The 144,179-nt window shown below is 42.8% G+C and overlaps 1 protein-coding gene and 2 long non-coding RNA genes across 5 annotated transcripts; 2 read left to right on the top strand and 1 right to left on the bottom strand.

The window, feature by feature from the left end:
* The first annotated feature begins 9,806 nt into the window (after positions 1 to 9,806).
* On the top strand, positions 9,807 to 10,463 carry LOC137606931 (uncharacterized). Its single transcript, XR_011037936.1, has 3 exons — positions 9,807 to 9,929; positions 10,032 to 10,247; positions 10,329 to 10,463. It is a non-coding gene; the product is annotated as an uncharacterized lncRNA (long non-coding RNA).
* A 6,193-nt stretch (positions 10,464 to 16,656) lies between these two features.
* erf (Ets2 repressor factor) lies at positions 16,657 to 56,833 on the bottom strand. 2 transcript variants are annotated; one of them, XM_068333301.1, is made up of 6 exons: positions 56,764 to 56,833; positions 56,121 to 56,667; positions 28,670 to 28,904; positions 23,767 to 23,879; positions 21,189 to 22,072; positions 16,657 to 21,104 (listed from the first exon to the last, which is right to left on the bottom strand). In XM_068333301.1, exons 2-6 carry the CDS (start codon positions 56,140 to 56,142, stop codon positions 20,463 to 20,465), a joined length of 1,896 nt encoding a protein of 631 aa, XP_068189402.1. In that variant the 5' UTR covers positions 56,143 to 56,667; positions 56,764 to 56,833; the 3' UTR covers positions 16,657 to 20,462. The 2 variants fall into 2 exon arrangements, with proteins under 2 accessions (XP_068189402.1, XP_068189403.1); XM_068333302.1 differs by having other exon boundaries at positions 56,760 to 56,798.
* Positions 56,834 to 70,312: 13,479 nt separating this feature from the next.
* On the top strand, positions 70,313 to 117,546 carry LOC137607819 (uncharacterized). 2 transcript variants are annotated; one of them, XR_011038041.1, is made up of 4 exons: positions 70,313 to 70,423; positions 79,353 to 79,499; positions 91,797 to 91,919; positions 117,356 to 117,546. It is a non-coding gene; the product is annotated as an uncharacterized lncRNA (long non-coding RNA). The 2 variants fall into 2 exon arrangements; XR_011038040.1 differs by lacking the exon at positions 70,313 to 70,423 and adding an exon at positions 70,611 to 70,778.
* The last annotated feature ends 26,633 nt before the right edge of the window (positions 117,547 to 144,179 follow it).

The following is a 144,179-nucleotide window of genomic DNA, read 5'->3' as shown; positions in this document are numbered from 1 at the left end:
GAAAAAGCACATTACTCAGGCGGCAAAGTGGATGAAAATGAGATGATGACCCTGACCTTGAGAAAACTAGGTCAAGGTCAAATTTAAACTTTTGTGCATTTTTTGCATATATCTCAGGAACCTTGACCTTGAGAAAACTAGGTCAAGGTCAAATTTAAACCTTTGTGCATTTTTTGCATATATCTCAGGAACCGGATACGATAGAAAGAAGAAACAAAAGGCGTTATATTCAGGGAGACAAGGGGATGAAAATTAGATCACAACCTTCAGCTTGAAAACTAGGTCAAGGTCAATTTCCACTTTTATATCTTTTTAGGCACACATCTCTGAAACCTGATGAGATATAATCGCAAAACAAAAAGAAACATTTTCAGGAAGCCAGAGGCACAAAAATGTGACAATGACCTTCACCTTTGGAAAACTAGGTCAATGTCATACTCGATAGTACAATATAGAATTAATTTCTGCGAACATTTTATGTATAAATTATGAAAGTAGGTCAGGGTAAAATTTTGACTTCAGGGGTGTCGTGGGATGTTACAGTCTCTGACTGCCTTGTTAGTCTTTTGTTTGAGTGAGGGAAACACTGGGATAGAGATTAATGATATACTGTACATTTAAAAGCAGCAAAAATTTGGACATCATCTAAATTATGGTCTAAATTCCTGATTTATGCAAAGATTAAAATGGCATCTCAATTTTCTCTGACTTTGCAAACACTAAGTTAAGATATAGCAGGTCTGAATGTTTTAAACTTTTGTTAGTAATGTGTTGTCTGTCAGTCATGACAGTAATTAAAATGTTACTATTGCATATGTGCGGTTTTGAAATTTACACAAGTTTGTGAATTTATAGTAAAAAAACAAACAAGCAAAAATGACAGAAATTGTATTTAGTATTGACATCAGGGTGTAATAATCAGTTTTGCATGTTTGCCTCGCTTCAGTCATGAATACTGCTAACTATAATCAATGCTTTCACAAAAAAAAGGCAGCTGACAGATCAGAATGGCCTGATGTTGTGACCAACCTGTAAATAATTTACTTCAGTTAGTGTGTTTGTGTAATATGAGCACATTACAACCATTGTGCACAGATTGACTTTAGCTTATGTCACCAAAAAGTAGGCTTCTTTGAGAAGCATATATAATGTGCAGGAGATGTGGATCAAGTGACTGCAGAAGGAGGGAACCGGTTTTTTTTTACCTCCTGAACTCATTTGACTTTACCTCTCCAGCTTTCTTTTAGTCAGAACATTTGACTACTCTTATTTAGTTTCCGTTTTAAATTGGAAATGTATTTAACTGATGTAATTATCTGACTTTTATCTTTTATTGTGTCTACACTTAGAGCATTTTACAGTCTTTCATCTGTTACTCATCAGCACGAAAGGTCCCGAACAACTAAATTAATCAATTAAAATAACAGACTTGATATGTCGTAACAAACATTGCTGCTGTTGAAGCTGGTAAACCCATCCATAAGGTGAGATACCAGACAAGAGTTTAAATCGCTGTTCCACTAATACTTGCACAATAGGTGGCGCTGTTTCATCACATATAAATATTGACCAATGACGAGCTTTATCCATGTGAAGGTATCATCAAGCTGAAAACCAGTACAAATAACTGGTGCATTACATGAGAAACTAGAATAAGGGTTTATAACATAATTAAAGAGTTGTTTGCAAAATAAAATGACAGGTAAGAGAGAATGAATTAATCTTTTAGCGTAGATGAAGTTTCTAAACATTTTAAGTTGTTTGTTGACTTTCACTGGTTGCTGACCATTCTGATCTATCGTAGGCAGACTCCCTGCATGTGATAAAGGGTCTGTGGAATAACCTTGACTCCAATCCATCCAGTTACTCTCCAAAGCTCTCAGAAGATCACAACCCTCAAGCTGAAAGCTGTTGCGCTACAACAGACTGGCGAGGCAGCAGCCAGTGGACGTTCCTTCCTTGTGACTCCCACTGATAATGAATCCTTATTACTGAGGAGGCTGTTCTGCTGGCTCACCGAGTCGTGACGACAATCTGCCTCCACAAATACTCTCAGATACTCAACTGTCAGCTTGTAATCCTCTGCTCATGACTGATTGAGCACCTGCTCAAGCACTCCAACAACCAGCCTTTGGTGAGCTTTGTTTTAATTCAACAGTTAATGTAATAATTAAACTTATGTCATTTTATCAAATGCAAATGCATTATAAGCAATTTATGCAAATTCAACTTACAGCACATTAACATAATCATTTCTTTAAAAAAATGTTAATTGTAAATCATATAAAATAAACTAATACATTTCAATTCCACATCCTTTGATACTTACTGTACTGTTAATAATGCTATTGAGCAGTTTTCTACAAACAAGACGATCTACTTTTACTTGTCTGAGGGCTCGACTGCCTGCAGCCTCTTCATACACAAACTCCTTTTTTCCACACAGATGGAATATACAATATATAACTCCTATATAAGTTGGAGTTGTAGAGTGTTTAGCGTGACCTTCTGGTGAAAGTGTCCCGGCATGAATCCACAAAAATCTATGGTAATTATTCCTCTGTAGTGATTGGGCTCCCTGGACTGTCACCTCTGACCTCTTCCCACAGCCAGACAATAATGTGTCTCTGCTGGAGGTCCGTCCATCACACTTGTTTTCACAAGGTCCCATCCCCTATTCAGATCAGCTGATGGCAGAGGGGAGAAAGAGAGAGGAATATGGACGGGACAAGAAGTGCTGATGTTTAGAAAGTTGAAACATATTGAAATGACTGATGGGTGTTTAACCTGAAAACACAAGAATGCACAATAAAAATCTAAAGTAAAGCTAAAGACACTGAGAGAGTATTACACGTGTAGGTAGTCAGTATCATCACTACCACACACTGCCACTGACACACAGAGATGGCAACAGCAAAATATGTTTTCAGCTGGACTATTTATGTTGAACCAATGATGGGGGGTTTCAGAGGACACAGTTCCCACCCCCTTAACTGTTTTCTTTAACTTGATGTAATCGGAAGGCTTCTGAGCAGATGATATCTCTCTTCAGTTCAACAATTGTTTTCTAGCTATAAGCTCTATTAATATTTACATTGTTTACAGTTCAGTTGGTTCTTCTAGTAATCTAGTTTGACAGCTTCCTCATCTTTGGAGTAAGTTCAACTTCTGCACCACCTTCTTCTTTAAATCCGTCTAGTGTACTTTCCATGAATTTGTGAAGTTAAATGCTACAAGCATTCTCATTGGTCTAAATTGTTTCATATTCATCAAGTTGCCAATCTGTTAACAGTGTTATTCGATTTTCCTTTTTGTGGAAAACACAATGCAAAATTGAGTCGACACAATATTTTTCAATGACAATCATAAACATAAGGTACTTGCCCCCTCAAATTTTCACAATGAATTTATATGTTTTGCAGAATTAAAACCTGGACAGAACTGGGTAGAACCGTTGCCTCACAGCACAAATGGTCTATGTGGGTCCTCTTTTGGTTCTCCTGCTTCTGCCCACCCCCAAAACATAATAATAATAATAATAATTTTGAATTAGTACAACAAGCACTCGTTAAACTGTAGACAATAGAACGGAATTGTTAATTTTTAGAGCAGTGGTTCCCAAACTTTTCAGTCCGCGCACCCACTTCTACCTCCCGACTTAGCTGACGCACCCCCAATGCCCAAAACATGAAAAAAAAGAAGAAAGAACAGGCGTAGTCTTTACAGCCATATAGGTATCAAGTTTAATAATATAGGCTCCTGTTAACACAGAATAGATTGTGCAATAACGGGCCTAATGATCTCTCACTTTAGAAACGGTGGGGAGAATAATAGTAACAATATAAAAATGACAATAATACTATTTTAAGTCAAAATGGTCGCCGAGCGAGCCGACTACAGATGAGTGATGAACAGCACTTATTACTATGCAGGGCTCGAAATTAACTTTTTTTCTTGGTAGCACTGGTGCTTCCAAATGTAGAAGTTAGTAGCACTAGCAAAGACTTCAGGAGCACCTACCCAAAAGCAAGGCAGTGACGGCAGCTGCTCTCCCTCGCCCAGGAGAGCAGCCCAGGAGAGCAGCTCTCATTGTTTCCTGGCAGGACCGCAGGACACACAGATTTTTTCCCTAGTCGCACCGATGCTCCTAAATATATTTAATAGTCACACTGATAAAAATTTGGGCGCATATGCGACCAAAATGGACGCAATTTCGAGCCCTGCTATGTAACAAATAGGCCTATTTAACAAACTGTAACAGTTATTAAATGGTAACAAATATGCTACTCCGCCACAAAGAATCAAAATAACATAGGCCCAAGTTCAACATCATATTTTCTCTTTCGAGTACGAGTCTCATTGTGTTCTTTACCCCCTTGTCCCGATGAAGTGTCCGGGTGAGTTTTCTAATTTTTCTCATTTTAAGTTTCTCCTGTCTCGTCATCATCACTCTCTTTTTCCTGCTGGATTTCTTCAGCCTGGTAGACTGCACAGCTCTCAGTTGTGGCCAAAGTATCCTGTCCTCTTTCATTTCTCCCAGATTTAATACCGGACAGACTGCCCGTTTTTAACCAGTTATGCATTTCGGAGGCTTCTCCTCCATACAAGCGGATCGGGACACGAACACCGCCAGTAAGAAGAAAGGAGGTGGATTAATCATCTATACCAACGATAGATGGTGCCATCCGGGACATGTGTCGGTGAAATCAACACTGTGTAACCGCGATCTGGAGCTAACAGCTGTTAGCATCAGACCCTACTACCTGGCGCCTGAATTTTCACACGTCATTGTCCTCGCTGTCTACATCCCTCGACGTGCGGACCCTGAGACTGCACGAGAGACCATCTGTGGGACCACCTCTGCTCTTCGGACCCGGCACCCGGAGGCGCTCGTCATTATCACCGGTGACTTTAATCACGTCACCTTGGACTCATCTCTCCCCACAATGGTCAAGTGTGTAGACTGTCCCACACAGAAGAACAGAACCATCGATCTGTTCTACGCTAATGCTAAGGAGGCATACACCGCCACCCCCCTCCCTCCACTAGGTAAATCAGATCATAACCTAGTGCACCTACAGCCCACCTACATTCCACTGGTGAAACGGCTGCCAGCAACAACACAGCAGGTCAGGAGGTGGTCCCCGGAAACAGAGGAGATGCTGAGGGACTGCTTCCAGACCACCGACTGGTATGTTATTGTGGGCTCACACGGGGAGGACATTGAGGGGGCAGCTCAGTGTTTTACAGACTACAGTAATACCTCTGTACTCGACCATAATCCGTTCTGAGGTGGTGGTTGAGCACCGATTTGTTCGACCACCGAAACCAATTTTCCCATAAGAAATAATGGAAAGTATTTTAATCCGTTCTTACCATTTAGAAAAATACCTAAAATATTATAAGAACGTGTATCTAAACAACAATGAATACGTAAATGTGCACAAGCAGTACATGATAAAGATAAAGCATTATAAACCATTTTGTATAATTTACTTTACGTTTTAGAGAGTGGTTGATGGCACTAGCGTCATCATGGAAGGGGAATCCCTTTCCATGATGACGCTAGGTAATGCGCCTCCAGGGGTTTTCTCCCTTCTCTCTCTCTTCCGTGGAGGTGAATCTGGCTGGGCAGTAGCCTTCCTCTTTTCTTTAAGAAGGAACCTGTCCATTGTCAGTTGCTTCTGCTTCAAGATAGTGGAAATGGTTGACTTTGCCATTTCGTACTGCTACGCGAGGTCGGACACTCGTACACCACTTTCATATTTTGCTATAATTTCCATACGTCTTTGCGTACGTAATTTGCGTACGTGTTACTCCGCTGGCGGTCTGAGTCGAACTGACGCTTACCCGCTGGCCGAGGAGCGCAGCCGAGGAGCGCGTTCGGGTCGGCTCGGCTAGTCGAGTACTGAAAATCTGTTCGGGGTCCGATACATTTTCTACTCGAATTTTTTGGTCGAGCACCGATTTGGTCGAGTATAGAGGCGGTCGAGTACAGAGGTATCACTGTACATGAACTTCTGTGTGGACACCGTGGCCCCTGTCAGGACAATCAGGTGTTACCCCAACAACAAACCATGGGTAACCAAGGAGGTCAAGGCTGTCCTGAACAGGAAGAAGCGGGCGTTCAGGAGCAAGAACGAGGAGGAGATGAGGAAGGCCCAGCAGGAAGTGAGACTCTGCCTGAGGGAAGCCAAGGAGGCGTACAGGAGGAAGCTGGAGAAGCAGCTGGGGCGCAACCAGGTGCAGGAGGTCTGGAATGGGATGAGAACCATCACCGGACACGGGAAAGGGCACAGCACTGTGGAGGGGAATATTGAACGAGCGAATGAACTAAACAGCTTTTTCAATCGTTTCAGCTCCCCCACCACTCCCGGCTCCTCGTCCCGGGCCACTTCAGGTCCTGCAAACCACTCCACTTATGCTCCCTCCTCCTGTGCTTCCTCTCCTTCCACCCCTGCAACTTCTCCCGAGCCCACTCCAAGAACTGCGAAGCTCAACGGCCCCACCTCAACCACTGGTCTTCCAACCTTGCCACAACCTCCTGCTCCCACCACGACGGAGACCGTCATCACTGCAGACCTAGTGACGACAACGCTGAGGAGGCTCCGACCCTATAAGGCGGCTGGACCAGATAAGGTCTCCCCAAGACTCCTCCGAGCCTGTGCTTCGGAACTAGGGGACCCCCTGCAACAATTGTTCAACCTCAGTCTGCGGCTGGGGAGGGTCCCGTAACTGTGGAAGACCTCCTGCGTTGTCCCTGTACCCAAGAAAGGACGCCCTACTGAGCTCAATGACCACCGACCGGTCGCTCTTACCTCCCACGTAATGAAGACCCTAGAGCGACTGGTCCTGGAGCTCATGCGTCCACAGGTGCAGGGCGCTATGGACCCTCTCCAGTTCGCCTATCAGGCCAAGGTTGGGGTTGACCACGCTGTCTTGTACCTCCTCCACCGCATACTCTCCTACCTGGACGCTGGGGGCTGTGCCGTCAGAGTGCTCTTCTTTGACTTTTCAAGTGCCTTCAACACCATCCAGCCCCGGCTCCTGCAGGATAAACTGACCTCCATGGCTGTGGACCCCTACCTCGCGAGCTGGATTACGGACTACCTAACGGACAGATCCCAGTACGTCCGTATGGGGGACTGTTTGTCTTCTATGGTGACCAGCAGCATGGGGGCGCCACAGGGGACCGTTCTCTCCCCCATTCTCTTCACCCTCTACACATCAGACTTCAAGCACAACTCAGATATATGCCACATACAGAAGTACTCCGATGACACCGCGATAGTGGCATGTATCCGGGAGGGTGATGAGGGGGGGTACAGGGCATTGGTGGCTGACTTCGTAGAGTGGTGCCAACAGAACCAGCTCCAGCTCAACGTCTCCAAGACAAAGGAGATGGTGCTGGATTTCCAGCGGGCACCTCCCTCTCCACAGCCAGTGATCATCAAGGGCAGTGAGGTGGAGGTGGTAGAAAACTATAAGTATCTGGGACTGCAGCTAGACAGCAGACTGGACTGGTCACTCAACTCGAACTGTGTGTACAAGAAGGGGCAGAGCAGGATGTACTTCCTGAGGAGGCTGGCCTCCTTCAACATCTGTCCTAAGCTCCTTCTCATGTTCTATCAGTCCGTAGTCTCCGTAGTGTGCTGTTATACGCCATTGTGTGTTGGGGTGGGGGGGCCAGGAAAAGAGATATGGACCGTCTTAACAGACTCATCCGCAGAGCGGGCTCAGTGGTTGGGCTGAGCCTGGACTCTGTGGATACGCTTCTGGAGAGCAGGACCATGTCTAAAGTTAAGGCTATCATGAACAACACCAGGCACCCCCTACACACCACCTTCTCCCAGCAGAGAAACACTTTCAGCGGCAGACTGCTGTCACACAGCGCCTCCACAGAGAGGCTGAGGTCCTCCTTCGTGCCCTGTGCCATCAGGGGGTACAATGACTCTCTCAGGAGGAGCGGGGGGGATGTGGCGAGGTCAACATGGGGTTGAATGGATTTAATTTAATTTAATTTTATACTGTTTATATTCTAATTTAATACTTTTATATTTTTTAAATTTTATACTGTTTATTTTTTTAATTTTATAGTGTTTATATTTTAGTTACAGTTTAGTATATAAGTCCTGTTAGTGCTGCATGTGTCTGTTAGTGTAGTGTATGTCTTGTGGTATGTCCTGTGATGTCAGTGTTTGGTTTTCTCCTGGTGTTTATTCAGTATTATTCGTTATGTAATGCCTGAGCAATGGACATATACAATTTCCTCCGGGATTAATAAAGTATCTATCTATCTATCTATCTATCTATCTATCTATCTATCTATCTATCTATCTATCTATCTATCTATCTATCTATCTATCTATCTATCTATCTATCTATCTATCTATCTATCTATCTATCTATCTATCTATCTATCTATCTATCTATCTATCTATCTATCTATCTATATATATATAATGATAGAGTGATTTGTCAATAATTAAAGAAAAAATGACCTGTGATGACTTTTTTAAAGCATGACTCCCTGTAATGTTTTACCAGTCTAGATGAAGTACCAAAGATATACTGATGCATAGTTTTAATACACAGTAAAACACATGATACAGTATTTCCAGTCAGTTAACATACTGTAGATGACGAAGGCTTTTTCCTCACACTGACCATCTGCAAACTGACTGTCTACAGGTAAACATAAACATATGTTTGCCTGTAGACACTCAATTAACAAGCCTTTAGTGCAGACCTGGGGAAACTGCGCCCCGGGGGCCATATTCGGCCCTTTGTTCCTCTCTGTCTGACCCATGTGAGACTGATATCAAATTACATAAATTAAACACGACAATTTCATGTAGACTAATACAAATATTTACAGTGTTTTATTCTTCCGATTATCAGTACCAGCGATTCAAAATATTGAATTTAGTGCGTTTTATGACGGAAGAAAGTTGAGCAGCATTAAGTTCAAGTTATCGTTGGTTTGGCCCTCTGACACAATTCAGGTTACTCATGTGGTCTCTTGTTAAAATGAATTGCTCAGCCCTGCTTTAATGTAGCAAATATCAATAATGTATCGCGTGAGTTTGCAGAACCTCTTTGAATAAACGACAGAGCAGGAGGTGTAGAATTAAAACCTGGCAGCAGAGGGAACTAGAGCATCATTAGAAAACCTCCAGAGGAGTATGTGAATGGGCCCATTTCACAAAGCAGGTTTAGTGGAAAACCTGGGTAAGTTAACCCTGAAATCGGGGAAAACGAGGTTTTTCGATTTCACAAAGAGAGGGAAGTTAACCCAAAGTTAGAGGAGTAACCCTGACCAGTCTGTTATTGCAGTAACAGACTCTCTGAAGCTAACCTGCTCCCTTTCAAAGCCGCTTGGCGGCTTCAATTCCTGGTTCTATCGGACGGAGAGTTTTACCGACTTAAGGTTATGTAAATAACTACATATTTTAGAGGTATTTTAGAGGCAAACATGGCATGTCTGTTTGACGAGGATCCGGTTTGTGAAGGTTCAGCATTAAGTCACAGAGAATTAAAAAATTTTGTATCGTGTTCAGATGTCCCGTCATATCAATACAGTTTTCTTTATGATCAGTACCGGTTTACGTCCTGATCCATCCATCACACACACACACACGCACGCACGCACGCACGCACGCATGCACGCACGCACGCACGCACACACACACACACACACACACAGATACACACACACACACACACGACCTGATCCATCCTCACATCTGCAGCGGCGCTGCATGTAGCACTCCGGTCAATTTTTTATTTTTCATTAGCAAACAGTAGTTTTTCTATACACTGTGGGAGAATCTCAGTGCACCTCACCTGGAAACTTTTACCTCAGTTTTTCTATATCCCTGGAGATAAACCTGTCAGAATCATCAAGGAGGAGCTCCACAGGATTGCAGGTGAATAATGTAGAAATGTGATAAATTAATTTGAAATTATATTCTCTTCATGACATTGTGCTACAACCTCAGAATTGGAATATTAACTTTAATTTCTTTTAGGATATCCAAAAGTAATTGGCTGCATAGATGATGCCCATTCCCATCAAGGTACATGTAAACTGACAACTGTTTCAACATGTTAAAAACTGCATCACAGATAACTAAGATCTGTCCAGATCATGTTTGATGCTGTAGAATACATTTCTGATGTGGAGTTCCGAGTCTGTTCCTGACTCTCGGATTTATGGCCCTACCTGATCAACAGACTGTAACGTGGTCAGTAACCTAAAGATTTGCACAATAAATTACTTGTCTTCATTGTTTAATCCACTCTAATGAATCCACTATACATTACAGGAGAAAGCCTACGTCACCTCAGGATGATTCCTGCTATCCAGGATGGAAGAGCAGTGAGGGACATCATCTGTCAGAATCCTTTCAGAGTCTAAGTCACCATCACCATTGCCACCATCACAGAGGGCAATAAAAATGTACAATACACATTTCCTTTGGTCGTCTTTATTTCTTATTGTAACGATATGTTTGGTCATCCTTATTTGTAACGATACTTTGGTCATCTTTATTTCTATTGTAATAATACTATTGTATCGTTACAATAGTTAACATTCTAATAGTAAACATGATTCACCTGTGACCATCACCCTCCTCTAACTTGTGCTCCAGTATTTATATGTTCAGATCTGCCCTCCTAATCTTGACGTCCAATTAAACCATTTCTGTTTTCAGTGTTTTTTTAGGTAGTGAATTCTGTGAACTTTTTTGACAGATAGCTGGGAAAACATGAGGAGGACATTAAAACATAGTTGCATATGAATTGCACAGAATGAACCGCTGGTGGGCACTGAGCGTCTATGTCACTGTGATATCTGTGCAGTCTGGAGCCTTCTGCTACTGTCCCTCCATGCTCTGTTAAAAAAGGATGAAAAAGTGCTAATACTTCAGTGGAGGATAAATGTCACACTCCAGAATGTGAAGAAACAGCAGGAAAAAATCAGTAACATAAAATATTAGACCACCTTTGTCTTTTTCAGTTTTATATGAATTTCTTTTTCTTTTTATCAATTACAGTTTTTTTCAGTCACTAGCAAGCGCTTACACATACTTCAAATACTTTTTCTAAACTTTTTAACACAGACTCACACCTAGAAAGCACAACTGACCAAATGGTTAATTTTCTTCTCAAAAACACATTTTGTTAAATAAACACTAACTCTTCATTTCAAAATAGAATACATCTTTTTCTATACACACACTTTACCAAAACACTGGATATTCAACTCAAAATGAAATTATTATGTCAAAGAATAATGCTTGTTTTCACCTCATAAGGTACATGCAGTCAATCAAAGTACACCAGGTTTCAAAATACTGGGTATTGTTGACATTTGAAAAATTACATAGAATTTTATATTGCAGGTTTAATGGTATTTGCCTGCAAAATGTACACAAAATTTCTTGTTTGGGAACTGTGTGTCCACATGTAAGGTTCACATTCAAAAGCATTCCAGCAAAGAGCAAATCAGTTTTTTTCTTTTACAGTTTATTACAGGAGGTACAGTAAAAATACTATTCATAGTACGATAGAAAAGAAAAAGCTTACAGTGAACAAAATATCCATGAATACACAAGGGCATTCTGAACAAAACAAAACAAAAACAACAAAAGCAAAAAGCCTTGAAAAAAAAGGGGGCAGGGGGGCTTACGTTAAGAAACACAAAATTACTGTCTGTAATCTCTACGATCTCTGATATCAACCAAAGCGATTCACCTTGGATAGAATCGCTTGGTATGCCGGATCCACCCTTGGCAATGATCAGCTGTGTGTCAATGGGGGGGCAGTGACTCAGTGGTAGAACAGGTCGTCCAATGCTCCACGATCGGCGGTTCGATTCCCACTCCCACCCAAAAATACCCTGAGTGTGAGCTGATAGTGGGTGTCAGCTTACAATGGTATGAATATTCTTCTTCTCAACTGTTTTTGTAACGTGCATATGCTGATTTAATGTTTTATTTACATAACATAAAAACGTTTATATAGACTTCCTTATTTAACAGAACTTGATATAGATGAGAACACATTTATGTGTGACAAGTGCATTAAGTTTGCGATAAAACAACTGAAAAGTCAAACGTCCACTATATTTACTGTACAATATCAAACATAATGAGGATAAGGAGGATCCCTAATGAGCTGATGCAGAAGTCTGATCTGTGTAAACAATGTTTTAATACTTCATTCCCAGCTGCAGACATGTGTGCTTCTCTCCTGCTGGATTGCACCTACATCAAATAAATTAATACTGTGTTTAAACTTACGCATTGACTTGAACATCAGTTTCCTCCCACGTCACCCATTGTTTGCAGCTATGACGCTGTTGCTCTTTCTTCTGAAAATGCCCTCAAAGTCTTCATATGAATAAATTTAAATCTGTACAGTATTTTTCGCACTGTAAGGCGCACTGGGCTATAAGGCGCACCTTCAATGAATGGCCTATTTTAAACCTTTTTCATATAAAAAGCGCACTGGATTATAAGGTGCATCTGATAATAATGTGCACCTTCAATGAATGGCCTATTTCAGAACATTCATTAATTCATTCATTTTCCAACCCGCTTAATCCGCTAACGCAGGTCGTGGGGCAGCCAGTGCCTATCCTGGCAGTCTCAGGGCGTGAGGCGGGGGACACTCCGGGCATGACGCCAGTGTACTGCGGAGCCACATAGAAACAAACAATCATTCATACACACACTCACTCCTATGGTCAATTTTGGGACCGGCCAATCAACCTGAAGCGCATGCTTTTGGAGGTGGGAGGAAGCCGGAGAACCCGGAGAGAACCCACACAGACACGGGGAGAGCATGCGAACTCCGCACAGAGCGGGACTCGAACCCGGGTCCGCCGTGTTGTGAGGCAGCAGCGCTAACCACTGCGCCACCGTGCTATTTCAGAACGTTTTTCATAAATAAAGGCCACTGGATTATTAGGTGCACTGTCGGTTTTTGAGAAAATTAAAGGCTTGTAGGTACGTCTTATAGTGCGGAAAATACTGCCGTAAAGTGCTGCTGTGTGTGTCTCGTCCATCGTCATGGTGAATCGTCGAATCGGTGCTCCATTGATGACGGGTTTTTTTTAGAGTTGTCACGCCTGTTAAACTGTGTGTCGAAATCCCTGGTTTTCCAAGTTCAGGGTGAATCAACCCAGAACCACAGGTTTATCTGAGGGTTTGTTAACCCTAGATTCGTGAAACTCGCCCAGTGTCTTTATGGTTATTAGATTTGATTCAGGCGTTGAAGTGCATCCTCCGACTTCTGGGTTGTTGTCTTCAATACATGTTACCCATCATGTAGTTGGTTAAACAAGGCACAATTACAGCTGCATGGATGACTTTATGATGGCACGGAGGAAGAAAGGCAGCAGGACTCCAGCCAATGGATAGGTGAGGGGTGATAGGATTTAAATACTCCTTCCAAAAAAGTAACTGGAAAATGTTTGAAGTTTTTTTGATAACACGTTAATAATTGACATGGTTTAATCAACCCATTTTATTTCCAGTCTGCTTAAAATGAATGTATTCTAACAATAACCATCGTGAGCATAAACTGAGGCTCTTCTAAGGTGTCTTAGATGGCCACTACTGTTGGAAGTACACTAAAAGCTATTCATCGACATCATCATGCCTTCAAGTCCACTTCTATCAGTAACATTTAAATTTAAATTACAGTAGTGTGAATGTTTAACCGAACAAACTATGAAGAAAAGTTGTACTTTTGACAAAGGCCAAAATATGTCCTCCAAACATTTTTCTGCACTTGAAAACAAACAACGTTTGTTTCCCACTGGGTGACAAACATCCCTTCTTAGTATTGACAGCACCATAAACCATTCTATTCTATCAAGGTTTTTTTTTTTTTTGCAGGAGGTGTTTTCAAAGGAGGGAGGATGTTAAAATTAAAACAAAAACACTTAACCCTCGAGAAAATAAAATGTGCCAGGACTTTTACAAATACAAAACACTCAACGTCTTGTCGACACGACTTGAGTCCTGAAGTGTTCAGAACTAGGTCTGCAATTTGTTGAAATAAAAAAACTACCAACATGAAGGATCAGAAAACCAAGAGTACTACAGGCTGGCTAATTTCCCCCCCCCCTCCCACTAGTACAACAAATATTGAAATACCAAACCCCCCATTGGGGCTGCATTATAAATAGTCTTTAACCATGTGTAATTACTTTTCTAATGTTAAAAATAAATAAATAAATAAAAATCACAAGTCTAGTGTGTCCGTTTCAAAAAGCAGGTTTATTGGAAAACCTGGGTAAGACAAGCCTGAAATAAGGGAAAACGAGGGTTTTCGGTTTCACAAAAGGAGGTAACTTAACCCAGAGTCAGAGGACCAACCCTGTTACCTTAGCAGCGTACTGTAATGTGGTCAGTAACCTAAAGATTTACACAATAAATCAATTGTCTTCATCATTTCATCCACTCTAATGAATCCACTGTACATTACAGGAGAGTTTGATGGTTTTTTTCTTGGGGGACAGGGGTTATCCATGCCAACCAAGGCTGCTGACCCTTTATTCTGACCCAGACACTCAAAAGAACTTCCACTGGGTTCACTGCAGGACGAGAGTCTGGGTAGAGATGACCATAGGCTTGTTGAAAGCCCGTTTCCAGTGCCTACGACACCTCAGGATGATTCGCGCCATCCAGGACGGCAGAGCAGTGACAGACACCATCTGCCAGAATCATCTCAGAGTCACTGTCATCACCACAGCGGTCTATAGAAACAAACAATACACTTTTTCTTTGGTAATCTTTATTCCTTACAAATACACAGTTAGTCTTTGTATCGGTGCAATAGTTAACATTCTAATAGTTAACATGATTCACCTGAGACCATAACTCACCTCTAAGTTGTGCTCCAGTATTTATATGTCCAGATCTGCCCTCCTAGTCGGGAGGTTCGAGTAAAACATTTCTATTTTCCGTATTTTTTAGAAAGTGAATTCTACAAAGTTCTTTAACAGATAGCTGGGAATACATGAGGAGCACATTAAAACATACAGTTGCATATGAATTCCACAGAATGAACCGCTGGTGTTTACTGAGCAACTATTTCACCGTGATAATCTGTGCAGTCGGGACCCTTCTGCTTCTGTCTAGTCTCAGGTCTTTTGCAGACTCCAACAGATTTTCTGCCAGAATCGTCCTGTATTTGGCTCCATCCATCTTCTCATCAACTCTAACAATCTTCCCAGTCCCTGCTGAAGAAAAGCAACCCCAGAGCATGATGCTGCCACCACATTTGACTTTGGGGATGGTGTTTTCAGGGTTATGTGCAGTGTTTTTGCATTCAGCCCAAAAGTTCAATTTTGGTCTCATCTGACCAGAGCACCTTTTCCACATGCCATCTGTGTCTCCAATGTGGCTTCTTGCTAACTCCAAATGGGCCTTTTTATGGTTTTCTTTCAGAAATGGCTTTCTCCTGCCACTCTTCCATAAAGGCTAGATTTATGCAGAGTACGACTAATAGTTGTCTTATGGACAGATTGTCCCACCTCAGCTGTGTATGTCTGCAGGTCATCCAGCGTGATCATGGGCCTCTTGGTTGCTTCTCTGCTTAGTTTCCTCCTTCTTTGGGCTGAAAGGTCAGAAGGACGGCCAGGTCTTGGTAGGTTTGCAGTGGTTTTATGCTCTCTCCATTTTGATATTATTGCTTGCACAGTGCTCTGGGAGATGTTTAAATATTGTGGAAACTTCTTGTATCCCATTCCTGCTTTGAACATTTCCACCACTTTATCTCGGACCTGCCTGGTGTGTTCTTTGGTTTTCATGACGCTGTTTATTCTCCGGTGTTCCTTTCATAAACCTCTGAGACCATCACAGAGCAGGTGCATTTAAACTGAGACCAAATGACACATGGGTGCACTCTGTTTGTCATTGTTAGTCGTTTAGGTCAACATTGGATCATTCAGAAGTCATCACGGAATTTCTGGAGTCGGTTAACTGAGCTGAGAGAACGGGGGCCAATACTTTTGCACGCCCTACTTTTCAGTTTTTTATCTGTAAACACAATATAAAATGTTGAATAAATTTGGTTCCACTTCACGATTGTCTCACATGTTGATTCTTGAAAAATATTTTCAGTTTGATATCTTTAAGTTCGAAGCCTGAAATGTAGCAAAATGTCAAAAAGTTCTTGGGGGGCCAATACTTTCGCAAGGCACTGTAGGTATATGCAGTGGTATGAATATTCTTACCATTGCATATACAATGCAGAACAATGTTTTTATACTTCATTCTCAGCTGCTGACATGTGCGCTTCTCCCCCGCTGGATTGCACCTAAATAAAATGAATATGATAGGGTTTAAAATAGGTCATTCATTGAAGGTGCGCCTTGTAGTCCAGTGCTCCTTATAGTGCGGACAATAGTGTACTTCATCAAAAGCAATAGAAACATTGCAAATTCTCACAATTGAGAATCTAGGAAAAGGGATTATTTGGTGTTTTTACTTTTGAAATACTCAAAAACAGCTCAAAATTTAATTTTATAACTTTATATGTTGTGTAACAAACTAAAATCTCTTTAAGCAGGCACACCAGAGACATCAAGAAAAGTGATATATTTTCGAAATGACAAAAGCGACAAGCCATCTTTTTTAAACCTTTTTTTAATGAACCCTGATTATTGTTTAATTACAAATGAAGATGAAGATAGAGAAACAGAAGCACAGGTGGTTTGTCTATGATAAAACACATCTGTCCTTCCTTCATAGAGACAGCTCACTGTCCAGAGGAGAGGCAGCCAGAGGACAGGGAGAGCCATTACAAATAATACAATGGTTAAACAGTACAAAGCTTTTTTCTTACACAATCCTCCAAAATGGAAAAATATATTTATACACACACATCAAAAATAATGACAACTGTTGTGTCCCCTGCTGTATATCATATGGGGATTATGTGACCCTTGTCTTGTCCACGGTAACAACATGGCTTTAAAATGGGCCTGACTAGAAAAAAGGGGCTGAACTGAAGCCAACTAGTTAAAGTTCATGGAAAAGAAAACAGAGTGCAAATTGGAACAAAACACAAACTCCGGAATTCATACAGGGCAGAATGAACCATGGCTAGAGGGTACAAAACAATCAAGTTAATATAATTACAAGAGTAACAGTAATATGTAAAAAAATAAAAATAAAATACAGGAAAAAACTTATAAGATGAAAATGTGGGTGGGAATATAAAACCAGTGGGAGAAAACAGTTATTGTGTTTTGTTGTGGAGGCCATGACGGGTAAGGCAGCACAGACATTCAGGTACAGCCGGATCGTTCTTCACTGGGCGTCTGGAAACTCGCTACATGTGGCCTTAAACTTTCCTAACATGTGAACGTTTGTACTGACAGCAAAATGACAAGAATGCTTGACCCTTTTAAAAGGGAGGAATGCAGATAATGATGAGCCAATTAGAGGGATGGATGAAGCAGTCTTTTTCTGTCCTGTGACGTAAAACCACCATTTTGTGATGACTGTGTTCAAAACACACATTAAGCAGCGCTGGTCGGACAAACTCAAGAAGGAAATTCATCTACCAAGCCTTTTAAAACTGGGTTGAGTCGTCGTCCGTGTGTGGGAGAGGGATGGCATAACCATAGAAACCACACAATCTGCGTCCATACAGCAAGCAGAATGAGCAAGTCAGATGGTGGGAAGTCCCTCTCTCCCCACTCCACTCCGGGGCTGTGTGATGTCATTCCTTGTGAGTGAGTGAGTGTGTGTGTGTGTGTGTGTGTGTGTGTGTGGTTTCTCTGGTTTGCCATCTACTCTAAAGGCTGTGGGGGCCTCTGATGTCACATGTGATGTCATGCTTCCCTTTAAAGCCTCACTTCAGCCAGGTTGGTGTGTGTGTGCACATTCAACTGGTTTAGACCAGCCCATACACAAAGTTCACACAAAGCCGCCTGAGTCCCCGGTCAGTCCACAATCTAACCAAAGTCCAGTCATATCAGCAGCTGCAGCTCTACTGGATTAGAGCTGAACTCCAGCTGCGTACCCATGTGACCTGTGTGACCGATGTGACAAGCTCTCCTGTGAACGTGTGACGCTGTCGTGAAGAGGCACAGGGTTCACCTTGTGGGACAAGGTAACACGGTCAATACGTGACTGAGCTCCACTCCGTCTTGAGGTGGTAAACTCCGCCCGCCTGCCGCTAGAGGGATGTTAAAACAAACACGCTCGCTAATACAGTAAATGTGCTTTGACCCTGGTCTGATTGAAGGTTTGTGCTGAGTCATTTATCTTTGTCCTGTCACACCCACCATCCCCTGAACACACAGTAACTGCATTTACTATTTTTTTAGAATATAAATATAAAACTGACACCATTGGTCTTCATTGCTGCAGCTCAACGGTCAGGAGAAGGCAAAGGTTGGGAAGGCAACGGCTGAATTATACTGATAATATGCCCATTAGAATATATACATATCTTTACCAATAAAAATAGGACTTTGCTGATTTATATCAAATGATCATATTGAAATATAACATTTGAATTCAATATATATTTGAATAAAATATATATGTGTAGATTTACTTCATTGTATCTTTCTTTTACAAAAAGCAGAAGGCATGGTGGTAGTGTTACTGCGATAAAACATTTTACTGGGGGTGCTTGATAAAAACTCAGGTTGGCTCCAAAAGGCACAATCTTTAGTTTGTTCTTTTGTTTGGGCAGAATTTCATTTTCAAAACTATCAATCAAAAGTCACAAAAATAAGTTGTTTCTCAACATCTCTACATCTCAGTGAAGGTTTGCCTGAGTTTACCTTGATGCTCCACATTCATCGCATGGTTCTCGTTCTCGCCCAGTCATATCAGTTTGATTCTCAAAACATCGTATCAACAGATTCACTTATTATCTCCAGTACACAAAGTCCTCTATCTCTGCAAATGCCCTCAAATACTGTCAGTGTCTTCAGGAGCATCTTTTTCTTTCTTTTTTTTTTTGGAACAGTCTTTCAAAGAAATTAAAAAAACAAAACAGGTGGAATGCAGAAGAGAGAAGTTGATCTGGATGTTTGAGGGAGAAAACACTTTTTCAAGGACATCACCAACTCTCAAGATTGTGCGAAATCCAGCGGGTGCATGAAAAGCTGAGACACTCGGTATTGTCAAGGCCTGATGTTTTTGTTGTTATTTTTTTTTACATCAACTTGGGGTCCACACACATTCACAAACAAGTGTGCCCACTACTACAGTCTTGCTGGTGGCTGCTTCTTCATTTTCTCAAACAAAAGAACAGAAAATGAGAGAAAGAAGATCTAGCCTTTTCCTCTGAAGCCCAGGTCCTTGTTTTGTACCACGTCTCTCAACTGACCAGCAAACGTCAAATGACGCTGTGTGATAGGCCAAAGAATCTCAGTTCCCACCAGGTTTCAGTTTGACCGTCGCTCCGTTTCTTTATACATTGTCGTGAATGAGCAGAGGATGAGGAGGCCTCTCAGCCCAGCATTGATGATTGGAGAGTTCTTTCTAATCACTTCTCCAAACAAAATCCCCTCTTCGGTGTCTACAATCCGTTGGAGCATCTCTTCTTTTTGCTCACTGCCCTCCATCATGTAAACGACCACTTGGTGATGGAGAGGCACTTCTGTAATCTCTATTAGGGCTGCGTAAGATGTTTTAGTAGCGTTAGGATCTGTCTTTCATGAAGACTGCTGTACAGTTCAGAATGCCACAGTTCCTCTTTAAAGTGAACGGTATTCACTGTTTCATGTGAACAAATGGACTAATTCATTAAACATGTGATATAAGGTGCCCCCCTCGCACAGCTGTGACCTGATTGGCATCACAAGGGTGAGGGAGCCCCGAAATGGTAATGTGCAATTCATTAAAAGGTATATAAAGTAGATGGGATCTTATTTCAATTTGTTAATGTCACAGCAGGAACGCTCTGCCTGCTGAGCTCACGTTTGATTGGTTAGCGGGGGTACGAGTGTGTTGCCTTGCAGCAGGGCTGCTCAGTCACATTTTTTTTCTGGGGGGGGGGGTTATCATAGGTCATAATGTCGAGTGGCTGCCTGCTGAGACAGAAACAGTGAGACCACCTGAGAGGTAAACACATTCCCCTGGTTCAGTATTGCTGAACATGTGGAGGAAAACCATTCAGATTTATGCTGAATGATGAAAGAAGCTTAAGGCGCTGCGTGGTCAGCTTAACATGCATCTTCTAAAATATAACACGTCTGTTCTCAGATAGCGAAAAAGAACAACATGTGTTTCATCTGTCTCCAGTCACAGTCCAATCCTGCTCTGTTCACCACCATCAGGGGGAAACCACATGACATTATAGGCCACATGAAACTAGTAAGTTTGTTGTTTTCAACCTAGAGATCCCTGTGTGTGTGTGTGTGTGTGTGTGTATGTGTGTGTGTGTGTGTGTGCGCGCGCGCGTGCGTGTGTGGCTCAGCAGCCTGTGTTTTCCAGAGACAGTTGAGCTGTAGCCCTCTGCAGCTCAGAGCTTGCTCTGCGCTGGGTTGGAGGTGGTGGTAGCATCAACCCCAAAATAACATCTCCTCCTATGCTTCCTCCCCCATTCTCCACCTCCCCCACTTTCCTAGCTGCCTCCCCCACCTTCCTCTCCACCTCTTCCTCCCTTTCAGCCTTCACTTTCTTATCCTCTGCCTCATCCCTCTCTCCATCTGCCTCCATCTTCTGGTCTTCGCTCCAGCGGCGCTTGAAGCGGAGTTTAAGTGGGATGCAGCGAGTGCCCCCGGGGCTGATGGGGGCCGTCTGGCCCGGATCGCTCTTCAGGTTCAGCAGAGGGAATGACAGATTGCCACTGCCAACAGGAGGTGTGGCGGGAGTCTTGAAGACCTCTTCATCATCATCGGGATCGTCGTCGGGGTTACTTTGAGGAGGGCCGGGCAGGCTGCTCTCTTTTCCATTAGCTCGGTGGTGGTTGTTCAGCTCATGAGGATGGCGATCAGCTCCCTGAGTGAAGATGTCACCCTCATCGTTTCCACCATTGTGACTGAGCTCATCTTCATCACTGATATCAGTCACCTCCACCTCTTCTTCTGACTCGATGTCTGATATAGGCTCCACCTGAAGGGGGGGGGGGATACATTTCATTTATAGCTTTGGATGCATTATGTTTCGAGGAACATAATGTGCGTGTGTGCGTCTCACCTTTATCTTCGGGGGCCCTGCATTGGTTGCTGGTCCAGACCCTGTGAATGAGGATGACTGGCTGAAGGAGGTGGAAGCAGCCAATGAGCTCCCTGCTTCCCTCTGCTTGCGCCCCAGCGGAGGCGGCTGCAGCTTGAACTTGAACGGCGAGGGGTGCTGCTGGTCCTCCCCCCCTCCTGGCTGCTGGCTGAGCGTGTGAGACAGTGGCAGGGGTGGACCGTGGAGGTGTAGGGCCGCTGGCTTCTCCAGGGTGGGCCGGTGTGGCTGTGGGATGACGATGCTGGGGTAGTGGAGGAAGGCACGAGGGCTGAGGTGGTAGTTGTAGACAGACTGAGTGTGGGCCTGCAGGTAGTGTTTCATGTCTTCCGGGTTGAAAGAGAAGTGGGAGCCCATCATCGGAGAGGAAAGAGAGGGGGAGGGAGTGTAGGAAAGGTGGGGGGTGGGGGTCATGGACAGTGCTGGGGACAGAGTCGGGGCCAGGAGGCCTCCGGGGCCGGCCAGGGGGGAGACAGGGAACGGCGACAGAGACTCTGGGTGCACCCTGGGGGCGGGTCTAGCAAGGCCTGCTTGGTTAGCGGCTCCGCCGTAAACCCTGAAGAGGGAATCGTGAGGCAGGCGGGGAGGAAGCAGTCCCCTGAAGGCCCTCTCAGCTCCACCTCCTCGCTCGTCGACCCCCACAGCCTCCTCCAGCTCCGAGTTGGTGGAGGTGCCGTCACTGCAGTCACTGACGGACCCCCGCGCCATGCGGCGAGCCACGCTGCTGAACATGCCTGGACTGCGCAGCTCCTCGCTCGACGAGAGGACTTCTGAAGGGGTGGTGGGTGGAAAGCGGAAATGAGTTCCTCCACTTGTCACTGGGGGGGCGCTCTGAGGGACACCTCGACCTGTGAGCAATATGAGAAGTGACAGACGTTTTGCTTTAGAACTGTAGTAACAGTAAAGAGATTATTTTCTCTGATCTGTAGGATATAAATGAATAAGTCTTTAAGTCTTGTGATTAGAGGACTTTCAAGGGAATTCCATTTCTTATTATTGGGAACCAGGGCTGGACAATTCTCTGAACAAATTTAGGACCCGTCATCGCTGGGATCTTACTCATGTTGGATAATGTGATTGTTTGTTGAACACAGCAACCAGTGTTGACAGTCCATCCATCACCAGACAGTACATCACATCAACAAATAATGGATTTTAATAATTAAACACACAACCTGGAGCAAGCGATGAGCTTAGTTTATACATACAGTATGGTCAAGACATGTCACACCCACAATTGGAGCAGTTCTTAAGCATGCAAAAATATATCACTGCAATCAAGGTTAAAGTCTATGAGCATACTACCAAATGGGAGCCTCGGAAAGCTAAATTACATCAATGATCAAAAAATTATATGCATGTTTGTATAATAAAAAAATGAGAGAAAAAATACTAAAACAGAAATAATAAAAGCAGTAGGTCACATGTTTCTCATGATTTGAACTATTTCACCCAGGGGGTCATAGGTGAACAGACACAAAACAAAATCCACGAACGCCCTACACTTTAAAGCCCTCCCCTCTCTCTTTCCTTCCAGGGAGACTTTGGCATTGCAATAAGTTCTTGGCATCCATGCACGTGCCAGAATTAAATACTGGAAAAGTCGTTCTTACTGCCATCACAAACATGGGTTGGTCCCTCTGTTTTTTTCCAGTACCACCGAGCGTGTGCGACTCTTGGTTTTAACACACACACACACACACACCTCACAGCCATGTGTGTCACAGACGACGGGGAGAGAAAACTGGCAGTGTTTATCTAGTGTGTATGTTTGTGAGCGTCTGTGCTTGCAGATCAATCCAGATTGATGTGGGCATGTGTGTGTGCTAACCATGGTTTTAAACCATTATATCACAACATGTCAGTGTGTGGGCCACATCACATGAAGGCTATAATTAAAGTTTCGTGCTGCACTTATGTCACCCAGTATCCAACGCTCCATATGGGCTGTGTTTACAGTGGGTGGCCAGGACCAAAACGATAGACGACTTCAGATCACAGAGGAGCGGAACCGAGTGGGACGTGGCACACTGATGTCACACACACATCATATTAACACACAGATGCAAAGACACAACACGTCCAAATTTTGTTTTCTGCACCTTTGCTGGGAGGGTGATGGACAGGAAAAGGCTTTAAATATGTGTCGCATTACATTAAGATTTTACATGAAAGACCCTCAGATCTCTTTTAGCTTTAGTTTCCAGTTCTCAGCAGACAAACTGCATAGACAGACAGTGAAAACATATTCACAGACACCTGAAGGTCAAACCCTGTTTGTGTCCCAGCTTCCACTCCTTGAACAGATGCTTCAAGCTAAGTGTGATTCCACTCTCTTCAGGGAGAATAACTGAACATCCACTTTAATGGATGTCACTCAATTACTGCAATTGCATCATTTTAAAACCTAAAAGCCCTGGTTAGGTGTTTTATGTGCTGTTATTTATGATAATGGGATGTATGCTATTCATCTGGTGCTACTCACCACCTCACATTTATGGATTTACAGTTTAACTACATAATAAGCAGTGTATATGCGTACCGGATCCCATGTCGATGAAGGGGTAGTTGACCAGTACGAGCTTGTTGAAGTTGAACTTGTAGGTGAACCTCTTCCCTTTGGTCTTATGAAGGATCCTCTTGTTGTAGTAGTATCTAAACAGAGAAATGGACAGACAGTTATCCACCAGCAACTTGAAGTAAATGTTATTATGGTCATATTGTTTTTTTTCTGGGTGGAAAAAAAGAAAAAAATGTACAGAATCAAACTTTTTCCAGCTGAACTATGAAATCAACAGTGACTCAGATCTGCAAAGTAAGAACTGAATAGCTCTTCATAGCAGTGAGAAAAGGAGGAAAAAGATCACGAGCCCCATTTAAGACATTTATGTTGGTAAAGGAACATTATCGCTCAAATTGATGAACACCTATCTGACTAATACTGTCTAAAACAAATCGGTAGAAATGTTAAAGATGAAGTAATTGGTGAAGAACTTGTACCTCATCATCAGAGGTGGGAGCTGAACATTACTACACAAAGTATTGTAGTCCAGTATACCAACATGCACTTAAGTACTTAATAAAAAACAAAAACACTAATACTATAAAATCTGTGTCACAGATGGCCCCATTACTGGAACAACGCCACCACTGCTGATGTGGATAGACATCGACATCCATCATGGTACAATGTGACAACCACAGCAATGAGATGCACACCTTTAGGCCCTAGGAAGCCTGTGTGAAAATCCATTGAATTCTGTCTGGTGGTTTCAGAAATGTGAATAGATCAAACTCCCACCAACCCTGAGGCATCTGCTGCACAGACATCTATAGATAAGGGTATCCCGTATCAGAAGGGATACATCATAGAGGAAAATAAAAGATCCAATTCAAGTTCAGTCAGCTAGAAGTAATGGCTTCACATGTGCACACAACCCTATAACAGATTTATAATGACACACAGCCAGTTGATTTGGCACACAACATAGCGAAATAACAGCAACTCTCTTATGACAGAATCAAAAATATTTCGGAATCCAGAATGTGAAGTTAATACCAATGATCTGACTCTAATTATTGAATTATTAAACTCACTGAGATCTGTTACTCACAGGGTTTGCTGGTCAGTTCCAGAATATTGAATGAGACACAAGCATTTTCAAAAAAAAAAAAAGAAAAAAAAGAAAATCATCCAAAACTGCAGCATAAATGTGTACCTCGTTTTACATCGGTACATAATAAAATCAGGTGCATATAATGTGAACAAATGACTGGATTCAGATTCTCACATTACATAAGGAAGTGAGATAGCACAGATTTAATCTTCCACAGGTGGCTCCATTAACAAGAGAGCATTAGTCATTGTCATCCCACAGAGGGATGTCGACGACTGAATGCTGAGCTGCTGACAGCTCTTTTAAAATGGCTCCATGTGACTCATTGCTAGCCTCAGTGCAAAATGACTTTCATATTTCTTGCATTAACAATTCTATAAAGTGCGGTTCCATTCAGAGCTTCAGTCTGATGACAAAAACTGAGCCTAAAACACAGAAGAGCTTCAGTATCGAATTAAAAACACGTCACTGTCTGTAAGGAGGTTTAATCAAGCAGATCCCAAAACTTACCCAAAAGGAAGTGTTTTAAAATATTCGTTTGTCGAACACAGCATCCTTCCTGCTAGGCCTTGTTTTCATTTCCACAGAGCTAGAAAATTATGACGTATGAAAAGACTAAACTCTGGCCCCAATACTTTATATTTTGTGTACCACTATTGCTAAAATCAATAAAACAAATACCAGAGTCCTGACGCGGAGGTCATGCAAAGCTGCATCGCAGCTTCAGTGGGATGTGGGTCGGTGCAGACAGAGCAGAGCTATAGAGGCCAGTTATGTGACCCAGGAGCCCCTGGGTCACATTTGAAGGACCTCTTCTGACAGAGGACTACACACACACACACACCTGCATAATCACATATAATACAGACACACACTCTCAATAATGAAACTTTGAGTCAGTGCTTGCAATGGTTAAAAAGTTTCTCCAATCAGTGATTTAAGGTGAGCAAACATACAATATCAGAATGGAATAGTATTCCAAGTCTTTAGAATTTTGTTCTGAAATTCTGAAATCTGATGGGCTAATTCTTGAAATTTCTGCTACTGTTCAGTATTTGGGTATATTATGTTCGTATATCAGTTCTCGCTTGAGACCACTGCCTTTAAAACAATATTAATTCCTGCAGAAGAGAGTCGCTGCTGCAATGGATGGAAAGTTTCAGAGGATGAACTCTGAAGCATTTGACAGATCCACTAATGAGTGCAGACATTCACTGCGAGTTAAGATTGTACTGGTGGAACTTAACATGCACATGGTGAACAGACATGTACGCAAAACAGTGTATTAGAAAAATAACAACTAAAGAATTTAGCTCAAAATACACGATGCAGTGTTGATGCAGGAGGTAAACATGAGAGTTCACTAGCAGGCGTTATCCTCTATGTGTAGGAAAAGGTGGGAGGACATAATGTTCACAGACATGTGGAGCGACTGATGACACTATGAACAAGTTGGGAATGGCCAGGCATATACATTTGAAAGCAATTAACACACACAATTACAGTATTGTGTCAATATGGGGCGATCGGGCTCACATTGTGGGACCGGACTGGCTCAGGGCCTTTTTGAACTTCCTTCAAATAAACTAGAGAGGAGCGTAAAAGTTCAACCTTTGGGTACCACCCACCCACACACACACACCCACCCACACACACACACACACACACACACACACACACACACACACACACACACACACACACACACACACACACACACACACACACACACACACACACACACACACACACACACACACACACACACACACACACACACACACACACACACACACACACACACACACACACACACACACACACACACACACACACACACACACACACACACACACACACACACACACACACACACACACACACACACACACACACACACACACACACACACACACACACACACACACGTGAATACAAACTCACAAGAACAGGTTTTTGCACATTTACTGGATATACACGAGTGAACGCACGTGTGCACTAATGTACACTCACTTCAAAGACAGAGAGGAGCATCAATCAGACTTCACCTGTAGCAGAGACAGAGGTCAAATTAAATCCAGCGCTGCTCAGCTGAGTGTAAAACCCCCTCTCAGTCCTACACATGGCTGCAGCACAGTGTGCAGCAAACCTATGAAATGCAGGTGAGGACATCTCTCTGCTGGCAGCTGCACTCACTTGAAAGCTTTACCCGCCAAGATAAAGGCACAACAACATTTCCTCCAGCTGCTCTCTCATGTTAAAAACTGACACATTAACTGTAAAAGCCCAGAATAGCATCATGTAAAGTATCTAGGCTTGTGGTCTATTCTGTGTGGCCATGACAAATTTAATGTGGAATGAGGAATGAGCTGAAGACTCATTTCATTAACAGCATAAAAGCAAGATGAACAGAAACAGTATTACTTCAATATGTCCCAAACTTTTCCAGTTTAAAATTAAACTATGGTAATTACTTCATTCTATGCTCATATAATTCTGGTACTTCTGACATGAAATGGCTGAGAAAGATGAATTAATAGCATTAGATAATGTCTGATTATCCAAGACAAGCGTCTTGTTGCTTTCTCTGAAGCATTGCTTTCTCCATGTGTAATGACATATATCTGTATTTTCCCAAATCAAATAAATTGCATACAGCAAATACTGCTAAATAAATGTGTTACATCAGCATCACATACAAACAATTTTAAAAAGGTCAAGCATCTTTAAATAGTCATGAGGATACATTGGGACTAAAACATGTAAAGCAGTAAAGCGGACACAGATGGACTGGAGGAGGGCTGACATATAACAAGGTGCTTAGGGTGCGTGATGAGGCACTGGAACTAGTCATGGCCATGGCAGACTATAACCCACACCAACCTCCAACACAGGAGGCAGCACTGATGAGTAGCTGTGTGTGTGTGTGTGTGTGTGTGTGTGTGTGTGTGTGTGTGTGTGTGTGTGTGTGTGCGCGCGTGTGTGTGTGCGTGCGTGTAGATGATGATGAGAGAACAGACTGGCAGCTAAATAAAACTCATCCCACATGCACTCCAGTGAGGGTGGAGGTGTGTGTTTCTAATTCTCCTGTCACCATTGAGTGTGGCACGCCGCGCAGACATACATTCGCATAAACCAACAGTTTTTTGGTTTTTTTTGGGCTTACGCAGTTGATGCTGTTTTACCTTCACTTACATTTACACCACAGCCTGTAACCAAACTACGTGCTAGAAAGAGAAACAAACATCAACTTTAAGATGAAGTGTTTTAGCTGGAAAATTGGTGCCAGTGCTACTGGGGAAATGTGACAGACATGAGATGTACATTTACAAACACAGTCATTGAATTCTGTCAATGGATGGATGCACTACAACTCGCAACATTCAGGACTAACTCTAAGTTTCCTTTGGCAGGGGCATAAAGATGCACCTATGAAACGTTATTTGACCACTAATAGAAACTTGAACATGAGGTGAATGTAAGACAGTGTCTTCTCCAAATACGTGGGCTGTTAGTCATTCAGTTTAACAGAATCTGAAACAGTGATAAGACACATGAGGATAACATTTTTATCACTTTTCCCCCCTCGTCTTCATCAGCCTCTTTCTAAATGACGTTCTATTTTGCTTTAATAATGCAGACAGACTGAGTGATGGAACATTGCGAGGAAAAAAACTAATATACTGATGATTTACATGCATCTCAAACATTTATGCAGTCACAAGGAAAGACAAGATTAGTGTCAGTGATTCAGTGTCTGACCGCATCTGAAAGTGTGTGGGTGTCATCCTTCGCTCATTTATTTATGAGCACACATTTGATCCTCACCTTAGTGCTCGGCTGAGTTTGTCATAATTCATCTGTGGTTTACACTTTCTAGCCCCCCACAAGCGGGCCACCTCGTCTGGGTCCTTGATGACAAATTCCCCATAGTCTCCCTGCCAGGCAATGACATCGTGGTACTCTTCTTTCCTCAGCAGCTCCAGGATGAAGTGCCACAGCTGAATCTGTCTGGAACCTGGGCTCGACTCTGGCTTGTAGGCCCATTCCGGAAAAGCAAACCCTGAGGAAAGGAGCAGAGCAAAGAGGAAGACTAAGTTTCATGATCAAGAACAGCAGTGACTTCAAAGAACAGACTGACTCGGCAAGAAAAATCTGGGTTCGCTCTAGCTTGTTATAACCTGCCGATACGTTCGTGTGTTTCAGTTTGTTGGTACATGTGGAAAAAAAGGAGCGTTTGAGGCTAACTTTACAAGACTGCACCAGTTTCTGTATCAGAGTCACAACAGCTTGATGAACAATAATTTTAGATTATATATACTGTATCTATTTCTTAGTACAAACTAATTTTGCTTTATGAGTATTGTTTCTGCCTCCCTGGGGATAGCACCACTATAAAACGTGTCTGGAAACAGGTTTCTTTTTTTTTTAAATAGAGAGAAATACTAATACCAGTCAAAAAAACATGGAATTTTGGATTAAATATTATACACGTGCCAGTCTCGGTTTGGCACAAAGTGGGTCAAATGACTACAGTAAAGCTGGTGAGAAGCATTTCATCTAAATCTCTTCCCACAGATCGCAGTCATATCAACGCTTCACTGGTTATCTCCATCCAAGACAGAAAATCAGCACCGTTATAACAGATTAATAGGCCTTGAGATACGTGTAGACAAAATACAAGCAATGTTTTATAACTACTATCAGACACACACTGACAAGTATGTATTCACTAGTATTCAACAGTTAAAAGCATAGGCTGTTGGTAAAGCTAAGGGTGGCAGTAAAACCCTCAACACCACTTCAATATCGGCTGAAAGACTGAATAGTAATGGCAGTAGCACGCGCACGCCCCCCCCCCCCCCCCACACACACACACACACTCTTATTAGAACCAGATGTGTCCTGGAAATCAAGCCGGTAAACAGAGGGTGGGAAACGTATAGCTGCAATATAACAACGCTGAATTTTGTGAGTGTTTGTAGTTTACTCAATTGTAAAGAAACAAACTACCGGTACATTTAATGGTGTGCTTACAATCAGTTTCCCACACTCTCCAGTATCTATATGGCAGTGTGTTAACAGTGATAAGTAGAAGGCTGGCAGACTACAGCACCAGTGTGGCCTGTTGACCCAGTTTAAATGACAATACGTGACACAATTGCACTGATATATTAATAGTTGCCATATTATACTGTACTAGCGGGAACCCGTGGAAATTCCATGATAACCCAATAATATCAGACTTCATACCAAACATGAAAACAAATGTATTGGTATTATAAACCAAGCACACCCAAAGTAGTCAAAATCAACGTGGTGACGTAATGACTTTGTGTTGGCAAATCATGGATTGCGCTGCGCGGGCATTATGAAGCTGTAGATGAATGTTAGAAGGCTAACTGGAGAAAGAAAGCTAACTAATCGTGAGATTGAGAAAGGAGCTAACGCTGGATACTACATCGATTGTCCCATTTCAAATGGAAACTATAGCTGAACAGACTGTGCTAGCCAGCTAGTTTCACTCAGAATTTGTTGGCGTTTTCTGCATCGTTCCTGCTGTTTGGACTCTGCTCAAAAACATTAAAATTGTTGGAACAGTTATGACACTCTAAACTGTTTAGTTAGTGATGGGCAGATGAAGCACAATGAAGCATTGAAGCTTTCATCCCAATCGGTTCACTGCAGTTCGAAGCTTCATGAGGCTTCATTTGTTCTCATATAGCATCTACTGGATGCTAAAGCATCAGGTGGCATGAGTTTAAAGTGTGTTGCATTTTACAAAAGGCTTGTAAATAAAAATGTCAGCAAAATAAGGACATATGCAAAACATGTATATTTTATGATGGCAGTACAATGTGTGTGTGTGTGTAATGAATCAAAAATTTTGGTTAACTCCAAATGCTTGCACCATGTATACAGTACACACACACACACACACACACACACACACAAATGGAAAATGATCATTTACACGACGAAAATGATCAGGGGAGGTTGGTTGGGGTATGGACAATGATTGTGGCTTTGTTATGCTGAGGTGTAGCCAGTGATCATGCTTGGGTCATATCATTGGTTTTAATTTAAAAACAACATTTTTGTCCACTTTGGCAGGTCATAAGTAATTTCCTTTTTTTTTTTTTTGGCAATGAAATTTCCCCTGGTTTAGAAAACATTCGCCTTAAATTGCTGACAAAACTTGCGGCAAAAAATCGAACCATTCCGAGAATGGGAACGGGACGTGGGGAAATTCACGGTGTTCCTCCTGGAGGACAATCTCCATCACAGAGTTCTCCCACCAGCAGGCAGCGCAACCTAGTCTGACCTGGAACCGGAGTCGGCGAGGAACAGGAATGAATGAATGATTGAATGAATAAATATATAAACTTTATGACCCATAATGAAAGAAACAAACCAACAAATTTCCAACTGTCAAGCATGGTTATCGACCTGGCGCTGCTATACGTCAGAAATTAGCCGGTTTAAACTCCGTTCATTCTGTGTGTACATGTAGACAGGGGTCACACATACTAACATCACAGCGGTTTTCGATGCAGGGAGGTGCCCACCGGATAGAAAAAGTTTCGGTTACAGCGTCCACACAACAACACAGACTCGGCGTATTCAAAAAACTTCACTTTGGCCAGTGTTTTCGCCCTGGATATCTGTGTTGTCAGGTGTCCGAAAGGCGTAACCACAACAAAAAGCCTCGCTGTCTGATGCCTTACGCCATATTGTTCACGTGATTCCTTCTGGCAGATGCACCGTGATTGGTTGGGCGTGTGACAGCGAGAGACTTTTCAAGTGAGGTTATCCAAACATATAGGTGGGGAGATGGCGTCAGCGACTCACCATAATGAATCTGTCAGTCCACAAATCAGATACAGGAAACAGGGGTTGGTTAATTTGTTTAGTGCATTTTTTAGGAAACTGTATTAATTGGGATGAAACCAGTTACGAATAGGTATGTAACAGTAGTAGTGTGTGTGTAATTTCAGACACACACACACACACACACACTACAGATGAACACTGGTGTCAGCTTATTAATTAGGAGGTGACCACGATAAGATGGCACTTTTCTCTGCAAGAAGCAACACAACTGACAGGTCAGTAATGCTGAAGTCACTCACAGACACCGGATGAGTTACAGCAACAGCTGCTAACAGAGATGAACAGAACCAGTGGGGGGTCTTTCTTTAAAAGCAGCAGGAAACACATTCCCTGAATTATTATGAAACACTTTTATAAATTGCTGGCTCTGATATTTATCTGAATGCCAATCAAATCAAACTCTGACAATGCTTTTAATCACATCTGTCTTCAGATGCCTTTTCCGTCAGATTGCATTTTAACAGCGGGTATAAATTGAGTCCTGGCGAATCATGCAAAAACTAACCACTAGACATGGTGATGTCCACTATAAAGTGTGCAAAGTGAAGCTATGAATCTGTAAGTGTTATGTATCAAACTTTTAATACCATTAGGAAGAGGTTGTAGCAGTAGTCCTGTTACCAGTAGAAACAGTAATCTGGTAAGAGATTAAACAGATGACAGTTTGTATGTACACCTCAGAGCACTGCTCCCTCAGAAACAGAACCACAGTAAACTACTCAAAAATGTAACACAAAATGTTTATAACACACTGCTGCCATGTTCTAATAAAAAAACAAAAGGGATTCCAGAGAGGCTGATTGTAATTGATTTCTGTACTGCCTGAAAAATAGTCCATATTTTCATCAGAGGTGGAACCTCGCGAGCATGCTAACTCCTAGCACTGCTGGAGCACAGCGTTGGCGATGCTACTGCCAGCGGCCTGGAAATCAACATCTGGCTAAGCTATAACGAAAGACAGAAACGCACGTATGTGCATTTCCTGCACGCACGCACACGCAAGCGCACACGCACAGCTAGCATCTAAAAGTTACATTGAGTAACTTCATTCTTTTTTCCTTTTACTGTACAGCCCACAAACTTTACAAGAACGGCAGTGATAAACTCTTGCATCCCTTCTCTTATCACCTGCTTTTCACTTTCCACAGTTGCCCAATATGAGTGAAAATGTATTTATGTTTGTTTCCACAACATATTTGAACCTAAACGAGTTAAGTGATCACCATGAAGTGTCTACGTCTCTTTATATTTGTTGTGTTTGTTATTTACTGTAACAGACTTAGCAGACTAAACCTTGATGTTTGGAAAAGTGAAAAATGTGGAATGCAAACATGATGACTCGTAGTTTCATACTTTAGAGCCTCTCACTGAACTAAAGTGATCTTAAACAAGTCATATTAAAGAGCAGGAAAAAACAAGCGGAGGAGCAGACTGGTTCCTGGTGACTAATGAATCACATGGTGCTATCTTTTCTCCTGTGACACGCAGAGAAAGACAGAAGATGGACGAGCTGCCTTTAATAGTTGATAATAGTCATTTGAAAGCAGATTACTAATTGGGTACAAGCATATGATTCATACACCCAACAATAAGGGTCTTGGCAGCAGAGACAGATTGGCTGCTGTGACATCGACACAACTCACTGCTGTATAAAGGGGTCCAAAAACACAGAAATGCAGCAGGGCTGGATTAAATCATAGTGGGCAAGCTAATATCTGTCTCCCACACTCAGCACAGGTTAGTGGGGAGAGGTAAGTGGGTTCATGCGTGGGTGCACAGAGCACACAGACAAAGAACACAGGAATAGCAACCATGTCCAGCACTTATATGTGTGTAGTGCAGATGTCCCAGCTGACTCACTGCTCGTTCGTTCGTCATTCAACTGTCACAGATTCTGCCTTTATTCCCCTCAAAACCACTGCCATTGCTTTCTTTTCTTTTTCTCATTTTGTACCTTCCACACTTAGCCTCTCCTGAGACACACTGTCTCCTAGCAACAAAAGCTTTTAACTCTAAAAATAAAGGGCCAAGTCACGACTGAAAAGACAAAATATGATTAATCACAGAAACGCGCCAAAAAAGTTGAGTTTGAGCTCGGCTCCGGAGAGCCACAGTGTGAGGGTACGTGATTCTACCCATTCAACCCCTATGCACCTCTCTCACAATGTTGGGTGTGCAGTCGCACTGTGTTTACAACAGAAGTCACTCGTTGCTAAGTATTGAAGGCACTGAAGGAGAAGGTACTCACGACCACCTGGACCAGACTGAGCCAAAAATTGTCATCACAGTTTTTTTAATTGTGCCATTAAAAAGGGCATGTTTTGTATGAAGCTTTGTGTGTATACAAAAACTATGTCTGGATAAATCAGTGAAATTTGGCAAAAAAGGAAGCAAAAACAAAACCACTTTTACTGGCTTGCGAGCTTTACTCCAGACAGGAGAATTACTGGACTGTCAAGCAGAGGTGAACCATAACATTTCAAGCCTCAACGGATTCTATAAATAGCAAAGTACTGGTCAGATAAACTCATTAACTATTTACCTACAGTTCAAAATCACCTGTGCTCTCTTTTCCAAGAAAAAAGGATCTGTGACAACACCGCCAATGGGTGAGGGTTAGCATGCAGGTTTGCATCTTAGGGAGTCTGACGTCAGCAGAGTTGGAATAGCGCTCCTAACAGCTAATAGGCGTCACAACGGTATTGTCCAGATCGCCTGCAGACACTGAGACTAAACAGAAACTGCATCCTCTCTGTCTACAGCATTCTCCAACAAGTTTATCTAACATGCTGTTCCATTTATCCATCTATTCCTCCATTTACTTTTCCCTCCCTTCCTACAATTCTTTGGTGGCTCTATATTTAGCCACTGGAAAGGTCAATGTGTGACTGTCTGTACCGTAATGATTCAGGGGCGCAAAGATCAAGGCACAGAGGTAACAGGCCAGTTTAAATGGTCAGGGGCCAGCCGATAAGTAAAATCTGCACTGATTTGTCAGCAATGTGAACAGGACAACACAAAAATCCTGGGGGCGGGGGGGTACAGAACATGAAAACAGGCATCTCCACTGGTCACAAATGTTTCTTTCACATACAGAAAGTAAATTTCTTACCCAAAAGAGGAAAATCAGTCTGAAGCTGTTCACTTGAAATTGAAATGCTAAACTTCATTACAAAGTTCAACTAGGGATCATGTACCCTGATTGGCTGACTTTCCCTTTTTATCTCTCTGCATAAACTGTCTGCAACACTAGGAACACCCAAGGTTATCCACCACTGTTTTATTGAGGAGTCATGAGCCTCAAACCACTGTTTAAAACAATCTGCTCCTCATTGAGCTGATCTTATAATTATCATGAAAGAATGGAGCTGAGATTCAAGGAGCCAGTGGCTTAAATCCAGGGAGGAGTCAGAGAAACAGATGGGATGAGGAGGAAATCAGGTGGAAACAGTGAAGTGGAGGGGTAAGGAAAGTGGAAGAGAAGGGCAGAAGGGTAAAAAGAAGCACAATCCAGCAGAGATCAAAGCGAAAGGAGGATGGCCATCTGCAGGTGCGTGACGTGAACTCTCACCTCAGTTCTCACATGATCTCTCAAGTACATAAGGCTTATAGACAGAAGCACAATGAAAGTGAAAGGACAGACGAGGTCGGAGAGATGAAAATATTAATAAGGGTCTCACAAAAAAATTCTGAGATTGTGAAACTTGAGCTTCAAACTGAACTTTCCAAGGAAAGATGATATTGTGCAACTCTTCTAGAAGACAAAAAAGTAGGGAAGTGAAGTCTAATATGCAGTTTCCAAAGAAGGAACTGCCCAAATACCACATATAGACCTTACAAAAATATGTTGAGATTAAATGAAAATATTGTTTTTAGTTGGTAATACACACATATGCTTTCTATGGAAGTCAAGAGAGTAAAGTCTTATCAGATGAAGTCTCCTAATACACATGCTCATCAAGCTCTGGGCCAAGATGTCAGCTGTTACCTTGAGTCATCAGTAGCAAACAAAAGTGGATGTCAATGACATGGCGTGGCTTTGATCAGCCCACTTATTCTCCTGGAGAGATTTTGAGGTTGTGTTCCATTTTTAAAATAACTGAAGTTGTGAAAAGTGTTTCTTCCAAGTAACTCGAGCTGTGAACATCACTTCTTCCAAATAATTCGAGTCGTGAAACGTGGTTCTTCCAAAATACCTTGAGCTGTGAACAGTGCTTCCCAGAACAATCCAAACTAAACATAGTTTCCTCTTTGTGGTAGGCCACATCAGAGCAAGAAAGATTCATTCTGTGTATAAGTCTTAGTTGAGGCACGGTAGAACACAGGGGTCATACCGTTTTCCACAGCAGCCACAGCGTGGATTGTGAAGCAAAGTTTAGTTTATAAAGCATCTCATCTCCAACTGAGACAAATATTCCATTCTAATGTGTGACACAATGTACGTCCGAACCTTGCCAGACAGCAACGTGTCACGTCCCAAAGAACTCAGCAGCACCAAGGAGGCAGCCAAGGTTGTGATTACGCCTGGCCTTGGATGGGTGTGTGTCTGTGTGCACAGTCTCCACGCAGTGGTTAAAAGTCCGATATGAGCGGAAGCCCTTGTTGGCATTTCTGTCTTTGTTCGTGAAAGCTACTAGTGCATTATATGAGCAGCAGAACCTCATTTTAGCCTGCAAAATAAGTCAACTAAGGCAGTGGTCCCCAACCCCCGGGCCGTGGACCAGTACCGGTCCATGGGTCATTTGGTACCGGGCCACTCAGAAAGAAGAACTTATTTACATTACTTCCGTTTTATTTATTTCGGAGTCTGAAAGACGTTAAATTTGAAAAGTGACGTCTGTGTGGAATGACGCACTGACAAATTCATGTGTCTGTCCCACTTGACGGGTCTCGGTCACGTGACAGGTTATCAACACACACACAATGAAGCGCCCATAAATGTAATTATATTAATGTAATTATTTCTTATAATTATTTTGTTTACAGAGAAGAAATAGAGATGTTGATTATCAATTTATGAAAAAAGGTTTGTTTATTGTCTGTTGATGTCTACATTTTACATAAAACCACTGCGGACGATTTATTATTAGATTACAGCTGTCCTGGCGTCATTAACGATTATCGAGCAAATGAAGACCGGTCCGTGGCGCAAAAAAGGTTGGGGACCGCTGATGTAGAGTAATAGCAACTGTAGTATATAAAAATTCCTTCATTCAGTCATCTTCTGCCGCTTCATCCGCCGTATGTCTTGTATTTACGAATGTATGAGGATCAGGGCCTGACATTCTTTTTTTGTATGTTTTATTTCAGTTTCACAGATTTCTCAGTAAAATGACCTGTCTATCACTTTTGATGTTGTTAAGTTTTCGCGAGTGCCATAATCGCATGATAATCTGGTCATAAAAATATTTGTGCAATACCTCCAGTAGTTCCAGACATGATTTAATTATCCACTAAACCTTGGGAATTCTGAATAAATACGATTGGTTATCTGAAAATGATCTTACCAACAAATCTCTTTCGAAATAATCCGGGGTTAAGTGCTCATGGCAGATTCTTGGATATTTGGTCATTTTGACCCTGTTTATCCTTGCTTTCCATTGTTCTCCAATCTTTTCAGAAGGTATTTTGAAGAAAGATAGGTTCCTATCTTTGTGTTGAACTCCATTCACCTCATAGGTAACCATGACGTTATCGAATTTATCACCTCAGTCATCGTATTGCGTTGTAATGACTGCCCTAACTGATGAAGCGGAAGCTGCTGCAGGGCTGATTTTAAGGTTTCCTGACCACAGGGGTGATGCCAGACTTAAGGAAATGTTTTTTCTTCATGATAAACAAAATATATATCACTTTAAAATGAGTTTACTGTCCCTTTAATCATTAAATGCTGTTACTACAGGATAATTTATGGGTAGTAGAAATGCTAATAAAAAAGGAGTATTTAAATATTTTACAGACCAAGAGTTACAGGAATTTACACTGTATCACAAGCAACAGCACACATCATTGCGCAAAATGTGAATGTTTTAATGTGAACAAAATGTTATGTCTGAAAGGTGTATGTAACATTTCTTCCAGAACACGACCCTAAGCAAGGCCACAACTGGACCCCACTTTCCAAAGCAGCACTCTTCCATGGCCAAAGCAGGACCCTCACATATAACATACTACACATCTCATGAAGAACAACATTTTTGTCTTTTTCATTTCAAGTGAGCCAAATCAATTATATTAAAAGTAAACTAATGAAAATTGTTAATGTAGTTTGATTTTTTTTAATAAGCCATGTAACTTGCTATGATCCAAGGTTTTGAACAAGTGTGATATTGGTGTGTGGGCGCGCCCATCTGATGTTGCTCACAGTGAAAAATTAGAAGGAACATTGCTTGGTGTCCTGGGTAAACAGCAGCAAGATATATAATACGGACAGTTTTCTGTCTTGGGTGCCGGATTCCAGAAAACCTCCAAGATGGAGAAAATTCTCAAACACTTGAACCACACTGGATTTACACCAGGATCTAGCCACTCTTTAATATCCAGTGTGAGTATTGTAGATCTTACTGACTCCATCTGCAGTGGAGTCTCGTCAACTGTTTGAACCCAATTTCAATAAAGGTATGTGAAGTTTTCCACCTCTCCTAGAATCCCAGTTTTCAGTACAGTGAATATCTGTTAATATAAAAATACTCACGTGCTGCTCGACTTTAATTCCAACAACCTTGTAAAGAGATGTAGAATTCCCCTGCTGCAGTGTGTGTGGTTATTTTCTCCTTGTGTGTTTTAAATGTTTTAGGCTGGCCTGCAGGTGTGGTTAACCATGATACAGCAGTTATATGCTGTTTTTTGTTCTGCAGTTAAAAAGAAATCCATACAGCCAACAGCCCTAGATTACACAGCCTAATCAAATATCTGAATGACATGTGCTCACTTTCCCATATGATTTAATTGACGTAACTTTAAAAGTAATTAAAACACAAAGTGATGGTAAAGAACAAAAAGAAAAAGCAGACCATCTTCGGGGGAAAGATTTGTATTGTTCTGTCAATGGAGAAAACAAAGTCACATGAGTGATAATCGCAGAGTTAAAACTTTTATTTCTTGATCTGCGTCTTTGGAGCCATGCTATTTCCAGGGAAGTCCACATATATACATGTATGCATTCTCTGAAACTAGTTGGAGCATGCTTCCACTCCAGAAAATGACAACCCTGTAAAACATTCAACAGTAATGAGCTCTTGGCAACATGACTGCCCAACAGCAGATTTTAAGTTGGCTTCCTACTACCAAGGCAGAATTACTTTCTAAGGAACCAAGTATGTTTGTATCTACAAGTTTGAGTGACAAAAACAGACATATGGATGGAAATATAGAGCTGATGAGAAACCTATTGTCTGAACTGATTCACCAAATTGATTACACACACACACACACACACACACACACACACACACACACACACCAACAACAACAGTTTTAGATGTTTATAGTACACTATGTTTGGAGGAAATAAGGCAAACCAACACCATGCAAGTCACCAGTGGTCATTAAACTGATGTCAGTGGCTTTTTCCACAGACCTATTTACAGCAAGCCCAAATTACAAAAAAAGCAAGTGTGGCTGACATGTCCTGAAGTCAGGAATCCACTGCAAATGATACAGAACCTTTATCCTGACCATCAATGGCTAAAAATCTGTATAAACACAACTGTCAGCTGTCAGAACTGAGAGACCCATATGGACCTGGCCTGCTGTGCAGAGCACTGGTGGAGGAGAAGAAGCTTCAGAGTAGAAGGGGAGAAGATAAATATCTGTGTTTAAATCTGGCTGCTGTGTTGTGGTTTGGTCACCAGACTACTTTCATTTTCCTCCAACACACACACACACACACACACACACACACACACACACACACACACGCGCACACACGATTTCACGATTTCAGATGTTGGATTGAGCAATGCTTGGTGTATGTACACACACAACCACATACATACACACATGCATGTGTCACCACGGCGCAGAATAAGCCTGTAGGTCCAAATCTGAGGAGCTGGACGAGTGACTCATTTTCATAAGCCCTGCCAATCAAATTTCATTCTGTCCTCCTTTCTTGCCATCCTCCTCCTTTCCTTCCATCCCAATGCTGTTTTCATTTCAGCATCTTTCCAGAGACAACAAGGCTCCATTGTTGATTACAAATAAAGGACAACCACTACGACAATGGCAGGCGTTCAATTCAGGGATGTGACTATGACATGAAAAAGCATGAGAGAAGAGACTCAAAAACACTTTTTTCCATTTCAAATACCCTTGAATTGTACTTAAAATCATAAAGCTTAAGTCTTAGCCTGCAGAGTAACCACATAGCAACTTTATAATCACAGTGTGTCAACAGTATCAGAAAGGAATGTGCACTGATTAACCCTCTTGGCTGGAAGAAGTCAAGTTACTATTTCATGCTGTATAGTCCACAACAAATAATGTGCTTTCATGGGTTTTACAATCCGAACATGTACCTCAATCCTTTAACCTGTGATTTTATTGAGAGATGAACTCTTAACCAGGGAAACACAAAACAATATGCTCTTTCCAACTACCGTATTTTCCGCACTATAAGGCGCACCTAAAAGGCTAAAATTTTCTCATAAACCCGTAGTGCGCCTTATTGTGTCTTATATATGGATTGATATTCATATTAATATTGGTTAAAAACATGATCGCTGAAAAAAAGTTGTCAGTCTGGCCGCCAGTCATGCCGCACTCCGTCACCAGAGGAGCCCCCTCACAAGGCACTCGGCCTACGCCCCCTAACAACGGTAGTCAAGGGGCGTCACCAAAGCTCTGATTGAGCTGCTCTCAGACGGTAGAGCAGATTGTAGGAGCACCGGTGATTACGTAGCAAAACATAAGGAACTTTCAACAATTCTATTAATAAAGTTTGACTGACTGATCTCAGTATTTCCTAACTATTTGGCGTCGGAAATAACCCACTTTAAACTTAATTTAAAGTGGGTCGGCGCTGTTGACCTACAGGGCGCCGGTGGAAATTGGATTACTGTTGGTCGAAGAAGGAGAGGAGGAAAGTGCGTTCGCTCGAAGAAAGAGAAGAGGAACACCAAGAGTATAGGACTAAGAGTAGGGACGTTGAATGTTGGAACTATGACAGGAAAAGGTAGAGAGTTGGTTGATATGATGCAGAGAAGGAAGGTAGACATATTGTGTGTACAGGAGACCAGGTGGAAAGGTAGCAAGGCTAGAAGTTTAGGAGCAGGGTTCAAGTTGTTCTATCATGGTATAGATGGGAAGAGAAATGGAGTAGGAGTTATCTTGAAGGAGGAGTTTGTTAGGAATGTCCTGGAGGTAAAAAGAGTGTCGGATAGAGTGATGAGTCTGAAGCTAGAAATAGAAGGTGTGATGTTCAATGTTCAATGAGCGGGTATGCTCCACAGGTAGGATGTGAGCGGGAGGAGAAGGAGAAATTCTGGTCGGACTTTGATGAAGTGATGCAAAGCATGCCTGCAAGTGAGAGAGTTGTCATTGGTGCAGACTTCAATGGACATGTTGGTGCAGGTAACAGAGGTGATGAGGATGTGATGGGCAGGTTTAGTATCCAGGAGAGGAACGCAGAAGGACAGATGGTAGTTGACTTTGCAAAAAGGATGGAAATGGCTGTAGTGAATACTTTCTTCCAGAAGAGGCAGGAACATAGAGTGACCTATAAGAGTGGCGGTAGGAGCACACAGGTAGACTACATCTTGTGTAGACGGTGTAACCTGAAAGAGATCAGTGACTGCAAAGTAGTGGTAGGTGAGAGTGTAGCCAAACAGCATAGGATGGTGGTGTGTAGGATGACTCTGGTGGTGAGGAAGATCAAGAGGGCAAAGGCAGAGCAGAAGACGAAATGGTGGAAGCTGAAAAAGGAAGAGTGTTGCATGACTTTTAGGAGGGGGGTTAAGACAGGCTCTGGGTGGTCAGGAGGTGCTTCCTGATGACTGGACAACTACAGCTAATGTGATCAGGGAGACAGGTAGGAGAGTACTTGGTGTCATCTGGAAGGAAAGTAGACAAGGAGACTTGGTGGTGGAATGAGGAGGTACAGGAGTGTATACAGAGAAAGAGGTTAGCTAAGAAGAAGTGGGACACAGAGGACTGAGGAGAGTAGACAGGAGTACAGGGAGATGCAGCGTAAGGTGAAGGTAGAGGTAGCAAAGGCCAAACAAGAAGCTTATGATGACTTGTATGCTAGGTTGGACAGTAAGGAGGGGGAAACTGATCTATACAGGTTGGCAAGACAGAGAGACAGAGATGGGAAGGACGTGCAGCAGGTTAGGGTGATTAAGGATAGGGATGGAAGTCTATTGACAGGTGCCAGTAGTGTGATGGGAAGATGGAAAGAGTACTTTGAAGAGTTGATGAACGTGGAAAATGAGAGAGAACAAAGACTAGAAGAGGTGACTGTTGTGGACCAGGATGTAGCAAAGATTAGTCAGGATGAAGTGAGGAGGGCATTGAAGAGGATGAAGAGTGGAAAGGCAGTCGGTCCTGATGATATACCTGTAGAGGTATGGAAGTGTCTAGAAGAGGTGGCAGTAGAGTTTCTGACTGGGTTGTTCAACAGGATCTTAGATAGTGAGAAGATGCCTGAGGAATGGAGGAGAAGTGTGCTGGTGCCCATTTTTAAGAACAAGGGAGATGTGCAGAGTTGTGGTAACTACAGAGGAATAAAGCTGATGAGCCATACAATGAAGTTAATGGGAGAGAGTAGTGGAAGCTAGACTAAGGGCAGAAGTGAACATTTGTGAGCAGCAGTATGGTTTCATGCCAAAAAAGAGTACTACAGATGCAGTATTTGCTTTGAGGATGTTGATAGAGAAATACAGAGAAGGCCAGAGGGAGCTGCATTGTGTTTTTGTAGATCTGGAGAAAGCTTATGACAGGGTGCCCAGAGAGGAACTGTGGTATTGTATGAGGAAGTCTGGAGTGACAGAGAAGTATGTCAGAGCAGTGCAGGACATGTATGAAGACTGTAAGACAGTGGTGAGGTGTGCTGTAGGTGTGACAGAGGAGTTCAAGGTGGAGGTGGGACTGCATCAGGGATCAGTTCTGAGCCCCTTCTTGTTCGCTATGGTGGACAGGCTGACAGACGAGGTTAGACAGGAATCTCCATGGACTATGATGTTTGCAGATGACATTGTGATCTGTAGTGAGAGCAGGGAACAGGTGGAGGAGAAGCTAGAGAGGTGGAGGTTTGTCCTGGAAAGGAGAGGAATGAAGGTTAGCCGCAGTAAGACAGAGTACATGTGTGTGAATGAGAGGGACCCAGGTGAAAGAATGAGTTTACAGGGAGAAGAGATCAATAAGGTAGAGGATTTTAAGTACCTAGGGTCAACAGTCCAGAGCAATGGAGAGTGTGAGAAAGAGGTGAAGAAGCGTGTACAGGCAAGATGGAACGGATGGAGAAAAGTGTCAGGTGTGATGTGTGATAGAAGAGTTTAAGCTAAAATGAAAGGAAAGGTGTACAAAACAGGAAGTCATGAATGCAATCATGACTGCCTGAGCAGCGCGGCTCTATCTAGTGGACGGATTGCACAACTACAGCCGCTGCAGTTTATCAAATAAATTTTATTTATTTTTTATTGTGTGCGCCTTATAATCCGGTGCGCCTTATATATAAAATAAATTGTAAGACAAATTATTGAGGGTGCGCCTTATAGTCCAGTGTGCCTTATAGCGCGGAAAATACTGTACTGTGATTTAACTTTTTCTCTTCTTAGATTAAAATATCACATTGCCTAGAAGTCAGTGATAATGTAAAGGAGCATAGCAGGGATATCTGTGGCACAGCTGCTTGCTGTGACTGAATTCACATACTTCATTACCGATGGGCACTCAAGGATGCACTAACTTGCTCACTGGTGGGTTTTGGGCTCTGCGTAAGTCAAACTAATATTTAGCCACAGTACTATTAATAATCAACCAATCAGCTGCATTTTTAGTTCTATCAATAATAACATAGATAACTTGAGAAAGTTAATGCTTCTGATAAAAGTATTGCTTGATTATCAAGCTTCCCAACACCTCTGATTGAGCTTGATGAAGCCCTAACCCTAACTGAGAGAAAACTGTATCAGTGCATAGTCAGACATTTGTTCATCAAACATCACTCAGTTTGACTGAATGCAAGACTTAGCCAAAGCCAATTTTTGAGATCATGTGAAGGAGAATATAACTTCCTGTTAAAACAGGTTCTGGGATATTTCATGTCACTAATCAGAGACAGTTAATTTCTTTAAAACAGAAACTCTAGGAATATCTAATCAAAACTATTATACAGTGCGGCCTTGGTCTTTGCGGTCAATGCATTCCAGGACCCACACGCGATTGAGGAATTTGTGATCATGATCGTGATTTATCTGATTATTTACGGTAATTTAAACATTTATGAACCCTTCCCATACTGATATTAAACAACCTTCTATCTGTATTACCTTTTCCTACACTCTTATCGACTGTTTAAAGCACTTGTGTCTCACAAAAGTCCGAGACTGATGGAACGAGCGCACTTCCAGATGCTGTCAGCCAATAGAATGAGCGTACGGTATCACGACTGCCGACCAAAAATCTGCGATGCGGTGGAGTTGCGATCGTTGACGCGCGATCGCGCACTATATGTCTCTTTTATTCCCAGTGCCCCACTGCATCACTAATTTCCATTCATTTAATTTCATCAAAATACCATTGCTAACTGAAACGCTGCAGCTGTAGCTCCAAGCTGCCATCTAATATGGCGTTCCATGTATCATATTTAAATCTGGCTCCTCATGCTGTTGATCCACCACTGGTAGCTTAAAGCACAGTGACAGTAATTTGCTCTGGATTGGTTTGTCAACCAACAAGGGACTTTTCTACATGTGTGATGTCTGGGTGCCTTAGTCAGTCTTTCCTCATTGGCAAGGCCACCGCAGTCTTAATTCCTTAGTCTATTGCATTAAAACTGAATACCGCCTCTAGACTGAGTGGCTCGCTCCCTGTGTAAAAATATTAAAGACAGAGGCACGACGGCGTCACCGCAGGGAGATGGCAGCTCAAACGAGCAAGCCATGCTCACTCGCTGTAGTGAGAAAATTAAAACAGTATGTCTATGCTTGTGTGTTAATACAAGACAGACATCACCCCCTTTTTGTTGCATGTTGGAGGGAGGTAGGACTTGGCTGCCAAGTGGTGTGCATGCTGTCAGTGGGTGAAATGACTGAGTGTTAAAAGTGATTTTCACGTTTCAATAAAACAGATTGGGCTCATTAATCATTGCCACTGGCTCCAGAGATTCAAGCAACCCTCAGACGCTGCAAAGGGTCCCAAAATGACTTTTCATCAGTTGATACATTAAAGAACAGGGGCCACGCTCTCAACCTATAAAGATCAATGTGAACAAGGGAGATGCATTACAACACTGTGTACACTGTGTAAAGCAACAACAAACAACAAAGTGTGAAATGAACAAAGTTATTTTATACACTTTACATTCTTATGGTTTATGGGATGAATGGAAGACCAAATTGGTACCAGTTTATGACCCAGGTGGCTGTCAACATTGGAGTCAACAGTGAGGTTCTTTCCAAACTATGTTGGATTATGGATGAAATGGTACATTTTTTGTGTAGGAGCATATCCTACATATCCTTGAAAAGTGTGCCAAGTCATATCGAAGAAACTAAGCTATTTATAGAAAGAACCGTAAAAAGAACAGAACTGCACTGACTACCGTATTTATTCGAGTATAACGCGCACACGTGTATAATGCGCATCCATAATTTTCGATTAAAAATCGGTATAAAATTTTGTTTCACTTTTTCTCGGCTCAGACAAAGCATTGTAAGTGCCAAACATTGTTAAACACGTGCGTCCATGATAAAAATCATTTATTGACAACGTAAACTATGAACACAATACCGAAATAAAATTAACAATATTTACCGGTATTTAAAATCCTTCAAAGTCCGATTCATCATCAGATACACCAGCAATGCTTACCGGTAACTCACGTTTCAGTGTGGCCGAGGCGAGGAAAGGAAATGAAGAGACAAGGCGTAGCTAATAAAATGCTAATCAATAATCAAATATCATACGTCACAGCGGATAATAAGAATTCTCGGAAATGACACCATCCGACAAGGTCTGTTGATGACGCATTTGATTATTGAATACCATTTCCTTAGATACGTCTCGCCTCTGCAGGAGTGATGGGCATGAGCCATCATGAATTACCGGTATTTATTTTAGATCGCCCACGCAAATGATTTGGATACTGTTACTAAAAATCGACCATGGACGTTTTGTGGGTCGAGAGATGTGGTTGCATTCAATGTTTTGAGATTGTGGTCAGCGATATCTTCGACAAATAAGTCATTGCGCAAATAATACTGTATACTAATACATCTAAGCGTGTCACCCCAGTCCTCGTTTATAACGCGCACCCAAACTTTGAGTTCTTTTTTAGGTAGAAAGTTTTGCGCGTTATACTCGAATAAATACGGTATGTTAAACAAGAGAAGATCCACAACATTAGATAGTCTGCATGATGGCAAAAGAATATTGAAAATAAGGTGGCTACTACTTATCATTGTACTTCAGGTGACAAGTGAAGGCAGGGACTGAAAACAAGTCTTTATTAAGCACAAGGTGAGCACCTGTGCACAAAACTTTTAAAGCAGCAAACAAACTTAAACCTTGCACTTCCTTTTGTTGTTTGCAGTCACCGCAAGTCATTCTCAAGTAGGAGGAGAGCCCACACCTCATATGGAATCATTTGAATAGATGTCAAACCTAGTTGTATTCACGCCAGTCTATTTAGATCTAAAAAGCAACAGAATAGATGTGTATCATTCAAATGTCATACAGGTTTTGTTGTTTGGCTCCATGCCTGGCAAACTACAAGAAGTTTTGATAAAATTAGTCAGCTGGAAGAAAGATGTCCCTTTCATCAAGTAAAAACTTTTAACTTGAAAATATGCTCAGAGCAGGATAAAAAAAGTTCTGTTTGATTCAATTACTTTGAATGTACATTTCTCTTTCTGGTCACATCCATATCAAAGAAACTTAAGTTTCCTCAGAAAGTAGGCAATAGCCACTTAAATCTTTAAATTTACCATGTTCAAATCATCTTGACTGTAAAGGTACATTCAGGTACATTTACGCATCAGTCAAAGAAAGATTTTACTGTCATAGACGACCCTTAATTTGAAAGAATAAAAGTAAAGCAAGCACTCAGAGCAAAGACACATTGACATACAGCATGTCTGTGTTGGTTTAAAACTTAATGCTCACTTTACTTTGACTTACACTCTTAGTTTGATGCTGGAAGGCCTTTTCATGGAGGGTCACACAGCGACACATAAAGGTTAGTTGATGTGCACTGAGATTCTTATGGGAATATGAATAACATTTGTAGGGCATTTCTCAAGCTGGACATTTCAGATTTTCAATGTGTTGGATAAAAATACAGTTGTGCTGCCAACAACTGTACAGGCTGGAAAGGTCTGGCCTACATCAACCCCGTCTAAATAACCACAAAACTTTTTTTCTCACTCACAACCTGTCACCAGGGGTTTCTGTCAATAGCCTTTAAGGTGGTCCTTGGTGTAGGCATTTACAACTGGTTTCTAAATCAACTGGGATTTTATATCATACTCAAGACTTTCCCCTGGTCTTGCAGTACATTATCAATGAATGCCTCGTTGTATTCTACTATGCGTTTATTCTACCATTCCATTTTTACTTAGATGTTACCATCACTTCTAACTACCGTATTTTGCACACCATGCATAAGGAGGCGCAGTCTCCTTATACACGACACACCTTATTGTTCGGCACATGTTAGAACAAGATATTGGAAGCAAAACAGTGACTGTGGTTGAACTGTATTGTAAGTTTTTGAAATTCAAAAAATACACCAACATAATTTTTAAATGTCGGTGTATTATTTTTATTTTATTTTTTGATCGATGTGTGGTAAATCTTTCAAAGTTCTCATTTTCGGTGTCTGCATTGAACAGCTTTTTCAGTATTGCTGTCGGAGTTTGTCTCATTACTGGGTGGCTGCCCAGTAATGATCCAGCTTTTGTGGAAGCTCGGACAACCGTCAAAGCAGATACGTTAGTCCAGGCATCCACAATCCACTCACATATTGTGGTGTAAGTCGCTTGGCGCTGCCTCCCAGTCTTGGTAAACGTGTGTTCATTGTCTCTCATCCAGGCAGCAAAACTTTAAAGCTCTGTTTACATTAATGTCCAGCAGTTACAGTTCTTTAGTTCATCCTCTCGGGATGATGGCAAGCTCTGAATTCAGTTGCTTCACATGACAGTTGAGACATTTCTCCCGGCTGTTCTTTGTTCCAGAATCCATCACTCCAGCTCGTATTCCAACTATGACCATCTTGATTGGTTGCCATGGAAACTAAGTTTTGTTTTCTTAATTAGGCGCAGTCGATCCTCTTGCTTCCTCCACTTTAGAACCACAGATTTGTTGATTTTAAATTCTCTCGCGGCTGCTCTATTACTGTCCACGACCGCGGAACTGATAGCCTGGAGTTTAAATTGCGCTTCGTAAGCGTGTCTCTTCGCTGATGCCATTGTCAGGGATCTTTAGCCAAACGAATGTGGTACCTATAGAAGGTGTGCCGGAGGTAGCCTTGCATCATGTTCTGTAATTGGTCCATCACTGCCGACATAGTGACGTATTATGTCCTATGTCGGTGGAAAACAGCCGATCTGGCGGAGTGCTGACTAAAATCGCACAAAAACACTTAGATTTTGGAACTCAGTGTACACATTAGACACTTTGTGTTAAGAAGTGCAGCATTGATTTTTGAGAAAATTAAAGGCTTTTAAGCACTCCTTATGGTGAGCAAAATATGGTAGTTGTTGTAGCTAAAGCAGACTTTCCAGATGATTTTGCAGCATGTTAAAGATGAATTTACATGTTGGTGGAGGTCAAGTCAATCCAATGGTAATCCACTATACCAAACCCACCAGGACACTGCCTCCCATTTTATGACAGCCATAACACAACACACACACCTTCCATAGCACTTTCGTTAGAGACGACTCCAGCCAAAACAGCCACAGACAAAGCAGAAACTTTCTTTTCCACCTTTGGTTTCTCTCAGCCTTGGTTTTATTTGAAACACTCCAAGGCCAAGTGGTGTGAAAAAATGTCTGCATTTTTATAGCTTTACAAGCCGCACTTAGAAGACCTACCTGAGAAATCTATAAGTCTAATGTAAAAATGGTTTGGGACTAAACCAACCATCCTTTCAGGCCTTTCAGACATACATGTGATGCTACTGAAGCCTTCTTCATCTGCTGAAGCAAACCACCGATTCCACTTGACCTGCTTCCTGCTGGCGTTCAACGATCACAGAATCTACAGAGACCTGATTCATTCAATATCAAGCACATTAATATAAGAGCCACACCAAATAATACCAATGTGCTTAAATACGTGACACAGATAGTGATGACATATTATTTTCATGTATGTTGACAAAGTGGAACCATAATTAAATATGATTATCATATCTAAAATGTCAACAGACTTTCCAAGCTTTGGTGTCTGCCTCTCCATTACAGAGCAAGAGCTTCTCTCCAAATTTAATGACGTATATCAATAAAGAAAGTCATCATAGAAGCAGAGAATAATTTCTGCAGTAGTCGTAATAGACTGCAATAAAGCACATCCCCAAGATGTACTCCTATTTGCACACTGGGCACTGAACTCATTTATTTGGCCATGGAAATGTTCTTTTATTACTATTATTATTGTTATAAGAATTGCTTTTCCACCTTAATGTACATCCCACAGCAGCCGATTGTTAAAAGTCAACCTGGGAGATGCAAAGGATTGCCAATTTCAGTGTGGATGACTCAAGTAGATGTAAAGCATGTACAAAAAAGAAAACTGCCACGCTTGATTAAAAATACTTACAGTAAATGATTCGCAACTGAACGATACAAGCACATGGATTAAGCTTCTAATATAACTGAGCTGCTTCACATAGCCACATAACCAGCCCATGAGCAGGCAATGTGAAAATTTCTCCATGATATACAACAAAGCTACCTCAAACGATCAACTATTAAATATTTCTTGATTAAAAATAAAGGCAACATGTCACATCGTTACTCATCTAAATTTGAATTTGAGAGAATCATCCTCCTGTTACTTATTTTCAGCTGTCCTATCTATTAAAAGACAAAATGCCCCAAAATATATAATAACAATAATACTAGTACTGCTATTATTACTACTAATAAAAAAATAATATTACAATTACTAATGAAACAAATGCAAAACAGAAATGCATCTACAGAAGTTCCTCATCACTTCCAGGCTGATGGTCGTGTTTTCCTGCGTGTGAGGCCACAGTCTTTGTTTGGCCAGCATGTCACAACTTGTGCAACCTGTTGTCTATTCTTTCAGCTTTGTATGGGTCACAGAAGCCACTGTACACATGCACACATTCGGGAAATGAGGACTGCTATTACACAGGGAGGTGATCATACCAACACTGACCTGCGCTGCCACTTAAAACATCAGGGATGTGCTAACGTCATTTTGCAGTGCTTTTTCCAGTGCCTGCTCACGTGAGCTCAACTTGGTAGCAACCAGGAATGTGATCAGGTCAACCTTCGGACTGACCTGTTCACCCCCACTAACCATATAATGAGAGGAAAAACAGGAGAAAAGGGACTGCCTGTGAGCAACAACGGAATTTAGGGTTTTATTTGGTTGTGGCCTTTCCTCCTAAACTGTCCTAACATGATTTATCACCTATAGAAGAGACCTGAAAAAAGGCCACACTCATGTTTTAGCTTGACTACCATCATCACTAAAGATCTGCTAACGTCTATCTTTATTTCACAAGTTTACGAAAGTAGTGAAAAAGTGCAACACACATCAGTACAATTCATTCCTTAATGTCAAGTGACATAACACAAATTGCAGGCTAGTGCATGGAGGCATCTCCACTAAATCACAGAGACAGGACATCCCAAAATACATGCTAAACAACCACATCAGTCAGCAGCATGTCATCTCCAACGTTTTCAAGACAAGCAACATATCCTTAACTCGTAGTGTAGCTGTGCTGTCTCTGCTTCAGGAGCCAGCAGCATGATTCAGTATAATAGGGAGACAGTTGACTTCCTTCCCAAAGGAAGCCCTGTTTTTGGAGCTCTTGGTTGATTAGCTTTGGTCTAACCAGAGTTATTAGAGCTACTTCAATCTACATAAAAATGTCTTGTTGCTCTTCTTGTAATTAGAGCAGGATGAATCAACCGCCTATAACCAAATGGACTTCCTCTGGGGCAATTTGGTCTAGCAAGGAAAAGTCTAACACTCACTTTGTTGTGACCACATCAATGTCAGGTAGAGCCGCAGAGTGACAGACATGTGTGCATAGCACACACACATTTACAAGCACATAAATACACTCCAAGTCATAAACAGCAGCCCAGCCCTAACCAGAATTAACACCAGCTAATTGCTCATGTATGGCTCCTTTCACTCCACACGTAGTGTGTTCCAGCACAGTGTCGAATGAACAAAGTGCGCTGGCTTGCTGGTCTGGGCCGTCTACAGCTGTGACGTCTCACATGTGGCTCAGTGTTGATATAAGGAGTAACACAAGTGGAAAATTGAAGCTGGTGAGGCCAGACTGCTGACTTCCTGATAGGAAGAGCGTGGAGGGTGACCCATATATACATTATGTCGTCAACAGGCTCCAACACCAAGGGAAATACAAAAACAACAAAAGTGTCTGTGTAGCCCCATGCATAATTCAATGTGGCTTCAGGTCAGCATTACCCTATTGCAGGCATGTAAAAAGCCTGGTCTGGCGGAAAATTGTGGCCTTTATACAAATTTCTACCGGTCCATAGCTTCTGTCGTAAAATAAATGATATGTGGACTGCCAGCCCTGTTGACCACTGTATAAAGTACATGTGTATACTGTCACCAGAAGATGGCAGTAAACTGGTGCCTGACCAAAAAAAAAAGGGAGAAAGTTATCAGCGAGTGCTATCACATCTAGGATAAGTGGAAATTTGAGTATTTTTTCCCCCTGAAATGCAAAATAACTCTCTGCCTAATATGCCAATGGATTAGCTGTTTTCAAGGAAATTAATCAAGAGGTACTACCTTAAAAACACACTGATTACAACAAGCTGAATAGAACAAATGTAGCAAAAAATTTGAGCAACTGCAAGCTCTTGTAAATGTGAAGCAGCGCCTTTTCTCAAGATCTCAAGAACTCAAATGAAAGTACCACAAAGGCTAGCTGCAACATGGTGAACCTGATTACCAAGCACACCCCTTACCTGGGGGGAATCTATTAAAGATTGCATGGTGAAAATGGAAGACAAAATGCGTCCCGAGAAGAGTTTGCCAATAACATTGTGGTAAGCGAAAACGAAGATGTAAAATCTGATATTAAAAAACAGCAACAGGAAAACAGCAATGACATGAAACTATCTTCGAATAAAGTCACTGAGATTATTACAGATGCAACTGCCATGGCTGGCGGGCGAAGCGGATTATCAAGCCTAGTCTGTAACAAAGTCAGCAAGGAAAGAGGCAAAGCTATAAGAACTCCACTGTATTATTCACCTACAAGTTCTCTGTGCTTAACATATGAAACCAGTGATAAAAACTTAAACTGGTGGTGCCACCTCCAGTTTCAACAGTTTCTATTCCACACGCAGGGTGAATATAAAGATGCTGTGTCAGGGGTCTGCACTGCAGCACTCCTATCTTAAGGAGGAAGTCGAACAATTTTTGGCAAAAAAACAAAAACAAAAAAAAAAACAACCAATGCCGGAACTGTCTGATCCTGTTTGACTGGCTGATTTTGGATTCTTAGTTGACATAACATGACATCTGAACACGATGAACACGAGCCTTTAAGGTAAGCCAACTGTATTTTGAATCAAGCTGCTGCTTTTCCAGAGGCACCTGTCACAAAAGCAGCCCAATATAACACATTTTCAATCATCACAGCAAATACAGACCAGCGTTCCACAAAATAATATCAGTACGCAATTGTGGGGGTATGCAGCTGAAATCTATCTTTGGCTGAGGAATTCCAACAGTGCTTTCAGGAGCTTGCAGCTATTGAGACCCCGTCCACACGATGACGGATTTTTTTGAAAATGCAACGTTTTGAAAACACATCGAAAACAATTCGCGTCCACACGACAGCGTTTTCAAAAAAATCTCCGTCCACAAGTAAACGCATCAGTGCGTTTTCGAAGACGGCTATAAGCATGCCAAACCATGTGGTGGCAGTATTGAGTCAAATTTTATCCAATAGTCCGTGTTTTGTTGTCACAAAACACCTGCAAGAATGCTGCCAGGCAGGCAAGACGTCAGCGTTGCGGATGCACCGTCCACACAACAACGCAGACCCAGCGTTTTTAAAAAAAATCCACCTAGGCCAGCGTTTTCAAAAAGTTGCGTTTTCGTTCCGGATATCTGTGTTGTCGTGTGGACGGAAGGCGTAAACACAACAAAAAAGCTGCGTTTTCAAAAAGGAGAGAGAAGGAGATGACACTTCTTTCCTCTCTGTTCCTTGTGGGCACTGCTGACGCTCCAGACCACCTGCAGTTGGAGCTCATTGAGCTGCAGCGTGGCGTAGTGTCACAATTGGCACCAACAGCTCCCTCTTGTCAACTTTTACCACCAGCTGGATAAGGGCAGCTTCCAAGAGATTCGGACATTTGCTAAAGAAAAACGCTGAGCTTATTTGGCCCGACACACTTGTGTGGAAAGACTTTGTTGGTTATGAACACAGCATGAGGATGTTACAAAGTGATTATCACCTGTGTGACATCTTTCACATCAAGTTATTTTTTTGTCTTCTGACGTAAATGCATTCTAAAATTCTTAAAGTATTCTAAAAGTGATTTTTTTTTTTTGCAATGATGCTAACCACTGTTTTGAGTTTGCACTGTGTCTTTTGTTCTTGTGCACTGTGTCTTATTAAGTATCATTTTTTCTTTTGATTATCATGTGGTCATCGAATAAGAAAGGCAATGGTTTTGGTAAAACTTTTTTAGATATATTTGTGTTTCATAAGAAGAAAAGTATGCCAGTTCCAATACAAATTTCATAAAAAAGTTAATTTAGATTAAATATTAATGGTTCAAACAATGTCAGGCTGAATGGTGAGCTGCCCCACATTTTCACCAAACCAAATCTGGCCCTTTTTTCCCTTGCTGCTGCTCTGATGACGGCATGGGGCCAAATACCAAACGCTGTTTTTGCCACACTTAAATGACCGACCTTACATCCATTTGACGTTGGTCATGATGTCACTGCAAAAGTTACATAAAAAGATGCCATAATGGCTTAAGTTAAGATTGGGAAGTAGGTATGGATCAAACAGAATAAAGCTAAAAATAGTACTACTACTTTGACTCAAGAACTGTCGACTTTCTTTTAAGAGCAGAGCTGACACAACAGCCATGGTTTCAATTCTGTAATCCATTATTTGAAAGGCTAACAACACAAACCAACCAGTAAAATAATTTTTGAATATATAAAAAGCCATCCTCTTCTGCAGATGGCTGAAAACAAGGCTGTCTATTTTCAAAACTCAGTATCCGTTCCCCTGGATAACAGAAGAATTAGGAGAGAATTACAGCAATTGGATGAGTGAGACAGGCCACAGTGACATGACGTGCATTCAGTATACCAAAGTTTAATTTGTAGAGATGACACTCTGACCATGGATGATAATGTTAATAAAAGTGTTTCCTACAGCTGAAAGTCTTTATTTGAATATTTATCACCATAGAAAACATCTTTGTGAACATTGGAGATTTATTATTGCTCAAACCCCGTTAAGAGATTTTTTTCCTGCACGAGGAGCGTCCTGGTCAAGATCAAAAAGAGCTTTCATGGGTCATGACATACTACTCAAGAATTTATATTTTTTTCCCCAAAAGCATCCTGGAAAACAACAACAATAACAAAATAACACCTACAAGAGATTGTGAACAGCAAACACTGGTCATTAACACTTTAGTGTTGCAGTTCTATCCAGTCTAAAATATTTCAATGATACAGCACTTTAAGTTTTAGATCACATACTTGTTGAGATATAAAAGGCTATCTAAAGGGGAGCTGTGATTAAAAGTCACACCACTAATTATCTTGTTGTGGAGTGATATCCATTATGGATACTGAATCTTTCTCTACCTAAGATTAACTTGCAAGACTTCTGACAGAACATAGTTGAAGGGGAGCCAGTAGAAAGGAAAGTGGAAGAGAAATCCTGTAAACTCATAAATCATTTTAGTGACAATAAAAGTGGCTGAAAAAATGAGTAGAATTTAAAATAGTAGCAACAAGTTCCGAGTTAAACTCCAAGCTTTCATACACAGACACATTCACTCGGATCTGATTCATTGACGAGTCAAAGGTCAAATAGCTCACAAAAAGTTTGTGACAGGAAGCATAGAGCACAAGTAAACTCAGCAAACAAAGAAACAAACCATGTTTCCTGATTTAATCTCAGACTCTTACATCGCTGCAGCAACTGTGCAAGTTTATTTCAACGTGTTACCTCCTCAATCCAATCATTTAGATTCATTTTCTTCACTAGACTTCGATGTAGGGTCAAGTGGAAAAGTCATCTTACAACAATAGCCCATACAGAGCAAATTTAAAAAGGAATTATTGGCACGTCTAGAAAATTATGTCACCGTCGCCTCCAAAATTATGTTCATTTCCAACTAGATTAACTTAGCCAGATTTGTAATAATTTTCCTTCAGATTTAATAACTATTGTGGCTGCAGTCTCGAGACCCTGATGCTCACAGCCACTCATTAATAGTTGCATGTGGTTTTAGTTACAGGCAAAATTATTCAAGTTTAGATTCTGATAATTTTGTTATCCATGTACAAAAATCTCAACTACTGTACATCTCGGGTGTGAAACTATCATAGTGCGGGTCGCTGCCCTTTGGCCCTGACCTGGCTCCTCACCACTGACCCGGTAAATTAACCCCACTGTTAAGTTACTGCTTTCACTGTAGCCCACTCAGCCGTGGAGCTCCGGACATCACTTTACAGTTAAATGCTGTAAACTTTTAAAGTACCATTTGTGATCGCATAAGTCGACTGCAGTTGTGAGGATGCCTCCGAAACAAAAACCGGAGAGAGGGATGGATCCACCCCAGCGCCATAATTTTGTCACTTTCCCCGGAGCGGACTTTGCGGAGTGCTAACGAGCTAGCCGACGAGACTAGCCACTGTTATTTCCAACTGCAGACGGACAGCAGTGTCTGAAAAGTTCGTTAAAAGAAGGAGAACACCAACTCACCCGATTCCGCCGGGGTTTTCATCTTTGTTGTCGTCTCCGGTCTCCTGCTGAGTCACTTTTCCCGTCGACTAGTAACTACACGTAAGTTAGCTAGCCTTTAGCCGAGTTAGCTCGCGAAGTTAGCAGAGCCGCCGCACTCCTTCCTCCGGTGTTGTTCTCACGGCGCCGCGTCAGAAAGAACCAGTCCCGAATGGGAGTTAGGGTTTTACTGTGGAAAAACTCCACTCATTTCACAGCGAGCACACAGTTTTATCTAAACACACCCACGGTTATAACAAGAAAAAAACAACAACTTTTGTCCCGGGGTATTCGTGTAAGAGTGCGGGAGTTTTTCGGGGAAAAGTTGCCCCAATCCTCTGCGGGGGAATCCAGCCGCCCGGGTCTGAATGGCGCAGGTCGAAGTTTGGAGGAGTCGTGCTGCCGTTGTTTTGCACCGGAGCGACGGAATGCGACCGGTCTAAGTGTTCATCCCGTGTGTTGCAGCCATGTCTCATAGTCAACTCCACACCACGTCGTGTTCCTCAGCCACGCCAAAGCAGCGGCGCTTCTGAACAGAACAGAAAACCGGAGTCAACTCTTCTTTCTCTGCCGCTCGCTTTCTCCGGCAAGGACTTTTTCTTTTTCCACTCACTCACTTACTCACCGCTTCGTGTTCAACCCCCCTTCCTCTGTCGGGTGTCGTGTTTCGCTCTCCTCCTGCCACACGGGGCCGCCCACGCTGACCCACGGAGGGAGGGAGGGGGAGAGGAACTGAACGCCCACTTGTTGACAAAGATCGTTTTGTGTTCATGAGCTTAGTTTTCATTTTCCAGCTGGAAGCAGCGAGGAAATACTGAATAACAATTATAGACGCAATTTTTATTAATATTATTATTACAAATAATTTTGACGTAGAAGAACGTATTTATAATAAATTCGACGCATTTACGCCATAACCAGAACGACGGATGTTGCGATTCGTGAGGGTCTTCATTGATTTATTTAAAAAAAATATTTTTTTTAAATTTTATATACTGGTCTGATCACCGAATGGAAATTAAGAGAACACTGTAGTTAGTAATACACACACACATACGCACGCACGCACACACACACACACACACACACACACACACACACACACACACACACACTTAAAGGGCAGGTGGGCTTGCAGTGTGGGGAGGTAGAGAGACGGGCAGCTCCCATATGGTGTGCCGGAATGATCAACTTGTAAAGGGGACGGCACCTTGCTCAAGGGTGCTGGTGCTCGGGAGGTGAGCTGACACCTCCCACTGTCGGCTCACACTCTGGGTGTTTGTTTGTTTTTTGGGCAGGAGCAGGAATTGAACCACTGATCCGAGGAACATTGGATGACCCATTTTACCACTGAGCGACTGCCCCCCCAAAGGAGGGTTTGACTTTAAGTTTTAGCCCTAGAGCTTTCTTTTTAGGACACTGACGCCACACTTTAAGTATTTTTAAAGACGTTTTACCTACATTATGTAATTTAAACCAAAAATGCACCTGTATTTTACATTTAATGTTAAGAAACAGAATACTTGAAATACACAACAGTAATCAGCAAATGACTGTTTCTCTGCCAGACCTTTATGGATAGTACTGTGTGGGTCTGAAACTAGATGCTAATTCTGGAAAGAAATATAACTAAAATGTTAACAGTCATAATTAAAAAGAAACTCTTTACTACAAGCTGAAGTTCTTGCCTTTTATTAGATTTTAATCATCTTTTCATTCATAAAATAATACAAATAGACCGTGTATATGAAATCCTCTTCAAACAAATCACTTTCTGTCAGTTACATTTCGATAGAATTGTAGGAAAAAAATTAAACATTTCCCATTTTCCTTATGATCTCTAGAACTCATTTATGCGAGAAGAGTACAAAAAGGTATTTAAATTTAAAATGGAAAAAAATAGTGATATTTCCATAGATTGGAGCTAGTTTTCCTCCCACCTCCAAAAACATGTGCTTCAGGTTGATTGGCCCATCCCAAATTGCCCGTAGGACTGAGTGTGTGTGTGTGAGTCTTTGTCTCTGTGTGTGTCTCTGGTGCACTGACGTCGTGCCTGGAGTATCCCCCGCCTCACGCTCTATGCCAGTTAGACTCCACCTCCCCGTGACCCGCTGCGGCGGATACAGCGGCAGAAAATGAATGGAGCATGAATATTCCTAATGGACTAAATAGGTAATAGAATTCATATCTGTATGTAACATTTTTCAAGTGTCACTCATATCATGTAATAACAGAGCCGTCATTCACCCATTCACACACACGTTCATATAGGAGGGACAAAGGTTATCTGCTTAAACATGTACACAATCACTAACACATCCATGGAACAAAAGGAGCAAAAATCAAAATGGAGCAGCCAATCAATTACATGAAAAACAGCTACTCTATAAATCTTATGTTTTCTATTTGGAAAATTATTTCAAGGTTCGTAATCTTCTGGATGGTTCAAAAGCGCAAAGCAAATTTCACAACATTATCCTATGTAAAAATGAATGTGAGAGGCATAAATTAATTCTTCTGTTGAAGATAACGTCATATATGGAAGAAAAACTATGATATCTAGAAGTGTTGCACAGTTTTTTCAGTGTTCAGATGGACAGCTATGAGTGGCTATCTGTTCATATAACGATCTTCGACAGGAACGAGCCACTCGCTGCTGGTCGCTCCTGCCTCCAGTTTGTCGCCTCGTCCGCTCCTGGTGGCGCGTCACCGCGTTGCTGTGGAGACACCGCCGCCGGTGATGGAGGAGAGCCCTGTTTACCTGTAAACTGCGGCTGGGCGGCAGCCACGGAGCCGCCGTTCGTCATTTATGCAAGGGGAAGGAAGGAAAGGCCAATCAACAAGTGTTTTGTCCCACTGGAATAGTTGCTGCCGGCACAGAGACAGTGAGGTGTATGAAGAGGACATCGCCTTCAGCCTTTCAGGCGCTAATTATCATTATGGGCACACACACACACACACACACACACACACACACACACACACACACACACACACACACACACACACACACACACACACACACACACACACACACACACACACACACAGCTCCTTTCTCCCACACTCTTTTCTTCCTCTCTAATGAAGGGTCGTTCAGCTCTTACATCATTGCTGAGGAGGCAGCATAGAGAGAGGGAGTTGAAAGAAGCAAGCCGTAATTACTAAAGAGCCAAAACAGGAGAACAGGGAGCTGCCTGACCTGAGGACTAGATGGAAGGAAGTGATGTTGAAAGACTAGGAGAGTGAAAAAAAAAGTAGCCCTTTTTTAAAATTTGATACCCAGTTAGTCATCTCACCATTTCCCCCTCTATCATCCGTCTGCTCTGCTCTTTTCTTTGAGTGGCAGTATGTGGGAAGTGAAGGCCAGCAGGTGGGCGAAGTATTTCATGCGACAGTCATGCTGTCACACACACACACACACACACACACACACACACACACACACACACACACACTCACACACACACACAAACACACAGACGCAGCAACGTCAACAATATAACAAAACCATCTCATCACCAAAAAAATGGGTTCTGCTGTCAAAGAGCTCTTTAGCCTGTCACTTCACTTCCTACAACCTCGTCCTCCTCCTCTTCGAGCGTTACCTTCACAACTCCTCTGCTCCACCAAAGCCCTTCATCCTCCTCAGCTTTACCACTTCATCACCTACTCTTTTTTCTCCTACACCTCTCCTCTCCTCCAGATGCTCTCCTGAAGGTCTGGTCGTTGTTTGCCCACTAGCCTCCTCCTCTCCTAATCCAGGTCGTCCTCTTCTTGCCTGCCTCCACATGATACTTCCTTCATCTGATGACATCTGTCTATAGGGGTGAATGTGTCTGGAGAAGTACAAATAACTTATGTAAGTGACTGATTAATCTCTTGATAATTTTCTAAACTGAATGCAATTTCGCCATTTTTCATGGTCCATCAGCTGCTGGTTAGCTTAGCCTGATAGGTCTTTATTCTGTCTCACTGTCCTACAGTGGATATTATTTTGGATGTATGCAGGGTGCGATTTGTTGGGAGGATGGGAGGGATCGCCCCCCCCCCCTCTGGTTTTTACATCTCTCCCACTGTTGAATGAATTTTATCCTTGGGGGGACGACACAGTCAATAATTTAAAAAATCTGAACCAACAGGCAGGTTTTGACAGAGTTTTCTTACAGGTAGTCTATAGTCTACATTAGTGCTCTAACTTTCACCCTGACCTGGATTGTTCTCTACGTTGGTGAATTTCTCCATAAACATAAACACATTGGGTTTGTTTCCTGCACAGAAGTTCACAGAGATGTGGATAAAAGAAGGAGGAAACGCTGCAGATGACGCACCAACAGGAACGAAGAAAACACCACATGAAGTCTGACATCAGATCGAACTGTTCACTTAGTCAGACATTTGATGATCATTTTAACATGGCATGAAATCTGAATCGATGGGGTGTTAATGTTACGTTTACAGACCGTTAGCATTAGGCTAAATCCTCTTGCCAGGTTCATGCGGCAAGAGGATCCATGGTCCGGATGCCCAAGTAGGTCATCTTCATCATCTTCATCTTCGACATCTTGGCCGGCACAAAAAATTAAACGTTTCATGTCGTTTTAAGTTTGTATTAAATATGAATGTTAAATAGATCCTATCATTGAATCTAAAAAAGAATTAGGACCACTGATTATTTTTTCATGATCAAGAAAAACATCATTTTGTTTTTTTGACAAATCACACCTTGGATATATGTGATAGAGAAATTGATAACCTACAATCACCTGAATATCACATTTCTGTGTTTGTAGAAAAATGAGATATCAAAGCATTCTTACATGCATGAAATGTCTCTTCTGACATTAGTGCTGCTGTGTTATAAGCTCCAGACCAAACTCACTAAACCAACATAAAAAGACCAACACAAGCAAAGACCAACTATTGTATTACCTTGAGACTGATGTGACAGTCAAAAAGATGAACTTAAACAATTCTTTTTAGTTTATCCATAAAGATACACAACACAAGTTATTTAAAGGGATTTTATAAGGAGAGCCGTTCTGCATGACAAAACAGGAACACAATGTCCCTAACAGATATTATAATACAACATTTACACTTTGTAGTATTTATAATTACTATCACAATGACAACATGGATAATAATGACAATAACGATAATAACAATGATGATAATAATAATGGTAATGATGATGATGATGATGATGATGATGATGATGATGATGAAATGTTCACGTTGTGGGACTGTGGGTGTGCATGTTGCCTGCTGTCTACACTTCTGTTTTCCTCTTGCTTACTGCCAACCAACCACGGGTGTGAGTTCTCTCACTGATGTTCTCTCCCATCGGCTAAACCGCCGAGATGGACTGACAAGTCACAAATAAGGACAGTTAATGACAACTGTATAAAGAAAGGAAGCTCACGGACTGCCAGCCATCACCCTGGTGTGGCCTTCTGCATTAAAATGTGTTATATTGGTTCAAAATACGCCTCAACTGTTCTAAAATATCAGTGTACTTTTTGATTGTTTTATGATGTGGTCAAAAAAAAGTGTAGAAAGGGTGAAAGGTCGGATGTGACATCTAAAGCATTTTTTTGTGTGTGTGTGACCAACAGTCCCGATAACTACTCTTACAGCAGACACTGACCACAAGCCAGTATGAGCTAATTTTGAAGACATCATGACACGTCACATGAGAGTAAACGTTTTTCTTCCTGTTACACTGTCATAGGACACTTGAATGGACTCACTGAATATTAGTTAGAGAATGTTAGTGGAAACATTTTTGCTGTTCCTGCTCTGATGAACCGTTGTGTGTGTGTGCTGTTTCAAAGACCTGATGAATAACCGCACCAACTTTGTCACTTTTCCTCTCTCTGCTGACCTTTTGCTGCACCTTTGGACACATGCTGAGGGAGGGAGGTGTCGATGGTCCTGTTGTGTCTGATCTTCTCAGCATGAAGGCATCAAAGACGAATTTGTGTTTTAAGAAGGATGTTTACAGTTTTGGACTAACTGTAATGTCTCCTTTACTTTGGTACCTGAAACACATTTAGAGTAAAGCCATCATTTTCACTCCATACAGTCTGCTCTGCAACTGTTGTGCGAAATGCAAGACACCAAAGATTTCAGAGGAAGCAAATAAGTGATAATAGCATGAAGACTAGAAGAGCACATATCTCCTCCAAGACTGCATTGTCCCTGGTATTCGCAAAAAAACCTGACCTGCAACACTTGCAAGCCCAATTTTCTAACTTTTATTACCTATTAATAATGTGAATTTATAAAAAGATAGAAAAGAATTTTGATATAATAAAGCTTTATTTTCATATAGCAATTAATGCATGTACAAATCAAGCAATTTTACTGATTTGTTAGAAGAAATGTTCCTGTAACCTAATGCTGACAAACTGCATGATTATTGTCACGACTGTCAAAAATCTGACAAATTTTAAAAAGAAAATAAAGTGGGAACAAAAATGCTTCTTCTTTCCAAGGACAAACTTTCTGCAAAATTTTGTTGAAATAATTACAGTTTTGAGATGTTTTCCTCACAGTCAAAGTGAAGATGATTAAAAACACATCGGTGTGCTGGTGATTGCTGACCTTTAGTCACTTGTTTTCAACACTTGCTGTTTTAGATCTGACTTGTCACTAAATATCGGAAGAGACGTTCTTCAGGGACTAATAATCAGAGCTATCCATGTGACAGTGTGCTCCAGCACTGAAGCCTTTCATTTGTTCGATTAAACCTGATTCTGTATTTGGTGTTATCAAGGTCCATCTAGGTTATATTTAGACCACATTATTACTATTTCACTTACTAGTCACACATTTGAGCAAAAAGCAAGCAAACTGAGGAAAAAATATCTTTTTCTAATAAATTTTTTTATTTTCTAAAATAATTTCCTTTAGATTTTTAATTGTCTGGCAAATCAAGATGATTTTTAAATACAGACATTTAAGATGTCACCCTTAATACTAGCTTTCATTTTTCACATCGAGGTCTCATCTAAGTTTGATAAATATGGAGGAAATATTGTGCTAAATAAATAATAAATAAGCAGCAGAGCATTTCTGAGCAGGGCTGTGTTGTCGAGCTAACATGTTGATGGAACAGGGGGTTGGAGGGTATCTGCAACGGTGATGAGCTGGCTGGGGGCCGCAGACACTGGCTGCATGTGAAATCAGCAGCAACAAAAGCTCTGCAGGAGATCTGCCTGCTGCTACGTGCAAATTGGTGGGGCAATCGGGAGTCTCTATCAGTTCATTACAGAGATGATAATGATCCACATCAGTAAAGACTAGTAATCAATCTCCATGGATGAAGAAATACAAGGTTTGAGGTATGAATGATTGAGGATATATTAACACAACAAAGTTTTGGTGGTGACTGTGTTGAACTGTTGAACTAGTTTTACGGTGTAAATACAACATTTAATTTGAACTTAAAATGAATTCTCATTACTTTGTAGTGAGAAGTTAAGGTGTTTTCACCAATGCCACAAATGTGACTTCGTGTCTTTGTGTTTTTATCCGAGGAAATCTGCCGTGCTTTTAAAATGGAAAGTAGGCCTGAGGGGGCAAATGGTAACAGACACACCCTGACTGAGCAGCACTCACTCGCAGAAACAAAACTGAAATGGGAGAGGATGGCCTTTCACGCCAGCTCCATCTGTGTGCATAAGAAAACAGTCATTCAGTGGTGGAGTCAGAAGCAGGCAGTTCACGTGTTAATGTGTCAGGATGGAGAGAAAATGTTGGAGCGTCTGTAGAGGAAAGTTTCTCTGTTAATGTTTGGTGCTGAACGTGGAGTGAAGATGACTTTTTCCATGTTGTTTTCGTCTGTTCTGCACCACCACCACGACGGTGCAACAGGAAGGCCTGTCTGTCTGTCTGAGCGTCTGTCTGTCTGTCTGTCTGTCTGTCTGTCTGTCTGTCTGTCTGTCTGTCTGTCTGTCTGTCCGGTTGTCTACAGTATGTGTGTGTGTGTGTGTGTGTGTTTGTGTGTGTGTGTGTGTGTGTGTGTGTGTGTGTTTGCCTGTCTGTCTACCTCTCTGCCTGTCTGTCTATCTGTCTGTCTGCCTGCCTGTCTGTCTGTCTGTCCTCAGGCCAGTCTCTGGCTCTGTCTCTGCTGCTCTTGTCTCTAAGTCGAAGCAGAAGGATGTATTTGGGTGGAAATGATGAAAGTTGCAAACAGATGCCAGATGCATATATGGAGGTTTCAGAGGAAGGGAAGGGAATTAAAAAACTGAGGTCAGAATAGGAGAACCTGGGAGAAACTACCTAGGATGGATGGAAGGGGAGGGAAAGACAGAGAAAGGGCCCATTCACTCTCTGCCTCAAAGTTTGTGATCAAAAGGCTTGTTTATTTTCTTTGCGCTTGAACTCCTCAGGAGCCACATCGGGCCTGTCTGCACCGTCTACTTTGCCGCCTCCTCTACATCCCAGCAGCCAGCTCTGAGCCATCAGAACCAGAACCAGCAGCTAAAAGATGGGAGGGGTTGGGGTCAGAGTTTCTACATGCAACTATGGAAACATTACTAAAATAATACTTTCAGGTACAGTTAATGAAGGTATTTTATAATCTTTAGGTGGCGGCAGTGGCGGCAGTGGCTCAGTGGTAAAGCAGGCGGTAGAGCGGGTCGTCCTATGATTTCAAGATCGGCGGTTCGATTCCCGCTCCCGCCCAAAAAAAATACCCGGAGGTGAGCTGACAGTGGGAGGTGTCAGCTCACCTCTGGAGCACTGCCGAGGCGCCCTTGAGCAAGGTGCCGTCCCCTTTACAAATTGCTCATTTAAGGCGCACCAAGATGGAGCTGCCTGCCACTCTACCTCCCCTGCATGCCTACAGGCCCCCTTGTGTATGTGTGTGTGTGCTACAGGGGCCTGTACACACTAATATATATATGCATGCGTTTGAATCAGTAGCTAGAGTGTGCATTCTTAATTTCCCTTCGGGGATCAAAACAGTATATAAAATTAAAAATTAAATTAAAAAAAAATTCAAAGACTCCATGTGGGAATGTTTTTTTGATCTGCCTCTGGTTCTGGATCTGCTCCAAACTGTAATGTTTTCCTCCTTATTGTTGACCTGCCACTAGTTCTATTTGAAATGGGTTGTGTTTCACTACCAAAGAAGAAAACATAACAAAATCATAAGCATTAAAATTCCCGTTTTTATTAATTTATATTTGACCTGAAGAGATCCAATTTGAATACTTGTCATGATCTAATTGGACCACAAGACATCATATCATCTCATGCAAATTCCTTATCTTAATTGTATAAAAAACACCAGGTGAAAGATAGTGCTCTTCTCAGTTGCGATGTTGCAACGCCTGTTTACTGCACTGGGGGGAGCCCAGATATCTGACTTGTTGTCAGGAATAAACATTTTAAACTTATGACGACCGGCTAAGTCTACTTTACCTCAATAACACAAACCCACGGAATAAAGAAGTTTTAAGACTACCCTGCTTCAGATCCCATAAATCAAACAAAGTAAATGCTTGATATGATTTTTGATTTATTTTTTTCCGAATTTCCTCTTGTTATAATTGTCTGAGGTTAAGCACTTGTTATGGTTTAAGTGTAGAATGGGTTTAAGTGGTTCCTAAGATCGGCGGTTTGAATCCCACTCCTGCCCCCCAAAAAAGAAAAACACCAAAAGTGTGAGCTGAGAGTGGGAGGTGTCAACGCACCTCCGGAGCACTGCCGAGGTGCACTTGAGCAAGGCGCCGTCCCCTTTACAAGTTGCTCATTAGGGCACACCATGCAGGAGCTGCCTGCCACTTTACCTCCCCCACACTGCATGCCCACAGGCCCCTTAAGTGTGTGTGTTTGTGTGTTACGGGCCTATACACATATATATGCATGCCTAAGAACTAACAGAGTGAAAGAGTGTGCAACTAACTAATTTCCCATCGGTGATCATAGTAGTGTATAAAATTTATAAAAAAATTTTAAGACTGGACAGATGTTTTCATACCTAAAATCAAAGTAGTTAAAAAGCTGATAAGAATGACTGAGGGCTTATTTTAATGGTCTGATTCATTCAATTCTCTACTAACAGGTGAAAAATCTCCACAGCTCAGTTACAGATTACTCTTCATTACATATGAACCTTTTTGCATTATGGGATTAGGAGGATGTAGCTGATCCTGCTCTGACATATAAAGTACACTCTGTTCCCCAACACCCCTCTGCCTCACCTACTCTCTGCCCCATGTCCCCTCTGCTTCACCTCCCCTATGCCTCGCCACCCCTCTGCCTCACCTCCCCTCTGCCCCACCTCCCCTCTGTTTTCTGTCTGTCTCCTGCTCTCCTCCAGCTGGTTTTCACGCATGTGTAATGGGATTAATGTGCTCCTGTGCTGAGGAGGAGAGAGAGGATAGAAATGGAGGAAATAGAGTAGGATGAGGCCATGGAAGAAATGAGGGAGGAGGTGAGAAAAGTGTGGAAGAAAGAGAGGGAGCTAAACGGGGGACGGTTGAGGGGAGGGAACAACAGGTTTTATGAGAGTTTCTAAAAGGAACGAAAATGCAATGAGGAAAGCTCCGTCCATTAACGTGTGGCCAGGTTGTTGGTGGTCGGAGGGGATCTCTTCGTTATTTTGAGAGGGGCAGCCAACTTCAAGCTCTAAATTGATAAAATTTAGTACTAAATTGAAGTAAAACATGTTTTAAGAGCCTGCTAGCACATCCTGATATTGTTGCAGCTCATCAACAGAACTCATACTGACTGTCTTGATGTCACCTCTCGCATTGCTTTTCACCAGGTTTCAGTTCAACATCTTGATCTTTCTTGGACGTCCTCATAGCTGCTTTAGATCAAGGTTGTTCTACTTTAATATCAAGAGCCATACAGCTTGCAAACACGATAGAGATGAACACAGTTTTAACCACCATGATGGCAGCATGGATAAAGGTATCATCATGGCATCATCATATCATGGTGTCGACCGGCATTCTATCTACTAATACCAGCACCATGATATCATTCTCCCTAAATTTATACTTAAACTTGTAGCAGAGTAGTCTTAAAACATCGTTATTCCGTGGACTGTTGTTATTGAGGTAAAGTAGGAGACTTAGCCGATCGTCATAAGTTTAAAAAGTTATTCCTGATAACAAGTCTAACACAGATACCCGGGCTTTTCTCAAAGCAGTAAACAGGTCTTGTAACAGTGCAGCTGAAGAAAAGCAGTATTTTCCACTGCACAGTGTTTATCATACAATTCAGATAAGGAATTTGCATGAGATGATATGATGTCTTCTGGTTCAATTAGATCGTGACAAGTGTTTGGCCGCCCCCCTTCTCCGTGGGCGTTGGAATTTGATTTCCGGTTCCGGTTCATCCTGTGAGACCGCCACCTATGTCCTATAAATGGAATCGTTATTGTAAGTGTGTGTGTGTGTGTGTGTGTGTGTGTGTGTGTGTGTGTGTGTGTGTGTGTGTGTGTGTGTGTGTGTGTGTGTGTCAGAGTAGATGAGTTCAAGTGTGTGGAAATTTACTGAGACAGGGTGATGGAAAAGTACTGAGTGTGTGATTAAACTTGAATACAGTGAAGCGAGCAAAATAGCAAATAGCATGTATATAATGTTTAACTCTCTTCAAACTACAGACAAATCTTCACTAAGGCATCCCAATTTTCCCACGTCATCATTGGATTTAATGGTAACAGTCCTAGGATCATGTGACCCTCATCACACGACTTCTTGTCCAAGAAAACATCCTCTAGAAACTGGAGTCACATTGCTATCATTATTAGTTTGATAATTATAGCAGATTAAAACTAATACTGTTAGTGACTTCAAATGTTTATTGAGTTTCCCTCAGTTCAGAATCCATTCATACACAAATTTATTCAAAACGCCTTCTTAACTTCTTGAGTATTCCATCTCACAGAAAACCAAAAACACACTATTGTTGGTGGAGGTCAAGACTGAATAACAGCGTTGACAGAGCTATTGTCAGAGTAGAAGATGGGGTTTCACTGGAACTGATTCAACATGAAAATACGTACAGGCATTCAATGGGCGTACACATCAGTTTTTGACAGAAAATTTTCTAAATGAACTCACTTTGGTGATTCATAGTCCTTGTCACTGAATGAACCTGTGATTTCGATTATGAGCTACTCTGACTGGTCACAGAGGGCCACGCTTTCCACTCAGACATGACTGAAATAACACCACATTTGTTACAACTGTAAAGACTCTGAAAGCTGCAAATCAGACTAAAACTTCATAATTTACTTTTCAATTATACATTGCTGAGAAATTAACTCTTCATGCATTTAATGGGGTAAATTGTGCTGAATTGAATGGAATGGCTTGAACTAATAGACTGAATGTACCACTAAGCAGTCAGAAGTGGCTCTGAATATAAAAACAACACGTTGACATGAGTCCCTGGCATTGACAACTAATTCCTGAGCTGAATGAATTGATTTGAAGTTTTTCTATCTGGAAAAGTACTCTGATTAATAGCTTTTTCACAGAAAGCTAATTGATGGTTATGTCAGTCCCCGTGCCAATAAAAGCAAAATTACTGAAAAACCACACATTTACTTGTAATTTGTGTGAAAACACCCATGTGAATAAATGTTTTTTTCTGCCAGGTTTTGTACTAAATCCACACTGATCTGGTGTTTAATCTAAATTTAACATCCTCCTGGTTCATTGTGGAAGAAGACATTAAGATTAAGAAAGGACAGCGTCACAGTTTCTGACTGTAATTGTGATCCTGTACAGATCAGGACTGACACCTGTGTTCAGTGATCAGATCAGCGGAGAACTCCTCAGTGTAAAAGAGTGATCCAAATGTATTTCAGATCTGATAAGTCAGACTTCATCCAGGTGATCAGGGCATCATTTTCTCAACATCCCATATGCTCCTATCTGCAAAATCAACTGAGAAAGCTGTACTAGGTCCTGGAGGTATTTGGTTACACTTTAAATTACAGAAAAATATCAGTGTTGGTTCAGAAAATCTACAAAAAGTTGGCATAAATAACCTTAATAGAGGCTGCAATGACGTTCAACGTTGTTCCTCTTTTCTTTGCTGCTGTGGCCATTGTAGGTTGTTTACTGTGAGAGGACATGAATTTAGGAGAAATCTCAAAAAAATCTTTTGTGAATGTCTACAGCTTCTCATTCATTTGTAACTTTAACATGATATATTTTGCTGTACCTGTCTGCTCCATGTCTACAGTGTCTCTTGACTCTTGACTCTTGTCAACATTTAGAAGCTGTTTGAACCCTCTGCTTTGATTGATTTCATCATTTACACCTTGTTTTAGAAAGAAGACAACACATTATTAACAATTACAAGTACAGGCTACTCAGCCACCCTGTTAGTAAGTCACAAGATTCCCTTAAATAAGATGGAAAAATGCATTTGTTAAGGAATGTTTATTTACAAGTAGAGATTCCATTAAGCGTGACCTGATGGGGTCTCTGATCACTCATTCCAGCTGACACAGCAGACCACAGAGCTGAGGTGTGGACTGTTAGCTACATTTATGATCACAGAGAACAGGAGGACGCAGTAGATGAAAGCCTCACTCCTGATCATACGCTCCTGTAAAAAAGCAAATTGTTTGCTGACAGAAAAGTGAATTTTTTAAGGCATCAGATATTCAGGGTCTTCACAAAAATAACATGAAAATACAAATTAGGATGTATTTTGTTTTAAGTTAATTAAATTGTAAAAATTTGGCCAAATAATGTGAGTGTAGTTAAGACAGAGTGGACTTGAAATCAGGAACTTTTGCTTAAAACTTTGTGGACCACCACAGATTACTGCTCAATGTACTAAAATGCACTGGTGATTCTCAAACATTTGCTGTCATGTCCATGTGTTTGGAATTTTAAAAAAGTGAGCATTTACTTAGGCGCAAGTCAGACAGACGACTAAGTGACACTAAGAAGGCTTCACTGTGGAGAAAGAGATTAATAGAGGCCACATTCAGTCCTTGAAGAGGAAGAGGGGCTGCAGAGAGGAATGTGAGTTATATTTGACCTCCCCATGGCACCGTGCCAACATGGAAATGGAGAGTGGAGAAAGAGATGAACATGAGTAAGGGAAACCTGAGAGACAGAGTGCACAGACAGGAGGACTCGCCGAGGGAAGGAGAGAAGTGTGAGCTGGCAGGATGGTGAAGGAGAGAGACAAGGGTGATGGAAAACAAGAAGGAGGAAGCAGAAAGAATGAGGGAGAGAAAGAGAGGAGGGAGAATAAAAAGCCAGGCAGCCAGCTGTCAATGTGAAAGTGAGGTATGTTTGGAACGGTGTCAGTCTATATAGAGCTCACTGTGCATGTGTTAACAGTCTCCTCTATCTATCTCTAAAGGAAGTCCCTCTTCCTATTGGCACCATGCACTGTTTACTCCCATAATGCACTTCCCAGACACCCAGATTACTCAGTCAGCTCTGTCAATATGGACAGATAGTACCTGTGTGAATGAGGAAAACTATTAACTTGTGTATTGAGACTAAATGTTCTTCAGTCATGTTCCTTCAATTTGCTGCCTGCTGTTCTACATGAGAACTAGAACGCTGACATCATCCCAAAATTCCTTTCAGCTATTCCTGAAATATGGAACATGTTTAACATCTTGAGGTCAACCAGGTGAGTTATATGGGCTTGTTCAATATAAATTAAGTGTGCGTGTGTGTGTGTGTGTGTGTGTGTGTGTGTGTGTGTGTGTGTGTGTGTGTGTGTGTGTGTGTGTGTGTGTGTGTGTGTGTGTGTGTCTGTGTCTGTGTCTGTGTGGTCTGTGTGTGTCTGTGTGTGTGTCTGTGTGTGTCTGTGTCTATGTGCACACTACTATGCAAGAGCACCATATGCTTTGCGTCAGCTGTTTCAGCAAAACCTGCTCTCAGATGGGGAGTATCACATTAGCAGTTTCTTCTCATATCTTCTTCTGTCTCTGTTAACTTACTTTTCTGCCTCAGGTTGTGGGCACATTTTCAAATAAAACATTTAATGTTCCATTGGACACCTCAGTCAAGACAAACAGGTTGTTCCTATGGAGAGTCAGAATGAGTAGAAATGATATGATCGAACAAAAGCAACACTGTTGAAGTAGATAAAGCAAAAGGGACAAGCTGAGAGAACATTATTGATTGTGCGCATTTATTGGTGTATTTATTTTATTGTTATTTCACTACTCTCTTGATTCCTTATGATCATAAGTGCCGGCTGGCCAACTTAGAACTCTAGACTTCTTACACCACAGATCAAGACTGATCCATAATGAGTGAGACATGATGATGAACTGAAGTTTTCTCATTGATCTTGTGTTATCTGTAATATCCACACTATGAATATTGGTGAAAACCACAATTCAACGGTCCTTACTTACTGTGCCTTCAACATTACTTCATACACTGTACATTGTCAAATAAGTTTAATTCAAACTTTTTTCTCTTTTGCTTATTTGACTTTTCAACTATGTTTTGGTCTTATTAACTTCTTAACAAACCACAAAGCCAAATTTTGAATGAAGTCCTCACAGACATGTTTAGGAGGACCTGAAAGAAGAATTTGATACCTGATTACTGCAGCAAAGTTTTAATTGTCAGCTCTTGGAGACAGGTGACCTTCAGAACGCTGATAATTGGCAAGATATCATGTCCTCTCTTTCTGCTAAGTCTTCTTTAGAAACTGATGGGAGCATTGACCAGAATCTGAGGCAGGAACAGGAAGGAGGTGCATTAGCCAGAACCCTGCTTCAAAGCAATGTCACTGAGAAGTAAAACAGCGAATCAGGAATCAGGAACTTTATTTCTTCTTCTTTTGGATTTTATGTCAATGTGACTAATTTGTATTTTGACTTTTCTTGTTCTAGTTCTTCTACACTTTACCATTAATTCGCAAAACGAGTCAAAGAATATACCGGTAAATCATCCATAAACTTTGCTTGTGTGTCATTTACTTTTAACCTGATTGTAAGTCATCAGTGACAACAATGCCAAGAGTCTCTTTGACCCCCAGAATGACACCAGAGGTCATTCATTCAATTCAACCGTCTGTTGACAGCTGATACAGGGAAGTATGAAAACGTTGACAGCACAGGGGCCGGCTAAGGAAAAGACTAACAAGTTGCTTCTATGTGGTTGAGGAACTCCGAAGTTGTCAACAGGGAGGTTTTTAACACACATGATTCTGAGGAATCTCCTACATTTATCTCTTCTAGTTCACTGCTTCACTCTCTCCCTTCCTCTTCTTTATTTTCTTCTCATTAGGTGCTTCTCTCAGGCATTCTGTCCATCATCTGCTCTGCACAAGTTCCTGACAAGAAAACAGATGTCAGATTCAGCAGCTGTCTCTCGCCCCTTTTCTCCTCATCCTCATGTCTTCAGTGTTTGAACATAATGTATATATTCGAACAGACATGTATAGTCTAGTGTCTTGGGCTTTACTTCCACGCAAAGTTCTGTTGGATGTCATCACTTGTGTGTACCTGTGTGTCTCAGACAAATTATAGTTTGAGTACAGAGGGATTAAGATGACTATGACTCAGATTTAGTCTTCTTTAGTCTATGTTTAAATGAAAATGTTTTTTATTGGGTCTGACACTTTGGCCAGATTCATGATGGAGACAAAACTAGTTTCTGTGTTACCACCTGAAGTAAAAAGTGAAAAACTGCAACTCGGGGAAAGTTTGGCTCCATAGTTTTCCACTTCAGTCAAAGAGAGAGCCTCCATATCATTTTCCATCTACAGTATTTGTATTCAATTGATTGTCTTTTATTATTCTTCAATATAATTGTAGTTTTGGCATAAAGCAAACAAGCCCATCCAAAGTAACTAAGATCAAGTGGTTTGAGGTTTATTATCTTGGGATAACACTTTGACATTAGACTGACAGACAAATGAGACAAATGAGATATCAACATGATCACGTCTTTGACCTTTAGCTGGGCAACCTCTCCTTCTACCCACAGGGGGATCCTGACACCTACAATTAAAATGATTTCTTCCACTGTTTGCAGTTTTATGTTATGCTTGAGGAGAGTGCTGGCTAAATGATCTGTGGAGTATTAAATATCAAATGCTGGGGAAAGGGCTGGGTGGAGTGTGGTGGGCCTGGCTGCACACAGTTACACTTGGATGGGTTTGAATTGAGACTGAGTTTGTCTGAGTTAGGTTGGGATTGGCTGGCAAGCTGTTTGTGTAGGTTTGGCTCAGTTGGTGAGGCTGGCTGGGCGGAAGCAGTCAATGGGCTTGGAAATATGCTAGAGTCCGCTCGTTTTGGCTGAATTTGAGACCGTGATGGCAACAGACATCACACTAGGGCTGTGGTGATTAGCCAGCCAGAAATCGTGCCAACCAACCAGCCACCCGCTAACCACAGTCAGCCAGCCACCTACCACCTACCACAGTCCACAGTTTTGTTTCTATAGCTACAGAGGGAGTGTATGTATCCCAGTGGTTAGCAGGGGACGTTGTGTCTGGATTATAGAACTTCAAAGAGACAGTCAAATGTCAGAAGCAGATGTGGTGTCATGTTGGCTTGTGTACTTACATTTAGCTGTGTGCTAGCATGCAGAGACAGGAAGGCTGAGAAGCATATCAGCAGCAGTAAGGATGGCGAATTCTGATGGACAGGTGGAATCTGAGAAACAGGATTTTTACCATTTTTTAAATATAATTATAGAACTTCTGACACTTTATGCAAATCAGATTGTACACAGATTAATCTGATCAAAGTCCAATCACATTTAACATGTCCTGCAGTGGAAACTAGATACTGACATTTACTAAAGTAGCGCATTACATACTTTTTTTGGTAAGCTCATAGACTACATTTTTATAATAAACATAATATTTAAAAAAAAAAAACTTTTTTAAGTCAATAGGACCAAACACTATATATAATGTCCATTTTTTGTGTACAGGCAAAAAAAATCATTGTTAAATTACAATATTCTGCTTTATTTAAATATTTCATGCACCATTTTGTGTTTTGTACTTATGGACCACAGATATTCGATAAAATTTTGGATAGAATCTGGATTTTAACTCAACTGCATGTGTGTGTGTGTGTGTGTGTGTGTGTGTGTGTGTGTGTGTGTGTGTGTGTGTGTGTGTGTGTGTGTGTGTGTGTGTGTGTGTGTGTGTGTCTGTCTGTTTCTAAAACCTCATTACTCCACAGTTTAATTCTGATGCTCGTGCTCCAATTATAGTTGCCGTCAGCAGTGTACAGGAATCAACATGTGCACCCTGGCTGGTGTGCAGCCCCACACACAGAAAGCTGTGATGCAAAATGTTCTGATGCCTTTCCATCACAACCAGCATGACTTTTTCCCCCAGTATGTGCTACAGTAGCGTCTCTGTGGGATCAGACCACACTGGATAGACTTTGCTCCCAACACACATAAATGAGTCTGGGGCACCCAAGACTCTGTAGCTGGTTCCCCTTTTGGCCTTTTAAAGACCACCATTAGTAGAAACTATCTGATGTAGATCAGGAACACCCAAGATCTGCAGCTTTAGGACATGCCAGGCCATCTGGATCTTCATGTCTTCATGTTTGATTAAAATCCCTGCTTCCAATACATCAGCCTTGAGGACAAAATCTCAATTTACTGTCTCAGGTGTCCCATCCACTGACGGTTGCCAATGTAACATTATTATAAAGAAAGAAAGTATACTTTATTGATCCCCAGATGGGGAAATTGCTTTTCCACTCAGATGTACATTTTTGTGTTATTTACAGTGTGTATGTACAGGCCCCTGAAACAGGGGCAGAGCCCACAAGGGGCCTGTAAACATGCAATTAGTACACACAACATCAAACAGAACATGGGGAGGCAGAGTGACGGGCAGCGACTTTCGGGGTGCGCCCCAATTGAGCAGCTTTTAAGGGGGATGGCGCCTCAAGGCAGTGGCCAGGAGGTGAGCCGACACCTCCCGTTGTCAGCTTACACTCCGGGTGGCTGGGCGGGAGTGGGAATCAATCCGCCGATCCAAGGGCGCATGCTCCACCGCTGAGCCACTGCCGCGCCCATTATGAGGACATAATCAAAGTAATACCCTTCACCTATCAACTGCTGTAATGCTATGAAGGATTGGTGCTGGCATGCAGATGAGCATGGATTGTACAGAATCTGTAAATTAGTTTACTATTTTATAATTGTAGAAGTTAAATTAAACTTTGAATCTTTTTCTAATAGTTCCCACATTCACTGAACATTTCTGGAGTTTCTCAGCAAAACGTTTTTCAGCGTTGTGCTAAACAACTGTAGAAGCTGGAACTTATGAGAAGCTTCTGTACAACAAACTTTTACTTTTGCAGAACTTTGAACACAGGGCGTCTTTTTCTTCATTAAACACAACATTCATACAGACTCTGAACGTTGAATAATAGCTGTGTAAAAAAATCAAATGAAACATAAACAATGTGAATGCTATCTTAAATAAATAAGACTGTACAAACCAATTGAAGATGTGAAGGCGGGCTTATTAAAGCATATTGTTTGATCTGTTTGCAATGTAATTTTCATATTTATTCAAAATGGCTCAAACCAGTGTGACATGTTTGTACCGGTTTTACAACACAGAGGCAGTTTAACTGTTGAGATAGAATTTACATGTAAACGGAGGCAATACACGCAAACAACTACAATAGGACTCTAATTCAAAACAAACGTCCCTTATCTGGATGGCAACAGAAACTGAGAAGACAAGTTTATTTCCATTAAATATCAGCTTTGTGTCAGTGTGTGGTACACTTTAGGAGGCATTTAGTTATTTAATGAAAAAAACAACAACAAGAAACTGTTTTAATAACAAGTCATTTAATTTTTTTTTTGAATGCTTGCAAAGAATGTTGAATGCATGTGAAAGTGTTTCTTGTCTTCAGCATAAAACACTTTAAATACAGGACTTTTTCTTTTGATGGTGAATTGTCCCAGAATTGAAATGACCTTAATTTTTTCCTGACCACTGACAGTCATGAAATACCATTGCTTTTGAAGCAACCTCTCCAATGCCTCAATTGAAGCTCCGAGAGTTTTTTCATATATGTCCAACTTTACATGTTAACTTGTACTAAAATGAATGAAACAATCAGAAGCTGAATCTGTGCACGAGCTGTACTACAGAGCCTACTGAAAGAAATCTTTTGTTTCCCATGTTTTAAGAGAAGGATTTTTTTTTTTCATTTTTGATAAAATATGCGAAAAATATTTCCCCAAATGAATTTAATCAGCGCTTCATGTGTTCATAGATTTGGACACAGTAAAATAAAAAATTAACCCAGCATGGAAAAACAATGTTCATGGAACAAAGCAACTATCTTGCAGCAGCAGGATCTTTTTCTAGGGAGAGTGTGCCATCTAGTGATTCTTAGATATTACAACACAAACTGCCCTTGATGACAGCTGGAGAGGGAGGCCACTTCTCTCTCTCAATGACACAGTGTTCAATCAAAATGAAAATATTCTTTCTTTATTTACTTTTTAGCAGATATCATGACATCTGAAAATGTACATTACAAGTGGACAATGTAATTCATCCTGGAAGATTTAATTAATAATCCTGATAGGGTTTGATATTTACAGGTTTCATTCAGATTGTTCCAGCTGCTCTGTGACCTCGACACCCGGCCATTAGTGGTGATGTTGTGCTGCTGACTTCACAGTTGCTAGACACCTGGAATTTCAATTTGAAACACAAACATTTGGCTCCTTCACATCTGGCAGGTGGAGTGTATGATGGTACAAACACAGAGGTTCTTTCAGGTTTGCAGAGTACTAGCGAGCAACTGGAGCTGACACTGTGTTCCTTACAGACAGAGAGACTAAGCCTGGTTCTTCCTGCAGCATAGCTTCTCCTCAGAGACATGTGGGGTACAACATGCTGTTTCCCTCAAGAGAGATTGGGACTGACTCGAAACACACACACACACACACACACGCGCACACACACACACACACACACACACACACACACACACACACACACACACACACACACACACACACACACACAGAGAGAGAGAGAGAGAGAGAGAGAGAGAGAGAGAGAGAGAGAGAGAGAGAGAGAGAGAGAGAGAGAGAGAGAGAGAGAGAGAGAGAGAGAGAGAGAGAGAGTGGCGAGGCCACCCAGACCTGAACTACCCAGGACCACGAGGATCATTGTTACTCATTAGATACGGGAAGCCGCTGGATGTCAAAATTACACACATCAGTTTCAGACAGAAGCCTCATATCTGGATGTAATCTGAAGAAGAAAAAAAAAGCCTTTTACAGTTTACAGTGCATGACCATGGATATAGTGTAGAGCATCTGAGGTCCATATCTTCTTAGAAAAGGAGCAGATAAAACTAGAAAACATCCAAAGAGCACAGACATCCACCAGCACCATTGATATAAAAACCAGTGTTTCCAAAAAGGCTTCCAGACTAAGCCACAACACTGGTAATAAATGTTCATCAGAACACTATCATCAGAAGAAACTATAATACCCTTAAAAGTCATCTAATATTTAATTCTTCACATATGAAACAGATATCTATTGAAAAGCTGAAATACGCTTTGCAAGAGCAGCCTTTATATTCACAATTCTAGTTATAACTTGTAAATATGTTGCGAACAAGCATAAAGATTAAAATCAGGGGCAACAACAACAAATAAATGAAACTAGAACAGCAAAATCAGATAAAACCAACAGCTTTGGAATATCTGAAGAATTACATTTGGAAATCTCCAGTGATCTCCATCTCTCTCTTTTCTGGCGGACATATAAGGTAAGATAAAATATACTTTATTTATCCCAAACTGGGAAATGTAAATGTTACAGCAGCATCCAGACACACAGAACAAACAGAAACATGAAAAATATACATTGAAGAAAAATTAATACATAATGAGAAAGGGAATAATAATAATAATATTAAAAATATTAACAACAACAATATTAATAATACCCTAACATGGCAAGTAAAAAGTTATTAATAAGTGTGGAACTCTGAATAAACAGGACTTAATGATAAGCCATATATAAACATTAGACTGTGGTGGAATCTGATATGTTAGAGCTGTTGTACAGAACAATGGCTTATGGCAGAAATGACTTCCTGTACTGTATATGTCCCATTGACAGCGGAACTATAGTAGCAGTCTGTTGAAGAAGGAACTCCGCTGTCCGTCCAGTGTGTGGTGGCGAGGGTGGGCGGTGTTATCCATGATGGATAACAGTTTGTCCAGAGTCCTCCTTTCCACCACAGCCTCCACAATATCCAGTCTACAATCACAGAGCTAGCCTTCCTGATCAGCTTGTTTGGTTTGTTGGTATTGCTGGCTCCGATGCTGCTGACACAATTTTCATTTTTCTAATGCTCATTATCCTTGTGACTGATCCTCTGAGAACTTAGACTGTCAGTGACGTCCTTCCAAACATCCTGAAATACTTTGAACATTTCTGAACACCAAGAACTGGCAGGAAAACATTTTATCAAATCCCCCCCACAAAGAGTTCCATCCTTCTTCAGTTTCCATCCTCGGTTTAGGATGAAAACTGAAGGTTACATTGTTAAACGAATATATCCAAAAACTTGTGAGCTGTGGTGGAGTGTCTGCTACCCATCACCAGTGAATCTTTCTCCTTCTAAAAAAGCATTTCAGCTCTTGTTGTGTTGCTACTGCTTTCTTTTCCTTTCGGCTTTTCCCTCAGGGGTAGCCAACCTTCATGTCCTCTTTCACTACATCCATAAACCTCCTCTTTGGTCGTCCTCTAGGCCTCCTGCCTGGCAGTTCAAAACTCAGCATCCTTCTACCAATATATTCACTATCTCTCCTCTGGACATGTCCAAACCATCTCAGTCTGGCCTCTCTGACTTTATCTCCAAAACCACTAACATGCGCTGTCCCTCTGATGTACTCATTCCTGATCCTATCCTTCCTGGTCACTCCCAGAGAGAACCTCAGCATCTTCATCTCTGCTACCTCCAGTTCTGTCTCCTGTCTTTTCCTAATTGACACTGTTTCTAGACCAAACAACATCGCTGGTCTCACCAGTTTTGTATACCTTTCCTTTCATTTTAGCTGAAACTCTTCTATCACCTGCTGCTACATGACCCTATACGCATCGTTCATTGTCAAAGTGGATGACTCTGATACGTGAAATAATGCTGTGCTGTCTCAACATCTGGGTTCACAAATAAGTGAACACCCTTGTGTGTTTTCTCAATAGGTTATCTCCTGATGACTGCAAATGCTGATCAGTTTTCTAAAACGGCTCACTCCATTACCTTGCCCAGCCGTCCTCAGCCACCAAGCAGCAGAACCTTTCTGCCTCCGTGAGATTTTTCCTCCATGGAATCCTCATTGGAATAAGAATGTAAGTCTTTTTTCATCTTCCGCTGTAGGTGTGTGTTCATTTGGGAATTCTCCTGAATACCAACCACTTCTGTTGCCAGTCCAGGAGGAAGAGTCCAATGTTTCATTCCTGTATTACCTGAGGTGCTGTAGATCCAGGTCCTTTTGTTTCAAGGTGTCCCAGGTTTGGTTATCTGTTGAATAATGCATAAACAATGCATACCCTCATTACATTAGACCTGTGCGGTACGGTGGCACAGTGGGTAAAGCTGTTGCCACACAGCAAGGCGATTCCGGTTTCGTGTCTCGCTCTGTTTGCATGTTCTCTCCATGTCTGCGTGGGTTCTCTCCAGGTTGTCCTACTTCCTCCCACCTCCAAAAACATGTGCTTCAGGTTAATTGGCTATTCCAAATTGCCCGTAGGAGTAAGTGTGTGTGTGCGTGCTTGTCTGTGTCTTTGTGTGGCTGGCGTCGTGCCTGGAGTTTACCCCGCTTCATGCCCTCAGTCAGCCGGGATAGATTCCAGTTCCCTGCGACCCGACGCAGCGGATGAATGAATGTACATTGGACCTTTTGTAACTGATAAAATACAGAATTCTGCAAAACAAAATATCTGGTTCCACGATGTTTCATCCCTTCTTTCATGTTTCCATGAAGCAACACAACAAAACAAGGGAAGACATTAAAGAGTTAGGAGGGTTCAGAAACAGACCGAAAATATGCAATTTTTAGAGAAGTTTGATCTTCTCTCCCGCAGCAACAACAAGAAGACCTGAAGTCTCAGCTACTTTGAGGGACTGCAATACCACTGGGCAGAAATAAGTTGTGAATGTATGCTAGGCTGCTGCCAGCTAGAAGTAGTGATGCATTAAATATCTATAATCTCTGGCAGGTATCAGGGCTCCCCTCAACTGCTGGGCCCCTTGAATGATTCAAGAGTTTCCTCCCAGGTGGCTGACAGAACCCAGAAAAAAGTGGAAGCGTGCTAAAAATCCTCCTGCATTCTCAGCAACTCTCGACTCACCAACACTGTGAGAGGATTTAAAAGAAAGTGTTGCGGAATAAGACAAGATGGAAGAATGACAAATAGGAAGAGAAGATTTCATGACTTTATAAATATATGTTCAGCAGAGAGATGTAGTTCCGATGTTTTCTTTTGTTGTTTTTTTTGCTGGTTGAGCACAAATCACCCCTGTATTATTGGTTTAAAGTAGGAATCAGAGAGAGAAAAACATTCTGTGTGTAAAACATTTACCATCCTACCACCACCATGCCGTACTGCATACACCAAGTGTCTACTATCGACACAGACACTGACATGTCTCATTTCAGTAGTCTCTACAGGAAACAAACCAACTGACTGTGGTTTAAATAAAGTATTAATGACACAAGACACAAGAAAGCACAAAAACTGTTGGTTGTAGGACAACAAACAAGTTACCAGTATTCAAAAAAGACTTTTTCAAGTCCATACCCCTTTAATACTCATAGATCAACTCCAGATCAACTCGAGAAACCAGTGGTTCTATTTTACATCGTATGCCACAGTCTTCCAGGACATTTGATGGAAATCCATCAAGAAGTTCATGTGTAACAATAGGGGTTCAAATCAGTGATGTGTGGTGAGGTTCGTGGCTGGTGAGGCACTGATTTCTTCATAATTAGATTTACAAAAATACGAACCCACGGTGTAGCTTATTCACCATTTAATTAGCAACAGTGAGTGGGTTAATTTTAAAGTCTCAGAGCAGACTTACTGTACTTACAATTACAAACTGTAACACACAAATAAATACATTTTATTTTTTAAAAAATTATTTTGTTTCCTACATGTTTGCTTATATATGTTTACTTACAAATGAAGTCCATGCGCAGCTCTTTCTGAACATAGAGTATTGAAAAACATTTGAGATCATCCATTCATCTTCCAAACTGCCGTAGCAGGTCACGGGGAGCTGGAGCAGCTGTCTTAGGGCTTGAGGCGGGGCAAACTCCGCCATGACGCCAGTGTGCAGCGAAAATTTTTGATTTGAAATATGTAATCTTCCATTTTTATAGTAAGGCAAGGCGAGCGGAAAATACAAATGAATGGCTACACTTGACGTGCTGACTATAGATTGTAGTTTGCTGTCACTTCTGCGGCCAAGGACGAAGAATTCTCATCCGAATCCCTGCGATCATCCAAACCATGAGGCGTGAAAACTGGATGCCTCACTTTGTGCCTTTTCCCAGTCGTTTCAGGACCGCTCAACTCAAGAAAGACGTTACACACAGAGTTGTTGACAAAAAAAACACTATACATTATACCTTCTTTTCCTTTCTTCTTTTCCCTTCAGGTGTCACCACAGCAAATCAGTTGCCTCCATCTAACCCTATCCTCTGCATCCTCTTCTCTCACACCAACTACCTTCATGTCCTGTTTCATTACATCCATAAACGTCCTCTTTGGTCTTCCTCTAGGCCTCCTGCCTGGTAGTTCAAAACTCAGCATCCTTCTACAAATAAGTTCACTATCTCTCCTCTGGACATGTCCAAACCATCTCAGTCTGGCCTGTCTGACTTTATCTCCAAAACCTCTAACATGCGCTGTCCCTCTGATGTACTCATTCCTGATCCTATCCTTCCTGGTCACTCCCAGAGAGAACCTCAGCATCTTCATCTCTGCTACCTCTAGCTCTGCCTCCTGTCTTTTCTTCAGTGACACTGTCTCTAGACCAAACAACATCGCTGGTCTCATCACAGTTTTGTACACCTTTCCTTTCATTTTAGCTGAAACTCTTCTATCACACATCACACCTGACACTTTTCTCCATCCGTTCCATCTTGCCTGTACACGCTTCTTCACCTCTTTCTCACACTCTCCATTGCTCTGGACTGTTGACCCTAGGTACTTAAAATCCTCTACCTTATTGATCTCTTCTCCCTGTAAACTCATTTTTTCACCTGGGTCCCTCTCATTCACACACATGTACTCTGTCTTACTGCAGCTAACCTTCATTCCTCTCCTTTCCAGGAAAAACCTCCACCTCTCTAGCTTCTCCTCCACCTGTTCCCTGCTGTCACTACAGATCACAATGTCATCTGCAAACATCATAGTCCATGGAGATTCCTGTCTAACCTCGTCTGTCAGCCTGTCCATCACCATAGCAAACAAGAAAGGGCTCAGAGCTGATCCCTGATTCAACCCACCTCCATCTTGAACTCCTCTGTCACACCCACAGTACACCTCACCACTGTCTTACAGTCCTCATACATGTCCTGCACCGGTCTAACATTCTTCTCTGCCACTCCTCATACAATACCACAGTTCCTCTCTGGGTATCCTGTCGTAAGCTTTCTCCAGATCTACAAAAACACAATGCAGCTCAATGTACCTCTCTATCAACATCCTCAAAGCAAATACTGCATCTGTAGTACTCTCTTTTGGCATGAAACAATACTACTACTCACAAATGTTCACTTCTGCCCTCAGTCTAGCTTCAACTACGCTTTCCCATAACTTCATTGTAATGCTGATCAGCTTTATTCCTCTGTAGTTGCCACAACTCTGCACATCTCCCTTGTTCTTAAAATGGTCACCAGCACACTTCTCCATTCCTCAGGCATCTTCTCACTATTTAAGATCCTGTTAAACAACCCAGTCAGAAACTCTACTGCCACCTCTCCTAGACACTTCCAAACCTCTACAGGTATATCATCAGCACCGACTGCCTTTCCACTCTTCATCCTCTTCAACGCCCTCCTCACTTCATCCTGACTAATCTTTTCTACTTCCTGGTCCACAACAGTTACCTCTCCTAGTCTTTGTTCTCTCTCATTTTGCTTGTTCATCGACTCTTCAAAGTACTCTTTCCATCTTCCCATCATACTACTTGCACCTGTCAATACACTTCCCTATCCCTATCCTTAATCACCCTAACCTGCTGCACGTCCTTCCCATCTCTGTCTCTCTGTCTTGCCAACCTGTATAGATCAGTCTCTCCCTCCTTACTGTCCAACCTAGCATACAAGTCAATATAAGCCCCTTGTTTGGCCTTTGCTACCTCTACTTTCACCATATGCTGCATCTCCCTGTGCTCCTTTCTACTCTCCTCAGTCCTCTCAGTGTCCAACTTCTTCTTAGCTAACCTCTTTCTCTGTATACACTCCTGTACCTCCTCATTCCACCACCAAGTCTCCTTATCTACTTTCCTTCCAGATGACACACCAAGTACTCTCCTACCTGTCTCCCTAATGACATTAGCTGTAGTTGTCCAGTCATCTAGAAGCACCTCCTGACCACCCAGAGCCTGTCTTAACTCCTTCCTAAAGGCCATGCAACATACTTCCTTTTTCAGCTCCCACTATTTCGTCCTCTGCTCTGCCTTTGCCCTCTTCACCTTCCTCACCACCATCCTACATCCTACACACCACCATCACATTCTGTTTTGCTACGCTCTCGCCTACCAATTACTGATCTCCTTCAGATTACACTGTCTGCACAAGAATTAGTCTACCTGTGTGCTCCTACAACCACTCTTATAGGTCACCCTATGTTCCTGCCTCTTCTGGAAGAAAGTATTCACGATAGCCATTTCCATCCTTTTTGCAAAGTCAACTACCATCTGTCCTTCTGCATTCCTCTCCTGAATACCAAACCTGCCCATCACCTCCTCATCACCTTTGTTTCTTGCTCCAACATGTCTATTGAAGTCTGCACCAGTGACAACTCTCACACTTCTAGATATGCTCTGCATCACTTCATACCAGTCCAACCAGAATTTCTCCTTCTCCTCCAGCTCACATTCTACCTGTGGAGCATACCCACTAACAACATCGAACATCACACCTTCGATTTCTAGCTTCAGACTCATCACTCTATCTGATACTCTTTTTACCTCCAGGACACTCTAAACAAACTCCTCCTTAAAGATAACTCCTACTCCATTTCTCTTCCTATGTACACCATGATAGAACAATTTGAACCCTGCTCCAAAACTTCTAACCTTGCTACCTTTCCACCTGGTCTCCTGGACACGCAGTGGGCCGTTTCACAAAGCAGGTTTAGTGGAAAACCTGGGTAAGTTAACCCTGAAATCAAGGAAAACCAGGGTTTTTCACATAGGGAGGTAACTTGACCCAGAGTTAGAGCAGTAACCCTGACCTGTTTCACAAAGTGAGGTAAACTGAACCTCTGGGTTTGTTACCACAGTAATAGACTCTCTGAAGCTAACCTGGTCGGACGCAGGTTCTATTTCACAAACCCAGGGTTTCCTTCGACTCCGCCCCCTTTCACAGCCGCTTGTGCGGCTTCATTTCCTGGTTCTGTTGGACGGAGATTTTTCCTGATGAAAGGTTTTATAAATAATTTTTAAAAAAAATTATGTATTTGAGAGGCAAAAGTTGGCATGTCCGTTAGACGAGGATCCCGTTTGTGAAGATTCAGCATTAATTCACACAGAATCAAATATTTTTGTATTGCATTCAGATGTCCCGTAATATCCAAACAGTTCTCTTTATCATCAGTACTGGTTCATGTCCTGATCCATCACACACACACACACAGTCGCACGCACGCACGCTCACACGCACGCATGCACACACGCACGCACGCACGCACGCACGCACACACATCCATAACCTGATCCATCCTCACATCTGCAGCAGCAGATGTGCTCCGGTCAGTTTTTTAAATTTTTTATTTGCAAGCGGTAGTTTTTCTATACACTGTGGGAGATGCTCAGTGCGTCTCAGTGCGCCTTAAAACTTCTACCCCAGTTTTTCTATTTCCCAGGAGATAAACCCGTCAGAATCATCAAAGGGGAGTTCCACAGGATTGCAGGTAATGATGTAGAAATCTGATAAATTAATTTGAAATTATATTCACTTAATAACACTGTCCTGCAATCTCAGAATTTGATTAGTAACTTTAATTATAGTATTTTCCGCACTATAAGGCGCACCTAAAAGCCTAAAATTTTCTCCTAAACCTGTAGTGCACCTTATAATACGGTGCGTCTTACATATGGATTAATATTCATATTAATATTGGTTAAAAACATGATCGCTGAAAAAAAGATGGCAGTTTGGCCGCCAGTCATTCCGCACTCAGCCACCAGAGGAGCACCCTCACAAGACACTCGGGCCTATGCCTCCTAACAACGGTAGTCAAGGGGCGTCACTGAAGTCCCGGCTCTGACTGAGCTGAGGCCTGTACCATAAAGCTGATTAACCTAGCCGGGCTTCCTCTTACTTATCTAGCTTCACTTACCGAGACATCCGCCCTCCGGATTTTCGGTACCATAAAGCCGGCTATCAACTCACTAATTCAATTCAGGCTTGAATTGACAGACGAGGTTAGACAGGAATCTCCATGGACAATGATGTTTGCAGATGACATTGTGATCAGTAGTGACAGCAGGGAACAGGTGGAGGAGAAGCTAGAGAGGTGGAGGTTTTTCCTGGAAAGATCTAGATCTGTGTGCGCTCACATAAAAAGGGCGGAGGTTGCTGCATACGACCAATCGCAAACATGCAACAAACTGGCCCGAGCCGCATATTTCACAACGGAGGAGCAAACAATAATAATTAATAAATACGAGCAATACAAATCAATAATCCAGGCAAATGGCAACACAGTTGCAGCTGCCAAACGGCGCAAGGATTGCTGGCAAAAAATAGCCGACTGTGTCAATGCGGAAGTTAGTTCCATTATAATATTACTTCCCCACTATGACTGCACTTGTATATCTGACTACAGTAACATTTGTGTGTTCCATAAATGTATGTGTGTACGACATTTTTCGTTATGGCATGTGATTGTAGCCCCCGTGACTTTATGAATATCTCTACATACCGTGTTGTTCCCGAGGTTTTCGGCGTCGCCAACAGAATACATAAAAGTACCTATGAATGAATCAATCAATCCATGATTTACTTAAACAAATAATTGATTAATGGCATTTTATCTGTGGCTTGCTTGTAACCCATCCGACGAGGGATTTAAGGACATCATAATAATTACGAACATCACTAAGAAATATGTTAACTGTGGCAAAAAACCTCAGTGCAATGCACACTGTCTGCGGGACCGTCAGCGCGTGGTTGCGGTGCGTTACATCACTGATGTAAGGCTCCAGCAGCTGATGGATGTAATGTAACCCCTCTCCCCAAAACATGTACCTTTCATACAGTGATTGTTCAGGCAATTCCAATGGATTTACAGCGATCTCTAAATATTCTCTCGCGCCTGAGCGCTCTTCGCACAAGCTGTGCACCAAGATCCAAGGGTTCTCATAAAACGGACAGCCCATTTTCCAAGAGAACTGATTGATCAGTAGGTGGGGCTGTTATACCTGCTGAACTCTTATCCTGAACTTATCCTGCTCCGGAGCAGGTTAGGTGTTCAGCATAGGTTACCGCGACAACGTAGCCCAATAGAAAGCCAGCCACCTTTATGGTACCGAAAAGCCAGGGTTAAGCCTGAAGTTATCTCGCTAAGCCTTAATCCAGCTTTATGGTACAGGCCTCTGCTCTCAGACGGTAGAGCAGACTGTAGGAGCACCGGTGATTACGTAGCAAAACATAAGGAACTTTCAACAATTCTATTAATAAAGTTTGACTGACTGACTGATCTCAGTATTTCCTAACTATTTGGCGTCGGAAATAACCCACTTTAAACTTAATTGGTCTTAAAAATGCCATTGTGGAATCTGGAATCTAGTGACGGTCCATTCTATTAGTCTGTGGAAACACACGGAGAAACTGGCATAAAGGTGAATGAAAAACCCTCAAAGCTGAACTTCCAGCCTTTTCTGAAATTTCAAGAGCAGAGTCACTGCTAGACAACGGTGCCAACGGGCGTGTTGCAATTGATTTACAAATGTAGTTGATAGCTCTGGGGGGGCCGCGGAGGGGCGCATTTAAGCTTGTGTATTCTGTCTGCAGCGACGTGCTGTGAGATTCACGGCAGTGAGACACCGATGATAAAGTAAGTTTTATGAGTAAAACAGCGTCATATTTGACAGTAAATTAGCAGCCTGACATTAAAAACTAGTTCAAAAATTGTTTAGGACACACAGCAGCAAATAGCTGCACATCACCTCCAACTGGACTACCGATCGATCGAAACAATATCTAATTAATAAAAGAAGACAAACGTCGGAGCTTAAATATCTGCTTCGAACTTCAGATCAGGAAATAATCCACTCTGTTCGCACTGACTGCACTCGTAATGAATTTAACCAGCTTTTAATGTCAGGTTTTTTAATATGCGTGTTGACTTCTTTCTAAGATGGCAAAGTGATCAAGTGATCAGGTTTCCTTTGATGAGGCTCAGAATGGCTTATTGAAATAACAATAGGGGCCATTCAAAGGTAGTCAGGAAGTCATGAATGCAATCATGACTGCTTGAGCAGCGCGGCTCTATCTAGTGGACGGATTGCACAACTACAGCTGCTGCAGTTTATCAAATAAATTTTATTTATTTTTTATTGTGTGCGCCTTATAATCCGGTGCGCCTTATATATAAAATAAATTATAAAACAAACAAATTATTGAGGATGCGCCTTATAGTCCAGTGCACGTTATAGTGCGGAAAATACTGTACTTTTAGGATTTCCCAAAGTAATTGGCTGCATAGATGGTAACCACATTCCCATCAAGGGACATGTAGACTGAACACTGTTTCAACATGTTAGACTGCATCACAGGTAAACTTACATCAGTCCAGATCATGTGTGATGCTGCAGACTACATTTCTGATGTGGAGGTCTAGGTCTGTTCCTGACTCTCTTGTGTATGGTCGTACCTGAGCAGCAGACTGGTATTTTAAATTTTTTTAAATTTTTAAAATGTTAATATACTGATTATAATCCCCGTAGGGAAATTAGTAGCGAACTCTAGCTAGTTCAAATCAAACCATGCATATATATGTGTGTACAAGCCCTGAACACAAACACACACAAATGGGGCCTGTACGCATGCAGAGGAGGTAGAGTGGCGGGCAGCTCCTTTATTGGTGCACCCCAAATGAGCAACTTGTAAGGGGGATGGCGTCTTGCTCAAGGGCGCCTCGCTCAAGGGCGCCTCGCTCAAGGGCGCCTCGGCAGTGCTCTGGAGATGAGCTGACACCTCCCACTGTCAGCTCACCTCCGGGTGCTCCTTTTGGGCAGGAGCGGGAATCGAACCGCCGAACCGCCGAAACATTGGATGACCCGCTCTACCATGCCCTCTACCACTGAGCCACTGCTGCCCCTATTACTTAATACTGATCTATTACTTGGTCAGTAACCTAAAGATTTGCCCAATAATTCACTTGTCTTCATTGCTTAATCCACTCTAATGAATCTGCTATACATTACAGGACAGCGCCTACATCACCTCAGGATGATTCCTGCTATCCAGGAGAGCAGAGTAGTGATAAACACCATCTGCCAGAATCATTTAAGAGCCTAAGTCACCATTGCCACCATCACAGCAGGCAATAAAAATGTACAATACACATTTCCTTTGGTCATCTTTATTTCTTACAAATACAAATACAAAGATAGTTTTTGTGTTGTTACAATTGTTAACATTCTAATAGTTAACATGATTCACCTGGATCATCTAACTTGTGCTCCAGTATTTCTATGTCCAGATCTGCCCTCCTAATCTGGTTCTAGTAAACCATTTCTTTTTTCTGCATTTTTGTAGAAAGGGAATTCTGTAAACTTTTTTAGCAGATAGATGGGAATACATGAAGAGGACATTAAAACACAGTTGCATATGAATTCCACAGAATGGTGGTCACTGAGCGTCTATTTCACTGTGATAATCGGTGCAGTCGGGATCCTTCTACTACTGTCCATCCATACTCTGTTAAAAAAGGATGAAATGTGTTAATACTTCAGTGGAGGATAAATGTCACACTCCAGAATATGAAGCAATGAGAAGAAAACAATCAGTAACATAAAATATTAGACCACTTTTGTTTTGTTAAATTTCTTGTTAATTTATTTTTTTTATCAATTATAAACTCTTGTGTGTATCATGTGACTAAAACAGACAGAAAATAAAACTTGGAATACCTTAAAGCGGTTTTAAGCAGTACAATGACACCGCTATTGATGTAAGAACTAAAGCAGTTTTGGATATTGCTGTATCAAGGAAACCCTTCAAACGAGCTACTGTACATTTCCGCTCTTGATTTCAGTTCTTGTATAATACAGGTATACGCAATGGTAGGAGTATCCTTCTCAACTGTTTTTGTAACATGCATAAGCTGATTTACTGTTTTATTAACATAGCATTAAAACGTTTAAATAGATTTCCTTATTTAATAGAAATTGATATAGATGAGAGCACATTTATGTGCGTGAAAAGAACATTATGCTGACTGAACAGTCAAAGGTCCTCTTAATATTTACTGTACAATATCAAACATTATGAGGATGAGGAGGATCCCTCAGACGATGCAGAAGTGTGACCTGTGTGAACAATGTTTTAATTCTTCCTTCTCAGCTGCTGACATTCTCCCCCGCTGGACTGCGCCTAAATGAAATAAATTAATTGACTATTATTCAAGCTGTTTACCTAAGTAGTTTTACCGTGATTGCAACAAACTACGTTTAAACTTATGCATTGACTTGAGTAGCAATTCACTCCCACGCCATCTCTCTCTTCTTTGCAGCAGCATTTCTGTTTGTCTTTCTTCTGGAAATGTCCCCAAAGTCTTCATATGCATAAATTAAAATCTGTACTCCGACTGCAGTAGACCACTGCGGTGCGTGTCTCGTCCATTGTCATGATGAATCATTGATTATGTCTTTTTTGAAGTTGTCGCGCCTGTTAAACCAAGGGTCAACTTACTCTGGGTTAACAAAACTAACCCTGAAAAGCGTTTGTAAAACCGAAATCCCTGGTTTTCCAAGTTCAGGGTAAATCAGCCCAGAACCACAGGTTTACCTCAGGGTATGTTAACCCTGCCTCCGTGAAACAGGCCCTGTATGTCTACCTTCCTCCTCTGCATCATGTCAACCAACTCTCTACCTTTCCTGTCATAGTTCCAACATTCAGTGTCCCTATTCTCAGTCCTATACTCTTGGCGTTCTTCTTCTCTCTTTTCCTACAAACACTGAAAAAATTTGTTTTTCAGGTCTCTACATACACAAAATGGTATTTTTTTTTGGAGTCAACCTTTTTGCTATTTGGAATAATGTAACAATGTGTTGATGTTAAACCTGTCTTTATATATAAGGGGTGGCAGTGGCTCAGTGGTAAAGCGGGCGGTAGAGCGGGTCGTTCCATGATTCAATATCAGCGGTTCACTCCCACCAAAAAAAAATACCCGGAGGTGAACTGACAGTGGGAGGTGTCAGCTCACCTCCGGAGCACTGCCGAGGCACCCTTGAGCAAGGTGCCGTCCCCTTTACAAATTGCTCATTTGAGGTGCACCAAGAAGGAGCTGCCTGCCACTCTACCTCCCTTGCATGCCTACAGGACCCCTTGTGTGTGGTGTGTGTATTACTGGGGCCTATACACACTAATATGCATGCATTTGATTTGATTGACTAACAAAAACTAGAGTGTGCATTCTTAATTTCCCTTCGGGGATTATAACAGTAAATTAAATTAAATATTTAGTTTCAAAGCTGTGTTTTAATTTTAAAGAAACCAAAATTTTTTGGTGTGTGGCAAGTGGCGCAGTGGGTGGTGCTGTCACTGCACAGCAAGACGGTTCCAGGTTCGCGTCCCGCTCTGTGGGGAGTTTGCATGTTCTCCTCGTGTCTGCGTTGGTTCTCCCCGGTTCTCAGGCTTCCTCCCACCTCCAAAAACATACGCTTCAGGTTAATTGCCCAGTCCCAAATTGAACGTAGGAGTGAGTGTGTGTTTCCTGTGTCTCTGTGTGGCTCCGCGATGCAGTGGCATCATGCCTGGAGTTTCCCCCGAATCTGAGACAGGCTCCAGGTCCCCGTGACCCACTGCGGCGGATACAGCGGAAGAAAATGGATGGAAATTTTTAGTTTCCTGCTCTTTATTCCAACCATACCTTTTGCTGTCACTAGAGGGCAGCATCGAGTAACAGCCGCTAAAGGTGTTCGTGCAGGTTCTCATTTATCCAGGTCATGGTTATGCAAGGCTGTTTAAATCAATCCACTGGGCTTTAAAGATCCCAAATCATTATTATTATTATTATTGTTATTATTATTATTATTATTATTATTATTATTATTATTATTATTATTATTATTATTATTATTATTATTGTTATTATTATTATTTTATTATTATTTTATTTTTTTAATGTCATTCAGCTGCCAACTGCCAACTCCACTGTATTTGAAATGTCTTTCTCCAGACTGTTAGCCAATGGGATAGAAATCAGTGGAGACGAAAACAGTCGTCACAATGGGAGATGGCCAGCTAACCAGACCAGGGGGCTAAGCTAACACAGTGTAATGTACTTCAGTGAAGACGAAAGGTAAGACGAAACATTGAGGTTTTTTCTTGTGCTCGTGAAGTATATTAAATTGTTTGCTGTTGAGCACCATCCCTACATTAGTTCCGTTCACAAACCATATGTCTCAGTGAGGAGGAGGAAGAGAACAAATGGAAACTAGGACACGAAAAACTGTAGATACCTGTGTATGCATTCTCTTATCTTTTTTCTATTTATTACGGTTTCTTTTTAGGTCTTCATTCTTAAATTTTCCTTATTTTGACATTTGCTGTGATTTTTTTTTTCTGAAGCAGTACAACTATTATGAAAACCAATCCCCCCCCATGATCAATAATGTATCAATATAGCACTTTACTCATACTAATAAGCAACTGTAACCCTAAACCTAACCCTAACCCATAAGATAAAAATCTGCCGTGTGTGTTCGCTATGACGCCGTACGCACACACACACATACACACACACACACGCACGCACGCACGCACGCACGCACGCACGCACGCACGCACGCACGCACGCACACACACACAACACACACACACACACACACACACACACACACACACACACACACACACACACACACACACACACACAGGCTGGCTACATAAACACCAGACTTAAGCAGAGCTAACTAGTTAGCCAAATTGTAGTTGACTTCAACAGTTTGTGAGGAACTTTCAGAGTATACCTCTTACCCAGGTCATTACCACCAGGGGTGGACAGTAACGGAGTAAATTTACTTAGGTACTGTACTTAAGTACAGATTCTGAGGATTTTTAATTTACTAGAATTCTTTCATACTTATTACTCTTACTCGAATACATTTCCAAGGCAAAGATTTTTACTCTTACTCGAGTTAATTTCTGAGAAGTCTCATGAATACTCGTTACTTTTAGGTTTGCCTGTTGTTGTTTTTTTGTCCCCCCCCCCCCTAAAATGCAATTTGCCACACGCAGTGTTCGTCAAAGAAGGAAAACTATCACAGTACACGTTCTCAACTGGGATTTACGTAAAAGCAGAAATACGTCATCCCCTACCCAATCAGCTCAAAACAAGACCGCGGTGGCAATGGTGACTGCCGACAAAGCCTTCGTTGAATCTGACGAACATAATGAGCCGGAGTTTTATGAGGTGGACGAAGAAAACCCATGGCCTTATCTTAAAGATATGTTCGAGTTTGTAGAAGTGAAAAAGGACAACGCGGACTCAGACAAGAAAAAGTACATTTTCAAATGCTTATTGTGTTTGTTGAAGAAAAACTGACAAAAGTCACACCTAGAGACCTCTTGTCACTTAATTTTACAGTACTACAGACTGACAGAGACTGGCAGACACAGGGCCACAGACACACAGACTGGGGGAGGAGACAGACAGACAGACAGACTGGGGGAGGAGACAGACAGACAGACAGACAGGTGGGGGGAGACAGACAGTCTGGGGGAGACAAATATTGTGGTACTGGGATATGTCCTTCCTGTAAACATTGAGTTGTTGTAAGTAGAGATTTAGTTTGTTGTAAAGCAGTGGTTCTCAACCGGCAGTCCACCAGTGTGTCCTTTAGGGGTTCCAGTTGGTCCCCAGTTAAACGAGTTGGTTGGGCCTGTACGGCTCCATTTTGTCTTGTGTGTGTATGGAAGGGGGGAATTGTTTAATAAAATGTGAAAATGACATAATTGTCCTCTTTGATGATTCCATTAATTTTATTTCCATTTTTATAGATGTTGGGGAAGGCTTGGTACAGTATAACATAAAGGTTCTACAGACAAGCACATCAGTGCAGGTGGTTTCAAAGAGTTTTCTCTGAAACAAGAGATACAAGTTACTATATATAAAATTATAAAATGACAGTAATTCAGTCAGGTCCATTCTCATCAAAGATTAAAAAAAATAGGAATTTACTGTTACTCTTACTTTAAGTACATTTAAAAGCATTTACTCTTGAATACTTAAGTACATTTAAAAGCAAGTACTTTTTTACTCTTACTCAAGTAATGTATTGAGTGGGCTACCTTTACTTGTAGCAGAGTAAATTTTGACCAGAAGTATTTTTACTCTTACTCAAGTACTGGGGTCAAGTACTCTGTCCATCTCTTATTACTACACACTGCTACCATAGCCTGAACACAAATTCCACTTCGGGGATGACCACGCCCTTATCTGGGTTGACATGTCAATCAATTAAATGTCTCAGGATGTATCAATCACTCTGAGTCACTCTGGGTGTGACATCATATACGACACTGTTATGAATTTGAACTTTTTCATGATGGATTTTATATTATTTCAGATACAGTAATCCCTTACTTATTTGCGCTTCAAGATGCACCGCTTCACTACATCATGGATTTTTAGTAAGTGGTCACGAGATACCGATTCGCATGCTATTGGCTGACAGCCACCGGAAGTGCTTTGCATTCCGAGACTCATGGAACGCAGAGCATTTCCGTGACACACAAAAGTGCTTTAAACGGTCTATAAGACTGTGAGAAAAGGTAAAACAGATATAAGGTGGTTTAATATTAGTATAGGGAGGGTTTTTTACGGGTGTCATGGAACGCATTAGCCATGAATAAGGAGGGATTACTGTATTTATTGATGCAGGAAGCGTTTGTTTTCTAGATTGTAGGATTTGGTAGAGTCAGGGAGGACTACTATGTATATGTACAGACCTGAAAAAATTTGTTTTTCGTAACAGGAGCCCTTTAAAAGGCCTTGGATAGCCGCTATATGGCAGCATTCATTAAAAGCCGCTGGAAGGCAGCATCCAGTAACAGCCACTAGATGGCAGCATATTCCAAATGTACTGGCTGAACTAAGGACGTGTGTTATTCCTACAGAGACTTCTGGTATTTCAGCTCAGTTTTACCTGTAGATGACTTTTAGCGGAGTAGACAGACAGTTTTGTGCTGGCTGCAGAACAGAGGTCAGCGTTACCACTTGGTCACCAGTCTGGTTTGGTATACGGCCAGCCAGCTGCTGTTATCGCGGAACTTTTTCTCAAGACACCAGGCAGCCCTTTATAACGAGAACTTCTAGGTTCACTGTCCTTCCTTTTGAGTTTTTGTTTTGGATCACTTTGTATTCATTACCTCCATCATTAAGAATGGAGGAGAAAGTGATCACATGTGTGATGCAATATCCTCCGGGATTAATAAAGTATCTATCTATCTATCTATCTATCTATCTATCTATCTATCTATCTATCTATCTATCTATCTATCTATCTATCTATCTATCTATCTATCTATCTATCTATCTATCTATCTATCTATCTATCTATCTATCTATCTATCTATCTATCTATCTATCTATCTATCTATCTATCAAGTGATCATTTGTTTTCTGCAAGATATCCTGAAAAAAATACATACAATTATTTCTTATACTTTAAACTAAAATTTGGGTGAATTTATCAGCAGATGCTGATTTTACATCACTCTTTAATTTAATTTATTAAATAGTAAAGTGATGACCCATCATGAATTATAATTGGCCAAAGAAAATAAAAAGTACAGAAAATTGAAGGATTCATCATGTTCCACACAAGTGGATTCTGATCAGAATCATAATTTAGATTATAATACAAATTTTGGAGATTAAATTGTAGGCAGACGACACATTGACCTGCCATTGCAAACAATGAGTTATTCAAGTGGATTTCATATTTGAAGTAATTCTATTTGTATGCATCCTTGTCTGTAATACAGAGATTCATGATGCTACACAAGGAAATTAATGCTATGTGCACACAAATGAGTGTACGTTTCTTCTTTCACAGGGCCACTGATAAACGGCTGCCGCAGAATTTCATTTTGACACAGTCTGTAAACTACTTTCTGCTTGGTGTTTGGGATGCATGCAGTGGCAGAGGTTCGAGGGCTCTGTCTGCTTTCTAGTTAAAGTGCTATTGTTGTGTTTTTTACTACAACCTTCTTACTTTGGATCCATCATAAGGCTTCTATCAACATGTATAAATAATTAAGTAGAACAAGAACATTTTCTTCGGTCGATTTGCAAAATTTAGGCTTCTGTGTAACCAGCTGTAACATCTAAATAATCTACAAAAAAGCTTAGATGTGAAAAATTTAAACTCATTTAATTTATAGGGATTTTCAGAAAGCAATTGCCACTCCGTTGTTGCATGCATCTCAAATTCTTGTGGGATTTGAGATGCAGAAACAAATTTACATTCTAAAACTGTAACCTTGATACAAATGAAGTCCTGAGTTCTACACACAGTAATAGATCTAAGTTTGATCTGTGTTAATTTGTTTTTAGTTGCTCATGTCCACAGCTGATAACGAAGCACGTTTTCAGATTTTAATTTTTTTCAAAATCATCTATAGATTCAATCAAAAAGCAGATTCTTGGGCCGAGTAAAACTGTCACACCCAATGGTGACGTGTAACATACTACTGTGTCTGATTATGAAGACGCCTGTAATGGTAAAATCAAATGAGGGCATCAGATGAAGCACAGAAAAACACAATGAAACAGAATTTTCTTTATTTAGCAGACATCCTAGCCAACAGCCTCCTATCAAAGCAACATTTAATTATTCTGGAACTTCTGCTTGGCGTTATCTCTTTGAGGGCATCAAACCTCACAGTGTTGCTGAATGGGCAGCACTCTCAAACACTGACAAATTATCCAATAATGGCATCTTTGCAGAGATAAACAGAACAACAATGATGTTAAGCAAGTCTGATTTGATATACAGTAATTTACAATTCATGTTTGAGATGATTTGTTGAGCTGCATCAGTGTTTGCTAAAGGATATGACACCAGAGGTCACTGCACTCAAAAAAATTATATTGCATGTTACTTAATTCAATCAGTGAAACATTTTTACACTTACAAATATTGAGTAGATATGAAAGCTCTCAAATTTGTTAAAACAAAACCTGAGTCATGAGTAAAATCTAAGTAATATTTTCGAGTACGCCTGAACAAATTGATTTGGCTCAATTACCTACACAAATTGAGTAAATGTAACTGAATTTGCGGGGGTCGCACCCCAAAGCTAGGGAGGACGGCGCCTTGCTCAAGGGCACCTCGGCAGTGGCTGGGAGGTGAGCTGACACCTCCCACCGTCAGCTCACACTCCAATGGATGTCCTGGCGGGAGCGGGATTCAAACCACCGATGGCTGGCCGATCTGTCTTCAAGACATCTGCTCTATTGATGAGCCACTGCCAGCGTGAGTGACCAGCGCCCCAAAATCCTAAAAAGCCGGAATCGGTTCCCTTCTGTTTACTTGCTGTTTTTAAGTTGTTAGTTACGCCTCCAATAAAATTGAGTTGACTTGTTTAATAATTGCACTTATTAAAACTAACTGATATTTGTTAATATATTCTCCAAAAGGTTGGTGAAACATACACTTATTATTACAAATATTTAAACCATGTAATCTGTGAGTCAAATAATACTTTATTTTAAGTATGTAAACTTAATTTGCATGTGTCTATTTCACACAAATATTTCTGTTGGAGTTTTACTAATTAATTTTGATGTAGTCAAATCAAATACTCATCATGATGATATTCAGAATTTTTATTGAGCATGCATAACTACAGTATATATTACTGTCACATTTACTAGGTCCTTGAATAATTTTTTAGAGTGTGAGCTTGGAAGACATTCTAGCCAGACATGCTAGCCAACGGCTTCCTGTTTCTGCTACATTGTGCAATTTTGGAAACAAAAACTTTCATGCTTCAACTGTAAAATTTAATAAACGACATGTGAGAGGTTTAAGTAACAGTGGATTACATTATCTGTTGTGTAGAGATTTGAGCCAGTATGTGTGAAGTCAGGTAGGTTCTGGGCCTGGTATTAAAATAGCATGTATGCTCCGTTCATGAGCCAATTAAGATGGTGGCTCTTAACCCCAAACCTAAACTGAAGTCCATCCCTTCTTTGCAGATGCTGATTTCAATGTTCCCGAAATGTGAGCAGTCTGTGAATAATGGGAGGAACTCTGGCAGAAGGAAATATGCATTATAAAATGAACCTGCAAAGAGAAAGAAGAGGTGTTGTCAGAAAGAATTTTTGTATTTGGACATGAAGAACCCCTCTTTTTGTTTCTACGTGCTTTTTGTTCTCAAGGATTAGGATTAGGTTCTAATGGGTTGATATTTCCGCGGTGACTGTTTGGGCTTTGTTGTCTGAAGCATTGTCCCATCATCCTACAAAACGCCCCAATGGCTTAGGCAAACTACATCCTCTGGATGGTGGTGGCAAAGCCTCCTTCTCCGTAATACTGCTGAAACTGAACCTTTTTTGTGTGTGGGGATTTCAGTTGTCATAACTCTCTACTCTCTACCCAACAAGGTGGACGAACTGACGGCGCTGTGCAGGACTGATCATCGCTACCGGGAGACCAGCTTGTTGGTGTTCTCAGAGACGTGGCTGACTGGCGACGTGCCGGACGCTAACGTCCGACTAACCGGCTTCTCCTCCGTCCGAGCGGACCGGGACACGAACACCGCCGGTAAGAAGAAAGGAGGTGGATTAATCATCTACACCAACGATAGATGGTGCCATCCGGGACATGTGACGGTGAAATCAACACTGTGTAACCGCGACCTGGAGCTAACAGCTGTTAGCATCAGACCCTACTACCTGGCGCGTGAATTCTCACACGTCATTGTCCTCACCGTCTACATCCCTCCACGTGCGGACCCTGAGACGGCACGAGAGACCATCTGTGGGACCACCTCTGCTCTTCGGACCCGGCACCCGGAGGCGCTCGTCATCATCACCGGTGACTTTAACCACGTCACCTTGGACTCATCTCTCCCCACAATGGTCCAGTGTGTAGACTGTCCCACACGGAAGAACAGAACCATCGATCTGTTCTACACTAATGCTAAGGAGGCATACACCGCCACCCCCCTCCCTCCACTAGGTAAATCAGACCATAACCTAGTGTACCTACAGCCCACCTACATCCCGCTGGTGAAACGGCTGCCAGCAACAACACGACAGGTCAGGAGGTGGTCCCCGGAAGCAGAGGAGATGCTGAGGAACTGCTTCCAGACCACCGACTGGGATGTTATTGTGGGCTCACATGGGGAAGACATTGAGGGGGCAGCTCAGTGTTTTACAGACTACATGAACTTCTGTGTGGACACCGTGGCCCCTGTCAGGACAATCAGGTGTTACCCCAACAACAAACCATGGGTAACCAAGGAAGTCAAGGCTGTCCTGAACAGGAAGAAGCGGGCGTTCAGGAGCAAGAACGAGGAGGAGATGAGGAAGGCCCAGAAGGAAGTGAGACTCTGCCTGAGGGAGGCCAAGGAGGCGTACAGGAGGAAGCTGGAGAAGCAGCTGGGGCGCAACCAAGTGCGGGAGGTCTGGAATGGGATGAGAACCATCACCGGACACGGGAAAGGGCGCAGCACTGTGGAGGGGAATATTGAACGAGCGAATGAACTTAACAGCTTTTTCAATCGGTTCAGCTCCCCCACCACTCCCGGCTCCTCGTCCCAGGCCTCTCCTGGCCTACAGACCTCTCCTGGCCTACAGGCCTCTCCTGGCCCTACAGACCGCTCCACTGATGCTCCCTCCTCCTGTGCTTCCTCTCCTTCCACCCCTGCCACTTCTCCCGAGCCCACTCCAAGAACTGCGAAGCTCAACGGCCCCACCTCAACCACTGGACTTCCAACCTCGCCACAACCTCCTGCTCCCACCACGACCGAGACCATCATCACTGCAGACCTGGTGACGACAACGCTGAGGAGGCTCCATCCCTACAAGGCGGCTGGACCAGATAAGGTCTCCCCAAGACTCCTCCGAGCCTGTGCTTCGGAACTAGGGGACCCCCTGCAACAATTGTTCAACCTCAGTCTGCGGCTGGGGAGGGTCCCGTCACTGTGGAAGACCTCCTGCATTGTCCCTGTACCCAAGAAAGGACGCCCTACTGAGCTCAACGACCACCGACCGGTCGCTCTTACCTCCCACGTAATGAAGACCCTAGAGCGACTGGTCCTGGAGCTCATGCGTCCACAGGTGCAGGGTGCTATGGACCCTCTCCAGTTTGCCTATCAGGCCAAGGTTGGGGTTGACGATGCTGTCATGTACCTCCTCCACCGCACACTCTCCTACCTGGACGCCGGGGGCTGTGCCGTCAGAGTGCTCTTCTTCGACTTTTCGAGTGCCTTCAACACCATCCAGCCCCAGCTCCTGCAGGATAAACTGACCTCCATGGCTGTGGACCCCTACCTCGTGAGCTGGATTACGGACTACCTAACGGACAGACCCCAGTACGTCCGTATGGGGGACTGTTTGTCTTCTATGGTGACCAGCAGCACGGGGGCGCCACAGGGGACCGTTCTATCCCCCATTCTCTTCACCCTCTACACATCAGACTTCAAGCACAACTCGGATACATGCCACATACAGAAGTACTCCGATGACACCGCGATAGTGGCATGTATCCGGGAGGGTGATGAGGGGGGGTACAGGGCATTAGTGGCTGACTTCGTGGAGTGGTGCCAACAGAACCAGCTCCAGCTCAACGTCTCCAAGACAAAGGAGATGGTTCTGGATTTTCGGCGGGCACCTCCCTCTCCACAGCCGGTGATCATCAAAGGCAGTGAGGTGGAGGTGGTAGAAAACTATAAGTACCTGGGACTGCAGCTAGACAGCAGACTGGACTGGTCACTCAACTCCAACTGTGTGTACAAGAAGGGGCAGAGCAGGATGTACTTCCTAAGGAGGCTGGCCTCCTTCAACATCTGTCCTAAGCTCCTTTTCATGTTCTATCAGTCCGTAGTCTCCAGTGTGCTGTCATACGCCATTGTGTGTTGGGGTGGGGGGGCCAGGAAAAGAGATATGGACCGTCTGAACAGACTCATCCGCAGAGCAGGCTCAGTGGTCGGGCTGAGCCTGGACTCTGTGGAGACGCTTCTGGAGAGCAGGACCATGTCTAAAATTAAGGCCATCATGAACAACACCAGGCACCCCCTACACACCACCTTCTCCCAGCAGAGAAGCACCTTCAGCGGCAGACTGCTGTCACACAGCGCCTCCACAGAGAGGCTGAGGTCCTCCTTCGTGCCCCGTGCCATCAGGGGGTACAATGACTCTCTCAGGAGGAGCGGGGGGGAGGTGGCGAGGTCAGCACGGGGTTGAATATGGATTTAATTTAATTTAATTTAATTTAAATTTAATTTTATACTGTTGTATATATATATATAATTTATTTATTTTTTATACTGTTTTATATTTTAATTCAATTTTATACTGTTTAGATTTTATTTTATACTGTTTATATTTTAATACTGTAATATTTTTAAATTTTATACTGTTTATATTTTAGTTATAGTTTAGTATATAAGTCCTGTTAGTGCTGCATGTGTCTGTCTGTTAGTGTAATGTATGTCTTGTGGTATGTCCTGTGATGTCAATGTTTCCTTTTCTCCTGGTGTTTATCCAGTATTTTTTGTTATTTAATGCCTGAGCAGTGGATATATGCAATTTCCTCCGGGATTAATAAAGTATCTATCTATCTATCTATCTATCTATCTATCTATCTATTTGGTGTACAGTATTTTCCGGACTATAAGGCACACCTAAAAGCCTAAAATTTTCTCATAAACCCGTAGTGCGCTTTATAATCCGGTGCGCTTCGTATATGGATTAATATTCATATTAATACAGTGATACCTCTGTACTCAACCGCCTCTATACTCGACCAAATCGGTGCTCGACCAAAAAATTTGAGTAGAAAATGTATCGGACCCCGAACAGATTTTCGGTACTCGACTAGCCGAGTCGACCCGAACGCGCTCCTCGGCTGCGCTCCTCGGCCAGCGGGTAAGCGTCAGTTCGACTCAGACCGCCAGCGGAGTAACACGTACGCAAATTACGTACGCAAATTACGTACGCAAAGACGTACGGAAATTATAGCAAAATATGAAAGTGGTGTATGAGCCATTTCCACTATCTTGAAGCAGAAGCAACTGACAATGGACAAGTTCCTTCTTAAAGAAAAGAGGAAGGCTACTGCCCAGCCAGATTCACCTCCACAGAAGAGAGAGAGAAGGGAGAAAACCCCTGGAGGCGCGTTACCTAGCGTCATCATGGAAGGGGATTCCCCTTCCATGATGAAGGAAATGACTCCCGGCATTCAAAACAGAACATTGTTTTCAAAACACTTTTCGTTTCTCAAATCAAAACCTTATATGTACATGTCTTTGTGCGTGAGTCAGTATGCAAAGTTCGGGATAGTGTATGGCATCATGACAGTGTCTGGCAGTGTTGGATAGTGCGTGGGATAGTGTGAGTAGTGTGGTGTTGGGCCTGACTGTATTCCCCACGCTGGCAATCGTGGTCCATAAAGTCCAATACTGTTGACTGACCCCATTGGCTGGTAGGATGGCTGACCAAGAGACTCATATGTCAGTGTCCTGGGTGGCCTCCTATCTCGGACTGGTCTCCTGACTGGATCACATTGAGGGGATACAGGACTGTCATTATTGTCATACCTGGCTCGGTCATGTTCATGTTCCACATTCTGTTCTTCATATTCACTTTGTTCATGTTCAACTTCATTTTCTTCTTCCATCAATTCAGGTTCTTCTTCTGTGAAATTGGGATGCTGTCTATGCTCTCCTGCTGGTGTGGTCAACCTTGCTTGTTCCTGTAAGGATGGAGAATTCACAGGGTTCCTTTGAGGTACATGTGTGGTTGTAACATCTGGTCTTTGTGACTCAACTGGCCTTACTCTAAGCCAGTACTGTGTTCTGGGGACATCATCATCGGAGTCAGATGAGGCACTGCTTTCGAATTTCTCTCTCTGTTCATTCCTTTCAACTTGACTCTTGTTTCTTTGTCTCTCTTTAGTCTGTGCTGGGGTTTTTGACGGTTCAGCAATACTCACAGGTAGATCATTTACCAGGTGGAGGAGATTCCTGTGCAGAGTACGGACTTTTCCACCTGTCTCTGGTGACACTTTATAAACAGGGCTGTCATTTATCCGTTCTCTTACAATGTTGACTGTTTGTTCCCAGTAGGACCTGAGCTTGCCTGGGCCTCCTCTCTCACTCATGTTGCGGACTAAGACTCAGTCACCGGGCTGTAAAACAACTCCTTTCACATGATGGTCATAACGTTTCTTTCCTCGTGCACTGGACTGTTGGCTCTTCTCAGATGCAATTCGGTAGGCCTCTTTCATTCTAGTAGCCCATTTGTCAGCGTACCTTTGTGGTGTTTCACCTTCTTCTTCAGTGGACAGACCGAATAGCAAATCGACGGGGAGGCGGGGGTGGCGCCCAAACATGAGATAATGGGGTGAGAAGCCTGTAGCCTCGTGTCTAGTGCAATTATATAGATAGATAGATAGATAGATAGATAGATAGATAGATAGATAGATAGATAGATAGATAGATAGATAGATAGATAGATAGATAGATAGATAGATAGATAGATAGATAGATAGATAGATACTTTATTAATCCCGGAGGAAATTGCATATATCCACTGCTCAGGCATTACATAACAAATAATACTGGATAAACACCAGGAGAAAAGGAAACACTGACATCACAGGACATACCACAAGACATACATTACACTAACAGACAGACACATGCAGCACTAACAGGACTTATATACTAAACTATAACTAAAATATAAACAGTATAAAATATAAAAATATTACAGTATTAAAATATAAACAGTATAAAATAAAATCTAAACAGTATAAAATTGAATTAAAATATAAAACAGTATAAAAAATAAATAAATTATATATATATATATATATATATATATATATATATATATATATATATATATATATATATATATATATATACAACAGTATAAAATTAAATTTAAATTAAATTAAATCCATTTTCAACCCCGTGCTGACCTCGCCACCTCCCCCCCGCTCCTCCTGAGAGAGTCATTGTACCCCCTGATGGCACGGGGCACGAAGGAGGACCTCAGCCTCTCTGTGGAGGCGCTGTGTGACAGCAGTCTGCCGCTGAAGGTGCTTCTCTGCTGGGAGAAGGTGGTGTGTAGGGGGTGCCTGGTGTTGTTCATGATGGCCTTAGTTTTAGACATGGTCCTGCTCTCCAGAAGCATATCCACAGAGTCCAGGCTCAGCCCGACCACTGAGCCCGCTCTGCGGATGAGTCTGTTCAGACGGTCCATATCTCTTTTCCTGGCCCCCCCACCCCAACACACAATGGCGTATGACAGCACACCGGAGACTACGGACTGATAGAACATGAAAAGGAGCTTAGGACAGATGTTGAAGGAGGCCAGCCTCCTTAGGAAGTACATCCTGCTCTGCCCCTTCTTGTACACACAGTTCGACTTGAGTGACCAGTCCAGTCTGCTGTCTAGCTGCAGTCCCAGGTACTTATAGTTTTCTACCACCTCCACCTCACTGCCTTTGATGATCACTGGCTGTGGAGAGGGAGGTGCCGCCGGAAATCCAGAACCATCTCCTTTGTCTTGGAGATGTTGAGCTGGAGCTGGTTCTGTTGGCACCACTCCACGAAGTCAGCCACCAATGCCCTGTACCCCCCCTCATCACCCTCCCGGATACATGCCACTATCGCGGTGTCATCGGAGTACTTCTGTATGTGGCATGTATCCGAGTTGTGCTTGAAGTCTGATGTGTAGAGGGTGAAGAGAATGGGGGATAGAACGGTCCCCTGTGGCGCCCCCGTGCTGCTGGTCACCATAGAAGACAAACAGTCCCCCATACGGACGTACTGGGGTCTTTCCGTTAGGTAGTCCGTAATCCAGCTCACGAGGTAGGGGTCCACAGCCATGGAGGTCAGTTATGCGTGCACCACTTGTGGTAAATATTCCTTCCAGTTGTTTTTTTCCTCTTCTTGCAGTGTTCTCAGCATCTGAAGCAACGTCCGATTGACTCTCTCTGCCGGGTTTCCTTGGGGATGGTATGGGCTCGTTCTGGAGTGAGTCACCCCAGACAGCTGCTGCAGGGTCTTGAACAGCGTGTTCTCGAATTCTTTCCCCTGGTCATGGTGTAGACGGGAACAAAATCCGAACCGAGTGAAGAAGTCACCGAATATTCTCTCTGCAGCTGTTCTGCCTGATTTGTTTCTTGTGGGATACACTTGGGCAAATCTGGTGAAGTGATCTACGACTACTAAGATGTATTTGTACCCACCCTTGCTCTTCTCCAAGTGCATGTAATCAATAGACACAAGCTCAAGAGGTGCAGTGGTTGTGATGCTGCCCATCGGTGCTCTGTCATGGATCACAGGTTTCTTTTGCTTGATACAGGGGCACTGTTTTGTGACGTAGGCCTCAATGTCCCTTTTCATGAATGGCCAATTGAAAAGATCTCGTGCCAGCCCAATGACTCTCTCTGATCCTAGGTGAGCCATGTCATCATGGAGATGTTTTAGGACGAGGGACCGATATTCAGCAGGTAGGACGAGCTGTTGCCGTTCTCCAGCTCTCCTGTAGAGTAGATCACACTCCATATACAGCTTACCCCACTCGTGCATGAGTCTTTTCACAGGGCCAGCTGCTTTCTTTCTGTCCTCATTCGTCAGTGTTGTTTTTGTCTGTTTGAGCTTGATTATCTCACTGATGGCTGCATCCTGTCTCTGAGCTCTGCTCAGTCCACTCTGGCTGATGGTCGGTAATGGGGACTTGACTAGTGACTCTGTACTTTGTGCCAGGTTAAGAGAAGCAACATAGGTGATGTCATGCTTTTTCGCAGCCTCACTTCCCTCCCATGTAACACGGATGGCATCTCTGTTGAGCTCTTCAGTACACTCTTCAACATAACTGTCGATGTCTAGTGGGAGACGAGAGAGTGTGTCAGCATCCACGTTGACTTTTCCTGGCCTGTACCTGAGGTTGAATCTGAAGTCAGCAAGCTCTCCGACCCATCTGAAGCCTGTGGCATTCAGCTTTGCAGTACTCATCACATATGTCAGTGGATTATTGTCTGTACACACCGTAAAGGACGGAGCATAAAACAAGTAATCCCTGAATTTTTCACATACAGCCCACTTTAAGGCCAAGAACTCCAGCTTTCCAGAGTGAAGGTTGTAGTTCTTCTCAGCAGGGGTCAAAGTTCTTGAGCCGTATGCGATGACTTTCAGCTTTCCATCCTGTCGCTAGTACAATACTGCACCGAGTCCCAGCTGACAGGCATTGGTGTGAAGGACAAAAGGTAGTTCAAAGTCAGGGTATGCAAGCACAGGGGGGTGTGACAGGATGTCAATGAGTTGTTCTAGGATGGTCTGGTGACAGTCAGTCCACTGTATGGGGGTCTTTGAGGACATTTGAGCACCTCTACCTTTCTTTGTCTTCCCCTGTGTTGCATCAGGATTTCCTTTCACTTGTAGCAAACCATATATTGGCTTGGCAATACGTGAGAAATCTTGAATATACATCCGGTAGTAACTAAGAAAGCCTAACAACTTACGGACGTCCCCCACCGTAGCGGGTGTCTTCTCCCTCAGTGACTTCACAGCTTCGATGTCTTTTGGGTAGATTCTCACACCATTAGCTGACACCAACCTGCCCACGTACCTGACCTCTGGCTTGAACAGCTCACATTTTGTGGGTCGCAGTTTGACGCCATGATGCTGCAGGGATTTCAGGACTCGACGCACTGCGTCCATATGATAGGCGAAGGACTTGGAGTAGCATAATATGTCGTCAAGGTATGGAATACAGCAGTCGTCGCGCAACATAACCAGCATCTCCTCCATGCTGCGCTGGAAAGCAGCAGGGGCATTGCTGAGACCAAACGGTATTCTCACCCATTCATATAGGCCCCAAGGCGATATGAAGGCTGTCATGTGGCGGGATCCTTCAGCTATGTAGCCCTGATGATAGGCTTTGCCTTGGTCCAGTATGGTGAACCAACTGTGACCACCCAGGGTGTCCAAGAGGTCCTGGATGCGAGGTAGGGGGTGGCGGTCTGGAACGGTTTTCTGGTTCAGCTGCCTGTAATCAATGCACAGTCTTAGAGATCCATCACGTTTTCGGACACATACTACAGGTGCTGCAAAGGGCGATTTCGACTTGACAATCCAGCCTTTTGCAAGCAGCTCTTGGATGTACTGTTTAACCTCTTGATAGAGTGGCTTGGGGATGGATGCATACGTCTTTTGGACGGGAATGTCATCTTTCAGATTGATGGTCATTTGGAGGCTGGGAATGTTGCCAATATCGCCATCATTGCGAGGAAAAGCTCCTGATTCCTCCACCAACATTTGCTTCAACTCCTCTTGCTGCTCATCTGTCAGATGACTGATGTCCACTGGGGGAAGCCATAGGTCTGCAGTGGGTGGGCCCTGAGTAGAGCTGAGAAGAGGTGAGGAATCAACACTGTTTACATGGATGCTCTTAGGGTCACTGTGGGGACTGCCTGTCTCTATGATTTTGTCAATGGGCTCAACACTGCCTAGAACTGTGTAGCTGGGCAACTTAACATCATGGCTGGAGTGGTTCGACACTGGCACTTTAATAAAAGATCTGTCTGTCTGGTGAACCTTCATCAAGCCTGCCCCAATGCTCAATGTCTCCAGCTGTGTACTGTCGAGGTTGGGTTCAAACAACACAAATGGCTCTGAGGGGTTAACGTTGGCGGGGACCCTACACTTAATGTGGACCACCTGACCTGAATAAACTGTGACCTCTTTGAAACCCACTGTTACGGAAGCATGCTCTTCTTCTGAGGTGTTCTGAGTCTGAATAAAAGTAACTATGGCCTCGGCCCGAGCATCATCAATTTCCATGGCACCAGCGAGGAGATTGGACAGAATGGACATGAGTTTGGGCCTGTCTTAATTGCTCTTAATGAGTTTTTGGATTACATTAAAACCAACTAATGGCCTATCTAGTTTCAGGTGACTCACTAAGAAGGGAACACGGATGGATAAATCTGGGTCATTATTTCCATGCAGGTTTACCACCACCTCAACCCATCCGTCGTAGGGCACCTCATCACCTGTGACTGCAGTCACATTCAGCTCCTTGTCCAATAGCTCACAGAGAGGTCGAATATCTTGTCCAGGCAGGTACTTGTTCTTCCATGTGCGGTCAATTAGGCTTACAGTGGCTCCTGTGTCCAGCAGGATAGTGACAGCATAGCCACCCATAGTACATTTCAGAAGGGATTTGCGGCCAATGAGAGGGGCTATTAACTTGCATGGCTGTGTAATATTGTCAGGTTGTGTCGTATTGGCTTTACTGACCTTAGCTTGCCTTGGGTCTGTTTGGTGTTGGGAAATGGGTTCAGGACCGATCAAAGGTTGTCCCTCTGCTTTGACCGGGTCCCGTTTCCCGAAGGCTTCTGTTTCCTTAAGCATCCAACTGCACGATGGCCTTCATCTCCGCACACAAAGCAGTGGTTGCAATTTGGGTAAGACTGAGCGACACACTGCTGGCAGCCATATGGTCGCTGGGTCTTTCTCTCTGTTCTGGGCTGTTCAGGGTTACTGTATGGGGTTGGTACACTGCGCTGTGCTGGTGCTTTAGCCTGTGTAACTAGCTGTTTCAGGGTCTCCATTGCTTGGGTCAGTGCTTCAACCTGGGCGCTCAATCTCTGTATTGTCTCATCTTTGTTGATAGTGCTAATTTTTGCCTCACTCTTAACTTTCTCTTCAGGCTCAGCCTGGGTGCTGTGGGCCTGGGCTACTTTACGGACAGTGCTGCTGCGGCCAAATCTGCGCTTCCTCTCACTTTCCTCTGTTGTAGTCTTTATCACCTGTCGCAGCAGGGCTTCATCAGACACTGCCGGGTCAGCAAGGAGAGGTTTGAGCTCGCGCCTAACATCTTCGTACTTCTCTCCTATGCCCTGACATATAGTGTTCAAGAATATGCACTGGATTGTGGAGGCATCATACTTGACTACTGAGTCTGTCTGTTTAGCAGTGAACATAAGTTTTTGTTTTAGGCCAATCATTCTATATAAGAATTGCTGTGGTGTCTCATTTTCATGTTGCTTGGCACACATCAAATCTTTAAAGAGCTCTGTGCATCCCTTTTCACCTAGATGTGACTGGAGGAAGCTCTTGAGTTCTGTGACAGTCAGGTCATCTTTGTTTGTCAACATATCTCTGAAGTTGCCAGGTTTGATTGCACGGAGCACGCCTCTAATGACCTCACCCTCAGTGTGTTTCTCTCTGAGACCAAATCTGTTTGCATAAGCTGGTGTAGCTGAGGTCAGATGTAGTGTCACTTACGTGGCCCCCATGTATCCTGAACTCCTTTCGCTGGAGGTAAGCAAGATCTTGTAGAGAGACCAATCTCTCTGGGTTTTGGCGTGATGTGGGGTCAATGTCACCATGGTGACGTGGCTGGCTGCCACCTTGTGCTGAGGTTGGAGTCATTACGGGAGCATTTGCCTCTGGGCTGTTCACATGTGGTTCAGTTGGGGTTGTCGGGCCAGAAGATGTGGTGGGAGTCACAGTACATTCCTCTAATTTCCTTCCTATTTCTTCATACATGGCTTGTAGTTTCTCAATCTCTACAGTTGGCGTGGTTGTGTGTGTGTCAGGGTTAGTGTGTGATTGTGTGGGGTGTGTAGGTGGCGCGTTAGAATCAGTTGCATCATCCGGACAACAGGGAATTCAAGACAAGCACGACTTTTCAGAACCTTAGAAATCACATCATCCAAATGCATTAAATGACCAACATCTTCATCTTCAGACCTAAGCAGAGCTTCAGAATGCATAAAGATAAGGATATGGTCAATGCAGCTTTCTTCATCCGTGGACGTCAGATGGTCATGGTCAGTTCCAATGGACTTTGCGATCTCATAGGCCTCGGTGCCTGAGAGAGTGTACAGTTTCTTTTTGATGCTGTACAAGACTTCTTTGCGTACTAGAGACATGGCTGTTACTGCAGTGACGACACCTAGCTGCTGTCGTCTCACTTTAGTCACGTAACTTTGTCTCTGTAGTTCACTGAGTCTCTGTAGTTCACTGCAGTCTCTGTAGTTCACTGCAGTCTCTGGGGCCCTGTAGGTCGCACGTCAGATCTGTATTGTAGTCGCACTGCAGTCATGCCACCTTTGCACTCTGTAGTTGCACTGCAGTCACGCCACCTCTTCGCTGTAGCCGCACTGTAGTCGCAACGCCCTCTACTCTGTAGCCGTACCGCAGAAACGCCACCTCACTTCAGGAACGTGCAGGACTTCACTCTGGCCTCCGGGTTCATAATATCACTGGATCAGCAACTCTTAAGCCAAAACGGGCGTTACCAATCCCGGACGATCCCCCAAATATCTGTTGCAGGTCCCAGGTGGCCGGGACAAACATCCAGATATTGTTGTCCTGTTAAACAGGAGAAAGAAGCACACAGAACGTTGTCGCTGTTTTTAGACTGGTTGCTCTCTGTAGATTGTGGGGTGAGCTTCCCGTCTGCAGGTGACTTCTTCTTACCCAAGTGGAAGATAATTGAGAACGCCCTATACTGCCCCCTACTGTTCCAGGTAAACTTATTAATTACAGACACTTTGACAAGTGACAGCTCCCAAAATTAATTCAAAACACAATTTAAAATAAATAAAACAACACAAAAATGTGACTACATTCTAGGTGGGTCACAATGGCTTATCGACATAACAATAGGAGCCATTCAAAGGAACTAGGCAGTCATGAATGCAATCATGACTGTCTGAGCAGCACAGCTCTATCTAGTGGACGGATTGCGTAACTACAGCCACTGCAGTTTATCAAATACATTTTATTTATTTTTTATTGTGTGCGCCTTATAATCCGGTGCACCTTGTATATGGAATAAATTAGAAAACAAACTAATTATTAAGGGTGCGCCTTATAGTGAGGAAAATACTGTAAGTCTGATGGATATGAAGATGTACATGGTGGTTTTAGTTATTATGAGCATAATTCAGATTGAACTGAGTTCTTGACTTTAGAGTGATGAATTATATGGTAATTAACAACTCCCTGTTCCAGAAGAGGGCAAGCCACCTGTTTACACATCCGTCTGGTGACGTCGTAACACAGGTTGATTACATTCATACCAGAAGATGCAATTTCAAGCATGTCATCAAAACCAAAGTCATCCTCAATGAGGAATGTTCTCTGCATCCTAAGCTTCTCATATTTGACATCTTCCTGAAATTCAGTAAGAAAAGAAAGCAAGTCTTCAGCCCAAAGATTTGTATTTTGACACTGAGAGATAACAGTGTAAGAAGTCAATTCCTTAATGGGGAAGAGTTTGATGGCTCATGTGACTTTAGTTGAAGTTACATGGCAGTTCCTATAAGGCAGACTTGTTTGTTGGTGAAAAGATCTGTGACTACTCAAAGAAAGGAATTTGGAGAAACCAGGCTTGGTGTTGGGATGACTATGTCAGTGTTGCGAAAAAAGAGAAAAGGTGTCTTTACACCATGTGGAAGAGAGGTGTAAGGAAGCAAGATAATCTAACTGCTAAATAAACTGCAAAGAAAGGAGTCCACACTGCCAAGAGAGGAACGGAGGCTATCAAATTTGCATGAGTTGATAAAAACAACGAAACTCCGCATTTCCAAGCAATTGAAGAATGAGAACAGGGATGTTGGGGGTGAGTGCTGCATGAGGGACCATCAGGGTCACATCTCATTTGCTTTTTCAGGCAAAAGAGGTCTGTAAGGATCACAATTGGGCGGCAGTGGCTCAGCGGTAGAGCAGGCAGTAGAGAGGGCTGTCCTGGCTGAGGCTGTATGTATAATGAATCTATGCAACACTCTGGGTACCTCTGGCATAGTGGCAGGAATGGTTATGACTTCTGATGAGGTTAGCATCCACATGCTGGCCAGCCTAACAAAGGATATTCTTCTTCTCCTTTCAGCTTTTCCCTTCAGGGGTCACCACAGCAAATCAGATGCCTCCATCTAACCCTGTCTTCTGCATCCTCTTCTCTCACACCACCTACCTGTTCTCTTTCACTACATCCATAAACCTCCTCTTTGATTTTCCTCTATAGGCCTCCTGCCTGGCAGTTAAACTCAAGCTTAACATTGTATTGTTGAGATAAAGATTTCAAAAGACTGGGATTTAAAATATATTATCAACCTCTACAAGATTAGGTTCTGCACTGGAGAGGGTAAATTACAGGGGTCTTAATCTAATAGAACATTGCCTGAAAGGAGTTGAGCGAGTATTTAAGGAAAATGCATGAGAGCTAGTGACCTGGGTGGTTGGAGGAGAGCAGTATGAACATCATAACCACCTAAACATGGACAACTGACATAAACAGATAGTGAGTGATAGTGAGTAAGTGACTGGAACTTGGATTGAATACATTACCACTGTACTCATGACCTCACGAACAATGCATGATGATAGGCAAAACATGGGAGAATGGAGAGGGTGGCACAGTGAGTAGCGCTGTTACCTCACAGTGAGAATGCTCCGGGTTTGATTCCTTTCTGTGCATAGCTTGTATATAATGGATGGATATGACTAATGTATGGTGCAATTATTAAATTAATGTATTTAAACCCCAAAGTCACAGGTATTCTCTCCACAGAAGTTTCTCTAACAGCCAGTGGCGGTTGTACAGTAGAGGAGGTCGTCTGCCTCCTCTGTCCTTTATGCCAAGGAATGCAGGGAAGTTGTGTGCAAAGTAAGTGGGTGTGGGGTCTAGAAACATCACAACACTCACCTCTGCACCCTCATCCCTGGCCCAATCGCAGCCCCTTGGGGTGATTTCAGAAACTACATTCCAATTCCATCTTATCCTTAAATTCAGAATCTGCTTGGAGCTTACTGATCCCTGCCTGCTGGAACTGAGGACCGTCACGCTCTCAGATTAGGGATTTCTGATCCAACTGTGGTCCAAACAGCAGCTCAGCCCTGGGATTGTGTGTGCGTGTGTGTGTGTGTTATAAATATGAGCGTATTCTTGTGAATGTTGTTGTTCCCAGCAAGTGTTCATAATTTCTACTGGTGTGTTTTTAGGTAGAGAGTATCTTGCAGGAGAAATCAAGTTTTTGTTCACTCGTATTTTCGCGTCAGTCTTCCAAAGCTTTCTGTGAGGCCAGTAGATAAAAGTTACAGCTGCAGCGCCTTCAAGTCTCAAAACAAGAAAAAGAAACTTCAATTCAGGACCTGAGAGGACAAGAGCTACAGTAGAATAAAAGAAGACGAGGGAAGGGTGTGCTTGGCTGGGGTGAGGCAGGGAGGTAGAGAGAAGTCAGCAGTCTCTGCAAGAGGGCCTTTAGAGTGCGTGGGTCTGGCTACCCCCTCTGTGGGGCCCCGATCGATACAAACTCAGAGCAATAAAGCTTTCCCGTCATCTCCACAGAATACAAAGCAGAATGGGGAAGGGGGGTAGGGAGGGTGAGGAGGGAGTGAGGGATGGGATGGTGGGGAGGTTGGTGTGCTGTTCTGCTAGCCTCGCCAATTTCCTAACACCCCCTTTCATTTGGCTCTTCTTCTTTTACTCCCCAGTTCCAACCGTAACCACAAACCTCCTCACCCTCCACCTTGACTTTACCTCCCAACCCTCCCTCCTCTTCCTCTTTTTCTTTTTGCTCGTCGGCTCCAGTCAAAGTGAATAGCCTGACAAGCCCGTATTTTATAATTAATGCTTTTTGAATAAATACATTTAATAATTCATTGTTGTTATTTAGGGAGCGATTGATGGATGGACTTGGAAAAGTGCAAAGAAAACATCAGATGTGATGAAGGACAGGAAATGGACGGCGAGCAGAAAGTCATATAGAGCCATGTGGTGAGAGAGAGGGAGGGTCTTAAATTGAGGTGCAGGAACCTGAATGGGGTTGGGGTAATGGTCGTAAATGAAGGGGGGAAGGGATAGCACTGAGCATGAGATGGATGTTTTAATGGAGAGGAGCTTGATGTGGGGGGGGGGTGTCAGGACATTGAGGTGGTGAGTATTCAACAGGACAGGAAAGAAGAGGACAAGAAGGGGTAAAAAGGTCAAATGAGTGCTCTCTTTAATTGGAAGCCAATTTAAATCGGGTCCAATCGATAAACCTGTAAACCTAACCATCTAACAGCTCGTAGCACGCACCATAGATCACTGGGCATCCATGGCTGGAAGAGAGGATGGCAGACGCCTTTCAACACACCTCATCCAGTCCTTCAATCACTGGTTTGGATGTGTGGAGCTATAGCGGTTATCAAAGTACAGGAATCACAAGATCAGATCCTGAATCAGAATTAGAACTGTCACAAACACAATAACAACACTTCCTGTTCAGATGGGGGTTCTTTAGACATGGGAAAAGGGATTTTCACCCCAAATACACCTGGTCTACACACAAATATCCCTGCAGTCAGATACACACACACACACACACACACACACACACACACACACACACACACACACACACACACACACACACACACACACACACACACACACACACACACACACACACACACACACACACACACCCCTCACTACTCCGAAATGAAGGATAGTACAGTCTTCTATAGGCAGAGAAAATTCTGCCGTCCGTGGACCTATGATATTCTCTTAGTCCTCCATTGAATAAATGTGTTGACCAAACTAAAAGGAGGCTGCAGAATTAGTATGGAATGATCTGAGCTGCACAGAAGAATCATTGTCACTCTATGTCCCCCTTTTTGGGGGGAACAAAAGTGTATTTGATGTATTCATGTCTTAACCTTCATTACATTGCAAATCAACTCAAAGGAATTCATAATCGAGAACGAACTAAACCACTTTAACTACTATCAGAGTTCTTCTTGTAACCACTGCTGACAGCTTTTCTCTTTTTCCATAAAACAGATTTCGCTTGCATTTAAATTTTAACGATTAATGTTTTTTCTTGCTAGAACTGTCGACCAGCGCATGAGTCCAACATCAAGCATTAAAATGATGAATCCTGGTCAGGCTTGAGGTAAAGGGAGATTTCACCAGGCATGTTTCGTGTCTCCAAGGGTTTTATGTGACTTGTTATTTTATTTTTGAAGGCCTCAGTCTCCTTTTTTTCTTGTCTGTCTGTCCCCTCCGTCCCTTCACTTTGTCATTGACTCTGTTGCACACAATCTGCCCCCTCCCTCCCCGTCTACTCACTCACACACACCATCAAGGAGGGGCTGTGTGTCTTTGTTAGTCCAATTGTCACTATCTTTTCCTCCCTGCTATTTCTTGTGGGAAGCTCTGTCACACTCTAGTTTGCTCTCTATGTCGTCCCTTCTGCCCCATCAACATCCTTCCCTCTTAACTCACCTTGTTTTCTCTCTATGAAACCATCTCTACCACGCCTCTCAGCTTCCACCATTATATCCCCCAAAGTCCCAAAATTTCCAGCCAGCATCTCCATTCACCATGCTCATTTGATCCATCTCCCAGCATCCTCCACCCTCTTTCTCCCTTATCCACTCAGATTTCTGCCACCATGTTGGCGCCCCAGCACAGGCAGTCAGTGGCCATTTACTCCTTGTCCTCCCTCCGTTTATTTCTGTGTCCATCCCTCCATCCCTACATTGTGCTCCTTGGGGAGGGCAGTAATAATGGTGGAGAGAAGAAGAGAGGGAGGGTGGTGTGATTATTGTCTTGTCGGGAGTCAGAAGAATCGATCGGCACAGAAATATGTGGTGCGAGAAAGAGGCACTGTATCGGATATAATAAACACTCTAGAGACATATTCGGAAAGCGCTTGCCCTTGTATACGTTTGTACGGCCGTGAGCACACATTCATCCAGGTTCACACACACACACACACACACGCACGCACGCGCACACACATGCACACATATTCTTAAACAACGCTGTCTCTGACACACACACGAAAGTGCCTGTGTGTGCAAAACAACCACAGTTAACATTAAGAGCCACACACACACACACACACACACACACACATACACAAAGACACAGACACACACACACAGAGACACAGACACACGTGCGCGCACACACACACACACACACAGACACAGACACACGTGCGCGCACACACACACACACACACACAGACACAGACACACGTGCGCGCACACACACACACACACAAATACACACACACACACACACACACACACTTACACACACACACACACACACACACACAAACACGCAAGAATACAAGAGAAAAACTTGGTCTTATCGGTAAAAACCCAAGTTTCATTAGTTTGCGTTAGCTTAGCTCCCGTTTTATCCACAATCTCTCACGGTCCATGACAATTTTTGGAAAACACAGCTCACTGACCGGTCTCATCGTATTTACAAAATTAGCCAAGAGTCTTTGTTCAGCAGAGACCGAGGAGCATGAGGAAGCAGGTCCACGCTTAGCGCTGAAAAATTAACCGTTATATCATGAACAGGGTTGGACAGTAACGGAGTAAATTTACTTAAGTACTGTACTTAAGTACAGATTCTGAGGATTTTTACTTTACTCAAATACTAGAATTCTTTCATACTTATTACTCTTACTTGAATACATTTCTGAGGCAAAGCTTTTTACTCTTACTCGAATTAATTTCTGAGAAGGCTCATGAATACTCGTTACTTTTAGGTTTGCCTGTTGTTGTTTTTTTGTCGTCGTCCCCCACAATGCAATTGGCCAGAAGGAAACCTATCACAGTACACGTTCTCAACTGGGATTTACGTAAAAGCGGAAATACGTCATCCCCTACCCAATCAGCTCAAAACAAGACCGCGGTGGCAATGGCGACTGCCGACGAAGCCTTCGTTGAATCTGACGAACATAATGAGCCAGACTAATCTTTGCTACTTCCCGGTCCACAACAGCCACCTCTTCTAATCTTTGTTCTCTCTCATTTTCCTTGTTCATCAACTCTTCAAAGTACTCTTTGCATCTTCCCATCACACTGGCACCTGTCCATACACTTACATCCCTATCCTTAATCACCCTAACCTGCTGCACATCCTTCCCATCTCTGTCTCCTTGTCTTGCCAACCTGTATAGATCAGTCTCTCCTTCCTTACTGTCCAACCTAGCATACAAGTCATCATAAGCCCCTTGTTTGGCTACCTCTACCTTCAACTAATGCTGCATCTCCCTGTACTCCTGTCTACTCCCCTCAGTCCTCTCAGTGTCCCACTTTTTCTTAGCTAACCTCTTTCTCTGTATACACTCCTGTACCTCCTCATTCCACCACCAAGTCTCTTTATCTACTTTCCTTCCAGATGACACACCAAGTACACTCCTACCTGTCTCCCAAATGACATTAGCTGTAGTTGTCCAGTCGTTTGGAAGCACATCCTGATCACCCAGAGCCTGTATTAACTCCTTCCTAAAGGACATGCAACACTCTTCCTTTTTCATCTCCCACCATTTCGTCCTCTGCTCTGCCTTTGCCCTCTCTATCTTCCTCACCACCAGAATCATCCTACACACCAACATCCTATGCTGTTTGGCTACACTCTCACCTACCACTACTTTGCAGTCACTGATCTCCTTAAGATTACACCGTCTACACAAGATGTAGTCTACCTGTGTGCTCCTACCTCCACTCTTATAGGTCCCCCTATGTTCCTGCCTCTTTTGGAAGAAAGTATTCACTACAGCCATTTCCATCCTTTTTGCAAAGTCAACCACCATCTGTCCTTCTGCGTTCCTCTCCTGGATACCACACCTGCCCATCACCTCCTCATCACCTCTGTTTCCAGCACCAAAAAGTCCATTGAAGTCTGCACCAATGACAACTCTCACTTTTAGGTATCTCTGCATCACTTTATCAAAGTCCAACCAGAATTTCTCCTTTTCCTCCAGCTCACATCTACTTGTCGAGCATACCCACTAATAACATTGGACATCACACCTTTGATTTCTAGCTTCAGACTCATCACCCTATGTGACACTCTTTTTACCTCCAGGTCATTCCTAACAAACTCCTCCTTCAAGATTACTCCTACTCCATTTCTCTTCCTATGTACACCATGATAGAACAACTTGAACCCTGCTCCTAAACTTCTAACCTTGCTACCTTTACACCTGGTCTCCTGGACACACAGGACTCCTTCCTCCTCTGCATCATGTCAACCAACTCTACCTTTTCCTGTCATAGTTCCAACATTCAACATCCCTACTCTTAGTCCTATACTCTTGGCATTCCGCTTCTCTCTCTACCTACAAACACACTTTCCTCCCCTCCTTCATTGACTAACAGTATTTCAATTTCCACCGGCACCCTGTAGGTGAACAGCACCGATGGCGGTCGTTGTTAACCCGGGCCTCGACCGATCCGTTATGGAAGTCATAGATTTGATTCACATGTTTGATTTGGCAAAAGTTTTACGTCAGATGCCCTTCCTGACACAACCCTCTGTATTTATCCGGCTTGGGATCAGCACAATAAGATTTAGCCCTCTTGTGGCTACATTACATCTTGCAGCTGATGTAATGCCCTGAGTCAAGCCTATCCCAGCTTGACTCAGGGCATGAGGCGGGGAAATTCCAGGCGCGACACCAGCACACCGCTGAGCTACACACAGACACATAAACATGCACACACAGTCATTCCTATGGTCAATTTGGGACCGGCCAATTAACCTGTAGCACATGCTTTTTGGAGGTGGGAGGAAGCTGAAGAGCCCGGAGACAACTCAAGCAGACACAGTAAGAACATGCAAACTCTACACAAAGCAGGACTCAAACTCGGAACCACCTTGCTGTGCGGCGACAATTAGTGAGAAATTAAATTGTGGGTCAAGAAATGTGAAGATTGTTTCATTTATTCCTCTACTATGATTATTTATGCGTTAGTATTAATTGAATAAAAAAGATATTTTACAACCAGGCTGGAACATGTCATCTTCTTCAGATTACCACCGCTGTATCCGATGCAGCGGGTCACGGGGAGCCGGAGCCTATCTCGGCGGCATAGGGCGTGAGGCGGGGGACATTCCAGGCACGACGCCAGTGCACCGCGGAGCCACACACAAAGCCATACAACCATGCACACACACAGTCATTCCTACGGGCAATTTGGAACAGCCAATCAACCTGAAGCGCATGCTTTTGGAGGTGGGAGGAAGCCAGAGAACCCGGAGAGAACCCACGCAGACATGGGGAGAGCATGCAAACTGCCCACAGAGCGGGACTCAGGACTGCCGCGGTGTTGTGAGGTGGCAGCGCTAACCACTGTGCCACCGTGCTGCCCAGGCTTGAACATGAACTTCTTTATTTGATGTGCATTTCACCGTTTGGTGTTGGTGATCTGCTGTGCTGGGGTGTGGCAGGTGGAGAAGCTGAGTACACAAGTTGTAGAAAGTGAGGATGGAAGAATTACAGGAAGGAAACCAGGCAGGGGAAAGGCTTGAGTCAAACTCAGATGAGGAGATCAGAATAAAGAATAAAGAATGGACCAGGTGTGTGTGGGGGTGGGTGGGGGGTGGACTATAGGAGCTGTGAAGGTAGAGAATTAAATGCTCTGTACTCTGTGAGTAACAACATCATCCCGTCAATCCTGAGTGTCAGATAGTAAACAGTGCTCAGCAAAAATCCAGAAATGTTTGACATGACGTTGTGACGCTAAGGATGGCTTGTTTCTCCTCCACAGCTGAATTGAACCATCATCTGCCCAGTGGCCTCTCTCTTTCACCCTGTGCTATTAGCCCAGGTGGGAGATGAGGGAGTGAGTGTGGAGTCAAACCTAAACCCAGGCTGCAGTTAAACTGTCCCGGTGAGGAAAGGTGTCCATTGTGATCTCTGTACTTTTTAAAAATAGTAAATTTATGATTAAAATAACAAACTTTTTATATCTTTGGCTTAGATTTTTTTCTGGTGTCAGTCATGGCTGATTGAAAATTTATTTTGATGAAACTCATTTAAATGCTGAGAAGTGATCATCAAATAAAAAAAAATTGTTTAATAGCCTGATCAGAAAAATAACAGCTCATGTGTGCATGACATATGTGACATCTGGGGGTTGCTGTGTTTGATTTAATATACAGTATATAAAATGGCTGGACGGATGGAGGGTGGGGGTTCAAACATTGCCAGAGGGGTTGAGATGTTACTGGGAGGGAGGGGGCGATGGACCGGAGGGGAGTGGGATTATAAAATGATTTTATGGGTTCCCTCCCTTCATATGCTGGGAGGCTGAAGGAATAATAAGTGTGTGTGTGTGTGTGTGTGTGTGTGTGTGTGTGCGTGCGTGCGTGCGTGCGTGCGTGCATGCATGTGTGTGTGAGTTTGCTGTGACACCATGGACACATCTTTCGTGAACACACACAGACGTATAAGCAGGCTACACATAAACAGACTGAAGTGGAGCGAATTGGTTAGCCAAAGACTAGCTTCAACAAAACAACAACTCAACAACTTTCATGTCCAGCTCTCAGCCAATACCTTGCTACACACTGTTCCTAGCATGCCCTTATACGGGGAGAAGGGGGTGCTCTGACAGATGGGTTTGGGATATGTATCACTCTTGTCAATCATTCCCGTTGTTATGTCATGACTGGCGCTGATTTTAATCGTGTCGTTTTTAGACACTTGGACATATTTTTGGACATTGCTATCGTTCCAGGTTGGGTTGGTAGGGTTAGGGAGGATCACTATGTAGAAATCTGACAAAACATGCTTTTCATAACAGGACCCATTTAATACCAGACTGGCTTCATTCACACACTCCATCAAACATAGTCTGGTGAAGATGACCTTAGTCCCTATAGTATGGTCTATTCTAATGTGGCTTCTACTGTATGTGTGTCCTTAGCTTCCTTGATTTTGCCACTGGTGCACCTTCCTACACCCATCATTGTAGTCTAGGCTGGCCCTCCCTCCACATTGGTTTCTGTTTACCAATAAGACTCTTCTATGGAAAGCACCTCCATACCTCTCGAAACTTTTAACTACCACCTGCAGTGATTTCATTCCAATATCTGTTCTTAAAGTCCATGTTGTCCTGGGCCAGATCTCTTTTTGTTTCGCTGCAGCAAATGACTGGAATTCCCTTCAAAAATACCTTTAACATGCAGTTGTCCCATGATTCTATATTTAAAAAGAAACAACGTTCCCTAGTTGACTGTTGTACATGTTGACTTCCCTTCTGCTCTCTCTCCATATGCTCTTAGTCAGTTATGCTGCCTTAACTTCATTTTCTCTTCCACATTTGTTGTGTGTCTTGGATTCATGTGTACTGTTTTTTTTAACTGGTTTGTTTGCTTTATTTTTCTGTTGTTTCTTTTAATTTTTGCTTTTCTGTTTTTAATTATTTCTGTATTCTGCTTCTGTTGAGGTCACAGTTATTCACCTTTGTTCTGCTTATAAAGATTATTTTCACACTGTCAGGATGAAGGTAGTTTATTTCGCCATGTGGTCCTAACTCAGTATTTATATAAGTTTACTGCCACCATCTGGTCGTGTTGTGTAACTTCATCATTTACACTGTTGTTTATTTTGCCATGTGGTCCTAACTCAGTATTTACATAAGTTTACTGCTACCATCTGGTTGTGTTGTGTAACTTCATCATTTACACTGTCTGTCTGTTCTGCATAGATAGATAGATAGATAGATACTTTATTAATCCCGGAGGAAATTGTATATATCCACTGCTCAGGCATTACATAACAAATAATACTGGATAAACACCAGGAGAAAAAGAAACACTGACATCACAGGACATACCACAAGACATACACTACACTAACAGACAGACACATGCAGCACTAACAGGACTTATATACTAAACTATAACTAAAATATAAACAGTATAAAATTAAAATATAAACAGTATAAAATTTAAAAAATATTACAGTATTAAAATATAAACAGTATAAAATAAAATATAAACAGTATAAAATTGAATTAAAATATAAAACAGTATAAAAAATAAATAAATAAATATATAAACAGTATAAAATTAAATTAAAATTAAATTAAATTAAATGCATTCAACCCCGTGCTGACCTCGCCACCTCCCCCCCGCTCCTCCTGAGAGAGTCATTGTACCCCCTGATGGCACGGGGCACGAAGGAGGACCTCAGCCTCTCTGTGGAGGCGCTGTGTGACAGCAGTCTGCCGCTGAAGGTGATTCTCTGCTGGGAGAAGGTGGTGTGTAGGGGGTGCCTGGTGTTGTTCATGATAGCCTTAATTTTAGACATGGTCCTGCTCTCCAGAAGCGTATCCACAGAGTCCAGGCTCAGCCCGACCACTGAGCCCGCTCTGCGGATGAGTCTGTTCAGACGGTCCATATCTCTTTTCCTGGCCCCCCCACCCCAACACACAATGGCGTATGACAGCACACTGGAGACTACGGACTGATAGAACATGAGAAGGAGCTTAGGACAGATGTTGAAGGAGGCCAGCCTCCTCAGGAAGTACATCCTGCTCTGCCCCTTCTTGTACACACAGTTCGAGTTGAGTGACCAGTCCAGTCTGCTGTCTAGCTGCAGTCCCAGGTACTTATAGTTTTCTACCACCTCCACCTCACTGCCTTTGATGATCACCGGCTGTGGAGAGGGAGGTGCCAGCCGGAAATCCAGCACCATTTCTTTGGTCTTGGAGACGTTGAGCTGGAGCTGGTTCTGTTGGCACCACTCCACGAAGTCAGCCACCAATGCCCTGTACCCCCCCTCATCACCCTCCCGGATACATGCCACTATCGCGGTGTCATCGGAGTACTTCTGTATGTGGCATGTATCCGAGTTGTGCTTGAAGTCTGATGTGTAGAGGGTAAAGAGAATGGGGGATAGAACGGTCCCCTGTGGCGCCCCCGTGCTGCTGGTCACCATAGAAGACAAACAGTCCCCCATACGGACGTACTGGGGTCTGTCCGTTAGGTAGTCCGTAATCCAACTCACGAGGTAGGGGTCCACAGCCATGGAGGTCAGTTTATCCTGCAGGATCCGGGGCTGGATGGTGTTGAAGGCACTCGAAAAGTCAAAGAAGAGCACTCTGACGGCACAGCCCCCGGCGTCCAGGTAGGAGAGTATGCGGTGGAGGAGGTACAAGACAGCGTCGTCAACCCCAACCTTGGCCTGAGAGGCGAACTGGAGAGGGTCCATAACACCCTGCACCTGTGGACGCATGAGCTCCAGGACCAGTCGCTCTAGGGTCTTCATTACGTGGGAGGTAAGAGCGACCGGTCGGTGGTCGTTGAGCTCAGTAGGGCGTCCTTTCTTGGGTACAGGGACAATGCAGGAGGTCTTCCACAGTGATGGGACCCTCCCCAGCTGCAGACTGAGGTTGAACAATTGTTGCAGGGGGTCCCCTAGTTCCGAAGCACAGGCTCGGAGGAGTCTTGGAGACCTTATCTGGTCCAGCCGCCTTGTAGGGACGGAGCCTCCTCAGCGTTGTCGTCACCAGGTCTGCAGTGATGACGGTCTCCGTCGTGGTGGGAGCAGGAGGTTGTGGCGAGGTTGGAAGTCCAGTGGTTGAGGTAGGGCCGTTGAGCTTCGCAGTTCTTGGAGTGGGATCGGGAGAAGTGGCAGGGGTGGAAGGAGAGGAAGCACAGGAGGAGGGAGCATAAGTGGAGCGGTTTGCAGCACCGGAAGAGGCCCGGGACGAGGAGCCGGGAGTGGTGGGGGAGCTGAAACGATTGAAAAAGCTGTTTAGTTCATTTGCTCGTTCAATATTCCCCTCCACAGCGCTGCGCCCTTTCCCGTGTCCGGTGATGGTTCTCATCCCATTCCAGACCTCCCGCACCTGGTTGCGTCCCAGCTGCTTCTCCAGCTTCCTCCTGTACGCCTCCTTGGCCTCCCTTTGGCAGAGTCTCACTTCCTGCTGGGCCTTCCTCATCTCCTCCTCGTTCTTGCTCCTGAACGCCCGCTTCTTCCTGTTCAGGACAGCCTTGACTTCCTTGGTTACCCATGGTTTGTTGTTGGGGTAACACCTGATTGTCCTGACAAGGGCCACGGTGTCCACACAGAAGTTCATGTAGTCTGTAAAACACTGAGCTGCCCCCTCAATGTCCTCCCCATGTGAGCCCACAATAACATCCCAGTCGGTGGTCTGGAAGCAGTCCCTCAGCATCTCCTCTGCTTCCGGGGACCATCTCCTGACCTGCCGTGTTGTTGCTGGCAGCCGTTTCACCAGCGGGATGTAGGTGGGCTGTAGGTACACTAGGTTGTGGTCTGATTTACCTAGTGGAGGGAGGGGGGTGGCGGTGTATGCCTCCTTAGCATTAGTGTAGAACAGATCGATGGTTCTGTTCTTCTGTGTGGGGCAGTCTACACACTGGACCATTGTGGGGAGAGATGAGTCCAAGGTGACGTGGTTAAAGTCACCGGTGATAATGACGAGCGCCTCTGGGTGCCGGGTCCGAAGAGCAGAGGTGGTCCCACAGATGGTCTCTCGTGCAGTCTCAGGGTCCGCCCGTGGAGGGATGTAGACGGCGAGGACAATAACGTGTGAGAATTCACGCGCCAGGTAGTAGGGGTTGATGCTAACAGCTGTTAGCTCCAGGTCGCGGTTACACAGTGTTGATTTCACATGTCGCATGTGTCCGTCCGTCCATCATTCTGAATAAATGAGGGTCAGGGGTCATTGGTTTTGGAATGTTTGTATCACCATGGAGACGAGGACGATTGACTCATCTTTCTGGGTAGATGACTGGCAAACAGTATAGGGATTAGCAGCGGCAGAAAGACTGTAGTTCAAGTCAAAGTCAAACCAATGAGTGTTTGAATTTATTACCCAATCTGTCTTCTACATTCTGAGAAACCTCTGCTCTGACTGGACCAACGTTTGTCACAGTTGGTCCAGTACTCATTTTCCACTTAACTATTGTCCCACTCAAAATCACAGAGCTGTCACTTTCACTGAAGGACATCTATCAACTTTCAGAACACCTTTTTTTACAAGGGTTTTGTGGCTTTATGGGATCATTCTGATCTACCGTTGTCTCTTATTCTCCTGAGGGAAAAAACCTGTGCAGGGACAAACTTGTGCAGTGCACAGAGTTCATTACCTCAAGATAGTAGTGCATACTTTGGATGCGCTTCAACAAAAATTTGTGCATCCCAACATGACGTTTATGCATCCCAGAAGTAATAACAGATCATATGGCAGAAGCATTATGCAAGGATTGAGATTTGCCAATAGTACAATATAAAAACCAAACAAACTGTTAATTTTAAACGGTTTCATTAATAATGATGTCCTAACTGTTTAAGTAAAAAAAAAAAAATTACATATTTTTATCAAAATGCTAAAGCCTGGTAGTCATTCCTATAAAAACAGTTTAAGAAATGAAGAAAGATGCAATACAGTTTTTTGCCCTTTTGCTTGTCACTCAGTAATTTTCTTTGCCTTTAATTCATATATTCTGTGGACACTGCACCAAGCTGACAGAACCTTCTCCACATAGATTTTTTCTAAGCTGCATTTTTTCTTAGGTGCTGACATTTAGCCGGGCCTCACACATGGAAACAATCGCCTCCATTGCTGGTTTTCGCTTTGCTTCTTCTGCATCTTCTTCTGTACTATCCACAGAAACATCTGTCTCTTTCTTTTATAACTTTTTATTTTTTTTATTCAGGAAAGCACTCATTGTCACTTGGGTTTTCTCCAACTTTTGTCTCTTTTTCATGGTGCTAATGTGAGATTAACTTGACACTCTCACTGCAGTGTGTAAAATGAGCAGACGTTGTGTTGCCATTTGGTCGATTTAATGCATTAATCCATTGTCACATTGAGACAGCGGAAACCCCGGGTGTGACGCCAGTGCACTGCGGACCCACAGAGGCACAGACAAACACGCATGCACACACACACACACACACCTACGGTCAATTTCGACTGGCCAATTAATCTGAAGCGCATGTTTTTGGAGGTATGAGGAAGCCGGATAACCTGGAGAGAGCCCACGCAAGCACAGGGTGTACATGCAAACTCTGCACAGAGTTGCTGTGCAGCGACAGCACTACCCACTGCGACACCCTGCCGCCTCTGGTAGATTTTAATAAGCCTGAATCATGCAGATGTGTCTCGTGACAAGAAACATCTGATCCGTCCCTCTGTTAGTCCACCAAATATCTTCGCAACCTTTGCAGTTAGAGAGATGAAACAAAAAGGACATCACTTGGGCGGCAAAGGGGATGAAAATGACATGATGACCTTGACTTTGAGAAAACTAGGTCAAGGTGAATTTAAACTTTTGTACACTCAAGAACTTGATATGATAGAAAGGCAAGGGAGAAGGCCAGTGTGAGTAAGACCATAAATCAAAGCTACTGCTTTGATCTCTGAAAGTAGGTCAGAGCACTAGCTTTGATCTTTGACCTAGGCAAGTAGGTCAGGGTAAAATTTTGAATTGAGGGGTGTCACGGGATGTTACAGTCTCTGCATTGGTTCTTGTTTCTTCTGCAGACAAGATGATTGCAGTTGTGTTATATACAAGAAAATTTATGAAGAGTAGATGATTGTAGATTCTTACTCTATTGCTACAATCCACATTTTAGATGAACAATTAAGGGTGACAAGGTTGTGCAGTGGGTCCTACCATTGCTTCACAGCAACAAGGTTCCAGATTCAGTTCCTTTCTGTGTGGAGTTTGTATGTTCATCGTGAGATAAATTAGGGTTTTCCAGTTTCCTCCGTAGTTATTCAAATTAGCTTTACTTCAAAGAAACCTTCACAGGACACAGAAGATAATAATGATCATCAATTACTTTTTCACCAAATGTTAAAAAAAGAAGAGGAACAAACAGATCATCTTCTGTGAAAGGAGGAAAGCTGTTGAAGCATGCAGGCATTGCACTGCAGGACTAAAATCTTTCTATTTTCATGTAGTGTTATTACTGCTAACAAGTATGTAACATTCGTAGAATTTATCCATAATGATATTCTTCAGCTACAGACTGGAATGCTGCAGTAAAACTATATCAGGGATCACAGTTGGTGTTAAATATATTCCACAGCAGCTTGTTTTCATAGTAAGACATGCTTTGTGATTTCAATGAATTTTGATGATATTCTTACACAAGTGAAGCAGCTCACCTTGCATCTGAAGCCTTCATCTCCTTTAAAATAATGCATGAATGCAGCTCCACATGCTGCACGGCCACAATGATGTATTTCAAACACGACGTCGGTGTTTACTGCTTGTTTGTGTGTTTTATGCACAGAGATGTTGAATGTAAAGGAAATGTGTAGCAGAGGCTGTCATGCATGATCTGTGGTCAAATGAGGTATATTCCCTCAAGCTTGTAAGGTCAGATCACCGCTTTCATGGACTGCGTATTTATATTCTCAGCTGACCCAGAGGCAGCCTGAGGCCAAATTCTATCACCGAATAGTAAATGCATTGCATTTTCTTCCTGTTTAGAAAAAAGATTGGCGTGTTGCATGATACCTGTCATATCTATATAATCTGTCCAGATACCTACAAACTAATTTATTTGATGTCCTATGAAACTATGTTTTGCATATCAGTGTAATTTAGATAGAAATAAAAAGTAGCTGATGGATGGCACGTTGAGGAGGTTTTGAACTTAAAATGTGATATGTGTTGAAATGTATGCAACTTTTAGTCTATTTAGATTATATTCATATTAATGTAGCTGCAAGAGGGGACAAGCCAGTGTCTTATTGTGCTGGTCCCAAGCCCGGATAAATACAGAGAGTTGTGTCAGGAAGGGCATCCGATGTAAAACTTTTGCCAAATCAAACAAGCGAACCAAACCCATGACTTCCATACTGGATTGGTCAAGGCCCGAGTTAACAACTGCAATTGAACTACTGCTGGTCGAAGGAGGGGAGGAAAGTGTGTTTGTAGGAAGAGAGATGGTTTCTTGCCAAAACTATTACATATGCAGTATTTGCTTTGAGGATGTTGATAGAGAAGTACAGAGAAGGCCACCCCTGCCACTTCTCCCGAGCCCACTCCAAGAACTGCGAAGCTCAACGGCCCCACCTCAACCACTGGACTTCCAACCTCGCCACAACCTCCCACCACGACGGAGACCGTCATCACTGCAGACCTGGTGACGACAACGCTGAGGAGGCTCCATCCCTACAAGGCGGCTGGACCAGATAAGGTCTCCCCAAGACTCCTCCGAGCCTGTGCTTCGGAACTAGAGGACCCCCTGCAACAATTGTTCAACCTCAGTCTGCGGCTGGGGAGGGTCCCGTCACTGTGGAAGACCTCCTGCATTGTCCCTGTACCCAAGAAAGGACGCCCTACTGAGCTCAACGACCACCGACCGGTCGCTCTTACCTCCCACGTAATGAAGACCCTAGAGCGACTGGTCCTGGAGCTCATGCGTCCACAGGTGCAGGGTGTTATGGACCCTCTCCAGTTCGCCTCTCAGGCCAAGGTTGGGGTTGACGACGCTGTCTTGTACCTCTTCCACTGCATACTCTCCTACCTGGACGCCGGGGGCTGTGCCGTCAGAGTGCTCTTCTTTGACTTTTCAAGTGCCTTCAACACCATCCAGCCCCGGCTCCTGCAGGATAAACTGACCTCCATGGCTGTGGAGCCCTACCTCATGAGCTGGATTACGGACTACCTAACGGACAGACCCCAGTACGTCCGTATGGGGGACTGTTTGTCTTCTATGGTGACCAGCAGCACGGGGGCACCACAGGGGACCATTCTATCTCCCATTCTCTTTACCCTCTACACATCAGACTTCAAGCACAACTCGGATACATGCCACATACAGAAGTACTCCGATGACACTGAGATAGTGGCATGTATCCGGGAGGGTGATGAGGGGGGGTACAGGGCATTGGTGGCTCACTTTGTGGAGTGGTGCCAACAGAACCAGCTCCAGCTCAACGTCTCCAAGACAAAGGAGATGATGCTGGAGTTCCAGCGGGCACCTCCCTCTCCACAGCCGGTGATCATCGAGGGCAGTGAGGTGGAGGTGGTAGAAAACTATAAGTACCTGGGACTGCAGCTAGACAGCAGACTTGACTGGTCACTCAACTCGAACTGTGTGTACAAGAAGGGGCAGAGCAGGATGTTCTTCCTGAGGAGGCTGGCCTCCTTCAACATCTGTCCTAAGCTCCTTCTCATGTTCTATCAGTCTGTAGTCTCCAGTGTGCTGTCATACGCCATTGTGTGTTGGGGTGGGGGGGCCAGGAAAAGAGATATGGACTGTCTGAACAGACTCATCCGCAGAGCGAGCTCAGTGGTTGGGCTGAGCCTGGACTCTGTGGATACGCTTCTGGAGAGCAGGACCATGTCTAAAGTTAAGGCTATCATGAACAACACCAGCCACCCCCTATACACCACCTTCTCCCAGCAGAATGGGGATTTAATTTAATTTTATACTGTTTATATTTTTTAATTTTATACTGTTTTATATTTTAATTTAATTTTATACTGTTTATATTTTAATTTTATAGTGTTTATATTTTAGTTATAGTTTAGTATATGAGTCCTGTTAGTGCTGCATGTGTCTGTTAGTGTAGTGTATGTCTTGCGGTATGTCCTGTGATGTCAGTGTTTCTTTTTTTCCTGGTGTTTATCCAGTATTATGCGCTATGTAATGCCTGAGCAGTGGATATATACAATTTCCTCCGGGATTAATAAAGTATCTATCGATCTATCTATCTAAAACTGAGTACATGTGTGTGAATGAGAGGAACCCAAGTGGAAGAGTGAGGTTACCGGGAGAAGAGATCAAGAAGATGGAGGATTACAGGCGAAGTACAGGCAAACCTCAGTTTCCGACCACAGTCTTAATCCTTTCCAAGATGCTTTTTGCAACATTATATCCATCCATTTTCCGCCGCTGTATCCGTGTACTATATGTTATTTTATAATGTCATTTCTATATCAAATCCCCTGTGGGATTAGAGTGTATAGAGATGTTTACCATCACTTGTATTTCATCTAATAGTTCTTGTTGTCCTGCCTGCGTTGTCCTGCCTGCGTTGTCCTGCCTGCGTTGTCCTGCCTGCGTTGTCCTGCCTGCATTGTCCTGCCTGCGTTGTCCTGCCTGCGTAGTCCTGCCTGCGTTGTCCTGCCTGCGTTGTCCTGCCTGCGTTGTCCTGCCTGCGTTGTCCTGCCTGCGTTGTCCTGCGGTGGAAAGTTTTTAATAGAATACAATATAATAAAATAATATTTCATAGAACCAAAGATCTGGATTGTTGTGTGTGTGTCAAATCATCCAGCACTTGGGAAGACCACACCAGGATGTCTCAAGGTCATGAAGATTCCGCATGAAAATAATCTACTGTTTACCATGTTTGGAAATGCTTGCGTAACTGTCGGTATCTTTAAATAATTTTGTCAGTAATACATGTGTACTCGCAGGGTTTGCGTGACTGATTAGGTTGTGTCATCAGCTTTTTGAATCTGTCGACTTGATGTCTTTGTTAACGACTTGAGCTCATGTGCCTACTGAAACCAGGGGAAAAGTTAGTTGAGAGCAGAGGAGCCGAAGTTAAACAACCGATTTGCACCTCCCATAGCCACGCCTTTAGAGTATAAAAAGATATGTGATCCATTTCCTAGTTTGTACTTGAATTTTTCCTGTACCCAGAATATTCTGTAACACTTCGAAGGACCGTTCATCGTCTCCAGAGCTCTCATCATAATTAGATAAGTATTTGTTGTCTGTCAATATCATCGATGATATTATTGGATTTATACTCAACCTATGGATGATATTATTGTACTGCTACTCAACCTATGCATGATTTGAATTGACAGGATATAAATCTTTCAGTATTTATATACTGTCTCCTGTCCTTAAGAGAAACGAAACCCCCACCACAGTACCGCCTGTGTTGTACCGCCTGTGTTGTACCGCCTATGTTGTACCGCCTGTGTTGTACCACCTGTGTTGTACCGCCTGTGTTGTACCGCTTGTTTACAGTGGGTCAGAGAGGACTGCAATTTCATCTGTGCTGTATGTCGTGCCTATATAGTACACTTGACAATAAAGGTGACTTTGACTTTGAAATTGTATAGTAATGAAAAAAAATCAAAAAAATGTAACAGAAAGAAGCACACAAGAAAGGAAGGAAGAAAGAAAAAAAACATCGACGTAATCAGGTTAGCCTAAGGTACGAGTTACCGTGGTCTTTTAGTAAGAAGTTTAGGGTACCGTAACTCGTACCATAGGCAATAGAACGCAAATTAAGTGGAAAATTATTAAATACAGTAAACTAAAGTAAAAATCACATTACAGTTAAAGCATAAGAACAATAAAGTTAAGAATTTTTACTTTTGTGGTGGTGAGTAGTTGGCATACGTGAATGTTGGAGAGAGAGGAGGAGGATGGATGTTACTAGGTTTGTTTCGCGTTCGACTTCCAAATTTTGTGTGAACTCTAAGACAAAAAATTTAAAATTTTTGGTCGAATTCCGATTTTTTTGATGTCTAAAGCGTTCGAAAACCAATGTTTGCTTGTACTTAGGGTCAACAGTCCAGATCAATGGAGAGTGGAAAAGAGGTGAAGAAGCGTGTACAGGAAGGATGGAATGGGTGGAGAAAAGTGTCAGGTGTCATGTGTGATAGAAGAGTTTCAGCTAAAATGAAAGGAAAGGTGAACAAAACTGTGGTAAGACCAGCGATGTTGTTTGGTCTAGAGACAGTGTCACTGAGGAAAGGACAGGAGACAGAGCTGGAGGTAGCAGAGATGAAAATGCTTAGGTTCTCTTTGGGATTGACCAGGATGGATAGGATCAGGATGTCGAGGTTTGCTGTAGGACCCAAATGCGCAGACATCAGGTGAAAGGGAAAAAGATTTAACAACGAATGTGATGAGATGATGGACCAGATGATAAGACTTAACAGGTGAATTGGCAGGAGATGAGAAGTCAAGGCAGGCGGCTGGAATTGTAATAGTCAAACAGGCAGCAGACCGGAACTGGAACACAGATCAGAGTTATCAAAAAGTCAAGTTGCGAGTTCAAGAGAGCCAAGGTGCAGATACTGACAAGCAGTACAAACGAACTGGCGATGAATTGCGGAAAGCTGGTCCTCATGAAGGTCTGGAGATTTGTGATTAGTCACAGGTGTGCTGCTGTGCTGCCAAGAACAGCCACACCCAGGTAGGCAGAAACTATGAGGGACTCAGAAGAGGGAAAGAGAGAGAAGCAACTGCAAATCCTGACAGTACCCCCCCTCCCCCCTAACGACCGCCCCCTGGCAGTCCCCCGGGCTTGTCAGGATGTGCACGGTAAAAGTCCACAATCAACCCGGGATCCAGGATGAGGCTGCGGGACACCCAGGAACGCTCCTCCAGACCATAGCCCTCCCAGTCAACCAAGTACTGGTAGCCCCGGCCACGATGGCGAACATCCAAAAGACGGCGAACGGTAAACGCTGGATGGTCATCAATGACCATCCAGCGTTTACTGAATGCCGTCTTCCACTCGTCCCCCTTGCGAATGCGTACAAGATGGTATGCATTGCGAAGGTCCAGTTTAATAAAGATGGTAGCATTGTGAAGAGATTGAAACGCGGAATTGATGAGAGGAAAAGGATATTTGTTTATCATCGTTATTTAACCCACGGTAGTCAATGCAGGGGCGAAGTGACCCATCCTTCTTACTAACAAAGAAAAAACCAGCACCAACAGGAGAGGAGGAAGGTCTGATTATACCCACTGCTAGAGAGTCTCTTATATACTGCTCCATTGCTTCATTCTCTGGTTTGGACAAACTATACAGACAGCTGGAAGGCAGAGTTAAACCTGGAAGAAGGTCAATGGCACAGTCATAAGGTCTATGTGGTGGAAGGGAAAGTGCTTGCTCCCTACTAAAAACTTGTGCTAGATCATGATATAAATCAGGAACATTACTTAGATCTGGAGGCACTGTTGAGGGCATGGTGGAACTTGGTGGTGGAAGAGCCGATTGCAAACATTTCGAGTGACAGGAAGAACTCCAACTTAACACTTTGACCCAATCAAAATTCGGATTATGTTGTTTTAACCAAGGATATCCCAAAATTAACGGAGTCTGAGGTGAAGAAATTAATTTAAACTGCAGTTGTTCTTGATGGTTTCCTGATAACAAAAGTTTAACTAGTTCTGAGCAATGGGTCACTTTTGAGATTAGCGTCCCATCTAAAGCATTTGCTACTAGTGGAGTAGCAAGGGTTACCCTATCCAACCCAGTTTGTTGAGCCAGATTACAGTCCATAAAATTGTCCTCAGCTCCGGAATCCACTAGAGCAGTCAACGGCAGCGTAGAGTCACTAAAACAGAGCATAGCAGGAAGTATCATTTTTGTTGCGGGATTAGAGGTGGAAATGTGGCTCACCAGCACCCCCATATTCACTGATGAGCCCAGTCTTTTGGCCAAACAGGACAAGTGGTGAGAAAATGAAACTGATTCCCACATTATATACAAACGCCAGCTCTGATTCTACGCTGCCTTTCTAGTGTTAGTTTTGCATGAGCCACCTGCATTGGCTCCTTCTCAGAAGTTGCAGTAGTCAGGACAACAGGCTTGTGAGGAGGGGATGCGCTGAACCTGCGTGGTGGGACACTGCGAGGGTTAGACAAGGTGGAAATATGGCGGCTGGAATGCTCCCTATGACGATCGTGGATTCGATTGTCCATTTTAATGGATGTCAAAATTAAAGAATCAAGATTTGCAGGATCTTCTTTTACAGCAAGTTTGTCTTTCAGTTGTTCAGAAAGTCCATTCAAGAACACGCTCTGCAGAGCCAAATCATCCCACCCACTCTCGGCTGCTAGAGTCCGGAATTCAACCGAGTAGTCTGCCACACTACGAGTCCCCTGGGTTATCGAAAAGAGTCTCTTAAAAGCGTCTCTACCCTGGACAGGATGGTCAAAAACTTTTCTCAGCTCCTGTTCAAAAATCATGTAATCATTGCGAATATCAGGTTGGTTTTGCCATTTTGCAGCTGCCCACTCTAACGCCCTCCCATGGAGAAGTCCCATAATGTAAGCAATTTTAGAATTGTCAGAGGGATAAGCGTTGTCCTGTTTGGCTTTTGACTAAAAACCAGTGGGCACTGCAGTAAAAAACTCAATTTACCCATATCACCTGAATAATGGTCAGAGTCCGGAATGTACACTTCTCTGAAGGACGGCGGTGGAGACTGAGGTGCAGCAGAGGCTTGAGGTTGAAGTGAAACAGGCTGCCCTTGAATACTGTATGTGGAGAGTTTGCCGGCAAGTTCCTGGCTGTGAAATCTGGTCTTGTGAAGTCTTTTACTCTCCAAGACGCTATGTAGCAGCTGCTCATGTTGTCCAAGTAGAACTCCTTGATTTGCAAGAGCCAGGCGGACTCGATCCGAATCTGTCTCCACTGGTTCCATGTTGGCCAGTTCGTTCTGTCGAGATTTGCTGTAGGACCCAAATGCGCGGACGTCAGGTAAAAGGGAAAAAGAGATTTCTTTAACAATGAATGTGATGAGATGATGGACCAGATGATCAGACTGAGCAGGTGAATCGGAGATGAGAAGTCAAGGCAGGCAGGCGGCTGGAATGGTAATAGTCAAACAGGCAGCAGACCGGAACTGGAACACAGAGAACAGGGTTATCAAAAAGTCAAGGTGCGAGTTCAAGAGAGCCAAGGTGCAGATACTGACAAGCAGTACAAACGAACTGGCGATGAATGGTGGAAAGCTGGTCCTCATGAAGGTTTGGAGATTGGTGATTAGTCACAGGTGTGCTGCTGTGCTGCCTGGAACAGCCACACCCAGGTAGGCGGAGACTATGAGGGACTCAGAAGAGGGAAAGAGAGAGAGAAGCAACTGCAAATCCTGACACAGGAATGAGTACATCAGAGGGACAGCACATGTTAGAGGTTTTGGAGATAAATTCAGAGAGGCCAGATGAGATGGTTTGGACATATTCAGAGGAGAGATAGTGAATATATTGGTAGAAGGATGCTGAGTTTTGAACTGCCAAGTAGGAGGCCGAGAGGAAGACCAAAGAGGACGTTTATGGATGTAGTAAAAGAGGACATGAAGGTAGTTGGTGAGAGGATGCAGAAGACAGGGTTAGATGGAGGCAATTGATTCGCTGTAGCGACCCCTGAAGGGGAAAGCTGAAAGGAGAAGATGATATTCATATTAAATATGAATACTATATTATATACAATAATTATGTATAATAATGACATAATACTGTGTGTACACATTGACATTCATTCATTCATTCATCTTCCTAACCACTTTGTCTGCCGTAGCGGGTCATGGAGAGCTGGAGCCTATCCCAGCTGTCTTAGGGGCTGAGGCGGAGCAAACTCTGGGCATGACGCCAGTGCGCCACGGAGCCACACAAAGACAAACAACCAAGCATGCTCTCACTTACACACTACGGGCAATTTGGAACGGCCAATTAACCTGAAGTGCATGCTTTTGGAGGTGGGAGGAAGCTGGAGAACCTGGAGAGAACCCACGCAGACACTGGGAGAACATGCAAACTCTGCACAGAGCGTAATTCAAACCTGGAACAGCCTTGCTGTGTGGTGACAGCGCTACACACTGCGCCACCGTGCCGCCTAGTGACATCGATATGTAAAGAAAATCTTTCTCTGTGTTCTCATCCCTCTTGGCCTGACAGAAACCATGACAGTAGACAGCATGCTGCCCAGCCCATCCTCTATGTCCACTCCCATGTTGGGCCTTGAGGGTCTACCCGGCGTACGCAGAAAGAAGCACCAGCATAGAAACCAACGTGCGAGTGGCTTGAGAGCGCAACCAGGAGGAGACTCATTCACCCGTAGCTCTACAGGTCACCTGCTCAGGGAGACAGACAGAAAAACATGACCTGTTTCCAACATTCTAAAACCACAGATTTAAATTCATTCATTCATTCATTATAACATACTATTACATTATACTGTATATCACTTATTTATTTCTATCTGAGATCTAAACTATTCATTTTATGTACATTACAAATATATGAAAGGACACATTAAGATTAAATTAATAGAGAATAGTATGATCATAAAAAACAGGAACAAAGTGAACACAGATTTGTAATGTTACAACAACAGCAATAACCTGATGCAGGTTATCACATCAAGCTGTTTGTAATGTTTAGTGACAGATGCCTTTCTTTATGTCTGTATTTCTGTATGTCTTTTATGAATCATCTCTGAATGAAAGTTTTCTTTCCAACATCTCTTACGTTTATCAAAAACATTCATATTTTAGTTTCATGTGTATTGAACTACATGGGCGTCTGTTCCTCCTCGGAGGAGATCCTGCTGATGGCAGAGCAGCTCAACATGGAGAAGGAGGTTATTTGTGTGTGGTTCTGCAACTGCAGGCAGAAGGAGAAATGGGTCATCCCGTCCAGCAGCACCACGCCTGCTCTTCCCAGCCAGACACCCCCTGTTGTGACACACAAAGCCTCCTGCTGTAGCCCACATATGTTATCCTTACCTTTATGCTTTTGTTTTGGTCCTGAAAATTTAGATGACAGCTTGATATTTGTTTTAGTGATGTGCGGAAACATTTCCTAAATCCTTGTTCCCTCTCATGGTCTGTCCCAGGTTACAACCAGCCTCAGCACAACAAGTGAGCTGGAAACCCTGTCTGTGCTGCTCACTGTCACCAACAAGTATTTGAAGTTTAATACACTGCCTCTCTGTTGTGTATTTGGGACCCAAAGTTCGGTCACAAGAAGATTAAACTGGCCCCAATATTATTTGGAAGGAGTTGAAATATGATCTGAGGTACTATATTTTTTCTAAAAGAGAATGGTCAGTGATGAACCAGGCTGTCATTGGCAGCAATCCCCCCCACACACATGCACACACCATCAAAGGTGTGTGTGTGTGTGTGTGTGTGTGTGTGTGTGTGTGTGTGTGCGTTTGTGTATGTGTGTGTGCGTGTGTGTGTGTGCGTGTGTGTGCGTGTGTGCGCGTGTGTGTGTGTGTGTGTGTGTGTGTGTGTGCGTGCGTGTGTGTGTGTTTGTCGTCTATCCCAGCAGGCCTTTATGAATCTCTGTTTCCTACAGACCACTACCCATTTCACCCTTCATCTATTTTACACACAATGAATTTCCTTTCAGCCACACTCCTCCTCCTCAGCAGTTTTTGAATCACTCAGCATGGTCAAAGATTCAATTTGATTCTCACACAATAGTCTGCTTTTATCACAAAGTCATAAGTGCCCCTTGTGGCAAAAGCTTAGGAAGCCAAGTCAGCTTACAGTAAACAGTTGAACATACACAATGGGCCAGTTTCACAAAGGCAGGGTTAACATACCCTCAGGCAAACCTGTGATTCTGGGTTGACTTATCTAGAACTTGGAAAACCGGGGATTTCGGTTTCACAAATGCTTGTCAAGATTACTTTTGTTAATCCAGAGTAAATTGACCTGCAGTTTAACAGGCGTGACAACTCTAAAAAAAGCCATCATCAATGGTGCCCTGATTCGACGAGTCACCATTATGGATCCGCCTCTTCCTCATTATGTTTAACATTGTACAGGAAATATTAAGTGGACGTTTGACTGTTCAGTTCTTTTTATCGGCAACATAACGCTACTTTCACGCACATAAATGTGCTCTCATCTATATCTCATCTATAAGTTCTATTAAATAAGGAAATCTATTTAAGTTTTTATGTTATAGAGAGAGAGTGGAGTACAGTAGAGTATAACTTTATTTATCCCTTAAGGAGGTTTCATCGGGGAAATTAATTTCTCCGACGCGCACAGCATAGTGAGTACACAAAACACAGCACAGTGAGTACACAAAACAGCAAAATACAGCACAGTGAGTGCATTAAACACAGAAAAAGCACACAGAAAGCACCAGCACATAGAAAGTAGTACAACACCAAATAGAAAGATTAATATATAACCCATTAAGAATATACAAATAGATAATCATAAATAGGCATAGAAATAAAAACAGGCCTAGTTAAGTACGTAAATCATCAGTTAAGTATGGGTTTAGTGAAATGTCTATAGTGTTTGCATTGTTTTTGCTGTATTGTTTGTGTCATCCCTCAGCTCACGTGTGGACTTTATTCTTCTTCATCTCCCCCAGAGAGGAGTTGAGCAGTTTAATGGCTCGGGGAATGAACGAGTTCTTAAGTCTGTTTGTCCTGCATGTTGGGAGGCGCAGCCTCTGGCTGGTCAGGCTTCTCAGGCTTCTCTGGTTATTGGTAATGGTGTGCAGAGGGTGGCTGACATTGTCCATGATGTCCAGCAGTTTGTCCAAGGTTCTCTTCTCTGCCACCATTGCTAGAGGGTACAGCTTCAACCCAAACACCGAGCTGGCCCGCCTGATCAGCTTCTCCAGCCTGGAGAGATCCGCCTTAGTCACGCTCCCTCCCCAACACACCACAGCGAACGACAGGACGCTGGTGACCACAGACTGATAGAACATCCATAGGAGCTTCCTACAGATGTTGAATGCCTTCAGCCTCTTCAGAAAGTACATCCTGCTCTGTGCTTTCTTGTATAGCTACCTCGTGTTGCTGGTCCAGTCCAGCCTGTTGCCCAGCCACAGCCCAAGATATTTATAGGTCTGCACAATCTCCACCTCCTTATATAAATAAAACAGTGAATTGGCATATGCACATTGCAAAAACAATTGAGAAGAATATTCATACCATTGCGTATACCAATATTATCTAAGAACTGAAATCAAAAGCTGAAGCATGTAGCTCGTTTGCTGGGTTTCCTTGATAGCCAAAACCACTTTAGTTCTTACATCAATAGCTGTGACGTTGTACTGCTTATAACTGCTTTAAGGCATTCCAGTTTTTATTTTCTGTCTGTTTGTTTTCTGTCACATTGGAAAACACAGGAGTTACAACTTGATAAAAAGAAAAAGAAATTAACAAGAAATTGGAGAAAAAAATGTGGTCTAATATTTTATGTTACTTATTGTTCTGTTCCCATTGCTTCACATTCTGGTGGAATACAGAGTGCGACATTTATTCTCAACTGAAGTATTAACACTTTTCATCGTTTTTTAACAGAGCATGGATGGACAGTAACAGAAGGCTCCCGACTACACAGATTCTTCTTGATGATTCTGACGGGTTTATCTCCACGGAAATTGAAAAACTGGGGTAAAAGTTTCAAGGTGAGGTTCACTGAACATCTCCCACATTGTATAGAAAAGCTACCGTTTGCAAAGAAAAAATAAAAAACTACCTGGAGTGCTACATGTAGCGCTGCTGCAAATGTGTGTGTGTGTGTGTGTTTGTGTGTGTGTGTGTGTGTGTGTGTGTGTGTGTGTGTGTGTGTGTGTGTGTGTGTGTGTGTGTGATGGATTGGGACATGAACCGGTACTGATCATAAAGAGAACTGTCTGGATATGACTGGACATCTGAACACGATACAAAAATATTTCTCTGTGACTTAATGCTGAACCTTTACAAACGGGATCCTTGTCAAATGGAAATGTTTATTGGCCTCTAATGTACTTGTATTTTAAAGTACCTTTAAAATACAGAATTATTTATAAAACCTTGCTTCGGTCAAACTTTCAGTCCAACAGAACCAGGAAATGAAGCTGCGCGAGCGGCGGTGAAAGGGGGTGGAGTCAGAGGAAACCCTGGGTTTGTGGAATAAAACCTGCTCCTGACCAGGTTAGCTTCAGAGAGTCTGTTACTGTGGTAACAAACCCAGAGGTTCAGTTTACCTCGCTTCATGGAACCAGTCAGGGTTACTCCTCCAACTCTGGGTTAGGTTACCTGCCTTTGTAAATCTGAAAAGCCTGGTTTTCCCTCATTTCAGGATTAATTTATCCAGGTTTTCCAATAAACCTGCTTTGTGAAATGGGCCCAATCACTCTCAAACCTGTTGGCTAAATAACCAGTTAACACTCAAAACGGCCCTTTTTGAAAGAGATGATCTGCTACCAAATCAATTAAGAATCGCAAACATGATTCTTTGAGCTCGGCTTTGAATTCCTCATGTGGTCTATTTCCCTATAGCTCCCATCAGACCTTCCCTCTTTCTTCCGTGTCATGTAGCAGCTGGCTTTTCCAGGCCATGTGTTGATGAGAAGGATACAGCTGTTTTCTGATGCTGCTTAACAATTAACTTGACACTTCACTGTCAAGTTAATGGTGGAGATCATTCTGATCTCCACCATCCAGGTTTAAAACCTTCCAGAAGTGTGTGATACTTTCACTGACTTCTATTTCCATCCTGTCTTTTATTGTGCACTCTACATCTTCCTCTTTTCCACTCTGCTTGTTCATTATTTGTCATTATTATTGTTATGTTTTGTTCATTCTTATCCTTTTTCTCTTCAGCTGTACCTTTTCATATTTTGTCTCTTTCCACCTCCATCTTTCCTCTTTCTCATCTCAATGTTCAGCTTCTCTATCTCACTCTATCTTTCTCTCTCTGCACTCATTTTCCTATCCTTCCTCTGTAACTATCCACCCTCCTTTCTTCCTCCTCTCTTCTATCATCAACAGCTCTAGCAGCCAACAGTAGCCATTTGCCACTCTCCAGCCTTGAGGGGGCAGCAGGCCATATGCCTCTGGGTGGACCTAGGGGTCCGGCTATTTCTTGCTGTTTACTCCTGCGAAGGTGTCTAGCTTTTTCGCCTCACAACAAGGAAAATCCTTGGTTCTATTCCACCTGGGGCCTTTCACCATGGAGTTTGCATGTTCTCCTCGTGACTGCGTGGGTTCTTTCTGGGTTCTACAGCTTCTTCCCACAACCAAAAACATGTAGCTTAGGTGGATTTGGTCACTCTAAATTGTCTGTAGGTGTGAGTGGGTGTGTGTGTTTCTGTGTGGCCCTGTGGCTTGGTGTGCCAGGCCTCTGATCCGTAGCCAGCTGGGATAGGCTCCACAGTGACCTGTGACGGCTGAAGAGATAATTATGATTATGATCATTTTGCATTTAAGAAGACAAATGAATGAAACACAATAACATCAGCTACTGTGAACAAAACAGATGGATCTACCACATTTTATTTGACGCACCTTTCACAGCAGCAGATTTATTTACATGTGCTCAGTGACGGGTGCTTTGATGGATTGTGCTGCAGCAAGGAAGGAGATCTCACTGCCATGCGGCTGAAACAGTTATGTCCCCTCTGTTTTCATCATGCCTGCAAAAGTAAAAAAAATTTTTTAAACCTCACTCAGAATGGACGGAGCTAAAACCTACTATTTTCTCCACGTCTTTGAAGTGGAGCTATGAAACCGAAAATCCTGGTTTTCCCTGATTTCAGGATTAAATTACCCAGGTTTTCCACTAAACCTGCTTTGTGAAATGGGCCCAATCCCTCTCAAACTTAACGGACTAACGGATGAACACACAAACGCTGACAATTACAATATGTCACCGCTTTGAGAGGGATGTAATCAGGTACATTAATTCAATTCCAGCATTATCAAGTAAACATTATGAGTCGTGTGATGTGATCGATATTGAACAAACAGCGCTGTTGTGCAGGTATGTAAAATCTGATGAGCTATAAGAAGAAATGATTGAATTAATAGCATTGCTTATTTAGAACACATCACCTAAACATGCTCAATAAAAGTCTCCAAGAGTGGACACACTGTTTTGTCATTGGAGCTCAAGCTGACTGTATTCATCAAAGATGTACAGCGAGGCTCTCTCACCTCCCCTCCCTGAAAGAGTCCAGAGACATTCATCACCATCACACACTAAACGGGGATTATTTCGGAGCGATCCTTGATATGTGAGCTGCATTTGGGAGCAGATTTAAGGACTTCATCATTGCAACAAATCATAATACATTAATGTAGTAATGGATGTTAAACTTAAAGCACCAAATATGGTACAACAGAGTAGTCACGTGGTGCGTCATTCTCTCCAGGATGTGCTGCATGGAAAATAAACATTTAATCATGTATCTCATTATGCATTTGTAGACTAGTCAATTTGATAGTAGGCTAAAATAGCCATTATAGACACTTACAGCCTGTGTTGCCTTCATATAAGTCTTATAATTGTTTTTGGTCTCGACAGGTTTTATTTTAGTCTTTTTGGTCCAATTTAGCTCTTTGAACGTGTCCCATATTTTGTATTTTTAACTTAATGTCATTCAGCTGCCAGATGTCTAACTAGACTGCAGTGACGTGCGGTCAGGAGAGGCACAGCCTCACCTGCCATCATGAAAGAAAAAAATGTAAAATGGAGTAAATAAATTAAACACTAATATTTATCCAGTGATGTGTATTATAAACTTATTTTCCATTTAACGTCACCAATTTTAGGTTATTTTTTTACTCAAAATCGCTGAATTTTCACATTTACCGCTGAAATACGGAGCAGAGACCTGCGGTGAGGCACCAGCCAGCCATGCCTCACCATGGATTGCGCAATAGCTCAGATAGCTGTGCTGGTATTCTTTACAGTGAGACTGTAATGCTATTTCTCTATATGTCGCTATTAAAATGTTCAAACACGTTTGCTCTATAAACTAAATTCCCGTAATTTAACTAATGTATATAATGTAGTGTTTTTTTTTGTCAACAGCTGCATGTGTGTAACGTCTTTCTTGAGTTGAGTGGTCCTGAAACAGCAGTGAAAAGGCACTAGGTGAGGCACAAAAATACCCGGCCTCATGGATAGGGGGCGCTCGTGATCCCAGGGATTCGTCTTGGGACTCCTCAGCCGAAGAATAAGTGAATGCAGGCTACGATCTACATTAAGTCAAGTGCAGCAATTAATTTTTTTCCACTCGCCTATTCAAATGGAGGATCACATATTACAAACTGAAGGAAGATATGGACAATTTCTACAAACAAGTTATTGATGCGTTTGTTCAGAGGGTGTGGCGCATGGACTTCTTTTACAACTAAACCTGACATATTAACAGGTAGGTAACATCATTACGTTTTTTAATCAAATATGCTTATTTCTGTGTTACAGTGTGTATGTGTAAATAATTCTGCAATGAGACTTTAACATAACCCACTCACTGTTGCTAATTAAATGGTGAATAAGCTACACTGTAGGTTCATATTTTTGTAAATCTGATCACGTGATCATGATGACATCGGTGCTTCACCAGCCATGAGCCTCACCACACGTCACCGCTAGACTGTATTCCAAATGTTTTGACCTAAAGTGATCTGTGGTCCTAAATATCAGCTTTTCAAAATCGCTCATCTGAGCTACTCACAAAATGCTTAATTTCAGGCCTCCGGCTGTAGCATGCTAATGAGCTCCGCTGGTCAACGCCTCCTTCACCTGGGTCACGCCCTGAAAGAGAGCGTTAGGCTAACAGGACACTGACTGGCATTACATTTGTTAATATTATGGCGTTCAGAGGCCCCATCGTGTCGCCGTACATTTATGACCCTGAGTCGGACCCAGAAGCGGAGGCTACTGAAGAAACACCGACTTTGCAGCTGCAGCAGAACATTTCTGAATGGTTAGTACGTGTGAACGTTACTTAGCTGGATCTGTGATGTGTTTTGTAACCTACGTCATCACAGGACCGGAGCATCGTCCGGTAGCTTTTTTTTTTCTACTCCTGCCTCCAATCGCACAGTAATAATGTCATTTGTCTTATTATGTATTTTGTATGTTGTATAAGTACAGATGTGTTGACCGCTAAAATGTTGCTGTACTTCTATAAGTGACAGTAAAGTCTGATGGTGGTTCTGATAGTTATTACCATGTGGCTAATGCGAGTTACTTTATTTTTATATCACATTGATTTAAGCAATTACTAAGCTGCAAAATATTTGAGGCAGTCCTCTGTGACGAGACACATGGAGCTAACACTTGCCACCATCACACCAGGTTAATCGTGAATTGATGTAGCCATATTGCAGTGATCCCTTTATCTACTCTATTTTGAGATGTCTTCACCGTCTGTTTATTGTACAGGTGTTCCTGTAGACACTGAACGGATGCCCACAGAAGCAGAAAATATCTGCTGTTTGGAGATACCACAGGTAGCAAACTCACAGCTAAACCACATAGTTATATCTCTATTTGACTACTTTTACAATAATATATTCTAATGACCTTTACCATGTTTTTCACTGTAGGTTAGGAGCTGGCTGCAGGAGGTTGATGAAGTTCCGTGCTTGACTCAACATCCTGGGTTCCAGCCTGTGTGCCTAAACGTGTACACCCTACAAACGGCCGGTCACATACTGAGGGCTGAGTATGGACCTTCACGTCTGAGATGAATACATCGGTAAGTCGTTCTTTGAAAAATGTCACAGAATAAAAACTAAAGTTATTTTTATTTTGCTTCAGCAGGCATACCTTCATTAATGCAGTAACACATGACAAATATAGGTACAACAAATTCTAATATATTGTATTTGCTTCACCTTGATTTTTGTATTTTCTTCAACATGTCTTATTAATAGACATGTTGAACATTTTTTGGTATTCACAATCCATTTCTGTTGACATATACAGGCATTCATTTACATAAAACAATACATCCAAAAACAATAATAAGACAATAACAATAATGAGAACACAGGGCCATCCTATCAGGAAATCAACAACAGTTGT

Source organism: Antennarius striatus, chromosome 14 (genome assembly GCF_040054535.1).
Source record: "Antennarius striatus isolate MH-2024 chromosome 14, ASM4005453v1, whole genome shotgun sequence".
NCBI classification, from domain to species: Eukaryota; Metazoa; Chordata; class Actinopteri; order Lophiiformes; family Antennariidae; genus Antennarius; species Antennarius striatus.
The sequence above is the reverse complement of the archived record's forward strand: the minus strand, read 5'-3'. Positions and strand labels throughout refer to the sequence as shown.

Bases quoted from the DNA above. Each gene is read 5' to 3' on its own strand.
- erf (XM_068333301.1), bottom strand. From the start codon at position 56,142: ATGAAAACCCCGGCGGAATCGG. The intron at 28,905-56,120 runs GTGAGTTGGTGT...TCCTTTCCTCAG, and splicing joins GAAAACCCCGGCGGAATCGG to GGTTTGCTTTTCCGGAATGG. The intron at 22,073-23,766 runs GTACGCATATAC...TATTGCTCACAG, and splicing joins CTTCATCGACATGGGATCCG to GTCGAGGTGTCCCTCAGAGC.